Consider the following 144,179-nt stretch of genomic DNA (forward strand, 5'->3'; position numbering starts at 1 on the left):
GTCCGGTCCTGGTACAGGGCTGTATCCCCACGACTTCCTCCCTGGAGATACTATCTTCTTGTAGCCCTCCCAAAGCTCAGTCCCTACTCAGTCCCCACAGCCAGCAAGGTGGTCTCTCAGTGCACCCCTGATCTCTGCTAGAAAACTGTGTTTGGCTTAGTCCTGGCAGGCAGACAGCCAGGAACACCCCTTGCTCCCCTGGTCCCTGACAGCAGACTTAGCTGTCTGTAGTCCTGCTGCTCTTCCACCCAGGCACGCAGTTCGTTCTTCTCCAGCTCCAAGCAGCAACTAACTGCTGCTCTGTTCTGCAGCTCCTTTTTCTAGGGCCCTCCTGACCCCTGATTGGTTGTTCCAGCAACTCCTCTGTTTGATTGCTTCCTCACAACCACTCTAGGCCACTTGGAGGACCACTCCACTGCTCCTTTCCTGGAATGGGCATGGCAGAACCCTGAGGCCTCCTTTTCGGCCTAGACCCCCTCATCACACCCCTCTCCTCCCCAGTAGGATTGGGGTGGTAGTTCTACTACTTCCTCTCATCCCTCTTTACCGGGGTCTTCTTTCCCCGACCTCTCTGTTTCAAGAAAGTGTTTTTCTCTGTCCTTTTGCCCCCTTTAATCAGGGTCTGCTCTCCCAGGTCTCTCTTACCTGGAAAGCATTTAAGAGCCCTTTTAGTTCACCTTCGCCTCCTGGACTTCAGGGTCTCTGCACACCATAGCTTGTCCATCCCTGTACACTGAGCCTCCACTTCCATCACATACTAAGTGGAGCAGGCTCTTTTTCTCCTCGTTAGCAAACTGGAGCTCCGTGGCCAGCTGCTGTCTCTAGCACTTGAGATCCTCCACTTCATGTTCCGTTGACTCCTGCTGCTTGGTTAGCTCATCAACACTTAGGAGGGACTTGTAGAACTGGCCTACTCTACCTTTTTCCCTTGGGGCCTCCCTGTCTGAGCCCCTGCGCTAACCTGTTCACTGTGAAGTCCAGCCTGGATTCCCACTGTAACCGGCTAACCTTGAAGATCTGTCTGGGTCCCAGCTGTATCCTGCTGCTCCTGGGATTCTGTCTGGGTCATTTAGGAGAGAAAAATCTGGTGCAAGGACCAGGGGATAATTCTTGTTTTGAGCAGGAGAGGGAACCTCAGTTAACCCTCACAGCTGTTTTCCCAAGCTGTTTTCACATGGCTGGCCATGCCCCGAATTGCATTTGAAGAACTGCCAAAACATTTGGAATAGTTTGGGCCATGAAATTGGTATAAGAGTTGGGAGCTTCAATCATGTGTGCCCTATGCTAGTTCAGAGAGGATTGTGCCCACCTGTTGGATGATTACCTTGTCTTGAGGGGAGGGAGGTTTTGCCAGGCCTGAAGGGGAAGGGAGTCTTGCTGCCTCATTTACCCCCCTCTGCCTCTACACCAATCCAACAAGTTCTCATACAGCATTTTTCTTTCTTTGCCCATCTGTAAATTTCCATTTCACTTATCATCAATAGAAATATTTTTCATTGGTTGGTGTGTGTACAGTGAAATTGACTTTTACTAACACTTACCGATAAAAAGTGGAATCCTTCCTAACCTAAATATAAGTGTGCTGGCTGAAGAACAGAGCCATGCTGCTTCTGCTCCTCTGTTCCCTACTCTGTGTGAGGCAGCCATGTTCCCTTCCCTGGCAGGACTGCCAAAGCCTGTCCCCCAGTAGGCATTTACTGTCCGACATTTGCCTTTTGTTTGTCTTACCTAGTACTGCTGTTAAATGCTATAATTATTCTCTTCTACTTTATCGTATTTTAGAATGGATGCTGACAGAAAGTCACTTTGTAACAGGTCCAAGTGCGAACGTCTATTACAGTCCACTCTGTTTGACCCCCACATGTCAGCTCTGAATGGATGTGGCATTATGTTGTACAGGAGAGGAGTCTATGTCAATAAAGGGACATGTTAAAAAGAAAACACTTAATCTACATCAGGGGTCGGCAACCTTTCAGAAGTGGTGTGCCGAGTCTTCATTTATTCACTCTAATTTAAGGTCTCACGTGCCAGTAATACATTTTAACGTTTTTAGAAGGTCTCTTTCTATAAGTGTATAATATATAACTAAATTCTTGTTGTATATAAAGTAAATAAGGTTCTTAAAATGTTTAAGAAGCTTCATTTTAAATTAAATTAAAATCCAGAGCCTCCCGGACTGGTGGCCAGGACCCGGGTAGTGTGAGTGCCACTGAAAATCAGCTCGCGTGCCGCAGGTTGCCTATCCCGATCTACATTAATAGAGCTAGGTGAAAAACATTGGTAAAACTGATATAAAATGTCGCAAAATGTTTGAGTCTTGTTTTCCATTTTCCATACACTGTAGCCACCTTACATGGCAGTACTACATACTTACCATTTACGAATGATGGCCCATTCTGTTGTAGAAACCAGTATTCGCTTAGAAACTAGGCTACTGTGGATGACAGAATAACATGGGCAACAAGTAGAATGAAGAGAGAGTGGAGGAAGAGAACAACAGCCTATAGCACATAATAGCAGTCAGTTAGGGACTTTGCAGCATGGCATTTTAGCCCCTACTTAGATAATTGAATGGTGCCCATGCCTTCATGGTGAGATGGTTAGAGACACTATTGCAAACATAAATTGAAATTGTTTTGCAGTGCAGTACAAATGCTGAGTTTCTGTGAGATGACATGGTATAATAGCAGCATTTAACGTGTGAACTTTCTCTTTATATGACTAGTGTTATTGATGCTGGACAACCTCTTTCCACCCAGCTTAGTGACTTTCCCCATCCTGTAGCGATTGTACATACACAACAGTTTGCTAAGGAGACATGTGGCTGCCTGAGAGCAGTATAGCTCTCTGCTAAATTAAATAACCTAATTTCAAATCTGGGGCTTCTGGTTTGCTAGGAATAAAGTAGCACAGGTTGCACAAGACTGTATAGGAAAAAGGATGGATTATTTGCCATGGTGGTGTTGTGTATTCTGTACAGTAAGTACTTGGATGCATCCATGTTTCTTTTTAACCTTAGTCCTGGTTGAATTTATAGCACCACTTGTGTAGGTGAAAAAAGCAATCTGCTGGTCAGGTTCAATGGAAAAATAATTGGGTAAGTGCACTTATGCTCATACAAGTCTTTATTACTAAGTCTTTGTTTTCAAGAAAGAAAAATCTATACCACACAGCTTCATTGCAAATTCTGGAGTTTATAATTTTTAAAAGATTATCAAACAGACCATTTCCATCGGCCAAGGTAATTAACAATTATCTTTCAGCTGTGTCCTTCATTCAACTGATTATTTTTTCAAATTTATTTTCAGTCTCAGGACTTAGTCACAAATGTATGATTTCTAAGGAAAAACTATTTTTAAAAGAACAATGGATTTTTGCCTATCCAAATTCTAATGCATGCCCCTCTCAGAATTCAGATTGTTTTGTACACGCTATGGCAACTGAATGTCCAGATGGGAGCTTTGGAAAACAACCTGTCTCTGTGTTAGATGACACACCTTTCATGTTCAGGTGAACTCATGTTTGTGAAATTCAGGCTAACATACATTCACAGTGCACTTGGAAATCAGGGCTTAAGAATAAAACATACTTGAGTATGTTGGTTTCATTTTAAAAAGTCAAACCCCAAAAGGCTTTACTACCTGGGTGCTTGCTGATGAAATATCATGACTCTAAAGACTATTTAATATTCATAGGAAGTCTGGAATAATTCATGACTTTCTAGAGTAACGTTAGATGATGTATAGTAGTAAACAGTATCATTTACACTGAACCTTAAAAATTATTGACAAAGACAAGTTCCTAAACACTGACTAAACCTTGTATTTGTTGTTATGATTTCTTGGTTTTATACTTCAAGCAGACTTTCAATTAACTGCACTGTATTCAGAGTAATTATTCATTTATTATAGTCAGTTTAGATATGGTAAAGATTAGATGAGTAAAACAAATCATTCCAGTGACATAGGCTAGTGATACATTGTTGTTGTTCTGATTTCTTTGCCTCGTGCATGAGGAAGATTTATAGCATCCGTTTATGAATGCTAAGACTGATTCCTTGTTAGTCTGTATCTTTATAGGTGCATATTTGCTAATAGAGAGTGTTCTGGTTAACTAAGGGGCTATCTAAATTAGGTAAAGTCATATTTTTTTCTTTCCCCTCAAAAGTAGTATCATTCCTAGATTCAAGCCAAGAGAATGGGGATTTGTCTGCATTCATACTGTATATGTCTATTAGTGAAAGAAATAATAGATAATATGATGCACAACTATACTAAGATAACATGTATTGGATGGTGGGAAATTAACGGCATGAGGCAAAGCAAAATGCTTTGTCACCCGAGAAGTGTGGTTTTCCTAGTGTACTGTGACTGCATGGCCTGCAGTGTGTCATCTCACTTATAAAAGGGTTTTACATGCTTATAAAAGTGTGTTAAATATTGGTGAAGTTTATTTTATGCATTATGCATAAAAGTTGTCATTAGGATTTAACAAAGCAGCTTGCAGAGAAAGATTAGAAATAAAATCTCTGTATACAAAAATGATTTGGATGGTTTAGCTAGATGGTGCTGACTTTAAAAAAATTAACATTTCACTTACTGTTCTCAAATGTTCAGAAAAAGAAGGAAAAACATCTCTAACTGAACAGAGTGAAATATATGTTGTTATAGCAGTGTGTCGCAGGATCCCTATTACAGAAGTTCTTCTAGCATTTACATAATAAATCCTATTTATTTGGCATAACACTGGAAATTTCAAATCACATTTAGCTGTAACTTGTCAAAGTCTTCAGCAAAGAAATTCAGCTTGTGTGTGTATTCATATATACATGTAGACTGTTGTGACAAAGTTCCTCCTCTACCTGGGTGGGTCCTGCGCCTATTGGTGGATTTGCTCGCCTCAGAGATTCACCATGTGGGTTAGGAAACAGCCCAGAGACCTTCCCCTCTGGTAGAAGCCACAGTCCAGGTGAATTCCTCCAGAAGTTGGGAGGTTTGGGGGGAACCTGGGCCTGCCCTCTACTCTGGGTTCCAGCCCAGGGCCCTGTGGACTGCAGCTGTCTAGAGTGCCTCCTGGCATAGCCAGCTTTATGAACAGCGGGGCCCGATTTGAACAGGGCCGCCCAGAAGGGGTGGGGCAAGTGGGGCAATTTGCCTCAGGCCCCGCAGGGGCCCCCATGAGAGTTTTTCGGGGCCCCTGGAGCGGGGTCCTTCACTTGCTCCAGGGCCCCCGGACAACTCTTGCGGAGTCCAGGCCGCTGGAGCTTCTTCCACTCCGGGTCTTCGGCGGCAATTTGGCGGCAGGGGGAGGTCCTTCCACCCCAGGACCCGCTGCCGAAGTGCTGGGCCTTCAGCGGCAATTCGGCGGCGGGGGACCCCTGCCACCGAATTGCCGCTGAAGACCCGGAGCGGACCCCCCCACTGCCAAAGTGCCGCAGGGTGTGTTTAAAAAAAATTAAAAAGACACCTAAGGTGCGGGGCCCACTTCTGGGGTTTAAAGCTGCCCCTGCCTCCTGGTACAGCTGCACGACAGCTACAATTCCCTGGGCTACTTCCCCATGGCCTCCTCCCAACACCTTCTTTATCCTTGCCACCTTTCTCCCAGTGTCTGATAATGCTTGTACTCCTCAGTCTTCCAGCAATATGTCTTCTCACTCTCAGCTCCTAGTGCCTCTTGCTCTCAGCTCCTCGCATGCACACTACAAACTGAAGTGAGATCTTTTTTAACTCAGGTGCCCTGATTAGCCAGCCTGTCCTAATTGATTCTAGCAGTTTCTTCTTAATTGGCTCCAGATGTCCTAATTAGCCTGCCTGCCTTAGTTGGTTCCAGCAAGTTCCTGCTTGTTCTGGAACTGCCCCTGTTACCTTACCGAGAAAAAAGGGATCTACTTCATCTGGGACTAATATATCTGCCTTTGAACACTCTCCCGTAGCCATCTGGCCTGACCCTGTCACATAGTATTGCATACATGCACGTGTGTGTACACGCACACTGCTGCTATCTATAAGCAATAATTGTGGAATTATCTTGCTTTTTTCGTTCCACTGTCCTAATCATCAGTTTTAAAGGAGATTATAAATGGGATTTTCAAAAGCACTCAGCACTGGCCTAACTGCTCCTATTTAAATTAATCATGAAAGTTCCATTGACTACAATGGGAGTAAGTAAATTCAGTGAAACTCCGACCCTACTAATTGATTCTGATGGGGCAAACTTTTTGAACAGTCCAGATTTCTACATTTTTTAAATGAGCAGAAAAACTTTTCAATAGTTTTCAATTAATAGCAAAGACCCTTTAAAAAGAGAGGGTATTTTTTATATTAAATGAAGGTATACATCTGTAAATGCCCCCGATTAATATTACAGGTAGTGTAGACTAGTGGTAATGTAAGTACACAGGCATATATGTTGATAAGTATACAGAAAAATCAACTGGCAATCATAAAATAATCAATATTTTCAATAGTATTGTTTTTATTTCTGTTGCCCTTATCATATTTTCAATATATATTTTAATTACGGTAATTGGATGATTTTCTTTAGTGGTATTGTCCTACACATATGGCCCTGTGCCTGGTATTATCCTACAATAACTACTGGTAAAAGTTAGAAGAAACCTTTTTAACTGTACCATCTGTACAATGCAATTTTAGGCTGAATCAAATCAGTAATTCATATCTTGTTTATTTGATCCTAGGCTGATTTTGTATTTTATTTTTAAATTTGCTTTTGTAGGTAAATATAATGCCAGCCAAGAAGCATCAAATGAGAGATTCTCTCAGGTGTTCAGGGAAATGTCACATTGTAGCATACACGATATGTAATATTACTGTCTAGAAAGAAAGGGAAGAGTAGTTGGAGATGATTTTCCCAGGGGTAAGATACAACTCTTTACTCCCCAGCCCCCATTGTTCTGGAGCCGCGAACTGCAGCCAGTGGGAGCTGCGATCGGCCAAACCTGCTGACGCGGCAGGTAAACAAACCGGCCCAGCCCGCCAGGGTGCTTATCCTGGTGGGCCCTGTGCCAAAGGTTGCCGATCCCTGGTCTATGTCACAGAAATACCACCCTATAAAGTGGATTTTCTAGTAATGGCATCACCATTCTGTCAATGTTGTAATGTTTGCTCAAGGTTGAGAATCTACAAGGCATTAAATCCAAAGGTGATTCCTTATTGAGGCTGTTGGGTACTGGCTGGAACCCTACAGTCCTCTCAGGTTCCCAAATTAATTAATACAGCCTGAGGTACTCTTGTCATTGCACAAGATTCTTCCGAAGTTCTGGCCTGGACCGAGGAAGGATAACATTGTCTGCTGACTGCACCATAAATACCACAATCAGAACCACTGGCTGATTACATCTCAGGATGTTGATCTGGAAAGCCAAGCTCCTTTTGGTATGAGATCTCACTTGGACTCCAATTCGGTAGCCCATTTCTCTTTAGCAATGTGCAAAATCTCATTGACATCAATGGAATATAAGCCTGTGCTTAAACTTAAGCATGTGCTTAAATGCTTTGCAGCATAGGGAGGGACTTGAGCACATGCTTAAATATTTAGCTGAAATGAAGTCTTGGCTTTGAGTGGGGGGAGACTTGGATCCTCCCTCAAACTTCAGATTTGGGATCCCATTTCAGGGGTTGTCTTGTGGATGCAGTTTCCAATGGCCGGTGTATGTTATGACTTGCATGATGTTACAGAAATACCTTCGATTAACTTCAGTTTGTTAAGTACTGTCAGTAACCACTGCTATACAAAGCCCGGTGGTTTACTCAAACCTTACTCTGCTTTTGCTTCTTCACTTCTCTGGATGTTAATGAATGCTGATTATTCACAGACTTATGTGGCACCACTAAGCTTGTTCCAGGCAGATGCTTGCTTTGCTTGATCATGTACTGCACTTCTTGTTTCTATGCTGTAATTTTAAACCAATAAGAATGTTTTTATAAAAAGTCCATTTACACCAGAAAAGCAAGACCATTTAAGATATTGGCTGCCATGGGTAGTATCCTATGAAGCTGAGGTTTTGCATCATATATTACACCTGAGTTGTTCATTGTTTTGAGTTTTCCCCTAATGGAGGACCATTTAGGCTACAGCATCCCCCAGTAAGCACAATAGATGGGATAAAGATGCTTCTATTAGCCTTATCCACATCTACTGTGAGGTTTTTAACTCAAACTAGTTACATTACTTTTAATGCAGCTTTTGATTTTGTTCAGTGCCTTCTTGAGTCAGGTACTTTGAAGCATATTTAAGACTTTTTGTTAGTGCATTTTGCAAAAAATCAGATCTAAATGGTTTCACTTTAAAGCAGTTATTTTTATGGAAATGTCTGCTATCTAATATGAAAGAGGCTATTAGAATATAGTTATCAGAGGATTAGACGGCTTAAGATACTGAGAATGGGATTTGAAGCTTTTCACCTCAAGTTACAAGTCCATATTCCACCTGAACTGAGTAGTGACTGCAGGTCCTGACCATAGCTGTTCTGGGGCCTATGTATGAATGAGTTCTTGTGAGGGTCAAATTCCTAGGATGAGATTCTGGTTGCTGAGCCACTTTTGCCCCATGGGCTGTAGTACTGCTTGGAATCTCCGTAGTGCTACAGCCCTGCCCATGACATGTTCTCTTCACCAGCACTTGCGAAGGGGTCCTTGGAAAGCAGCCTTCTGGTTGTCTTCCATCAATGCCTGTGACAGGAGGATTCTTCCTTAGCCAGAAAGCATTTTAAAGACCCCTTTATGCAGCTCTGGCTCTTTTAACTAGCATAAAGGTGCTGGAGTGGGTGTGGGACTCTTACCTCTAGTGTTTACATCACAAAACTCATCATTATGATCAGACAAGTACTGAGTAGGTCATAAACATGCATTCCCTTTGCATTTTCTGGAAGTGGTCCTTTTCGAGCAGCGTGGAGAGACATTGCTGAAATGTTATAGGAAAGTTGCTGCTGTTGTGGCTCTTGTCTTGTTTTGTAAGCAACATTTTAGAGTCCCTAGTAAATAACATCAGCTTCTTTAGACTCACTATTGTGTAAAAATGTTTAGACAATTTTGAAAAATATTTGTTACTCAAGTATTTGAGAAGTAGATATAGAATTACAGGGTTAAAAGAGACCACAAGGGTCATGTAGTCTAACCCCCTGCCGAGATTTGTTGTGTCTAAACCATCCAAGGCAGATGGCTATCCAACCTCCTTTTGAAAATCTCCAGTGAAGAAGCTTCCAAAACCTCCTGAGGGAGCCTATTCTATTGTCCTACTGACCCAAGAATATGACAACTCCAAAGATGCCATTACAGAAAAGAGTTTCAAAGGTACAACTGGGAGTTGGATGCTTTTGGCCCCTCTGAAAATCTCCACCTCCATGGATGTTTGATTTGCTGCATTACCTTGTAAGAGTTCATCTGGATTTTTGATAAGACGTTGTGGCAGTGACACTTTACACTACAGCATTACTTAACCAAAATATTATTTAGGGAACTAATGTGTTTATTCAATAATTAGGATTCATTTTTAAGAACATAACTGTTTTTAGATTACATTAGATTATTTTTTTAAATTGAGCTTTAATTGTAGGATCACAAGGAGCTGTACACTCCTAAAAGCAAAAGGTGCATGATGGGAAAGAGAGACAGGGCCCAATTTTACCCTTAGTTACAGAAGTGGGCTCAGCACCCCTAGAGACCATCACAATCATGTTACCTCTTAAAATCTGTTCTCCAAATAAAGGCATTGTGGGGTAAATCCTGTCCCCTTTCGGCAGGTGCAGAGTATGCTGAACACAGCAGGATCATTGTCTGGGTGGACTGACACTTCCTCTGCTCCAGGCAGGCCCTTTGAGGAGGGTGTTGGAAGGACGAGGCCCAGTAAAAGTCAGTGGATTCTAGCTAACCAGCTACATTGACCCCCATAGAAGGGGAACGCAACACATGCAGGAGCAACTAAGGCCATGGGGGAGGAGGGTCTGCTGTAGAGCCAGTAGACAGACCCTGCTACTGCTTTGCAACCTGAGAGGGAGGCTTCCCTTTCTCCCTCCCTCACTGCATGGAATGCCCCTACACACAGCTTTGTTTGGGCTTTGTAAATGGATGAGGGTTTGCCCAACCATTAATTTAACCATTTATATTTTCTGAGGATTGAAAGGCCAGATCACCAGGTGAACCAGAGCAGCACTTGGTACAACTGAGGAGAGAGAGGGAGCTTAAGTGGTTTTCTGGCCTTCTGAATCTAGGGACTTGCAGGGGACACAAATTGAGGCAGCCTCAGGCTTGAACTGCACTAGTGGGTAACAGCTGCCATAGAGCTGCTCCACCAACCATGATTATTCTTTGGCCATACCCCCTTCCTAGCCCTGGTCTTTCCAGAATTTTCCTGATGATGAGGTATGTGGGTGGGTGAGGAGATGGTGTAGGGATAGCTATGCCAGCTGAAGATTGTTACACCAGGGGAATCTCCTCTCCCAGCTGTGCATTAAGATAGCTTTAAATCCTCTTTGTACTGCTAGAATAGCACAAAGGGGACTTCACAATATTTTAAAGCAATTTAGTTATTTCTATAGGGTTTTCATAATTATTTTAACAGAATTGCTTTGCTCTGCTTGAACCATTTATTTTTATTTTTTGTCTTCCTTTCATTTCTTTTGCTAATCAGACATTTTTTGTATTCGGCAAAAGAGAGAAACTTGCAGCAATCAGTGTTATGCCTTGCAATATCTTTTTTTGTGAAGTGGAATTGTCGCCTAACAAAAAGCGGAGATTACCCTCAGCTGCTGTATATTTACCAGGATATAGATGGTCAAAAAAGGTCTTAACAGCTGTAGCTTTTGCCCTGAAGCACTGCCCCGGTTGCATATGTGTCGTGGAAAGTGTTTGCAATTCCCCCCCTTCTCCCCCATGCCCCACAAAGCATAAGTAAGTAGGATGGTAAAAACAGCTTTGAGTAAATTATGCAATTGTTGGTGTTAATTTTCATAGTATTATAATCACCTTTCTGATTGCACCATAATAAATAAAGACTCAGAGTCAAAAATAGCAAAATCTATTTTTCCCTTTTTTGTGTGTGTGTGTGAGAGAGAGAGAGATAGAGAGAGGTTTTTTTCACAAACCAAGTACTAAGAGAAGGAAGTGATGGGAGTTCAACAGAAGGAAATATTTAACCTGGAAATACAGTTATTCATTCTTTGCTTGAGGACAAGATGGTTCATTTTGGCCCTGGCACTGTGCCACTGAAGTTAATGGAAGTAAAGTCATTGATTTCAAATGTAGCAGGATCAGTTCCCTCATGACATTTCCTCAAAGTTGTGTGTACACCAAGGTTCATCTTTTTGTTGTGTGTTTGTACAGCATCTCGCACAACAGGGTCTGGTTCAAGACTGGGGCTACCATAATACAAATAAATAATAATAATAATTAATTTACTTACACAGATTATTGGATCAATAATTGCAATTGGTAGGTAGCAATTACCTCTTAGATAAGAAGGCACTACAGGTTCTTCTGGTTAGGTAACAAATTATATCTGCCAATACTGTAGAAACAATTGGATTTCTGTCTGCTGTAGCAACAGGCATGTGGCTGTGGCATTTAAAACTGCATTGTCAAGGTCTGTTGAGGGGCACCATAATAATAGCTTTAGTCTTCATGGGTCCCTACCAGCACTGTATCTAGTGAAAGTCTTATTGCCACATTTCTGAGGGGTAAAGGTTGTCTCCATGCAGAGCATGTACAAGGCTTATACTCTGCTCTGTGCCTTCCCCACAGGACAATTTGGATTATGGAGACCCCACTATAACAATCTACACATAAGGAATGTACAAACCTATTTCAGCCCAGCTGTTGATTAGATGATGCAGTTATCCTGCTACTGCAGGCCTGGGATTTGGGGATAGATTCAATTCCCCCATGTCTGCATAGTACTTTTGTGACAGAGTGTACCAGGCCTTCGATGCGCTGCGGTCCTTCCACATGCTGCCCGGGGAAAGGAGCAGCAAACATGGGTCCTCCAAGCCTGCTTAGTGAGGCTGCACAGATACAGCCAATCAGAGCTAAGCAGGCTTAGATAAAAGGAGTTGCCAGACCTTAGCAGGTCAGTTTCTGGCTGGGACCAGAGGTGCAAGGAAGGGTGCTTCTCTTTGGAAACAGGAGCTTGATTGTCTGCATTTGTTCAAACTAGAGGAGAGAGGACCTGAAAACTTTAACTCTGAGGTAAGGGATGAAGATAAAGGAGCCAGGTGGGAAGAGGCACATGGAAGAAGCAGCAAATTATTGAAGGGAGTGGTATGTTTCTGCTGTGTACAGGGTCTTTGGGTTGGAACCTGGAGGAGACGGTTAGTCTGGATTCCCCAGCTCCGAGAAGGGGTCAGGGCTTGTTTAGAATCCCAAACAAAGAGCTGAATTTAAAGGACCAGAGCTGGGGCTGAAACCCTGGTGAGGGCAGATGGACAATTTTGTTTGATTTTTTTTATCTTGGAAAGTGGTCACTTTGACTGTGTGACCCGGCTGGAGGGATGAACCACTGAAGACAGGACAAGGGAGGTTGACAACCTGCAGGCAGTTCCAGGAGTGGGAAAAGGTCTACAGTACCCCACACAGCAGCAGGATGTGCTCAAGAGGTGAGTGTCTCCCATTACAACTTTCCATACAGTTCCTCTGCTAGGACCTTGTGCATTGGGATGGGGTAGTGTGGGGTGAATTTTAATTAGAAGCAGATAGGAGTGTAAGTAGAAAATTATCCTGCACACAAATACAAAATAAGTTGGGGCTCAATGCTGAGTGCTTTGACCTCATCCAGCAAAGCACCTAACCATGTGAGTAGTTTTGTTGGATTAGGTTAGAGTGTTAGGCATCTTGCAGGATCAAGCCCCTGAGTACTAGATACTTCTAGTTTATAAGGTAGTTACTAGTATGTAGGTTGTTATGGAGGTGCCAGTTGTGGCTTCAGGGTTTATGGTGAGTTGAATATCATTTGGGTATGTTGGAAAAGAGCATAATTGGCTTAAATATACTATGCTAAGTAATTTATGTGTTCTTCTTGTATATTATAAGCTATGTTTTCATGTAGGCACTGAACTATTTGTTGAATTAGATGACACAAGAGGTTTTTTATTGCTAATGCACGTCATCCTATTGATATTAAAACAAAGATCAGAAGCAGCATGAGTGACTCAGTGAACAAAAATTGCTGTTGAAATGGTTGTGCATTAGCAGTATCTATCTGATCCATATTACATGATGAGAAAAGTGAGGTGAAATAGAAGATTAATGAAAACAATCAATGGTAATATCAGTGTCCGTCCTCAATAAGTGTCAATTTATAGTTTCAGCAAAGAATCCTGTGGCACCTTATAGACTAACAGACGTTTTGCAGCATGAGCTTTCGTGGGTGAATACCCACTTCTTCGGATGCAAGCAGACATATAGTTTGTGTTGGAATCTAAGTACAGTATTGGGACCCTTGGTCTTAGAAAGGAGCTCCATGCATGTGGACTTTATATCTAGAAAGAGCTTCTTGCAGGGCTGGGGCCTTGAATAAAAAAGTTCTGTATTTGTGATGGTTGCCTGTAGACAAATATTTTAGTTTCATACAGCATGCATGTTGGAGCTACCCAATATTGGTTTCTATCTCAAAGTCTGCAGTAAGTTCCTCCTATCCTTCAGTAAAAATGCTGCAGAAATATATTTCTTATTTAATTTTGACTATTCTTTGAAATAGCAGTTTGCAGAATGCATCTCGGTGTACAGCTAATGACCCATGAGCAATAAGCAACTGTTTAAGTAAAATGCACTATGAAAAAGCTTTTACCAAACAGCATTTTAATATTTTAAATAGATTTTCCATTGCAGGCTCTTTGTAACTGGATTAGTTCTCTGATGTGTTCTGACAGAGCTGTTGTTAGGGATACTCCATTAACTTTGTCTGTCATCTTATTTTTCCCAGTATCCAGCATAACACCCTTATATTTCATAATTTGTATTGCTATCAGTGCTGATTTGTAAATGTGCAAATTATAATTAACAATGGCCACTACTTCTATTAAATATTAAATCATTCTTGCAGCTTATATTTTCCACAGCAGATGGAGCCCTGCGGTATGCAAATCAACTTTCCGTAAGTAGTCAGCAGTTTTTACCTACATTTTGGCTTTAAAAATACATTTTTTTTCTGTTTATGTTTTCTGTAGCATTTAGGTTAATATTTATTCACTGCAGATTCCTTTTCTCCCAATAAGAATTTCATGGACTATTACATTCTAGCACTGTGGTTTTGTTTCAGTTCATTAATAGCTCCTTAATCATATAGCTTGCTTGTAAAGTACAAACGCCTGCTATTTGTACTTATGCTGCAGTATTGCATAAGGAGAGGCATTTAGTTATATTTTAATATGTATAGCAGGAGCAAAAAATGCTTCTACCAACGTAGTTTTTAATTTGAAAACCAATCTATGTGCACATTTTTTTTTCCAGAATAAGCAAAAGCATTTAAGGTTTTATATTGTGTCTTAAACGTTCTATTAAATGTCATCAGCTGATTCAGGAAAATGTATTGCCAAAATATTAGAGACGTAAAATGTGTAAATGTAATGGATGCTCAGTACATGGAGGGGAATGTAAAAGTCCCAAATTTATCAGGTAACTATAAAGCAGTAAGAAACACTGATAGACTGTTACATTTTTCTGATATATAGTATCTTAAGCATGAAACTCTTATTTCTGGTATTTACTGCAGCACTTTTGTATTAAAGAACACTGATCCAAAATTAACACAGATAGCCTGACTTAAGAAAAATCTGGAATACAAGCAGCTTTAGTCAGGAAATTGTTTCACTGTCAATAGGAGCAATTGGAGAGGCAGCTTTTTCCAATGGTGGGCTCAGAGATTTTAGCCAAAAATATGAACACTCTGGGGTGGGGGTGTGGGTGTGGGTGTGCGTGTGTGGATGTGTGTGTGGTTTGAAATGGCTCATGGAAACAGAATTCAGAGGCATGAGCTGCCAAATTAAGCAGAGTAATGAAAACATCTCTGTGTCTGAGATCATCATTCAGTGAACTGTAATGGCTTGAACAGCACAGAATTGAATGGTAACAAGTTAGGGTCTTGGCTTCCTGCAATTTTAGAAGAAAGTTTGAATGACATGTTAAACAACATTAGTAATAAGTGACTAGATCTGAGTGCACTGGAGAACATGGTACGATTGCACATTAGCATCTTGCTTTATCTCATAATTCTGATTCACTGTTTACTTTTAGGTATTTAGCAATAAGTTTTAATCTACATTAGACCCAGGGAAGCATTCAGGAATGGAACTCTGGTTAGCTAGTGTGAATTGGTGAAGCCCCATTGAAATCAGTGGGGCTATGAAGGTTTACACCTGCTGAGGATCTGGTCTGTTGCTCTCAGAAACACTCTTTGAAACAAATGTGGGGTCCCCCCCTACAATTGGCAAGAAGAGAAGGATGTTGATAGCAGATGAAATTTATGAGTGTTGATGGCCATCTGGGCACTCCTAGATAGATAGTTTTATTACATAGGATTATTTTCAGGCACAGAGGGCAAGGATAATGCAGAAGATTTGTAAATCTGAATGGAAAGAAAACAACTTCTGGATTTTTCTGATAATACAGTGGTAAGAAACATCCTTTGAAGAACATTGCAGGGGGGAGAGAAACATCTTTACCCCTCCTGAGTTATTAATTTCAGTATCCTTAGATAAGGAAAATCAATTTGGAAAATCAAGCCATGAGCAGAAAAGTGCATACTGGGGAACTAGTAGGATTGTTCTGCCTAACATTTCTATTGTTAGAGTTGGAGTTTTCACTTTCATCAAGGTTACAAGACAGTGTTGCAAACTGGAGAAATGGTTCAGGTCCCTGATCAAGGGGAAAAGGGCCTCATAAAGGGACCGAAACTGGGCAGAGCACACAAAAAATTAAGGCTGTTATTAAAAATCATGTCATTCAAAATCAGATGGTCTGTTTTCCTCTGATCAGCTGGTGCTTAAGAATCTGTGCTTTGAAATTCTGATCAGATCAAAGCATCTGTGGAGTGTTTGAGATGGGTTGTGATGTGTACTGATGGAGACCTGTCTCATGGACATCAGTAAAATGTGAAGGAGTGCAAAATAAATCCATATAAGGCTGTATCCATGCTCTTCAGAAATCCAGTGTTAGGTGCTCAGGAGAGAGGTCAAGCCTCAGGTAGGCATGCCAGACTTGGATTGCCTCGATAGCCCCAATCTCCTTTGATGTTTCTATCCAGTTATAATACTGGGAGAGATTCAAAGATGAGGAAATTTGACCAGATCCTTCAGCTGAACAGATAGCTGAATTTTGGAGTCTTGTGGGGTGGTTCCGTCTGGATGAGAAATTGGAGACAGAGTCAGGGGTAATCCTTGGCGTAATCAGTTTATTCACAGAAAGAGACACAGCCTTTCCACTGAAAAGCAATAGAAATATACAGCACACAGGCACTTGCAGAAATCCCAAACCAGACACTTCATCTCTGTGCCCAGGAAACAGTTGTATCTCTGTGTCTTCCTCCTTAGAGGGTCACACTGCAACTGCTGATGCTATTGACTCTCTCAGCATGGAACCAACTGCTTTCCCATGCTTTGGAATCTCATAATACCTGTTAGCACTATACTTTGTCTCATGAGCTTGCAGTCTGGCTCCTGGCATCAGCCCCGTTCTTTGTGTCCAGCTGCTTTGCACAAAGAGTCTCAGTTGCTCAGGCTGTTGGGCACAACGGAAAATGCTCCAGCACACCCATTTATTTTAATGAAGTCTCTGACTGTTCTTCTTCGAGTGATTGCTCCTATGCATTCCAATTAGGTGTGCACGCTGCGCGTGCACGGCATCTCGGAACTTTTTACCCTAGCAACACCGGCGGGCCGGCTGGCGCCCCCTGGAGTGGCGCCGCCATGGCGCGAGTTATATACCCCAGCTGGCCTGTCCGCTCCTCAGTTCCTTCTTACCGCCCGTGACGGCCAGTTGGAACTGTGGAGTGCTATTCGTTCTCCACGACCCTAGCTTTCGCTTCTGATTTGTATATAGTTAGTTTGGTAGTTAGTTTGACAGTTACTTAGTTAGTGTAAATAGATAAGGTAAAAGGGGGGGGTTCCCCTTTTACCTCACCCGGTGCGGGCTCATGCCCAAGGCACCGGGCTTTAAGCCCTGCGCGGCGTGCCAGAGGCCTATGCCCATCGGAGACCCGCACGATGCCTGTCTCCGTTGCCTGGGCGAAGGGCACAGAACAGACAAGTGTTCGATCTGTTCTACTTTTAAACCGCAGACCCGGAAAGAGCGGGATATCCGCTTGAAGCAAATTTTGATGGAGGCGTCGCTTCAGCCACCGGCACCGTCCGCGCCGGCACCGCGGACTGCCTCGGTGCAGAGCGCACCGGCGGCACCGAGCCGCTCCACCTCCGCGGCACCGCCGATACAGAGAGCAGTTACGAAGTCTCGGCACCGCTCGCTTTCACCCGCGAAGAAGCAGAGGCTTGTGAAGGCACTGGCTCAGGTTCGCTCTGAGGACTCTGCAAAAGCGGTTGCGCAGCCTGCGGCCCCCGCGGTGCCCGTGCACAAGCCGTGCACCGAACCCTTGACTCCGGCGCCGCAAGGCCCGTCGAGTCCGGCGCCGCCACGCTCCCCGGTGCCGTCCGTGGTTGAGCCCCGGCTGCCGTCAACGCCGGAGACATTCGCCTCCGCGCGAGTGCTGATCAAGCTCATAGAGGCACCAGGCCTCCGGCCCCTGGCACCGCCGGTGCGGGCTGTCGTGTCGGCGGGGAAGCCGGCCAGAATGACCCGGCCACCGTCCCTGGACAGGCGACATGGATGACGCACCCGGTCCCGGTCCCGTTCCCAGTCCTGCGGCAGGTGTCCGTCCCGTCGCTCGCGATCTCGGCACCGCTCGCCTTCGCGGTACCGATCGCCGTCGAAATGTCGGTCGCAGTCCCGGTACCGCTCGTCATCGCGGTACCGGTCGTACTCCCGACGCCGCACGAGGTCCAGGTCACCATCGCGTCGGCACCGTCAGAGATCGCCGTCCCGGCACCGCGACTCGCGCGGGCGTTCACGGCACCGGAGGTCTCAGTCCCGGTCGAGCTCCCGGCGTCGGTCGAGCTCCCGGCACCGTGACGGACGTCACTCCCGGTCGCCTTCCCGGTACCGAATGGAGCAACATCGCTCTTCCTTGCCATCCGGGGACGGACTGCCCCATTCTGCAGCGCACTCTGTGAGTGCCTCGGCACCTCCGTGGCCATCTCGCAGCCCCCCCCCCTGACGAGCAAGCAGCAGACCCCTCTTCGGAGGCGGTCGTCCAGGGGTTGTCCTCCTCGTCCTCGCCTGATGAGGCTGTGGCCGGCGCGGCGACAAAGGAGCCTCCACCCATCGATGTAAAGGCTCACCAAGACCTCTTTCGCCGCGTGGCGGCAGCTATGGCCTTGCCGATAGAGGAGGTACAGGAAGACAAGGACCCCATTACGAACGTTGTTGGGGCGGACATGCCAGTGCGAGTTGCGCTGCCTTTTGTATGGACAGTGCAAAGGAATGCCACCACTATCTGGCAGACGTCTGCGTCCGTGCCTCCTACAGCCCGTGGTGTTGAACGAAAGTACTCTGTCCCTCCCACGGGCTATGAATATTTGTACACACATCCGACCCCGGACTCCCTGGTAGTCCAGTCGGTTAATGATAGGGAATGCCACGGCCAACCAGCCCCTGCGCCCAAATCAAAGGACGCGAGGCGTATGGACCTGCTAGGCCGAAAGGTCTATTCCGCTGGAGGCCTACAAATGAGGATAGCCAATCAGATGGTCCTCCTCGCCAGGTACGTCTTTGATATCTTGACGTCCCTGGCGAAATTTACTGAGCTCCTGCCGACAGCCTCCCGCCAGGAGTTCGCGGCCATGTTGGAGGAGGGGAGGAGGTCGTCTAGATCCTCCATCACAGCCGCCCTCGACGCTGCAGACTCAGGTGTGAGGACCTTGGCCTCCGGTGTGACGATGCGGCGTATCGCCTGGCTGCAGTCTTCCACCCTGCCGCCGGACGTCCAATATACACTACAGGACCTGCCATTCGATACAAAGGGGCTTTTCTCGGAAAAAACGGATTCTCGAATCCAGACTTTGAAGGACGGCCGTATCGCGATACGTACTCTAGGCATGCATACGCCAGCGACGCAGCGCAGGCCATTCCATCCACAGCCCTCCCGACCGGCCTATCAGTCTCGGTATCGTCCTTACAATAGCCGACGACAGGCCCAAAATCGCCGTCGCCCGTCCGGCAACCGCCGCAACCAGGGCCAGGCCGCTTCCAAGGCCCCTCAGGGGGCCAAGCAGGCCTTTTGATGGGACGCTCGAGGACGGCCCATCACTCTCCCTACCGGATCCTTCCCCGTTATTTTACAACCGCCTTTCCCATTTCTTTTTGGCGTGGTCCCAATTAACAACAGACAACTGGGTGCTTCAAACAGTCCAATCGGGATACCGCCTGCAATTTGTTTTGCCCCCTCCTTCCCACCCACCTTCCCTGTCCCTCTTCAGGGACCCCTCTCACGAGCAAGTCCTCTTACAAGAGGTCCAGACTCTGTTGAGCGTGGGTGCCATAGAAGCGGTGCCTCAAGACAGGCGGGGCAGGGGATTCTACTCCCGTTATTTTCTCATCCCCAAGGCGAAAGGCAGGCTACGTCCTATCCTGGACCTTCGCGAGCTGAACAAGTACCTGCTCAAGCCCAAGTTTCGCATGGTCACTCTGGGGACCATCATTCCCTCTCTGGATCCGGGAGACTGGTTTGCCGCCCTCGACATGAAGGACGCCTACTTCCACGTCGCGATCTATCCTCCCCATCGTCGTTACCTTCGGTTTGTGGTCAACGACACCCACTACCAGTTCGCAGTGTTGCCGTTCGGACTTTCCACCGCCCCGAGGGTGTTTACCAAATGCATGGCGGTAGTCGCCGCAGCCCTCCGATGTCGTCAGATGCACGTTTACCCGTATCTCGACGACTGGCTGGTTCGAGGTCAGTCCCGGCAACTTGTGATGGATCAGATGGCAGAAATCCTGTCTCTCTTTCAGCGGCTCGGTCTTCTCATCAACACCGAGAAGTCCACTTTGATTCCGACGCAGCGGGTGGAGTTCATCGGAGCGGTCGTTGACTCCACAGTGGCCAGAGCCTGTCTCCCTCGCGCTCGGCACCAGACGATGGTCTCCATCATCCGGAACCTCGTCGCCTTCCCTACCACGACAGTGCGCTCCTGCCTCTGCCTCCTGGGCCACATGGCCTCGTGCACGTATGTCACCGCGTACGCGCGGCTCCACCTTCGTCCCTTCCAGTCGTGGCTTGCGTCGGTGTACCGGCCACATCGAGACCCCATCGACATGGTGGTCACGGTCACCAGGACGACCCTCGAGTCCCTCAACTGGTGGCTTGACCTGGAGGTCGTGTGTGCCGGAGTTCCGTTCCACCCTCCTCGCCCATCCGTCACTCTGACCACGGATGCCTCAGCACTCGGTTGGGGGGCCCACCTGCGCGATCTCCACACGCAGGGCCTGTGGTCGGTCCAGGAGCTCGCCCTGCACATCAACGTTCGCGAGCTATGCGCCATCCGCCTGGCCTGTCGCACCTTCTGCACCCACCTGCAAGGCCGTTGTGTGACAGTATTCACGGACAACACCACCGCGATGTTCTACGTGAACAAGCAGGGCGGAGCCCGCTCCTCCCCCCTCTGCAAGGAAGCGATGCTCCTGTGGGACTTCTGCGTGACCCACTCAATTCACCTGGAAGCATCCTTTCTTCCGGGAGTGCAGAACGCGCTGGCCGACCATCTCAGCAGGTCGTTCCTCTCCCACGAGTGGTCCCTCCGTCCAGATGTCGTCCACACAATCTTCCGGAGGTGGGGGTTTCCCCAAGTAGACCTATTCGCCTCCAGAGAGAACAGGAAGTGCCACCTGTTTTGCTCGTTCCCGGGTCGCTCGCCAGGCTCCCTGTCGGACGCCTTCGTTTATCACTGGACGGATCGCCTCCTCTATGCCTTCCCTCCGTTCCCGCTCGTGCACCGAGTGCTCCTGAAGCTTCGGAGGGACAGAGCCCACGTCATTCTAGTAGCGCCGGCCTGGCCGAGGCAGCACTGGTACACCCTGCTGCTCGAGCTCTCCGTTCGGGAGCCCATCCCCCTTCCATTGTGGCCGGACCTCATCACCCAGGACTTCGGCAGACTCCACCATCTGAACCTGCAGTCCCTCCATCTTACAGCTTGGTACCTGAGTGGCTGACACACGCGGAGAGGGGCTGTTCTGCAGCGGTTCAACAGGTCCTGCTCGAGAGCAGAAAGTCTTCCACTCGCTCCACTTACCTGGCGAAGTGGAAGAGGTTTGCACTCTGGTGTGATCATCGAGGTCTTAATCCGTTCCTGGTACCGGTCCCTACCGTCCTGGACTACCTCTGGCACCTTAAGGAGCAAGGTCTGGCGGTCTCCTCCTTGAGAGTTCATCTGGCAGCGGTATCCGCCTTTCGTCCCTCCGTGGAAGGTCGGTCCATTTTCTCGAACCAGATGGTTTCCCGCTTCCTCAAGGGCCTGGACCGCTTGTACCCGCCGGTGCGGCGCCCTGCCCCGACCTGGGATTTGAACCTCGTGTTGGCCAAGCTGATGGGTCCTCCGTTCGAGCCCTTAGCCACGTGCTCGCTGCTCTACCTCTCGTGGAAGACGGCCTTCCTCGTTGCCATTACATCAGCAAGGCGAGTTTCTGAGCTTCGCGCTCTAACGGTTAATCCGCCATACACGGTCTTCCATGGGGACAAGGTGCAGCTTCGCCCTCATCCGGCCTTCCTCCCGAAGGTAGTGTCAGCTTTCCATCTCAACCAGGAGAACTTCCTCCCGGTGTTCTTCCCGAAGCCGCATGCCTCGCCTCGGGAACAGCAGCTGCATACCCTCGACGTCCGCAGAGCGCTCGCTTTCTACATCGAGCGGACTAAGCCCTTCCGGCGTTCGCCCCAGCTGTTCGTAGCGGTTGCTGACCGCATGAAGGGAGAGCCGATATCCTCCCAGCGGATTTCCTCCTGGGTCACTGCGTGTATCCGGACCTGCTACGAGCTGGCTCGCGTACCACCAGGCCGCGTCACTGCACACTCGACGAGGGCGCATGCCTCATCTGTTGCCTTCCTGGCCAACGTTCCGATCCAGGACATCTGTCGAGCGGCCACCTGGTCTTCGGTCCACACCTTCGCCTCCCACTACGCGTTGGTGCAGCAGTCTCGAGACGACGCAGCCTTCGACTCCGCGGTATTATACTCCGCCACGTCTCACTCCGACCCCACCGCCTAGGTAAGGCTTGGGAATCACCTAACTGGAATGCATAGGAGCAATCACTCGAAGAAGAAAAGACGGTTACTCACCTGTAGTAACTGTTGTTCTTCGAGATGTGTTGCTCCTATCCATTCCAGACCCGCCCTCCTTCCCCACTGTCGGAGTAGCCGGCAAGAAGGAACTGAGGAGCGGACGGGCCGGCTGGGGTATATAACTCGCGCCATGACGGCGCCACTCCAGGGGGCGCCAGCCGGCCCGCCGGTGTTGCTAGGGTAAAAAGTTCCGAGATGCCGTGCGTGCGCGGCGCGCACACCTAACTGGAATGGATAGGAGCAACACATCTCGAAGAACAACAGTTACTACAGGTGAGTAACCGTCTTTCTTGTATTCAAGACTCTGGATGGTGGGCCATTAGCACTTCTCAGCATATCGTGCCATTGGTGAAGAAGTTGGACTATATACAGACGTGGTCTGATTTTTCAAAAAATGTTGAGCACTCCTAGCTCCTACTCAAGTTAGTAGGAGCTGTGAGTGCTCAGCACCTCTGAAATTCTAGCCTTTGATGGCTAATGGAAGAATTTTGTAAGCTAATGAAGAAGAAGACAACAATTTGAGTGTTTGCAAGTCACGTGTGCTGTCTATTTGAATGCCAGACCAAACACACAGCTACAACAAAAATGTAGAGGAGAAAGTGTGCTGTAGTTGTCTAGAAGACACACAGTTGTGTGAAAGTCATTAGCCTTTCCTTACTTTGAAACACTCATAGAGGAAGTCTTGTCTAGAGGAGCTAAAGAAACATGAGCATATCTCAGAACTGATTATTGCCCTAATTGCACCTAAGTCTTATTTAAAATCTTCCTTATGAGGAGCTGATATGCAGAGTGAGGAAGCTGTGGGCCCAACTGGTAAAAGTTTCCTTTCCTAGGAATAGCTAGAGTTAACAAGTATTCTGATTTAGTTTTCAGAAGCTAAAATAGTAAGGGTTAGGCAGCCCTTTTGATGGAAACTTGATATTCTCAACATGGGAGGTTTGAGCTCTAAACATTCTCTAGAAAAGATTTTTCCAAAATATATATATGTGTGTGTGTGTGTGTGTGTGTGTTTTAAAGCATTGGGAAGTGCTGAACATGACTAAATTTGAAGTCATTCACTGCTTTTCAGACAACACAGTTACATGGGATGGCCAGTCCGCAAGAATTAACAGTGTGGAAAGGAGAAACAAGATTTAAAAAAGGAAATGTCTCTAAGTGTTCATATTTCCAAAAAGTTCCAAGATTTGATGAAAACAGGAGAATATAGAAAATGAAGGATGAAGTTTGTGCAGTAACCGGAAAAGCAGCAAACCACACTTTTATTTAGTAGTGGTGAATATAGGAACAGTAAGTCATGTCAAAGCTACTACCCACTCTGGCTTCCACAAATGACTAATCTCCTTTAGAAGCCTCAGGGACTCATTGGTGGAACAAATAACCTCTAGCTTGACCCCAAAGTCCCTCAAGTGACAGCCCAACTGAGCCCATGTTCCTGCCCATTCTCAGGCAAATATTTTAACACTACACATATATACTCTTCCATATTAGTATGCAATGATGGAGTTTTTTCTGCCTCTCTCAACTTTTGCCTGGATTTTGAAAGCAAATTCCCATCTTTTTTCCCCCAGTAACTCGCTGTATATTAGCAAGTGTGACAGACTATGGAATTTTTACTCATCCTTATCCTTATCTTTTGGTGTGAGGATAGTTAAGCAACTGCAATTGGGCCAAAGCATCTTTCAAACTGTCCAACCCTGCTTAGTTGGCTTGACCCAAATAGTCTAATAGCCCTGTAAGTGCGACTCACTTCCTGGGAGCAAGGAATGATGTATCTATATAGGGTGACGGTACATCTGTGAAGGTTGATGGCGCTTTGGCTGACCATGGCAACCAGAATTTTTTTTACAATGACTTTAAAATCAGGCATATAGGATTAAGGCTATGAAAGTTTATTTTGGCAGTAGTTCAGTTTTGTTATTACAGATTTAAAATTCATGGTCTCTTGAAAAGCACAGGAATGAGAACTCAATGCATGTGCAGAGTACATACATACTTCAAACATGTTAAATGTTTTTGAGTAGTGGAAAGATTTTGTCCACTTTCAGACTTCTCACCTTCATTTTTTTTGGATTATCATTTTACATTTGTTACATATAACTCCAGAGATCAACCATGCTAAGCTACCAGATACTTGTTAAGAAAATAAATTTATGAATTCCTGTTTGGGACACGCTGGTTGGAGAATTGTTAGAGTAGATTAGTTTTTCATTAGAGAAATTCCAAATTTGAGAAGCTCTGTTTACAGAGAATGTTTGATGACGCATCTGTGCTGAATTTTACAATACAGCAGTTTCATTTAATTAGATTGTGAACTCTTAATGACTTTCTGAGAGAAAATTTGCTTGCAATGAGAGTTAGAAAATATTAGAAGGGGTAAAGGACTTCAGAATACTTGTCCAGAAGAGATTGATAAAAACAGCTGTGAGATGTTTTTAAAATTTTAAATGGTTCCTCTTGTACTTTCCCCAAAACAACTGTGCAGTATATCTTGCTTGGTAATCAGAGCCACTATATCAAAATACTCTATTGCATACTGTAATTGGAGCTGGGAAACCTGTCAGGTCTCAATTTTCCATTCCTCCTCCCTTAACCAACAGTTTGCCCTGTTCTAAGCCCCATGTGTCAGCCCCAAAGTGATTAACTGGGGCATTCAGATATGGTGAAGTATGCTGTAAATGATCTTTCTAGAGGGACCGATATAGTCATCCCACTGGCCCCATTTTAAAGTATGCTAAGATTGGGAGCAGTGATGGTGGAAATATCTTTTCCAGAAAGGAAGTACATCATTGGTGACGCTTGGTCTAGCAAGCCCTGAGAAGTGGTGGTAGAATGAGGAATGTCTGTACTCGGTGTGGTCACACAATGTGGCTGTAAGGCCTGAGGGCTAGCTATCTGGGAGGCAGAACCACCTGAAGGGGCTGAAGAGCCATGTGTCCACTGTGGCAAGGCACCTTCTCAGTCTCCCCAGCCTCTGCTGCTTTTAGCCCTGGTGAGACAGGCTTGGGTAATGTGGTCCCCCTTGGGACACAGGGGAAGTCTGCTCCCCGTATCTCCACCAGTCCTGTTTAGAGCCTTTTTACTCCCTTGTGGGAGACAGTACTGCCTCTCCTCCTGGTGAGGCTCGCTGTCTTGCTGTTCCAACACTCCTGGTAGCAGGGCTCCTTCTCTTTCTGCTCTGCCCCTTTCTTCCTCCCAGGTAAGGGTTTAAAAAGGTCTCAGCAGCCCTAAGTTGGAATCAGCTGATCCTAATTAACCTCAGGTAGCTCCCCCTCAGCTGATTCTAATTGCTACCTTCGTAACCCTTTCTCAGCTGAACCTGATTGACCTGTAGTTGCCTCCCAGTTGATAAGGAGGAGGGCCTTTTAACCCTCTGGGACTGATTCCTGCCCCTCCCTTGCAGCTGTCTGTCCTGAGTTTATCACACCACATGTTGCTCTGGGGGAAAAAAGTGAGGCTGCCGAGGGAGATTTGCCTCAGTGACCCGAAGCTGACTGAACGGATGTGTGGAGCAGGCAACAGTATTGGATGCAATCCAAAGTGAGGCTCAGGGAGCAGCTCTACCTCCAGCAAACACCTCAAAAGGGTTTATTTAGAAGAGCAGCCCTTCCTTAAGGGAAAAACCTCTAGGAAGAGGGATTGGTTGTGTGTTGACTTTGGGGGGGGCGGGAAAGGGGGGGAGTGTGGCTATAAAATAGCTGATTCCCCTCACTTGTTACCAAGATACCGTCTAAGAGCCAAAATCAGTTCTAATGACTGTTTACAGCCAGGACCGGCGGTCGCCTAAGGCGCTAACATTTGCGGGGGAGGGGTGACGATGGTGGCCAGATCTTTGGCTGCCCCGGTCGTCGTCGGTATTTTGGGGGCGGGACCTTCTGTTGCCTAGGGTGTCAAAAAAGCTGGCAGCGCTCCTGTTTGCAGCACATAACTAGCCCACCCAACTGACAAGCAGCCCATCCCTAGGAAGGAGAAACATTTCAAGGGGGGCTGGCTTATGCTCAGCTAGCATTGGCCAAGAGGGAGTCACCTTCTCAAGTCCAGCTTCATCCTAAAAAATGTAGTCTTCAAAGTCCAGGATGGCTGCTAGTTGCCCAGAGGACCAGGACTGCAGAGTAGCAAGTATCACAAAATAGCATGAGGTCCAGTGCTGCTAAATGCAGCAAAAACTGACTGGAAATAGTGCAGTAATTCTAAGCCCAAACACTACCATTCTTTCCATTTGGGGAAGATCCAGGTTTCCTGATGTGCTGACAATGCATAAACCTTTTCACTGCTCCAGAAATCTGTGTTAGCTTTGTCTGTCTTCTGCAAATATTTGTGGTTGTCCCGAGATTCCTTGCTGCTGTCTGAATTGTGAGGCAGCATGGCTTACAATACTTTGTGGGTTTTATTGATTTCTTTATTTAAGTTCTTAAACATCTAATTGTATCATAAGTTCTTCATTTGCTTGCTGCCCAGTGGGTGTAAGTCTGAAGCGGCAATCTTCCCTTGCTTGTCAAAATGTGAACAAGTTACCATAAAAGTCAATTATAAATATATGCAAAGGCTAGATTGCCACATTGTAAAACAGCTTCACTGAAATAATAGTAGTTTTGGTTTCTGGTGTGGTTTTTTTGTTTTTTTTATAAATGCAGATATTTTGGTTTAATACTTGTTCTCCCCTTGTAGCGACTTTATTAGAGTTTTACTTTCTTCGAGTGAGTCATCTTGCATATGTTTCTGTAAGTGTGGAATATTCATTGCAATTGGCTGAGCGTCCCCGAGAGCTTTATAAGCACACAGTAACACATAGACTGTTTGTGCCTAGATAGTGCATATTCAAAGAGGGGTCAATTCAATCCTTTTTTGTGCTTCCCCTCTGGTAGGTAGTTCCTGCAGATATGCAGAGAATTCCATAACCAGAAGAATCCTCATGTCCTTGAAACAATTGTTTACCTTTAAAAATAATAATTTCCCCTGTATACCAACCCCCCCCCCCAACAATTTAAAAATAAAAATCTGTGCTGTGAGAATATTGTAAAGTTGGTGTCTGTTGACACAAAAGTGGTGTGGCAGAATTACTAGTACATGCATGCAGCAACCAAGATGGCACATGCCACTACAGTACAGAAGAATCAACATGACTAACCCTTAAAAAATGAACAATGGTTCTAACTTGTTTGTTCACAGTCACTGGTCCCACTAGAAATGGTCCTACTGGTTTGAAAGTTTAACTGGTTTGACAGATTTCCCATTGATATAATAGGAAATACTGGCAAAACTGTTCGGAAGTTTCTTCTAGGACGGAAGTGACTCTGAAGACTTTAAACATTTGACATACTTTTTCTTAACGCAGAAATAAAATAATTTATTCTCAGCCCTGTGTACTGAATTAAGAGCATGTTCATTTGAAGAATTCTTAAAGAAAATATTTATCAGTAGTGCCTTGATTTCCCGGCCAAGATCATTGCTCCATTGTGCTAGGCACTCCAGATAGACACAGGTTGATATTGTCTCTGCCCTCAAAGAGCTTACATGCTTAAATAGACAAGAGAGAGAAAAGAAGCATTGTTACTCTCTTTTTATGGATGGAGAAGCAAGGCTCTGAGAGATTGACTTGTCTGGGGCAGAACCAAGCATTGAACCCAGCTCTCCAGTCCAATGCCCTCACTTCAAGACCAGCCTCTCTCTAATTCTCAGGTTTTGTTCTGGTGAATACAGAATAAACCCCACAGCATCCCTGGTGTGCAAGATTGACGTAATGGTTATTTCACAGGGTGGCGTTTGCTTCCATGCAGAGGGTCAGTACAACTCCTGTGCCAATGTAAGTTTCCTGGGGTCTGGCACTGGCCTCTTTGCACTCCAGTAAGGAGCTCTTTTGAGTAGATACTTTGTCAAGGGAGAAATGGACATAATCTGCATTCTATTAAAAAATACCTTGGAAGCTTTGCTTTGAATGTTCTCCATTGTGACAATATGAACTACACAGTTGATAGGCAGACCCATTATTTCCCACGTAACATCAGAAGGACGTACAGTATATGAGCCAAACTCATGCAAGTAGCCCCACTGAAGCCAAATCCACCCTGCTTTACTAAAGCAATCAGGATTTGGTGCCCTTTTACTAGACCTGCCCTCTATTGCACTGTGCATTTTATCGGAGATAAATGGAAATAACCCATTTATCAAGTTTGGGGAGTCCCTAAATCTGTAAAACAATATTTTAGAAAATATAGCGCAGCTTATAGTCTGTATTTGGGGTAGGAAGAAAAGCAGCCATGGATTAGGCCATCAAGAGTCAAAAGCATAATTTGAAATGATAAACGTATCCATTTTAAGTTACACATTACTTTGCATAGTTAATATCACTATAATTAGTCATAGTTCCTGTAATTTATTGAGAAAGATGCTCAGCCCCTCTAGTGTACTACAGTGATGAATGTTGGAAGTGCAACTTTGGAAGCAGGAATCAAGAAAATTAGTAACAGTTGGAGAATTAGCATGTAAATCAACAATATCCTTTCTCTTGTATCGTGAAAACCAAGGGTATGCATCACATGCTGCATGACGAACGGGAGTGCAGAAGTTAGAATTTCAACCTGCTCTACATGAATAGGTCTGCTTTTATGGCAAGAAATGTTTAAAATCTTCTCAAATGTTAGAGTAAATCTGTAGTAAATATTTAAACTATGTATAACTCGTCACAAATAAATTAAGCTGATTTTATGCATTCTCTTTAATTAGAAGGGCACAGCATTTGTTGAAACGTGATTGGTATTATTCATTAAGCAAAAAATTCTCATTTGTATCTTATTATCACTATTCTGCATAAACCAACACAATTTGTCATGAACTCCCTCATTTGCTGTATCCTCAAAAAGCAGATTATGCTTATTTTTCATTTGGACAGTGGAAAATCAAGCCAGGTGTTTGGCAGCACCAGAGTGTTCAGGTGTAACTGTGCCAGTGATGGTACATTACTAGTAGCGTGGATGAAGAATGAGGCATGGAGAATCTTGGGACTGAGGTGCCTAGAGGCCCATCCCTTAGAGTGGTCCTGCTGATGAGACAGGTGGTGGTGTACAGAACCTTTAAAAAAAAATCCCTCCAAACACTTTTTTGTAATGTCAGCCTTTCCCCTTCAACTAGAAACTAAAAGTGCTTGCACATACTGCTGCTGTGTTTGAGTAGCCAGGCCTGTTTGTGATTGAGGGGTGATACCTTTGTCTTAAATATAAGGATTAACAATTCTAATAGTTAAACACACACATAATGTACGTCTGCCTAGAGGCACCGTCATGAGTTTCACCCATTGTGGGGTCGGAGAGTCACATAGTACTGCATTAAATTGTACATACAGGACTGATAAATGATCTCAAATACAGTATATTATGCAGGTTAGTTAATTTGTTGTATGTATATCTTTTGCCCTTATTTTTTCTTGACCTTTTACAAATCTTAAATATATCATACTTCATTCTCCTCTTATATTCATAAGTATAAATTAGCAGTAATACTCCAGATGTCAGTGGAGTTGCACCAGTTTAAAATTGGTGTAACCGGAGTAGCAGGCTTCCCATTTCAATTCAGTTTTTGTAGCTTTCATAACTACTGTGAGCATCATGGTCCAGTTGCAAGGGCATAGGAATGGGAGTTGTCATGTTGTCTGGAGTGACTCATGTTTCAGAGTGCCAGCCTCATGGCAGACTATCAAAAAACAGGGCAGACCAAACCCCAAACTGTTTGTATTCAAGCTGGCGGTCTGGCAGGACCCCTACTTCCAGCGCCACTGCAAAGAAGATTTTTAATACATATGTATCCTAGAGTTGGGTACCCAAAGCTGGGGTATGGAAGGCAAAGACTGCTGAATTCTACTCCCAGGAGAAAAGTGGGAGAATGAGTCACCCCCAGCCCATAATGATGCCCAGGCTTTCTGTCCTAAACTATTGCATTGCTGTAAGCTGTGAAACAGCAGATCCGCAAAGTGTCATGCATCTTGTGTCATACTCAGGGTTGCCCGGGGGGGGGGGAAGGGGCAATTTGCCCCAGGCCCCGGGCCCCACAGGGGCCCCAACGAGAATTTTTTGGGGCCCCTGGAGCGGGGTCCTTCACTCGCTCCGGGGGGCCCGTAAAACTCTTGTGGGGCCGGTCCCAGGAGCTTCTTCCGCTCCTGGTCTTAGCCAGCGGGGGGTCCTTCCACTCCGGGGCGGAAGGACCCCCCCACTGGCGAATTACCGCCGAAGCGGGACCCGCCGCCGACGTGCAGCTCGGTCTTTGGCGGTAATTCGGTGGCGGGGGGCCCTTCCATTCCAGGACCCGCCGCCAAAGTGCCCCGAAGACCCGCGGTGGGGGCTCCCCGCCGCCGAATTACCGCCAAAGACCGGGCTGAACTTCGGCGGCGGGTCCCGCTTCGGCGGTAATTTGGCGGTGGGAGGGCCCCCGCCGCGGGTCTTCGGGGCACTTCGGCGGCATGTCCCGGAATGGAAGGGCCCCCCGCTGCCGAAGACCCCAGGCCCCTGGAATCCTCTGGGCGGCCCTGGTCATACTCGCTCATATAGGAACCCTGTCCCACATTCCAAGAGCTTAGCTGAATCCTCACACATCCAGCTAACCTGTGGGCAAGAGCTGCGGTTCCTCCTATCAGCTGATGGAAGCTACTGTGGCAGCCTGCCAGCGTAGAGCCCCATGAGCAGGAGAAGGCCTCAACAGCAACAATTGACAGGAACTGAGGAATGGGGGCAGAAGGGGCTGGGACTGAAAAAAGATGGGAGCAGAATGAGGAAGAGTGATGAGGGGAAGGAAAGTATGGGGAAGGCTTTCCCACACCTATAACAATCCCCAGGTTCCCACTGTCCACCCACCTGCTGAAATTGTGCTAGTTTATACCTGCCAGTTGCACCTTTAACTCAAATGGCAGTGAATGGGAAAGTCCTGGTGTTACGGGTTGTACCCCTGGAGTGCAGTCTGGGAGCTGTTGGAACTGCTGTGCCCCCTAACAATTCAGCTGGGTTGGCCTTTCTCACATTGCTCTGATGATGATACCCAGCCAGCCTCTCCAGGCCCCGTTATCACCCAACTTGACAGCAAGTGGCGTCACACACCCAACTGAGTCACCTGAGTGATTTACCTAAGCCACTCATGGACCAACAATAAAGGCACCAGCCAATTTCCCAGCTCCCCAGTCTTGCACCCCTACTGGAGTATAAACCCAGAATTATATTGTCTTGCACTGAACAGGGGTCTATATGGTGAAAGCTCATTAAATAGTCCGCTCCCCCCTTGATGTGGGGAAGATATGCACATGCCTTTGTTAACAGAGCTAAGATTCCCTAACACTTCACTCAGTGACACACTGGTTAATATAAAAGAGGTTTATTAACTACAGAAAGATAGATTTGTGATTATAAGTGATAGCAAACAGAACAAAGCAGGTTACCAAGGAAATTAAACAAAATCATAATCTAAGTCTCACTAGATAGGATTTGAATCAGCAACATCTCACCCGGACTGATGATTCAAGCAGGTTTTAGCTTCCTTACACAGGCAGGGCTTTCTTCTTTCCCACTTGGGACCCCCCTTCCCTAGTTCAGTCTTTGTTTCGCCGGTGTTTCCAGGTATTGTCTTGTAGGGGAGTGAGTCCTAGTCACTATGTCACTTCCCCCTTATATAGTTTTTCTATATGGTGGGAACACCTTTGTTCCAAACCAGGTTCCCAGCCCAGTTGTGGAAAAGTACAGGTACCAAAATGGAGTTCAGTGTCATGTGGGCTGGTCACATGCCCTTTTGTTCCTTGCTGAGTCATAGCAGCCATTATTCATAGATTGGCTGAAGCATTCCCAGGTGAGGACAGGCCTTTTCCATGGTCCATTGTCTTTGTTGATGGGCTATTAGCACTGTTTAGCTTCTTCATTGTTGTACCTGAAAGGCTAGTTGTGCGTGTTTCAAACCACAACATCTTTCAGTAACACATACATAGCAAAACTTCATAACTTCATATACAGTGACAGCACATACAATCCAATGAGATATTAGTGTTTAACAGATCAAGACTTTTAGAATGACACTTCACAACGCATACTTTGTACAAAACATATCATAATTACATCACCATGGTAAATATGGGAGTGCTCTGGACTGGAGTGCAGAATGTCACACCTGGATTCAAATCTTGATGACTACCCAAATTGGGGGGGGGGGGGGTCGGGCGAGTGGTGGACAGTATGTGATTGTGTAATGAGAGATAACAATGCATAGATACAAGGGGGCTGAATTGAGGTTGCACAAATAACTAATCCTGGCATTTCCCATTTTATAGGTGCTTGACTTTGCAGTCTTATGTAGGAGTGTGTGTGTGTGTGTGTGGTGTGTATTGGGGTGAGGGTAAGCATTTACTGGGGAACTGTAGGCCACTAGTTAGCATCCAGGCCAGATCAATAGGGAACTGAGTGCTGTAATCATGTAATGAATGTTTGGTAGCTCATATGTGACATGAGTTTGGTGGGTCTGAGCTCCAGTTCCCACATCAGAAACCTACCACCATGCTTTGCACTTACTGGCACACTCAGCAGAGAGGCCAAGACCTCCATGGACCCCAAAGACTTAACTATTCTACTATCCCTAGAGAAAGTTCCCATCCTCCCAGATGAGACTTCTGGTAGGACAATGAATGTGTGAAGCTTGCTCTGCTACTGCCCTGTATAAACAAGAGGACTTCATTCACCACACTGGTTAAAATCTCACAATTAGTTTAAAGCTGAAATGTATAATTATATAGAAATAATTTTCTAATATACAAATTAGCTTATTAAATAATTAGCATTAAATAGAATACATAGCAACTATGAAACAGCTGCTACATGGTACCCCAGAGGTGGCTGTCTTTCAGTGCTGGATGAAATTATTTTTGTATAATGTGTATATCTTATTAAACCACTTCTAGGATCCTTCAGTAAGAAAGGAGCTTAATCAATGTTACTTGATAATAAAAACTTAAAGGAGCCTGAACATACTTCATCCAATAGAGTGCAGTTGTATCAAAAATAATGTCTAAACATTACAAGCAGAAGGTAAGTGTGTTTCATGTTGTTTGAGCTGATGAGTGGAGTGAGTAGAAGTGGTTAGGCTGCTTTAGGATCACTGTCTTGCAGGTGAAATTCAGTTACTTCCATCCCATACCTCCCTTAGAATTCTGGATCCTAGTAATTCCAGCATTATCTATGTTTTCTAAGGACACCAGATCCTTAATGGAAAAACTGCTGTTAGCTATGCATTCATTAGAACTGGAAATGGAGAGTCACTTTTCTAGCCTGGAGCCAGAAGGTGGGCTATCTTGGAGGCAGGGTTGATAGCTTTTGAATACCAGATGAAGTCTATAGATACAAGACTGGTATCATATGACAAGAGCCTTAAGCAGATGGATGACTGTGTGTATGCACTATAGGCTGTTGTTAATTTACTATCTAGAGACAATGGTTCTTTAAAATTAAAAATGAGTCATTGGAAAACAGCCTGAGAGGTCACAGCCTGTGGATTTGAGGCCTCCTGGTAGGCCTGTATTGAGGGGCTATATGCTGTTTGGAGTTATGAAAACTGCATTTTATAAAAGAAGGAAATGTAATTTTCTCTTGCTAGCTTTATAGAGGCATCTGAACTGTGCTCAAATGACTATTCATAATCTGTATTTGTAATGTAAAAGTTCATGTTACTAAATGGAATAAGCAGGCCTTGGTACTCAGACCAGGTATAGATTATAAAAGGCAAAGTTTTGTAAGATGAATGAATTGTAAAGTGCTAAAATGAGAGGTTTAAGTGTCTAACTGTACTTTTAAAACTCTTGCATTTTCCATTTACAAGAAAAGCTCCCATTTGTTACTCCTCCGTGCAGACCTCTGGACACTTATGGGTGTGCCAGGAAAAGGCATTTTCATGCTTTAATCTTTGGGAGAAAAGCTCCTGTCGTATCTCTTGAAGAAATGGCAACAGATCCTGATTTCAGTACTTCAGGGCTTCTCTAGAGGCTTCCATGATCCAAATGGAACAAATCACACACCAGGTCCTTTGTACAATTCCTAAAAATGAGTTGTGTGGCCAAGAAAGAGACCATTTCATCAATCAGGGAGAATAGGGGGCTCTGGAGAGCAGGACTCTCCCAAGCCATAAAGAAGGGCACTGTTCTGCTGCTTGCAGAGGAGGGGGAGCACAGCTCCCTCTAACTTTGAGCAGTAGCTCCTACCAGCTGTCCCAAAAGCAACTGGCTGAAACTAAGAGCTTGTCTTCACTACTGGGGTAAGTCGACCTAAGTTATGCTACTCCAGCTACATGAATAACGTAGCTGGAGTCGACATAGCTTAGATCAACTTACCACTTTGTCTTCACTGCTCTGCGTCGACGGAGATGCTCTCCAGTCAACTTCTCTTACTCTTCTCGGAGAACTGGAGTACTGGGGTTGACCGGAGAGTACTCTGTCATTGATTTAGCGGGTCTTCCCTAGACCCACTAAATGGACACTCGCTGCATCGATTGCAGCAGCGTTGATCTCCCCGGTAGTGAAGACCAGCCTTAAGCCTGGGGAAGATGACTAGGGAGAGCAGATAATACAATAGGCAGTGTATTGTATCTTACGGCAGAACCACTTCTGGACCCCCAGGTGCTGATGAGGTGGGGACCCATGAAGACTCTCAACAGCTCATAGCTGGTGCGGCAGCAAATACAACATCTTGGGTGGCCCTGGCCTCCTGCAGATTCTAGGGATCTGCTAGGTTTGGGAATCATAGAAGATTAGGTTTGGACCTCAGAAGGTTTGGACCTCAGGAGGTCATCTAGTCCAGCTCCCTGCTCAAAGCAGGACCAACCCCAACTAAATCATCCCAGCCAGGACTTTATCAAGCTGGGCCTGAAAAACCTCTAAGGATGGAGATTCCACCACCTCCCTCGGTAACCCATTCCAGTGCTTCACCACCCTCCTAGTGAAATAGTGTTTCACTAATATCCAACCTAGACCTCCCCCACCGCAATTTGAGACCATTGCTTCTTGTTCTGTCATCTGCCACCACTGAGAACAGCATAGCTCCATCCTTTTTGGACCCCCCCCATTTCAGGTAGTTGAAGGCTGCTATCCAATCCCCCCCCACTCTTCTTTTCTGCAGACTAAATTAGCCCAGTTCCCTCAGCCTCTCCTCATAAGTCATGTGCTCCAGTCCCCTAATAATTTTTTGTTGCCTTCCGCTGGACTCTCTCCAATTTGTCCACATCCTTTCTATAGTATGGGACCCAAAACAGGATGCAGTACACCAGATGTGGCCTCACCAGGGCTGAATAGAGAGGAATAATCACTTCCCTTGATCTGTTGGCTATGCTCCTACTAATTCAGCCCAATATGCCATTAGCCTTCTTGGCAATAAGGACACACTGTTGAATCATATCCAGCTTCTTGTCCACTGTAATCCCCAGGTCCCCAGGAAGACTCCATAAGGGGGGAAGGTCAATGCCATCTTCCAGAGAGGACACGAGGGGATCCTTGAAGAGATCCTCTCCAGAGCCCCCTTTCTCAAGTATCAGAGGACAGGTGGGTCTGGGCCTAAGTGAGAAAGATTAAGTGTGTATCACATACTTACCATTAGAAATTATGCTCAGATAGAATAGGCACATGAGAATCAAACCAGATAAGGAATATGAGCAAGTGGAGTGCAACAATCTTGTTTCCTTCTGTCCACAGCTTGGAGAAGTAAATGACTCACCTCATTCCAGCTCCTTTGTTTTGTTCACTTTATGTTTGTGCAGTGAAAGAGCAGTTTGTGAAAAATTTCTAGGTTTTTATGGGCAGATTGTGTTTGGGTTTTGTTGATTATTTATTTGGTACATGACAAAGAAGTCTGTTGTTCATATCTCCTATATTCTTCTATAGGCAAAGTGATGTTGCAGCACCTGCAGTAGGGAGAGAGCCTTCCCAAGGGATAGCTAACTGGGGCCCTTGACTCCAACACCTCTTTCAGGACACTATTTTTTGGGGGATGAGGGGATGGAGAGAGGTGGGGGGCAAAATTATATTGGTGCCACTTTGACACAAATTATACCTGGACTTCAGCATGGGATAGTCCCAGGATGATGATGTCAGTGTATTCAGTGAGGAAGAGGAATAGACATAAAGGTCCCTTTCTGATTTTGGCAACTAGAATAAGACATTTGGGATGCACATATTATAAGTGCACCCCCAGATCTGGAAGTAGCTTATTAAAAAGAGACTATGTGTAAAGTGAGTATGACTGTATGACCAGCAGATCTGCAACACCTAAATGCAAAAGGGATCCAGAGGATGATTCAAAATTCAATCTACTGTCCCTCTGGGCTGAGAAACCATCAGGCCATGGTAGGGTTTCACCCAATAGGACACATCCTCAGCTGGTGTAAAACTATATAGATTCATTGCTGTGTTTGTCAGCTGATAACATGGTCCTTATTGCCCAAATATAGGGCCACATCATTCTGACTTCTACAGGATTGGATATTTAAACAGTGTCTGAAATCTTTTGACTTCCTTTCCAGTGCATAGAATTAGAGCCACAGTGAAACTTAAACTCTACATCGAAAGAATAGTAAGAACGAAAAGTCAATGTGCTGTGTATTGAGGAATACAATGACAGTACCAAAAGGGCTGATGCTAAGTATGTGTTTTCTTTAGTAACACACTCAGGGGTACCAGCCATTTTCCTGTACATTTAATGATGAATGCAAGTGATTTTCCTCCACCCCCTTCATCAGCTTAGTTTGGTGAAAACAGGCTAGGGAAACTTTTTGTTTTAAAGTCAAATATGAAATTGCACAGGATTCTAATATCTTACAGAAGATTTTTGTTGTTCTATAAACCAGTATTTTTTTCAGTTGGGATAGTGCTAAAGCAAATGTTTCCTTCACTTCTGTAAATAAGTAAAATATTTTTTTAAAATGATGCTCAGCTTTCATAATACACCTTATTACACATTCATAATACATGTAGTTTTTACAACTACACCAAAATAGAAGAGAAATGAGTTTTGATTTTTACTCCAGCAGAAAACAACATTCTTTTAAGAACATAATTTAAAATAAAATGTCTAATGTGGCTCCAATTATATAGTGTGGAAAGCAATAAAAATGGAAGAAAATTAATCATGTTTTTATTTTCAGCTGCCCAGTTATGTGCTAGGCCCTTCACCAAACACTTATTCACTTGCTTAATTTTAAACATGTGAGTATTTTCCCTGAAGTGAATTGAGTATTCTCATGACTAAAGCTAAGCATATATAAGCGTTTGCTGGTTTGGGGCCCAAATAAAGACATGGTCCCTGTCCTGAGAGCTTAGAATCTAAATGTGACAGGACACAAATAAGGGTCAGACCAAACCACAATAAAGGAGTGAGGAAGGAGAAAGCAAAAACAAAGATGACAATACAAAGATCACATGGTAGCTCTCTGAGGCACATAGGCACGTTGACTCTATTCATACTTTTTTATTTTAAAATACGTTTCCTCCATCTTCACTTCATGCAGAAATGAGGTGGTGTTTTTTTAAGTGGATGGGACATGGGAGATGACTTAGGGGAACCGTTTGTGAAGGGTATACTAAGGGCTGGTCTACACTGGGGGGGGGTATCGATCTAAGTTACACAACTTCAGCTACGTGAATAGTGTAGCTGAAGTCGAAGTATCTTGGATCGATTTACCTTGGGTCCTCATGGCACGGGATCGGCATCCGCGGCTCCCTGTGTCGACTCCGCTACCGCCGCTCGCTGCGGTAGAGTTCCGGAGTCGACGGGAGCGCGTTCGGGGATCGCTATATCGCGTCTAGATGAGATGTGATATAGCGATCCCCGAAAAATTGATTGCTACCCACTGATATGGTGGGTAGTCTGGACGTACCCTAAGCAACAGGGACACCAAGGAAGAAGGGGAGAGAAGTTTGTGAGAGAAGGAAATGAAAGGGGTACTGAAACTGGTGTCACTGGGGCCAGTGTTCCTTGATTCACAGACTAAGGCTAGAAGGGACTATTGTGATCATCTCTAGTTTGATCCTCCTGCATAACACAGGTCACAGAACTTCTCTGAACTAATTCCTGTTTGAAGTAGAGTATGTCTTTTAGAAAAAAATTCAATCTTGATTTTAAAACTGCCAGTGATGGGGAATCCACCACAGAGAGCCCTTGGTGAATTGTTCCAATTGTTAATTACCCTCACTGCTAAAAATATGTTTGGGAGTGATCCTACATACGCCAGTAGTCCAAGGAACAATACTCAGTAAAAACCACTATGCTGGATAGTGTTTGCCATATCAGACCCAATGTTAATAGAAAATAATTGACAACTATTGGAATTTTAGAAACTATTTTACTTTCCACCCCTCAGATGGGATTGCAATGTAATAAAACCAATACTCAACTGCAAAACATTTTACAAACTTGTAAAACTTCTCTTGACTGAGAGAAGAGTCAGGTGCATCACAACACCTCTCTGTAGGTAAGCAGTCAGATGGCCATTTTACAAATGACATGTGGAAGCAGAGATCAAATGGTTTGCTCAAGGCTACAGAGGAATCAGGTATCAGAGCCCAGATTAGAACTGAGAAGTTTCTGGTTCCCAGTTCAGTATTCAGTTCACAGCACAATGACATTTCCAGAGCAAACCGTTGTAAATATGTACATAAATTATAAATATAAACCTGTACCTTACTGTGTCCAGTATGTAGTTACTAGTAGACACTGAGTATTGGAGAGGTAATAACTAATCCTGTATGTAAGGAGCCCTGAACCCCTATGGTGATGTATCAATAATGATCCATTTTATAAAAGAATTTATACTATGTAGGTCTTCATAGCAACACACATAGTCTCTTGTATTTACTTACAACTAGCAGGGCTGCATCGATAGACCAAATTATGCATGCAGTGTCTCTGATCTTTTATTGGATCTTTTATGTATTGTTTGTGATATGTATTGTGCATTTGATTCATTGGACTGAGTTTATCAAAGAGAAAGTGGGTAGATACTGTATTTTGTCTTTCAAATTATAATAAATAAATGGCATTCCTATTTGTTAAAACTGGAAAGCTGATAAACACCAGACTTCTATTTTCATTGAAAAACATCACACATGTAGACAATAGTACAATTTTATTTTTACAGTATGGAGTGCTAGTTTCTATGAATACAAAATTTTACCAGAATATACACTGCTATTGCTTATTGGCTTTGCTGCTTTGTTTACATGGTCTCTTGTACAACAGGGTGGAAAGTGATGCAGGAAGATAAGTCCTGAGTCAGAGGCCATTAAAGTCAATGAAGAGACTCTGATTGACTTCTGTGGGCTTGGGATCAGACTCAGAGAAGAGATGGGATCAGAGCCTTAGCGACAAGACTGTTACGGAATGGCAGCAATACCTGAACAGGTAGATAAATCTGTTAGCAGCTTTCAGTATTGAGACTGATTTTTTTTTACCTTCCCACCTGAAATGTCCCAAACAAATTTTCTCATGGGAAAAGGGTACCTTTTAACAGGAGAATTTTTTTAATTGACCATTTTTTTTGACTTGTCTGAGGTATTTGGGAGATATTAGGATTTGAAAAATCAGGTTCCCAGTTTCATCTCCCAAAATTTAGTGTGCCGTATAGCCTCTAGCATGTACCAGCAAGGGTACCAGCATTTTTTTCATTGTGATTTAAAGGAAAAAAAATAGGAAATTCCCAAACAAAAAGGCTTATTAAGAGTTTATATCAATGAATTAGGGCAAACACGTACTCTTTCAAGCTCTTTAAATATGTAATATATAATTGTAAAAGCTAGAAGGACAGAAAATTCTTAGTTACATTTTTAAATAAGTTGAAAGTCTAGACATTGACATCTTCCATACTAATAATATAGTCTCTAGGTTTAGCATCAGTAGATCTCAAAGCACTTTATGAATCAAGTCAGTGTTGTTATCCCCATTTTACACATGGTGAACCTGAGGCATAGAGTGTGATGTGCCCAAGGTCACCCAGCAAATCAGTGGCAGAGCCAGGGATAGCACTCATGTTTCCTGAGTCTGAGTCAGTGCTCTATATCCTAGCACACACTGCCTCCCTAAATGCTCTTAATGCTGACCCCCATTTCCATATCTATCTTTCATTATTCATCCTTTCATCCAACTGCCATACCTTTTTTGCATACCCAGTACAGAACACAAATCTTTACCAACTATACTCCAAATATAGATTTACAGTCCACTTCCACACATCAGATGTGGGCCACACTCTCAAATCCTCACCCACCTCAACCCCCGACCAGCTGACCGTGAGAGTCAATGACCTCCCTTTGCTTATTCTCCATATACGCTTAAAAACACTGTGATATCCACTATTCTACTAAGAGCTGGAAATACCAGTCTGCCTCATCAACCTTTCAAACTATATTGTAGCTGTCATAGCCCACAATACCTGCCTCTGATATGAATCTGTGCATGAGACACATCGTGTGTCCTTCCTAGACATTATGCCATGACATTTTAGTTATTAAATACGTATTGTGTACCAGGCGTGGCCAAACTTACTGACCCTCTGAGCCACATAGGACAATCTTCAGACGTTCGAGAGCCGGGGTGCACCTGCTGGGACTCGGGGCTTAAGCCCCACAGGAGGCACATGACGGGGTTTGGGGCTTCAGCCCCGCTCCTGCTGAAGCCCTAAGCCCCAGCAGGTGTGTCCCATGGGGATGAAGCCTCAAGACCTGCTCCCCAGTGGGCAGAAGCCCCTACCACACTACCCTGCTGCAAGGCAGGGGTCCTGAGCTGCCCCACCCAGTCTGGTAGGTGGAGAATGGGGGAAGGGGGGCTCTGCAAGCCACATGGTAAAAAAACCACATGTGGCTCAGGAGCCACAGTTTGGACACCCCTGTTATATGCTCACATCACTAGGGAAATAATAGGTGTATGGCATGTTTGAAAATATGGAGTCAGAGTTAAAAGTCAAATTTATAATTATATTTTCAGGCATGCCGAGTTAGAATGTCAAGAGTGTTCAAGGGATTAAGGACATGGCTACACTTGCAGATGTAGAGCACTTTGAGTTAAACCAGCCTTCGGAGAGCGCAGTATGGAAAGCGCTGCAATCTGTCCACACTGACCGCTGCAAGCACACTAGCATGGCCACATTAGCAGCTCTTGCAACAGCCACAGAGAGCAGTGCATTGTCATAGCTATCCCAGCATGCAAGTGGCTGCAATGTGCTTTTCAAATGAGGGGGATGGGGTGGAGTGTGACAGGGAATGTGTTGTGTGTATGTGGGGGGAGAGAGAGTGGGTTTTGGGGGGCTGAGAGCATGTCAGCATGCTGTCTTGTAAGTTCAGACAGCAACAGACCCCCTCCCCCTCGCTTCTCTCTCTCTCTCACACACAGCATTCCACAGTAATGGTTGCTTTGTCTCGAAGCAGATAAGCATGCCGGATGTCAGAAATGGAGCTTTCAAAGGGCATATTGGCATGCCTGCAGTGATTCCAAAACAATGACAAGAGTGGCCACTTGACTTAAGGGGATTATGGGACGTTTCCGGAGGCTGATCAGAGCGCAGTAATGCAGCATCTCGTTCACACTGACGGCCGGGCGTTTCAGCCAATGCACACCAAGTGTTAATCTTCTCGCTGAGGTGGAGTACCAGGAGCGCTCTACGTGCCTTGCCAGTGTGGATGGGTAGTGAGCTAGGGAGCCCGGGGCTGCTTTAATACACTCTAACTCACAAGTGTAGCCAAGCCCTTAGAAACCTTTTTCCCATTGAATTTCTGTAGGATTTGGGCAGGCTGCCGGTCACAGATCAATCTGAAACACACACGTGCATTCAGTTTTCGCAACAAAACAAAAAGCAATTTTTTGTTTTGTTTTTTGGGTTGACTGAAATGATTTTTCAATCTGAAATAAAAACTGTTTGATTGCAGGCATTCACAAAATGGAGGATGAGGTGGTAGAGGTGATGACAGCTGGTTATCACCAGAGCTGATCAGTTTTCGACTGGAATGACAGGTCAAACAGGGACCCTTGCGGCTCAGGTCAGCACCCCTGACTGGGCTGTTAAAAGTTTGGTGGGGGGCTGGCAGGCTCCCTACCTGGCTCCGTGCAGCTCCCCGGACGTGGTGACATGTCCCTCTGCTCCTAAGTGGAGGGACGGCTATGGGGGCTCTGTGCGCTGCCCCCACCCCACCCCGAGTGCTGGCTCCACAGCTCCCATTGCCTGGGAACCACGGCCAGTGGGAGCTGCGGGGGGCACTGCCTGCAGGCAGAGGAAGCATGCAGAGCCGCCTGACCATGCCTCTGCCTAGGAGCCGAGGGACATGTTGCTGCTTCTGGAGAGCCAGCCGAGGTGAGCACTGCCCAGAGTCCACACCCTGAAATCCCTCCCAAACCCCAGCCCTGACCCCCTGCCCCGCCGCACCCAAGCTCCCTCCTGGAGCCTGCACCTTGAACTTCCTGCCCCAGGTTGGAACCCTCTCCTGCACCCAAACTCCCTCCCAGAGCTGACACCCCAAATCAACCTCCTTCCTCAGCCCAGAGCCCCATCATACTCTCCAAACCCCTCGGCCCCACCTGCAGCTCGGAGTCCCCTCCTGCACCCCAAACCCTTCATTCCTGGCCCCAACCCAGAGCCTGCACCCCCAACCAATGCCCTCACTCCCTCCTGCTCCCTAACCTCCTGCCCAGTGAAAATGAGTGAGTGAGGGTGGGGGAGAGCGAGTGACAGAGGGAATGGGGATGGAGTGAGCTGGGGTGGAGCCTCTGAGAAGGGTGGGGCAGGGCCTTGGGGAAGGGGGTGGAGCAAGGGTGTTTGGTTTTGTGCAATTAGAAAGTTGGCAACCCTATATCATGTCCTTCACTCTTACCTCCCCCAACCACAATACTCAATAGACCAGTGGTTAGGGCACTCACCTAGGTTATTTATTGGGCCACAGAGAGAGAGTGAGAATTTCTATTGTTGACCTATGACCTTTCTTTGCTTCCCCTGCATTTGCTGTTTCAATTAGAGCAATGATATTATCAGAGGGGTATGACTTATCTTGCTGTGTTGCTTATTAGTTTGAAACATACTAGGTGAACATACCTAATTGGGTAATCAGGCTTGCTGTATTAAGGATTTGCTGTATTAGCAGGAAGTTTATTAGAAGTAGTTATGCTAAGAGCTGGGTTTTAGTTATGTAACCCTTCTGCCCCTCTGAGTTGGCAGCAACAAGGGCCGGGTTCAGTATCCAGGGGTTCCGTTTCAATAACACAATGCAAAACCGGCTCGAGCCCCGACCCAGTGACCTGGGACAATTACCTACCACCCCCCTGGGCGCCTCTAGGAGGCAATACTTCCCCACTCGCAAGCACAGAGTCCGAGTGTAGCAAAATCCTTTTAATAAAGGAGGGAAACAATGCGGCATCACGTTGGAGAGACACCACAAACAGGACTATACACAAACCATAAGCAAAAAACCCACCTCCAAGTACATTTGGCACTGTCCTTTCCCCCTTATGGTCTTAAGTCCAATCACCCCAAAGTCCAACAACCCAAGAGTCCCTGTCTCTGATCAGTGCCACCCCAGAGTTCAAAAGTTTATCTGCAGAGTTTTACCCCCCCCAGCCTGGGTGGAAATGGGGGGCGGGCACACGCAGGGTGTTAAGGGACACCTTACGTGGGCCAGGGCCGACTGCCCCGCTTCTCCGTGGAGTTCTGCTGTAGCCTTCACCACGACTGGCTCCACTCCACCAGCTGTGCCACTCCTCCAGCCAACCTGTGAACCACATCAGCCATCCATGCGAACCGCTCTACACTGCTCACTGTTCCACGGGCTGTGCCAACGTGCTGCAGACTGCTCCGCTCTGCCAGCTGCTTAGCAATCGATCTTCAGGCTCCCCCACTCAGTGAGCTCAGCTCAGTAAGCTTAGCTCTTTTAGTGATTTCAGCTTGTAGTAGAGGAGCCCCAGTGCCACCTTGGGCCAACGTGAATTCAGGTCAGCAGCCTCCAGATGGACTCCTAAAGGATTCAAAATTAGCTCTGCTCTTTAACAGTGGAGAGAGGAGGATGTGCAATTGGTGTTCCAGGCCCTCAAAAGGGGCCCATACCATCAGGTACACACACCAGTCCCCAGCCTCTCTCCCTTCACTGGGTTTTGGAACCCATGTCCCTTGTCTAGCAAGTACTATTTAATGTAGGTTGAGTCATTTCTGTCATAAAGCAGTCTCATAGTTCCTCATTCACATAATTAAGGTAACAGCCCTTTTTTTTCCTTCCTGCCCCAATAACAAAGAAATTGGGGATTCCACAGTGTGAAAATAACCATCCCATGCTGCTGTGTGTTATGCTAAGTGGAGTGGGTTTACCAATGCAAATGCACATTCCTAAAATTCCTTTGCCCACTCCTCATAATGTACCACCAGATGTCAGGGTAGATCTCATCCTGACTCTGCTTACAGTTATAATAGTACAGGCCTAAAGGAATATAACCCAAGGTCATATTTTTTGCACCTTCATTCAGAGAGGATAAACAGGAAACCACGAAAGGGATGGTACACCACACACGTCTTGTGGAAAAGGAATTTTGGCAGTTCAGCCACTAGGCAGTAGGGTAGGTAGGTAGGTCATGTTGACACATAGGAATTGTTAGGAAATAATTGAAAAAGGATTGACATCAAAGGTTAATAATAATGATTAGCATTAATTATGAACACTCAGAATGCCGCAGCTGAAATAGGGGCAGGCATTATCCTTATGATGTTTGGGGTATCAGAACAAATATGGGTATACATCCATAACATCTGCATAATGTGGGGTATGAGGCACCACCTAGTTCCTTTTCCTGGTTGAGATGTGGAGCCCTCAGGTGGTTAGGCTCAGGGATGACTCATGAGACTCTAAGATGACTCATTACAGGTGGTTAGGGCATTCACCTGTGTTCTAGTCCTTGCTTTGATGACTATTTAATTATTTATACAAAGTTGAGCAGCTTCAAAGGCAAGACAGAGAGAGACCAGCCCCAGAATACCCAATACCTGCTATTGAGAGCATCCCACTTGCAATGTGGAAGACCTAAGTTCAAATCTTTGCTCCTGATTTGAATCTGGATCTCCTATATTCCAGACAAGTGCCCAAGCCACTGGGCTATTGAGTGTAAGGGAGCACCACCACCTTCTCCTCCTTGTTTTTCTGAATGCCACTTATGGTCTCTTGAGAAATTAGCCCGAAAAAAACTTTTTTTTAATTAAAACTATTTAGGGAATTTGATGTGAATTTGCTAACAGTTTGGGGTTGACCAAAATTATCATTTGAATAAAACCCAAAGTGTTTTGATAGGAGCTGCCAACTGCTCTGACCAGCAAAAGATGCATGCTGTATACAAATCAGTGGACTGTTGAGCATAACTTGGTGATGTGTTGGTAGGAAGTGGCTCCAGAATTCTAGGGACAAATTGCTGTTTGATTGCTGCCAGTAACTGATGTCATACATGTATCTTTTTGACTTATTTATTTTCAATTTGTACATGAATTGAATGTTCATTTACGCCAGGAACTCAGCACTAACTTTAACCAGGAACAAGCATGTTTTATGTACTGAATTGTGTACACTCACAAGTTTCTGAATGGTTCGAATAATTTTTCCTTGGAATTACATAGAGTACTTTATGATTTTAGATATATGTTCCAATTTGCACTTCTTAGATTTCTGGTACAAATCTGCATTTGATTAAATAACTTCTGCCCTTGTACAGTTGGTGTCTTGTTGCTTCCTTGGGCCTTCCATTATGGACAGGAGCTAGTTGATTTTTCTTTCATAGAGAGGCTTCAACTCATTTCTGTCATTTAGTCACTGGCTGAGCATCTGAATTAGGCTTATTCTATGGGACTTCGTGCACTGCAGCATTTATGCATTAACCAGTCTGATGGATCTAAGATTCTAGATTTCGTATAGGCTTTATGTTGTCTCATGGTCATGTCATATGGAATAGAAAGCATTTTTTCCATGACCTATTTTAACAAATGGTTTTACCTTTTATTAAAAAAAACCCTATTTCTTAGTAACGATGTGGTTGGTCCCTGCTTTTTGTTTTAGGTTTTTTGTCATATTAATTATGTAACACCAAAGATGATACTCTGTTATGATGTCGGATGATGATTAGTCCATGCCTTGGCCCCAAAACTGAGCAATGTCAGGTTCCCAAGGGGCGTATGATAGGTAAGAAGTCTAGGTTTGTGTCTGTAAAGGTTTTCCTTTGTGCAGTTGTAACCTTTTGACACTAATATTGCAATTACCAGAACATTAGCATTGCTACTATATAAAAAAATTAGTTACTGGACTTTGGTATTGTGTTCTTTGGGAGCAGGTTTGGGTCCATAGTACCTTATCACCTCTATGGTGGTGAGGGCGGAGGTGTGTGTATGTGATCTATATCTAGAGAGAGACATAGATAGTTGTATTTATTATATAATTACTCAGTAGGCTTGGTAAAACACTTAGTTCCAAGTGTTTCTCAGGCTTGTCAGTAGATATATGGTGGGATTCTTTTATAGTGATTACCTTAGATTTCCTTCTGTATTTTTCCTTACTTATCACACTAAATGGACATATAGAGTGAAATGCACCTGAATCCTGAGAGCCAGCACAGGTGCTATGCACCATTTAAGACCCCCTAATTCATGTGCCCTCATATCCCTGGTAATAAGTCTTTGGGGACTAAATTTTTCTCCATCTAGATGGAGGAATAATAATACAGTTCATGCCATGGGGTCTCAAGCTACTATGAGATGAAAAGAAAAGGAGAAACCACAATTTTCCTAGGATACTGAATTGCAGAAAGGCATTTCATTGAACGTTCAGTTTGATGCTGAAAGATACAACTAACAGTTTCTACTTTGGGCAAGTTTGATGTGATTTGAAATTTACGAAATTATTGATTGAGTGTCAGGGGCATTGTAAAGGTCAGCTGGCATCCTTGATCAGTCAAGATGGTGCACCTTTTCCCCCTTGCCACAATACCTTGGAATAGGAATAAATCTCTCCTGAAATCTAACACTCTACACAGAACTGTCGGAAATATGAAATGTCTTGCAAAATGGAAACATCTCGGGTTATGTTAAAGAATCATAGAAGATTAGGGTTGGAAGAAACCTCAGGAGGTCATCTAGTCCAACCTCCTGCTCAAAGCAGGACCAACACCAACTAAATCATCCCAGCCAGAGGCAAACATAAGATTATCATTAAGCTTGTACTCTGAAATATGTTCCCTAGCAGATTGGAATTCACACAAATCCATATAAATAATTTGGCATTGTGTTTGCTTGGTTCTAATCACTCTTTGTAATGTCTAATAGTAACACATTCTTCACATATGGTATGTGCTATTGCTCATGTTCACATGTCCAAAGCAGTGGGAGTTAATATAAAGCATATTGGAATAATGACTCACCCAAGATGTGCTAAAGGTTTTTCTTTGCATGTCTGTGTATGGACATGTTCCTCAATCAATAGCGCAAAAAAAGAAAAAAAGAAAGAAAAAAGAAAAAGAAACAAATAGAAATAAAGCCCAACAATCCAACAGCAGAAGTACATGCAGATCTTAAACTTTGATGTGCTTTACATTGCAGAAACAGATTAGTAGGACTGGGTAGTGTTAAAAAAAAATCGAATTACTGTGACCTGACTAGAAAACGAGAGAAATGACACAAAATTGTTTTTGTCAGTTATTTCAATAAGACTGAACACCATCACAAAATTTGCTGCAATAGTTTTGACATTTTAAACAGGGTCTGGAATTATGCTATTGTCCTACTCTTTTTAATGACTGCAAAACTTAAAAGAACAAAGTTCTGAAGCCTGGGCCTCTGGAATCAGATTTGGGATTTTTAAAAGAAATTGGCAAATGTTGCACAACACCTACATTTACAAACTGGTGGTCATTAAATGGCAGCAGCATTTGATAATGCTAGGTTAAACTGAAGAAGGTGATGGATATTTTAATAGCTATTGCTCTTAAATCAGTAGTGGGGTGTTGGTTCTAATATAGCTGTTAAAACTGAGTTACACAGTTAGGTCCCAATCCTGCAATATATAATGTTCATGCTGACTGCTGTGATTGTGCAGAGCCCCATTGGCTTTACTGGGCCTCTGCACATTTCAGGATCAGGGCTGAGGTTGAGTTTTCAAATTTAAAAAAAATAGTAATTTGAAAAATATCTACAATAAAAGCTCACTAAACAGATGGTCTTAACATGTAACAAATGAGCTGGTATGTTGAATCCTGTGTTCATAAGAAGGATATTCAAATTAGAGGCCGTTGTGATTAGGCAGGTGCATGAAGGTATAGACCACACGTGTGCTTGGTTCATGTGAAGTTGTCTTGTCCATGGATCTCTATCCTCCTGTGACTACTCAGGGACCTTCCAGCTTTCTATCCTAGTTTCTTGACTTCCTCCTTCATCCCCTATACTTTCCCTTCTCTCATGGCCATCTCTGAGCTGCTTCTCTACTGTACTCCACTGCAGTCATTTCCTCTTTGAGGAATGTGTGGAATCTCACACAGTGTGACATTTGGTGAACTCCCAACTCCACTGTGTGTTGGAATATGTAACAATTGAACTTATAGGATCAACCCCAACCCTCACGATGATCATTGGCTGCACACTTGCAGACCAGCAACTAGCTATTAAAGATCTTAGATACCGAAAAAGAAGTAACAGACCATTCCATTTTGGATGAATTCAATCTAAATACCGATGTGATTCCTCTCTGAAGATGAGCAAAATGAAAAAAAAGAATCCCGTGGGAAAGAAACTTAAAATGATGAAATGGCAAATTTTAAAGGCTATTAAACTAGAGAAATCAAATGACTGCCAAATGGACTTTCATTTCTCCCTTTATTTATAAACATTCATATAAAATTGGAAGGGAAAAGGAAAAACCTTGAACTCCCATGAAAGACATTTTATACTGCACATGTTGAGTTACTAAATATTCACCTGTCTTAAATAGGCTCTTCCTATAGTTTCTGCATCATACATCTTAATGTCAGCAACATCTGCAATGGAATTGTAATGTGGATCAGTACAGATAATCACCAGTTAATAGGGGCTTAAAATCATTTTAGATGGCACAATTTCTTCAGTTATTTCTATGGAAAACTCACATTTATGTTTTTAATAAAAACTCATGTTTTAAAGGAAAGCTGTGTACAGGATGAGATGTGAATTGTTTTGTTATTGGCATGAAATTTGGCAGAATAACAAATTGTTTTGTTATTCTGTCATCCCAGCAGAGTATCAAATATCATAGCTCAATGTACTATTGTGAGCTTAGCTCTAAATATTCCCTTTTAGTTAATAATGAACTGAAGAATCATTCTAATTCTAATTTTGGCATCTTTCGGGTGAGAAAAGAACTCTTACTTCTATGTACACATATGTAACAAAAGGGAAAAATATTGAATTACTACATTCAGATGCTCATGTCAGGGGTTGTGGAGGAATCTTTAACTGTAACAGTGTCTTTTCATCCACTATATGGTTTACCCAACAGCAAGAAGTCTTGTGAGATGAAGTAAAGGATGGGAGCTGGTCAGAAATGGGAATGGTTAGAAATTTTGACACCAAAAAAAATCAAAAGGTGGATAATTTCAAACAGCTCTATAAAGGATATGAGAACATCTTTGATGTAACTGTTGACTGATTGACATAATAAACTTGGCCAATTCCTGTTTGTTATTGCGTGCTCAACGAATATTTGAGATTTTTCAAAGCCACCTACTAGGTGTGGATGCCCAGTTCACAAAAGAATAAAAGGAAATTTTGTCTCTAAATCAAGAGGCAATTTGACAGATTTTATTCTAGTTTCTAGTGAATGTTTTGAACTGCAAGACTGTTATCTTATTCTTATCACTTCAAGATATACTGCTTCTGCAAGTCTTGTTTCTGGGAGTTACATTTGTCCCTAAAATGATTACATTCAATAGTGGCAGCTACCACTTCTGTTTGGATATTAAAGGGACACTCTCAGGCTAAAAGCCATAACTAGACATCGTAAAACTAATATTCTGATATTTATTGAAAATAGATTCTTAAGTTATTAAAAGTGAAAATCGTAAAAGATTAATTTGCTTGTTAACATTTATGCTCTTTGCTTTTTGCATTCTATATACCTTGGACAATGCAAATCGACCTGGCAGTTTTGCCTGTGCGTATAGCCATATTCACTTTCTGGATCTTGGGCTCCCACACAGTGCTGAAATATTTAGGTTACAAACATTGCAGGTGGATATTTTAAATCCAAACACACAACTGTTTTAATGGAAATTTAAAAATTCTGTTACTAGAAGGATTTTTGTTATGTCAATACCTGAGTTTCAGGCCAAAATGACCCGACTAACCGTTTTATTTTAAAAAAAAATTCAGATTTTTCCCTGGTTTCCTAATTTAAGGGACACACTTAAGGCCCTACGGCTGGGTTACATGGAAGAAGTGTGCTCTCCAGCACATGTATGTAGGCCGGGAAGGCTTTTAGCTACTGTAATCATAGTGCTTAATAACGGTAGCACTGGCAGATGACTACAAGTGTAGTGCGCCCCTTAGTTATTAATTATTACTTGTTAAGTAACAATGTGCTCGATCCTGTGATAATAGTAGTCAGTATTTTCCCAAGTTTGAGCAACTGATGTATTTGATTTTATGATAGCACAGTGCTACCTCACTATATGATTCCATAAGATATATATGTTGAGCTGTTCCATGCTGTGTTAAGTGATATAAGTGTTCTTCAGTGATATGTCAAGACATGGGTAGTATAGCACCATGCTGATTGAAATAACACACAACTATGCTGCATTGATGCACCTAAAAACAGATAGGAAAGGAGTCACAGAGGCATATGTTTGCATTGCTTGCAAGTCTTTATGGATCAGTCCGCTGGCATAGGGAGAAGTGTTTTCAGAGAGCTCAGTACACCTTTCATTGGCACTAAATTTGAACATCTAATAACTCACCATAAAAGCAGCAGCATTGTGTAGCCATCCAAAGTATTGACAGTTTGACGCAAGATCCATTTACAGTAAAAAGTAATTTTTTTTGCACACACTATGTTTATGCCATTAGAAATGAAAATATGCAAATTTCTGAAGAGGGAATACAAATCTTTATGCTAATCAGTTCAGTTCCAAAAACCTAAAAACCAAACCTCAAGATACACAAAAATATACCCTAAAACAAACACTGCCCCCCAAACCAAGCCCTGCTTGGATTACTGAACATGCTAGTGGCAAGTTCTGCTTCAGACCGCAAGAGATAAAGTAAGCTAATGCATATTGGTTAATCTAACTTATTCAGTGTCATTGCCATATCACAACCTTGTGTTTGGTTTTCTTTATAAACTAATAATTTCCTGAATGAACTAATACTGCCACAACCACTAGTACCTCTGCCTTGTAGAAGTTTTTTATTGTTGTGTATGCAACTAAATTGAAATATCTTTCACTTGAAATATTGACTTTAATATCTCATTTGAAAAATTCATGAAGCCTTTGATGTTAAATCCATACTCAATTTAGCCAAATGCCATTAGAATATGCAATTCGCCTGAATACAGAAAGCATTATTGTCTGTGTTTCTGCAGAAGAATTACATTTTATGACTGTAACGTCAGGATCTTTTTTGGATTTGTGCATGAGCAAAAGAAAGGGAAAGGCAGCACATTAGAAGCAAAATGAAAAGTGGTATTGATTAGGCTCTCATTTACCCTCTCTTTGCTTCAATCTCTAACTGCATGGAAATAAGGGTTGTGCCATAGCAAGGAACAATGCTCTGTAATGAATGGAACAATCTTTAGAAAATTAGTGTAAGCATGTATGATAGTGCACAGATGTTGCTCCTAGTAACTGTCATACATTTCTTTTACATCTCCATTTACATAAGTCTCTTTATTTCCTAATGGTATCATAATAGGAACATGACAATAGTTAATGATTTCATAAAACATATAACGTAAAGACTGTCAGAAGGGTAGAACATTAATTGAAACCTATAGCTGTAGTACATTAGAATTACATCTCCTAAATGACTCATGATAAAAATATCTCTCTTACTGAGAGAGACAAAGGCAGGTAAAAAAAAAAAAAAGGAGGCTTTCAGTAAATTAATTTTTTTTCCAGCAAAACATGGACTGGCAAATGCTGCAAAATCTCCTGAGTGCTAATAGAATGGTATTTGCCTTTAGTAATTTATGGGCACTTTTCCCCCAGCTATCGATCACATTTAAAAAAGTAAACTGCATTAACATTTTAGACAATAATGGCTCCAGAAAATGTTTGATTTTTATCACTACCAAAACTGATGTCATGCTACTTGCTTCTGTAGCAGACATGTAAGAGTGGATAATTCTCCGGAAGTTAAAGTGCTCTGTGTGTAATGTGTTTACACAGGCAACCTGGGACTAATCTAATGAACAGGATGTAAAACAATGCTTTGAACTTGCTATGCTATCTTAAAAATATAAAATAACATGTTGGTGGCATTAGGCAGGAGACCCTTGGTTGACAATGTAATTAGGTGCCCTGAGGACCATGGGGTCTGTTATGGATAAGATTATCTCTGTCATCAAAACAGAAAAGAGGAAGGCCAACACTTGCTGACTGCTCTCCAGCACCATCTTCTGGCCAGTTCATGGAAAGTAAACATCCTCACTTTCGGTTCCAAGAGGGATAGCTGCCTCTTGTCTATACCAGAAGGAAGATGATGGTACTAACAGCCACTTAAAGAAATTCAGCATTCTACTAGTGAAAAATAACAAATGTTTTATTCAAGTTAGTGAGGAGGAACTGGACTTTTAACAAACACATTACACTGCAGATGTGTATCAAAGTAACTATTCAACATGTAAGATCTTTGAGACTATGGAAGCTGAAAGCTCATTTAATGAATTAATAATTTTAGAATATGACTGTGCTAGAAAAAATTTATCCTGACATGGTTGTTCATTGCCAGATATTACTGAAATATGTTACACAAAATTAATCAAATCCATTATAGTGACTGAGTTAGACAATCTGCACAATATTACCTATGTCTCTGCAGGAAAAAAACCATTTGTTTTCAATATACATACACATGGAATTGATGATGTGTAAAGCCCTGATCCTACAAGCAGGAAAACCATTATGCCCATGCAGAGTGCCACTGCTTTTGGTGGGACTCCACAGAGATGTAGTTTGGAGGACTTGGTGATCGTTTACTAAGCTTTTCCTCAGTTGTTGCTTTTCACTGAGTTGCTCTCATTTAATTATTTAGTGCATGCATTTAGAGTCTGGTAAAACTACTGGGTGGCACTGACTTGCTGAGTGTCCTTGGGCAAGTCACTTGGCCACTCTGTGCTTCAATTTCCCCATCTGTAAAATGGGGATAATCATACTGACTTCCTTTGTTAAGTGCTTTGAGACCTACTGTTGAAAAGAATTATGTAAGAGCTGCATATAATAATAATAATATGGTAAAAAGGTCTTTGATGCCCATGCAGTTAATTCTGGCAGAAGTAAGTGTATGGGACCCACATATCAAATCTGTGCAATCTGAAAAATCCCCAAGGAATATTGTAGTGAGGCTGAGTGGCCTCCCTCTGAGCAGGAGAGTGAAGGACCATCACACTCCCCTTGGAGGGCAGAGCCTAGATCGCCACGCCCCCCCTTCCTGGAAATATCGGGGCATGGCCGGAAGTATAAAAGGCAGGCCCTGCAGCACAGTTGGGGCAGAGCCTGTGGAGGAGAAGGATCATCTGCCTGTTCTACAGTGTCCCATAGGGAAACCTATGCCTGGCTGTTCCCGATCCTCAGATGCCGACGAGGACTGGCCCGGAGTGCCGGCCGTTGTGTACCCTGAGGAGCTGGAAGAGGCCTGGAGGCCACAGGTACCAAACCCCAGGGAGGCAGGAAGTGGCCCAAGAGTAGCCACAGAGCAGCTGCAGAGCCAGGTCTGGATCCCCACTGACACGGGCGGCCATCCCTGCCCCTGCCAGGGCCCTGGGCTGGGACTCATAGACTCATAGACTTTAAGGTCAGAAGGGACCATTATGATCATCTAGTCTGACCTCCTGCACAATGCAGGCCACAGAATCCCACCCATCCACTTCTATAACAAACCCCTAGCCTATGTCTGAGTTATTGAAGTCCCCAAATTGTGGTTTGAAGACCTCAAGCTGCAGAGAATCCTCCAGAAAGTGACCCGTGCCCCATGCTGCAGAGGAAGGCAAAAAACCTCCAGGGCCTCTGCCAATCTGCCCTGGAGGAAAATTCCTTCCCGACCCCAAATATGGCGATCAGTTAAACCCTGAGCATGTGGACAAGAGTCACCAGCCAGCACCCAGGAAAGAATTCTCTGTAGTAACTCAGATCCCAACCCATCTAACATCCCATCACAGACCACTGGGCATACTTACCTGCTGATAATCAAAGATCAATTGCCAAATTAATTGCCAAAATTAGGCTATCCCATCATACCATCCCCTCCATAAATTTATCAAGCTTAGTCTTAAAGCCAGATATGTCTTTTGCCCCCACTACTCCCCTTGGAAGGCTGTTCCAGAACTTCACTCCTCTAATGGTTAGAAACCTTCGTCTAATTTCAAGTCTAAACTTCCTAGTGTCCAGTTTATATCCATTTGTTCTTGTGTCCACATTGTTACTAAGCTTAAATAATTCCTCTCCCTCCCTAATATTAATCCCTCTGATATATTTATAAAGAGCAATCATATCCCCCCTCAACCTTCTTTTGGTTAGGCTAAACAAGCCAAGCTCTTTCAGTCTCCTTTCATAAGACAGGTTTTCCATTCCTCAGATCATCCTAGTAGCCCGTCTCTGAACGTGTTCCAGTTTGAATTCATCCTTCTTAAACATGGGAGACCAGAACTGCACACAGTATTCCAGATGAGGTCTCACCAGTGCCTTGTATAACGGTACTAACACCTCCTTATCTTTGCTGGAAATACCTCGCCTGATGCATCCTAAAACCGCATTAGCTTTTTTAACGGCCATATCACATTGGCAGCTCATAGTCATCCTGTGATCAACCAATACTCCGAGGTCCTTCTCCTCCTCTGTTACTTCCAACTGATGCGTCCCCAATTTATAACTAAAATTCTTGTTATTAATCCCTAAATGCATGACCTTGCAGTTTTCACTATTAAATTTCATTCTATTACTATTACTCCAGTTTACAAGGACATCCAGATCTTCCTGTATGATATCCCGGTCCTTCTCTGTGTTAGCAATACCTCCCAGCTTTGTGTCATCCGCAAACTTTATTAGCACATTCTCGCTTTTTGTGCCAAGGTCAGTAATAAAAAGGTTAAATAAAATTGGTCCCAAAACTGATCCCTGAGGAACTCCACTAGTAACCTCCTTCCAGCCTGACAGTTCAACTTTCAGTATGACATGCTGTAGTCTCCCCTTTAACCAGTTCCTTATCCACCTTTCAATTTTCATATTTATCCCCATCTTTTCAAATTTAACCAATAATTCCCCATGTGGAACCGTGTCAAATGCCTTACTGAAATCGAGGTAAATTAGATCCACTGCATTTCCTTTGTCTAAAAAATCTGTTACTTTTTCAAAGAAGGAGATCAGGTTGGTTTGGCACGATTTACCTTTTGTGAAACCATGTTGTATTTTGTCCCAATTACCACTGACCTCAATGTCCTTAACTACCCTCTCCTTCAAAATTTTTTCCAAGACCTTACATACTACAGATGTCAGTGGAGTAGGGTGGGTCCATGTCCTCCTTCCACCCCACCCCGGGGTGGCTGACTCCCTACATTGTGCAGGGAAGCTCCCGCTCTGAAGAAGGAGCCTCCCTTACAGACTGTTTGCTTTGCTGGCTGCCTGAGCTCCACCCAGGCTAAAACCAGCCCTGAGACTGTTTTGTTGCTGCCTGCCTGAGCCTCCTCAAGGCCAGCCCCCCAGCTCAGCTATAGACTCTGTTTAAGGGCTGACAGCTTGAGATGCCCAAACCCAGGCTAAAGCCTGACTGTGACTATTGGTCACCCAGCCCTATTGTGGGCTCTTGGCTGTCCTGCAGACTCTGATCCTGGCCAGACGATGGCCTCCTTCCCCATGGGAGAGCGAGGGACCATTACAAATATTTACAGTTATATAGAAATATTTCTTGCTTTAGGCACACTTTTTTTTCTTCAGAACAGGTAGAATCATGTATGTCATGTATGTTATGACTGACCACAAATGGTAGATACTCGTTCTTACTCGTGAGTGGAAATTGGTGTTTTGTGAAGGGCATAGTTCCTGTCTCCTGTATTGTCTGTACAATATGGAAAAGATTTGCTTGTTTTTTATATAGTCTTGGTCCTGCAAACTAGAACCCAGGTGAATATTCCCATTGGGATCCAGTATTCATGGGATTTGGGTCTATGTTGTTAACATAGTGCCTGATCCTGAAAACTCTTACTGTTATGGATAAACCCATTCAAGGCAATGGGGTTACTCATATAATTAAAGCATGACTACAGCTCTGAAAGATCTAGCTCCGAAAGATCTAGCTCCTCTACCATTCAAATAAAGAGAGGACACAACTTTTACCTCAAAGTAAATAAATAATTTCGGTAAGTCTCTACCACAACAGGGCAGATTATTTTATGTTGCACCAAGTGATATGAAATAACCTGATGTATGTAGTCAGGATGCAGTATATAGTTTGTATGTGCTGCTGAATCTGATATTGATGAATGAAAACTTTATTAGAGAAATATATTTGACGTGCTTGAAAACTTTGTGAATGTTTTACTGAAGTGACTATTATTTCAGAATCTGAAGTGTTTGTAGGGTAACACAGACTAGTGGGAAAGATTACAAAACAATTTCCGAAAAGAAGGAACTCTTAAATTGCACATAAAAATATAGTGCAAATCAGCACATTGGTATATGCCTACATACACACCCACACATGCTTCCTTATGCAAATTACTGCCAATATTTAATGAATCGCATCCTCCATGTTCCTGAATTTCTAATTTGTAGTTTAGTTTAGGGGTTTTTTATTTTGTTTTTGTTTGTTTGGTTGGTTTTTTTAAATAAAAAGGCTACACTGTCAAGTGATGCAGTGTGGAACAACCAAGTGAGATGAGAGGGACTGTTCAACCCATGTTATTAAAGAAATTGGTTCACCTTTTTGATTTCATGTCATTGTAGTTCTATCCCTTCATTTGTTCAATAAACAGTTTGGTATGTTCTGGGAAATAATGAATATTGATCAAAAAATCAATCACTTATTAAGAAACAGACTAAGGGAAATTGTTTATCCAATCAATTTTTAATTTTTGATTTGTTATTTATATTTTCCAATTTAATCCACCCCTCCCTTAGGCTCCAGAACTACCAAGCAAACCAGGAGGAAGGCAGAGATACACTGGCTGCACCTACAGAATGAACACAAAAACCAATACATTCATTATAGATCACACTAGTTGAAATAGGCCATAATAGAAGAGATTGTGATTGAGGTGCAAGAGATACATTACCTCATGCACCTTTGTTTATTGGACTGAAACTTTAACTTTTAATGGAATTTTTTAGGCTCTGTGCTTACGGCTTATTATGTCAGGCAGAGCTGACACTTTCAAAATACAATAGTTACAAAATATTAGACTCTGTATCCAAGTTAACAAAGATTCTGAACGCTGTTGGAAAGAGTTTGATTATCTAGGTTGGCTAAAAGAGACCGTTTTAAAGGTTCGGGTCTTTGCTTATCATACAATTTTAAAGGAAATTAATTCTGCAACATTTTCTTAAGGTACTAAGTACAAATTAGTTCATTATGAGTGAAATTGACCCCTGTGAAAGGGATCAGCACAAGGCCTATGCACCATGAAAGTCCCACTTAAGCACCCAAAATAGGGGTCATGCGCTGGCTCACTGCTTGGGGATGAATTTCACTGTTAAGTGTGAGAAGAACATAGTAGCCATCCAAGTTGTGCTTCATCTCTGAGTGCCTGCTATGGTTCTAGTTTCTTTGTTCAGTTACACTAATAAAAACACTCATGGAACCAATGCATAAAATGATCCTTTTCATGACCAGATATGAGTCCAGCTCTGCTGTTTTAATACATCTGCACAATGGATAAAATGTATCTGCATCCCCAGTGACTAATTAAATCCCATTGGGATTTGAACACACAAGTTGGGTATACTTTGCATACATTAGTACTGCCTCTCAATTTCTTTTTAAGTAAAAAGATTTTTTGTCATTCAATAGTTAATCTGACTGAATGTATTTCTCCCTCTTTATTATTGTGGAGAGAAGATAGATGTCCATAATTAAGGTTGGAGTTATCCTTTTATTATATATACAGTTTTCACCTATGCTAAATCAATCCACCAGAAATTTCAGAATCATAATTTTATGCTAGGATGTGTTTGTATTACCTCCCCCCTCCCCCCCCGGAAATGTTGAGGTAAATTGGAAAAAATGTTGGAAAGATGCAACAAAGGTATGAAAAAGGAAATGATCTTGCTTCCTGAACAATTTTCTAGCTTGTTGCTTTTTTTTTCATGTCATAATAAAGTTAAGAAACTCATAATGAACGTTAATCTGTTGGTCTTAGTAAGGACTGCTGCTTTTGATTGTTTAAGAGGGAGGTCAGGATGGCGGTGGAAACATCTATTAAAAGCAGATCTGATCATAATCTCCAGAGCTCACAAAATAAAGTGTGCATGGCCCCAGTGTGGATGGCTAAAGGGGATGAACAGTACACAGGAAACTGCATGGGGAGAACAAGAGGCCAGGACCAAGAAGCAGGGGTCCAGTCTGAGGACTGCAAAGGAAGAAGCACATGTTTAGTGGCAGACAGCCTAAGAAGGAGCAGTCTTCATCCCTACTCAGCTTGCAAGCTTTATGACAGTGGTTCTCAACCTATTTATCATTATGGACCTCAGGTTGAGAACCACAATGCCCTCCCTGCAATCCTCCCACAGATCCCTATGCCTAGCGCCCCCTGTCCAGCGACCCCTCCACAGAGTAGGGCCAGGAGTGGAGCCCTAGGTGTGGGCTGGGCAGCCAGGACCCCGCCCCCCTGCTGCCTTTCACCACTCTGTAGAACTGGGTTCTATTCCCATGTTTGCCACTGGCCTGCGAGGTGACCTTCGGCAAGTCACCTCACTTCTGTGTCTGTTTTCTCACGCGTAAAATGGGGATAATGATACTGACCTCCCTTGTAAAACACGTACAGATCTACTGAGCTGATGAAAAGCACTCGGTGAGAGCCGTAGGTTACTACCATTACGTTACTCTTGTTAACATAAGAACATAAGAACGTAAGAAAGGCCGTACCGGGTCAGACCAAAGGTCCATCTAGCCCAGTATCTGTCTACCGACAGTGGCCAATGCCAGGTGCCCCTGAGGGAGTGAACCTAACAGGCAATGATCAAGTGATCTCTCTCCTGCCATCCATCTCCATCCTCTGACGAACAGAGGCTAGGGACACCATTCTTACCCATCCTGGCTAATAGCCATTTATGGACTTAGCCACCATGAATTTATCCAGTCCCCTTTTAAACATTGTTATAGTCCTAGCCTTCTCAACCTCCTCAGGTAAGGAGTTCCACAAGTTGACTGTGCGCTGCGTGAAGAAGAACTTCCTTTTATTTGTTTTAAACCTGCTGCCTATTAATTTCATTTGGTGACCCCTAGTTCTTGTATTATGGGAATAAGTAAATAACTTTTCCTTATCCACTTTCTCAACATCACTCATGATTTTATATACCTCTATCATGTCCCCCCCTTAGTCCCCTTGTTGATGGAGAGATTGTATATCTAGTATTTAAACTGAAGTCTTTACAACAAGCCAGAAGATTACTTCTGGTTTCTTTAAGTGCAGTCACTGGAAAAAGACACCTCTTCACCAAAAAGCCCATACATTCTGTGCAATTGTTTGACGCAGTTACCCAAAAGAATGCAGATCACAAACCTTAAATCATGGTCATACCGCGCGACTTAGCATGGAAACACAAGTTGAAATTTTCCAAATGGGGCAGGAGATTTAGCTATACATCTTCCATTACTTTTAATGAAAGGTGTTTGACTAAATCCTTTGCAACTGCTTAAAAAATCTCAGCCATACCCACTTTGTATGTGGGGCCACCAACCTCTTAAGGGCTGCATCAAAAATGAGGTCATTTCACCTACCAGAGATTTAAAGTGGTGGGGGAACTGCATTTAATAGATACATGTACAAAATTTAACTTGAGCCGAAATCTCTTTCATCAGAATGTCTCCATTTTACATACAAGATGCAATAAGTGTGCATAGTGGCAGATGGGAGTGGGAGGTTGTTTGGGTAACTGCTTTTTCATACTTTCTAATATCTTGAGTTTTCTTAAAGTGTAACGTTAAAGTTGATTTTTCAGGCTTGGAAGGCACTTATATGGCTATAAGTATCACTTTGTCTGGAAGTAAGGGTGACTATCTGTGTCTCTTCTGAGTTGTTGTTGTTGTTATTATTTTATTAATGATAGCACTTCCCTCTGTGCTTCTTGCTCTTGCCAGCACCACGTCAAGACTTGACCATAACTTGGTGTTCTCTGTTGTTCTTGCATCTTTTATTTTCTTGTATTCCCACTAATTTGTATTTATTGCTTCCTCTTTCCCCATCCAATTGTCCTGATCTTTTTAAATAGCAGTTTAATGATACTATTGATGTTAATCCTTTAGTGGTCACTCTTTGTAATTATTTTTTTTAATCTAAAGCTAATTTGTTCACTATGTTTCTTTGAATTCTGTCTGTTGGTTACCTGCTCAGTTCCATTTTACGCATACCTGTGTATCTCTTTCCTTCCATTTCTAAATCAGACTTGTAATCTGAAGGAGTGATTCTCTACTAAACTGAAGCATGCCGCCTCCAGTTATTTCTTTAAACTTCCACTCTGTATAGGCTGCCTCTTCATAGCTGCTTTCTGATTGGGGCAGGGAGAGGCCTGGTTCAAACTTGCAGATCTTTTTCACAACCAAAAAAGTGTGCAAAATGTTTCTTCCTCTCCACCCTCACCATTTTTTCCCTCCAATTTTTTTTGTCTGCTTCTACTCGTGGCACTTGCTCTTGCTCTATTGTGTCTGTCTCCAACTGTTGTTTGTTTAGACTGCCCTTCATCAGGATGCTGAATCAATTGCTTTGGACCACTACCATCATTCTGGATGCTTTTCTGCCATCTTGTGGATCTCTTACTGTGGTTCGGTTCCGTGGAACTGGTGATCTGGGAGAAGGGAGCAAAGCAGTAGAAAGAATTTGAAAAATAGCTTTATGAAGAATAAATTAGGGCCTGCTGTGCCCAGGGGTTTGTCTTACGTGGCCAAAAAGCACCAAGAGCTTGCTCCAAAGCCCCAGTGACAGCAATGGGCTTTGTACCACACCCTTAGATGGGGTGGGGGTGATTCTTATAGAAAACCGTAAACTATATAGAACTCTACCTTAACTTGCACTCCGTGCAGTCCTACCCTGGTCAGGAGGCTTTCAGGGAGAGTAAGGCAATTCCAGATTGATTTACTTCTAAAAATTAAACCACATCCACTGTGTGTTTGTTCCAAGAGGCCACATTTGTAGAGCCTGATGTACAAATTCCTCAAATATGGAAATTCATACAGATCTAAGCTCCACAGCCGAATAATTTTAAGACAGAGGTTCCCTAGTTCAGAAACACACTTCAGTGAGTACATAGGTTTTATTATTTTCTTTCTTGCAGCATCTATGAGGCAGGCCCCCAGCCATCCAGACTCTTGTTTTTCTGCCATGACCCAGATGTTCTGTTGCAAAACTACTCCTGGATCCTAATTCTACTGATCACATACAGCAGTCCCATAGGAATAGAGTTAGTCTAGGCTGGGGGAATGTGTTTTATGTGTGCACGGGTGTGTGCAGGCATGTGTTTGCATGCACACTCTGTTACACTGTTTAAAATGAATATTTTTCTTGTTTCTCCTTAGAAATTTTTCAGTCAGGCTTAAAGGAACAGTTGTTGGACCAGCACTTTCTCTGTGTCCTTTTCCTTCGCCATGCTCTTGGCAGGGAGCCATTTCCTTTGGCTGGACCTAATCAGAAACCAAGACAAAAGGGAAAGGAAGCCCTGATATGTTGTGGCAATTCACTGAGCCAGTTTTATGGAGAATGCGGGACATGATACTGTGATATAATACATAGAGCGCAGGACATTACACAATGGATTAAACTAAAAATGCTGAGAAATGCAATTTGAATGGGGCATTTTTTAAAACAAGGTAAAACAACCTATAATTCTTGGAGAAATATGACAATCCAGAATCCTTGGGAACTATAACATAGTGACTGAGTACTAACTGCACTTTGGCTCTGGGCCCACTCTCTTATGCCAGTCTATATTGGTGTAGCTCTAGTGAAATTACTCTAGCATAATACAAATGTAACAGACTGGAAAATCGGCTCAGTTTATTCATTTTAAGGGAAGACCTATATCTAATGTGAAATACTGTATGGTACAATGTATTAATTTTCATGATCCTGAGCACCCATCTGTTTGAAAACCCTATGACTGTAACCTTAAGTCTTGTGAAGCTCCCATAGATTCTTAGGGTCTTATCTAGCAAACACTACTGGGTTATAATGCTTAATCCCATGAGTAGTCCTGCTGTAGTCACTCATGGTAGTAAGCACTACAGGAAATGGCACCAGGCCCTTCATTTAATAGAGATGATTGATGTATGGATAATTTTGATAGGTTGCTGGAATTTTCTTGTGCTAAAACATTATTTGTGAAAGTTGATGATATATCTGATAAGGAGGTTATAGTCTGTTCGTGATGAGCAAACTGACATATAATGTATTAGGTCTGATGGGAGTACTGTGTTAGTCCCCTGTCCTGAGGGGAGACTATATCCCTAAACGTGGGACATCATCGTATTGTTCTATTTTCTTATTTCCTATTCTAATCTTCTCCAGATGAGTGGAATTGTATCCCTTTTTGCTTGACAGCCAAAGACAAACACCAAGCTGTCTACAAGACAGAGTGCCATTTTATTCCTCTGTCGAAATTCCTGATGAGATGGGAAAAACATCAGGAAACACTCAAGAGAAGACCTCCTGAACCTTCCAATTATTCTTGTTGGCATCTTTAGATAGATAAGGTATTTTTTTTTTTACAATAATTTCCTTTTTGGGGGACTATTAACAGTTTTTCATGCTATAAAAATGCTTTGTTTTATTTAATTGCCAGGTGGTCAAAGCTTGGAATTTACAATATTTCTGATTTAAATGAAATTTCTTTCCAGAATGTTGCATTTTTCTCCAGTGCAATCTTAGAATTTAAAGCAATATGTACAGTGCTTAAAATAGCTATTTAAAAAGTATATGTATGATTGTTTAAAGCTTAAACCAACTTTATTCCCAGACTCATATTATGTATCCTTTTTATCATGCTGCTACTGTACACTTGTGGCAACACATCTTAGAATATTACTTATGGTTTGTTCCATTCAGTACACCTATCATGCACATTATTCAAAATGTAAAACTATTAAAGAACTTGTATTCAAATATGCCTTTTCGAAAGTATTGAATTGACAGTGTTAGTTGGATTCAAACAAAGACTTCTAAAGACAAGTAACTTTTATTTTCAGACACCATTTTCTCTTCCTGTTACTTATACAGATGCAGTGTTTGACCAAGAGAAGTGTTACATTATCCTTAGCAGGGTAAATATCTACTGTGGTTGCTTTTCTAATTTCCATGGCCATCTTTTTCTTTTTATAGACAAAAGTAATGTCACTGTTTAAGGCAGGGCTGGTGCAACCATTTAGGTGACCTAGGTGGTCGCCTAGGGCTCTAGGATTTGGGGAGCGCCATTTTCTTCGGCAGCAACCACGGCGGCCAGATCTTCGGCCGCCCTGGTTGCCGTCGGCATTTAGGCGGAGGGAGCTGGGGCACGGGAGAGCGGGGAGGGCTGCCTGCAGCAAGTAAGGGTGGGGGGCAGCATGCAGGGGAACTCCCCGCCCCCGCTCACCCCTGCCGCGCCTCCTCCCTGAGCATGCCGTGGCTGCTTCACTTTTCTTGCCTACTAGGCTTGCGGCACCTAAGCTGATTGGCGCCGCAAGCCTGGGAGGTGGGAGAAGTGAAGCAGCGACAGCGTGCTCGGGGTGCTCATGCTCGTGTGTGGAGCAGGGGTAAGCTGGGGCGGGGATGCCTCAGGGCGGAGGGTGGGGATGGGGAGCTGCTGCAGGGGAAGCTGCCATGGGGTGTGTGTGGGGGGGGCTCAGGGCTGGGGCTTGGGGACGGGGGAGGGTGCAAGGTGGAAGTTTCTCCTAGGGCGCGAAACATCCTTGCACCAGTCCTGGTTTAAGGGAAGAAGACCCTTTTAGCTTCTCTTCTGAGTGCTGTGATATTTGTGGAAGATGCTTCCCTCCATCTTGTATATCTCTGTAAATTTAAGCCTTGTGCTATATAAATATGATAACTGAATATACCTACAGCATGTGAAAACCAAACTTTGCCTCCATTTCTTTGCCTCCCTCTTTAGACTAGTTGCATTCAGGATCACTACCACCTACTACAAAAATGTTGTACAGAAATGTATTCTTCAGAATGCAGGAAGTTTGGGCATCTGTTTTGGGTGGGTTTGCTTGATAATTGGGTAAAAAATATTCCAGTGTTAACCTAAGAGAGCAATTTAAAGGAATGGAAAATAGTGTGTATATTCACATGCACAGTGACAAAACTAAATATGTACAGTACACAGTTTGGAGCCTAATAAGTCCAAGTCCCGCTGAATTGGTTCTTGACAGTTATGAATGGTGGGCTAGCTGCATTAAAGCAGTGAGAAAGCTAACAGCAGGTTTGAAAACTGGGTTTGAATAAATCATCAACCAAACACATAACCGCATTGTAACAGTAGGCCAAAACCTATGCAGCCATGTGATTGCTAGTTGCCAGGAGACCATGAATCTTGGCATTCTAAAAATATTGAAAGAATTTTAGCAATTTGAAGTTTACTGAACTCTTTAAAAAAATCTAATCTATTTAAATACATTAAAATATAGCTAGTTTGGTAAACTGCATATAAAGTTGTAATACTGAATCAGCTTCTATTGTACAGTGGTCAGTGTCTTCTGTATCTTTTTACTACATTTAAAAATTAGTATATATATATATATATTTACAATATTAAAATGTAATGTTTTAGTATCACTTGAATATTTGCGCAAAATGTTGCACACTTAAGTCTCCATCCTGCAATCACTTACTCACAAAAATAACATTATGCTTGTTAGTAGTCCCATTGACTTCACAGGTTCTACTCACATGTTTAAAGTTAATCACATGCATGAGTGGCTGCAACATAAGGGTCTAATATCCTTTCTGAGATTACATCACTTCCAAAATACAGTTATCAAATGAATATCAGAATTAGAAGCACTATAAGTTGTTTTTAATTTTTTTGCTAAAACAGTTCCTACAATAAGTTAATTTAAATGTGTATATGTAAATAGTGGACCTGATCAACAGCTGAGTCTCCAATTGGTCTCTCATTTTGTTGATGAAATTTTGACTTGAATTGCAGGCACAAGTAGTAGCAGTGAAACATTCACCTACCTGACTTCTTGTAGGCACAAATAAGCAGGGAGCAGGAAATTTCTATACAGGCTGCTCATCCTGCTCTGCTCATGAGGCATCCATTTTCAAAGAAGCAGCATGTTACTTCACAGCTAGCACATGCTACAATTCAGGATAATCAGCCAGCTGAGAGATCATTCATAACCCCTTCCAGCCACAGGGCTCTAGTTAGAAGGGTAGATCTGAGTTCAGTTTCCTTCTTGGCTATAGATTTCATGTGTGACCTTGGGCCACTTAATCTCTCGCTGGCTGAGTTCCTCATCTGTAAAATGGGAATAAGAATACCTCCCTACGTCATAAGAGTATTGGAAGGGCAAATCATTCAATGATTATAAGGCTATCTGATATTCTGGTGGTAACCATATGAGTAGATAGGTGGATAATGCAGCAGGCTTAGATTAAAAGTAGTAGCAGGAGAAAGCCTCAACATCTGATGAGCCAATCAAGTGGACATTCGTATTATGTCTTAAGTAGATATAACAAATACACCAATTATATTCTTTTTGTAAACTAGCTACAGATTTAAGTATTTCTTTAATATAGTATTTTTTTATATGGGAAATTCAGTCAACTGAGACTTTCCTTTTCAGAACACTTTAGCTTGCATAAAATAGCTGCATAATAATAATAATAAAACACAAGCCAAAATTTGGGAGAGAGAAATAGAGAGAGTGAAACTAAGGGCAAGTGAAGAACAGTCAGTATCCAGCAACAGCAGCAAAACAGTTTCAATTTTCTGGATTATTAATTCAAATTCACATGCACATGCCAGTTAAAATTAAAGACCTTTTTTTACTGCTCTAGTTTAAATTAAAGATTATATTCTGCTCCACAAGTCTGAATTAAATAGCTTATTTTGCACACCAAGCTCTCATTTTAAAACTAATAAAGAAAAGACATAGCATGTACGTGCAAGTTTGAGACAGGAAGGGTCTAAATTACTACACCTGTTTCACTTGGGAGCTACTTTATTAGTGTTACAAAACTTGGCTTTCAATTTGGCAGTCAGAAGAACATTTAGAACAAGCATTTCTTTGTTTTGACAGAAAGCCTGTGGTAAATGAATGACGTTGGAGCTAGGTGTGAAATGTGAAGGTACAAAATTAACTGGTAGGATAATTACTGTTCTAATTCTGCATAAACATGCGTTTTGAAAATCATTAATAGTTCAGGGAAATAATGTTAGTGATTAAATAAGGTGGTTTGCATCACTGAGCACAACTAAGCTGCTTTAATTACATTTGAAAGCAAGGGAAAGCAGCTAATTAAAATTAGCAGAGGGTTCCTGAATGTCCAGCACTGCACTGTTGGCCTGACCTGTTTAATTGTGTATTTGTTAATGTCTTCATGTCCTCCTCTTCTGCATTTAACAAAATTATTAAAGAAACTTAAAAGTCATCGTCATTCAAAAGTCATAACTTTTCTTCAGTCACATACACATGTCGCTCACATCTGTAGACTAGAAAAATGGTACTTTGCACCATCACCAATTTCAGTGTTTTGCAACTGTGTTTATTTTAAAAACCTTTTGAATACCAAGTTGGTTAAAATATAGCTAATAAATGTAACAGTAATATATTGAAAATACGGGGCAAAAATAGTATATACATTAAATTGATCCTTTATAATAGCTCAAACTTGTTCAGTAAAAGCTGCACTGACTTGGTTACCTGCAATAGGTAGCCTTGTTTTAAAAAAGATAAAACATATTAATGCATCCCAAGGTTTCCTATATACTTTTATTTGACCTTTAGGGTACGTCCACACTACCTGCTGGATCGGCAGGTAGCGATCGATCTATTGGGGATTGATTTATAGTGTCTCATCTAGACAGGATAAATCAATCCCCGAACGCGCACCCCGTCAACTCCGGAACTCCACCAGGGCGAGCGGTGGTAGCGGAGTCGACGGGGGAGCCGTGGCCTTCAATCCCGCGCCATGAGGATGGGAGGTAAGTCGAAATAAGATACGTCAACTTCAGCTATGCTAAACTTGTAGCTGAAGTTGCGTATCTTACATCGACCCCGCCTCTTCCCCCCACCCCCCAGTGTAGACCAGGCCTTAGTTAAAGGTGCTGTCTAATAGGCAGTCAACTTTTCCCCCCCTATTACCATGAGTGACCAGTTAAGATAGGTTTCATTTTATTAGCATACAGACATGTAAAGATAGTTGGTTTATATTCTATACATTTTTAACAAATGCACAATATAATACAATGAAGACAACTAAAAATAGATTGAAATGCTAATTTATATTTAGGTATAATCAAGTCAAGTTAAAGCAGACGCGATGTTTTCCACATTGATTCAGTATTTATACTGAACCTCTGATGTGAGACTCAGATGAATAATAATTTACATACATATACATTTTAAACAGAAAAAATTGGTGAAAAATATAAAGTTCTATATGGAACGATAGCAGATCCTAAGAAAAGCATCTTAAGTCATGGGAATTATGCTTATGAAACTGATAAGCAATTAAAGCAAGAAGTTAAATTTAACTCCATGAATAGTACAGAATATTCAGCAGATGATACATACATTATTTTATAGGTGCACATCTTTGTGAACCTATAGTGTGTCAGGCACTGCCCCCTGGCAGTAAGGCCTAGTGGTTGGAGCAGAGGTTGACTCCGGACATAGGGTCGGGATTGGGCCAATGGTGGCACTGGAATCAAGATCTGGGGACAGCCCAGGGTCAGAACAGAGATCACTGTCTGTAGACAAGCTGAAATCAGTAATGTAGTCAGAGTCCAGGTGCAAGCCAAGTCACTACCATAGCCAGGATCCAGGTCCAGGCAGAAGACTGAAGTCGGGTAGTCAGAATCTGGGGGCCTGGGGAGGCTCTGGAAAAGGAGGCCAGGCTGGAGTGGGTCAGTAACAGGGCTGGAGCAAGGTCAGAGTATGGCAGGAACAGTGCTCAGGCTAGGCTAGGCAGGGACAGGATCAAGAGCAGGCTGGGAGTCTTGAGAGTCTGATACACTCTGAGGCTGCAGGAGGATTCCTTCCTGGGTAGTGCTGTTGCACACACTAATCTGCAGCTCTAGAGAGAGTAGGGAAATACCTGGGCCTGGGAGGTCATCTGACCCAGACTCTGTTCTAGGATAGGCTGCTGCCGCATGCCTGAAGGCTGAGTCACGGAAGGCTCTGTGGGAAGAATATGGGCAGATCTACACTTAAAATACTGCATTGGCGCAGCTGCACTGCCACAGCACTTTAATGAAGATGATTTAAGCTGACAGGAGAGAGCGTCTCACATTGGGGTAGTTAATCCACCTCTGTGAGAGGCAGAAGCTATGTTGGTGGGAGACCTCCCACCAACATCGAGCTGTCTACACACCAGCACTTAGGTCACGATGTAGTTATACCAATGTAATTCTGTAGTGCAGACCAAAGCTAAGTCAGTGCATGCCCGAATGGTGATTCACTGCATCTTATTTGGAGGGGAATCTGAGCACGCAGCCCTGGTTTGGCTCTGGGTTTACCCCACACACAGCCTCTGTTCTTGGTTATGAGAGTGGAAATTAGGAGTCAGTTCATTCGTTGATTTCAATGGTGTTTTACCTGCTTTACACTGCTGTGCAGTATCTGATCAAAATTTTGGCCCAGAGTACGCAACAACATTCAAACTTATTTCTGTTACAGACATAAAGGGTTTTGTGCTTTGTTAACCTCTTAAAATGTTAGCATTCAATATCTGAAAACATCAAAGGTAGCGAAAATATCTAGTAGTGTTTTATAAATAACAAAAATCCACCAGTGCTTTTAAAAATCTGCCTGTTAACTTTTACAAAAGCAAACAAACACAAAAAAGAAATGAAAAGAAGCTAGCAGATTGAATAAACAACTAAGTAAGTCTTATAAGGAATTCTCATTGCCATAACATCCATCTTGCATCGTCAAGGGGTACATGATGACAACTCAGTAATCAATGAGATATAATCAATGGTGGAATTGCCTTGTGTCGTAGCAATAGGTATAAATAGACCTTTACCTCGATATAACGCAACCCGATATAACACGGTAAAGCCATGCTCCGGGAGGACGGGGCTGCGCACTCCAATGGATCAAAGCAAGTTCAATATAATGCGGTTTCACCTTTAACGCGGTAAGATTTTTTGGCTCCCGAGGACAGCGTTATATCAAGGTAGAGGGTAAAAGTTTGGTGTGTGTTTGTTTTTTGTTTTCAGTTGCAAGCTCATATTTCCTTGGGCCATTTGTTTGGTTGTGGCCATTGAAATCATGACTCAAATCTTTCATTAACCTTTCTCTAATTTACAATCTTATTTTAATATCAGTAAAAGTATAAAAGCCACAAAAATGCTCTATTAAGTAGAGAAATACCTAAGTTACCAGACATTCATTTTTTTAAGTGGGAAAATAAGGGTTTGTGGTTTTCAATACCATTTTATGCTGTTACCACTTTTATTTGTTTAATGAATTTGGGGGGAGACACATACTAGATTGTTCTGTAACATGAATACCTACGTACAACCAATCAGAAAATGATTCCTTTTTCTGACGTCATGATATGTAATGCTGGTTTACATCATATCGATATGATGTAAAACAATGTGTCAAGTATCAGGGGGTAGCCATGTTAGTCCGTATCCACAAAAACAACAAGGAGTCCAGTGGCACCTTAAAGACAAACAGATTTATTTGGGCATAAGCTTTCGTGGGTAAAAAAACCCTTTGTAAAACGATGTGGTCTTAGCCTAATATGAAGTGCAACAGTACTGTGGATATATATTAAAACAATGTGTTTGTAGTGCAGATACCAGTTGTGAACTGGTCATGCTTTGGTGGGTAAAGGCAACCCAGAAATTGGACATTCTTTCAAAACACACAAATAATCTGGGCATTTAGTGACTTGATGCTGGAACATCTAATGTTAACAAAGATTGACGAATTTGCTTTTTTTGGTACATTCCTTTTCACCCATTCTTCATCTGTTTTTGTCTCTTTAGATTGAATGCTTTGGAGGCATGACCTATGTCTTTCTCTGTTTTTTAAGCACTCAGGTCACTATGTCAATCTAAATAATATCTATGAATGGTATGTCTGTGGCCCTATTGTTGTAAGTTTGTGGTAGAGCAGATACTTGAGCTATCATGACTGTAAAATGGAGGTGGCAGGAAGAAATGGTTTGTATTTTGTGTAGTTAAAAAGCCATCTTTCAATATCAAAATTTACCAAGAATGTATAAATAGTTCCTACGATTTATTAAAAATAAGATTAATTCACATAACATCTAAAATACTCTGACTTAATAAAGATGAATAAAAACATGAGTATCTTGTGGAACATTCCAAAAGAGAGACGTGAGAGCTTCTTAGTAATGAGTGTGATATGATTAATTGTGGCATTTCACTTCATTATGGCGATAGGGATAAATAAGAATGTGTTGAGGGAGTTTAATTGTTAAAGCTGCCATCTCTCTTGCCCCTTGGCTTCACTGTGGTCATTACAATCAAGACTGAAACCTTTCATTAACCTTTCTCTATTTAATTCAATCTTTTGAGTTTATAGCAGAATCCAAGATTCACAAAATACATGGGCCATTTTATACAGACAAGAACTTCACCTTCCTGTCTTTGCACAGCTGGTAAAAAAGGTACAATACTTCCTTGCTTGATAACAGTATGAATTGTTTAATTTCCTGATTGCTTTTACTTATATTAGGCCTGATTCTTCATACATAACAACATGAAATGGTGTAAAACATCTAACCAAACTGGACTGTCTACATCCACCATTAGGACCTGAGTAATAATGCCTGCTGCAAAGACCCTCATATCTCACTGGAAAAAGTAAACAAATCCAGAACACCCTCACTAGGGCAACAGATCAGTAACAAAAAGGGTTGGAGATGGAGCTTGCCATCAGCACCTATCAATCTAGACCAACCATTCAGTGGGAGGCACTACAATTGACAATGGAAGTCTGTGCCAATATATGGCAGCCAAACACTTGCTCCTTCTGTCTGTCTGTCCTATCTCGGGGACTCTCTTTCTGCCCTGCCACCCCCACCAACATGATACAGTTCTGCGGCGATCTGGAAGCCTACTTTCGCCGTCTCCGACTCAAAGAATACTTCCAGGACAACACTGAACAGCGCACTGATACACAGTTACCCTCCCACCAACAGCACAAGAAGAAGAACTCCACATGGACTCCTCCTGAGGGTCGAAATGACAGTTTGGACCTATACATTGAATGCTTCCGCCGACGTGCAAAGGCAGAAATTGTGGAAAAACAACATCGCTTGCCTCACAACCTAAGTCGTGCAGAACGCAATGCCATCCACAGCCTCAGAAACCATCCTGACATTATAATCAAAGAGGCTGATAAAGGAGGTGCTGTTGTCATCATGAACAGGTCTGACTACCAAAAGGAGGCCATCAGACAACTCTCCAATACCAAATTTTACAAGCTACTTCCCTCAGATCCCACTGAGGAATACACTAAGAAACTGCACCATCTACTCAGGACACTCCCTACACTAACACCGGAACAAATCAACATACCCTTAGAACCTCGACCAGGGTTATTCTATCTACTACCCAAGATCCACAAACCTGGTAATCCTGGACGCCCCATCATCTCTGGCATTGGAACTCTCACTGAAGGACTGTCTGGATATGTGGACTCCCTACTCAGAGCCTATGTTACCAGCACTCCCAGCTATCTCCGTGACACCACTGATTTCCTGAGGAAACTACAATGCATTGGTGACCTTCCAGAGAACACCATCCTAGCCACCATGGATGTAGAGGCTCTCTACACAAACATCCCACACACTGATGGAATACAAGCTGTCAGGAACAGTATCCCTGATGATGCCACAGCACAACTGGTTGCTGAGCTCTGTGCCTTTATCCTCACACACAACTATTTCAAATTTAATGACAATATATATCTCCAGATCAGTGGCACCGCTATGGGCACCCGCATGGCCCCACAATATGCCAATATTTTTATGGCTGATCTGGAACAACGCTTCCTCAGCTCCTGTCCACTCACACCCCTTCTCTACCTACGCTACATTGATGACATCTTCATCATCTGGACCCATGGGAAGGAGACTCTAGAAAAATTCCACCATGATTTCAACAGCTTCCACCCCTCCATCAACCTCAGCCTGGACCTATCTACACGGGAGGTCCACTTCCTAGACACCACGGTGCAAATAAGTGGTGGTCACATTAACACCACCCTATACCGAAAACCTACCGACCGCTATGCCTACCTTCATGCCTCCAGCTTCCATCCCGGGCACACCACAAGATCCATTGTCTACAGCCAAGCACTGAGGTACAACCGTATCTGCTCTAACCCCGCAGACAGAGACCAACACTTAGAAAATCTCCACCAAGCATTCTCAAGACTACAGTACCCACATGAGGAAATAAGGAAACAGATCAACAGAGCCAGATGTGTACCCAGAAGCCTCCTACTGCAAGACAAGCCCAAGAAAGAAACCAACAGGACTCCACTGGCCATCACATACAGTCCCCAGCTCAAACCCTCCACCGCATCATCAGGGATCTACAACCCATCCTGGACAATGATCCCACACTTTCACAGGCCTTGGGTGGCAGGCCAGTCCTCGCCCACAGACAACCTGCCAACCTGAAGCATATTCTCACCAGCAACTGCACACGCACCATAGTAACTCTAGCTCAGGAACCAACCCATGCAACAAACCTCGATGCCAACTCTGCCCACATATCTACACCAGCAACACCATCACAGGACCTAACCAGATCAGCCACACCATCACCGGTTCATTCACCTGCACGTCCACCAATGTAATATATGCCATCATATGCCAGCAATGCCCCTCTGCTATGTACATCGGCCAAACTGGACAGTCTCTAAGGAAAAGGATAAATGGACACAAATCAGACATTAGGAATGGCAATATACAAAAACCTGTAGGAGAACACTTCAACCTCCCTGGCCACACAATAGCAGATTTTAAGGTGGCCATCCTCCAGCAAAAAAACTTTAGGACCAGACTCCAGAGAGAAACTGCTGAGCTCCAATTCATTTGCAAATTTAACACCATCAGTTTAGGACTAAACAAAGACTGTGAATGGCTTGCCAATTACAGAACCAGTTTCTCCTCCCTTGGTTTTCACACCTCAGCTGCTGGAACAGGGCCCCATCCTCCCTGAATGATCTCACCTCGTAATCTCTAGCCAGCATCTTGCTTGCTTATATATACACACCTGCCCCTTGAAATTTCCACTGCTTGCATCCGAAGAAGTGGGTATTCACCCACGAAAGCTCATGCTGCAAAACATCTGTTAGTCTATAAGGTGCCACAGGATTCTTTGCTGCTTCTACAGAACCAGACTAACACGGCTACCCCTCTGATACTTGACACCATGCAAGGCACTGCATTTAGCCGTATGGAGTGGAAATCCATCAACCTCATGAAGAAACTTGCACAAATACAGACGGATATCATCTTCCTTTCCAAATGTAAACGGATGGACATCATACCTAATGGACTAAAGGTAAAAAATCCACTGCTATCTACATACTACACAGACCACAGTGAGAGATTATGCCATACTCTATCTAAGAAACTGAGGAACCACCTGATCAGCATACTATACAGCAAACAGGAAAACATCAAAAAAGAGCTCTCCAACCTAGAGACTCTCATCAATAACCAAACTTCCATACAAACGGACTTCACTAAAATAAGACAGGAGATCTACATTACCCACTTCACCTCTCTAAAAAGGAAAAAGGACTGTAAGCTGTCTAAACTCCTACCTGCCACATGGGGCCACAACCGTGATACCCCTAACCCACCCAGCAATATCGTCAATCTATCCAGCCACACACTCAGCCCAGAAGAACAGTCTGTCCTATCTCGGGGACTCTCTTTCTGCCCTGCCACCCCCACCAACATGATACAGTTCTGCGGCGATCTGGAAGCCTACTTTCGCCGTCTCCGACTCAAAGAATACTTCCAGGACAACACTGAACAGCGCACTGATACACAGTTACCCTCCCACCAACAGCACAAGAAGAAGAACTCCACATGGACTCCTCCTGAGGGTCGAAATGACAGTTTGGACCTATACATTGAATGCTTCCGCCGACGTGCACAGGCAGAAATTGTGGAAAAACAACATCGCTTGCCTCACAACCTAAGTCGTGCAGAACGCAATGCCATCCACAGCCTCAGAAACCATCCTGACATTATAATCAAAGAGGCTGATAAAGGAGGTGCTGTTGTCATCATGAACAGGTCTGACTACCAAAAGGAGGCCATCAGACAACTCTCCAATACCAAATTTTACAAGCTACTTCCCTCAGATCCCACTGAGGAATACACTAAGAAACTGCACCATCTACTCAGGACACTCCCTACACTAACACCGGAACAAATCAACATACCCTTAGAACCTCGACCAGGGTTATTCTATCTACTACCCAAGATCCACAAACCTGGTAATCCTGGACGCCCCATCATCTCTGGCATTGGAACTCTCACTGAAGGACTGTCTGGATATGTGGACTCTACTCAGACCCTATGTTACCAGCACTCCCAGCTATCTCCGTGACACCACTGATTTCCTGAGGAAACTACAATGCATTGGTGACCTTCCAGAGAACACCATCCTAGCCACCATGGATGTAGAGGCTCTCTACACAAACATCCCACACACTGATGGAATACAAGCTGTCAGGAACAGTATCCCTGATGATGCCACAGCACAACTGGTTGCTGAGCTCTGTGCCTTTATCCTCACACACAACTATTTCAAATTTAATGACAATATATATCTCCAGATCAGTGGCACCGCTATGGGCACCCGCATGGCCCCACAATATGCCAATATTTTTATGGCTGACCTGGAACAACGCTTCCTCAGCTCCTGTCCACTCACACCCCTTCTCTACCTACGCTACATTGATGACATCTTCATCATCTGGACCCATGGGAAGGAGACTCTAGAAAAATTCCACCATGATTTCAACAGCTTCCACCCCTCCATCAACCTCAGCCTGGACCTATCTACACGGGAGGTCCACTTCCTAGACACCACGGTGCAAATAAGTGGTGGTCACATTAACACCACCCTATACCGAAAACCTACCGACCGCTATGCCTACCTTCATGCCTCCAGCTTCCATCCCGGGCACACCACAAGATCCATTGTCTACAGCCAAGCACTGAGGTACAACCGTATCTGCTCTAACCCCGCAGACAGAGACCAACACTTAGAAAATCTCCACCAAGCATTCTCAAGACTACAGTACCCACATGAGGAAATAAGGAAACAGATCAACAGAGCCAGATGTGTACCCAGAAGCCTCCTACTGCAAGACAAGCCCAAGAAAGAAACCAACAGGACTCCACTGGCCATCACATACAGTCCCCAGCTCAAACCCTCCACCGCATCATCAGGGATCTACAACCCATCCTGGACAATGATCCCACACTTTCACAGGCCTTGGGTGGCAGGCCAGTCCTCGCCCACAGACAACCTGCCAACCTGAAGCATATTCTCACCAGCAACTGCACACCGCACCATAGTAACTCTAGCTCAGGAACCAACCCATGCAACAAACCTCGATGCCAACTCTGCCCACATATCTACACCAGCAACACCATCACAGGACCTAACCAGATCAGCCACACCATCACCGGTTCATTCACCTGCACGTCCACCAATGTAATATATGCCATCATATGCCAGCAATGCCCTCTGCTATGTACATCGGCCAAACTGGACAGTCTCTAAGGAAAAGGATAAATGGACACAAATCAGACATTAGGAATGGCAATATACAAAAACCTGTAGGAGAACACTTCAACCTCCCTGGCCACACAATAGCAGATTTTAAGGTGGCCATCCTCCAGCAAAAAAACTTTAGGACCAGACTCCAGAGAGAAACTGCTGAGCTCCAATTCATTTGCAAATTTAACACCATCAGTTTAGGACTAAACAAAGACTGTGAATGGCTTGCCAATTACAGAACCAGTTTCTCCTCCCTTGGTTTTCACACCTCAGCTGCTGGAACAGGGCCCCATCCTCCCTGATTGATCTAACCTCGTTATCTCTAGCCTGCTTCTTGCTTGCTTATATATACACACCTGCCCCTGGAAATTTCCACTGCTTGCATCCGAAGAAGTGGGTATTCACCCACGAAAGCTCATGCTGCAAAACATCTGTTAGTCTATAAGGTGCCACAGGATTCTTTGCTGCTCCTTCTGTCTGGTGAAAGCACTTATAGAGCATGTGGGCCTCTCCTCAGTGATGATATCAGTACACCCATCACAGAGGGCCCAAAAAAGGTCCTGAAGCAGGCAACAATACAGTTGATACTTTTTTTTTTTAATCAACGTATCCTAAAATTCTTACTTCCCACTTTGTTCACAAATCTTACTCAGTGTTACTGAGAAGACAGTTGCAACCTGCCTCCAACAGCATTTGACTTCTGCCAATATCCTCAACCACTCTAAGCCAGGTTTCAGACCCAGCAAGGAGACAGTGTGGATCACATTGATGGGTAATCTCTTTTGTAGCCAAAAGCATCCATGATGGTGTGACCCAGCTGGCCACAAGGAACTGCTAGCTCATCTGTGGAATATGGTAAGCAAGAGTCAAGAGAAGAGTGCTCATTTCGCTCAGGAGGGCCATGAGTGACAGCTTCCACTCCTCAAGGAAAACATTCACTGGTGGACGTGGAGCCCTACAAGGTAGGGTGATTTCTCTACTCCTATTTCATATTTACATTGCATTACTAAAGACAGAGGGCAGGATTTTGAAGATCTTCTAGAAATCATGACAGCAACTCTGTCAAAAGCATGAGTCCATTTATTGTCAAACAGATGCAATCGCGGAATCTTACTTGACTCCACATTACATTTGGACACCCAGACCAAAACAGTGGCCAGAAATTCCCTTTTCTTCCTCTAATTGGCCAAGAGCTATGCCTGCACCTCACAAAGTTCCAACAACACCAGTTCTGCTACGTCAGGCATGAGCAGCTGCAGTGCTATCTGCTTTGGACTAACGATGCCCCATCTCCTAGGTGGAGCAGGTAGGCATGAACATATTCTACTTGAAATGGCTCCTATTCATTGGTGCATCCAGTTCAGTACTGGGGCCCAATTACAGAAAAGGCCTTCTCATCCTCTACATCACAGGTATAATGCAGCTAATGGTACCCAGAACAAAGTGTGAGTAGGACACAAGGCATTTACAGCAAAGAGTAACTGTTTGCCACAGTAGATGAAGATGATCATATCTTGCTTTTTTTCAGGACTTGACACAAGATTCACAAATTGCAAATGCTGTCACCTATAACTGCACAAGCCCCCAGTGTGCAGTAGAAAGCATAGTCCCAACCAGAATCATGCTCAAACTCAAACGTTGCTGTATATGGTACCTAGGTATTGCACTGATTGACACAATAAAAATACTTTGGGTGAAATCCTGGCCACACTGAAATCAATGAGAGTTTTGGCATTGACATCAGTGAGACCAGGATTTCATTCACAGATGGGACTAGAAGTAGTCCCAAACAGGCAGTAGCATTGATAGCTGCCCCCCACTGCTATCACAGCCCTGTTCCGGAGGAGCCCCTACACAGGGTGAGAAGATTGAATATGATGGTTGAACTAGTACTCCACGGTCTCTACGCTGAGAAAGCAATATCAGAAAGTGTCTAGCTCAGATGTGGGCAAACTACACACAGCGGGACCATCCTTCCTGGCCCACCGCTCCTCCAGCATGGGGAGTGCAGCTGGCTCTGGCCGGGTGTCGTGGCTGCGAGCTCCTGCTGCTGGTAAGGGGGCAGGGAGCGGGGGGCCGGTTGAGTAAGGGAGCAGGAGGTCCTGGGGGGCAGTCAGGGAGGAGGGGGTGGTTGGATGAGGCAAAGGTTCTGGGGCGGGGCAGTCTGGGGATGGGGAACAGGGAGGATTGGGAGTGGGAGTCCCGGGGGGCCTGTCAGGGGGCAAGGATGTGGATAGGGGTCAGGAGGGTAAGCAGGGGGGTGGGATCCCGGGGGGGGGCAGTTAGGGGTGGGGGGTGGTCAGGGGATGAGGAGCAGAGGGTGGTTGGATAGGGTGTGGGAGTCCTGGGGGGACTGTCAGGCGGTGGAGGTGTGGATAGGGGTTGGGGCAGTCAGGGGACTGGGAGCGGGTGGTCAGAGGACAAGAAGCAGGGGGGGTTGGATGGGTTGGAGGTTCTGAGGGGGGCAGTCAAGGAGTGGGAAGTGGGAGGGGCGGATAGGGGGCTTGGGGCAGGCTGTTTGGGGAGGCACAGCCTTCCCTACCCGGCCCTCCGTACAGTTGCACACCCCCGATGTGGCCCTCAGGCCAAAAAGTTTGCGCACCCCGGTGTAGCTCAAAGTTTTACCTGAAGCAGGTTTTAGACAGGGCTGGCTTCAGGCACCAGCCCAGCAAGCAGGTGCTTGGGGTGGCCAATGGAAAGGGGTGGCACATCTGGGTCTTCGGCGGCAATTCAGTGGTGGGTCCCTCAGTCCTTGTCGGAGGGAAGGACCTGCCGCCGAAGACTGAAGCGACGGCGGTAGAGCTGATCACGATCGCGGGGTTTTTTGGGTTTTTTTTTGCTTCTTGGGGCGGCAAAAACCCTAGAGCTGGCCCTGGTTTTAGAAACACTGTTTTTCCTTCTATCAGCAGTGTGTCTGGTGGTGTTAATTGCACCTGCAACTACACAAGTCAGTGGCAGAACTCCCATTGAGTCCAGTCATGTTGGATCAGATCCTTGTGGGATAGTTACCTGGGAGGTGAGATGAATCATTCTGATTGTCTACTTTCCGAGATACCCAAAAAGTGCCAGTTATGATGGTCTTTTTAATGTGGATACTTGCTCACTAGTAACTGGGCTTAGACTACCAAATCATTACATAAACCAGTAAACAGCTCTGGGATGTATAACTTTCAGTCACTATTAACCCTGATAGACTCAGTCTATATACTTGTTTGTTTTTATTAGAAGTAGTGCAAACAGCTTGTGGTTTTTCTCCATATCAAAAGCCCCTGTTTTGAATTACCTGGCTTTGGGGCTTTAAGCTGGACCTTTAACATTGCTGTTTGTATTTAGTTTTACATAACATTGAGCTGTTACTTTGCCCTAAGCTGCGGAAGATACTGTTGTTCTTTCAATTGCTTCTTTTTAGCATCCTGTCCTTGACATAATCCTGAAGGACCCAGCTTGGAAATCTCCTTCTGGCAGAACAAGATCTCTTCATCTTTGAGGTCACGTTCCAGGCTTTTGTTCAGTCACAAGTTCTGTTTGGATTTATCTTCACTGTGTCTACTTGAATATTCAAAAAATCATCAGCTAGTCTAATTTGTTTTTTTTAAAGTCATGTAAAAGACTGATTTGCTTTGACAGGTGGATCAGAAACAGAATTGGAGCTATTTTATCTGGACCTAATTAAACAACCTTCATTACTGGCAGGTATGTGTTTGTGATGACTTAAAATTAGCTTGATTAGAATTAAAACTCAAAATATAAGGCATTGAATAGGTGGGTTGAAAATTATGGTTTAAAAATACATTCTATGTAGAACATTTTAAATGGGGCAACTGCATGTGTAAATTTTAAATCTCTCATCATGCCAAATCCCATTTTGTGTTCTATGCTAATGGCATTTGTCATGGGTATTCATGAGGGTATGGCCAATGCTTATGAGATTGTTCCACGCTAGATCACAATTATGAAACTTTAATAAAACATAGTAACTCTCATTTGTCTGTTAGAAGCACAGAAGTTCTGTCCGAGTTTTGTAGCCTACTTTGAGTGACATTAGCCCCTGTGAGTAGGACCCAAAGTAGGGCTTAAATTGAGACTTAAGTGGTGCATAGGCATGCGCTGACCCTGCACAGGACTGGCTTTCACCCCTTGGGAGTAATTGTGCTCTATGAACGTGAAATTAACTTTTCCAACCTAGGCCTATGACAGCATTTTCCCCTGCCAGTTACTATTACAGCCAATGGTGTAAACGTCTCAGCCCCTCAGTATCACCTGAATAGTGTGTTGGTGCCATGGGGTCTTGTGGTTCTTTCCTGACTATCCCAATTGCCACTCTGTTAGACAAACAAAACCACTGAAAACCAAATACTCGAATAGGTTCTAAAACGTTCCTCTGACCCTGACCATTCACCCAGGCCAAGTAAACTGCTGCATTCCTATATATTAAAAACAATATCCTACCACTGAGATATTAACTTAGCACATAGTGCTGCTAATACTATACATGAATGACCCCGCGTGGTAGTGTAGACAAGCCCTCGGAGTAGGTGCAATTTAAGATACTATGTGAATAGCGTAGCTGAAGTTGACGTACCACAGTAAGTCGACAGCTGACACTCTCTCGTCGACTCCGCTTACTCTTCTCATTCTGGTGGAGTACTAGAGTCGATGGGAGAGAGCTCAGCGGTCAATTTATCACGTCTATACAAGACATGATAAATCGACCCCACACTGGATCGATCGCTGCCCGCTGATCTGGAAGGTAGTGTAGACAAGCCCTGAAAGAAGTTTTGTGCAGGAAGCTTTGGGAGAGGTGCTTCAATGCACTGCTGAAGCAATGCATGGGGTGTGCGTTAAACACAGAACCATAGTTTTAACAGAACACAGGCTTGTTAGGTGGATGCACTATAGCATTGCAGGGGAAATATATTGTGGACTAGCCCAATGGGATAGGGCCACAGGGTTATTCTAGGGAAAATGGGAAAATGGGTACAGTTTTCTAACTAACAATATTGGAGCAAGATTATATCTGTCACAAGTGAAAATACTATATTGATATCTCATTGCTTTATGGACCTACAGTCCTCTGGAGTGTTAAATATCCAGATGATATCCCTGAGAACTGGATTTTGCATTTAGATCTCTGATTTAGCTGACAGAAGTGAAAAATCACATGTAGTCGACAACTATGTATTGACAATGGAGCTCAACTTATTCCACTTATTGTCAACGTTAATTTAAGAATAAAATATCCTCCCCACCCCCGGATCTTCCAACATCAGATGATGGCATACAAACACTTATAGTCCCCTCCTCCCCTCTTAAACCAGGCTTCTTTTGGGACCTCAGCCCTTATGTGTCAAAAGCACATGGATATGGAGCTATTGCATGCCCTTTTGAAGGACCCTAACATACCAACAGACCCTTAGCTAAGCAGTAAGGCTGCTGAGATCCCCTAAAGAGAAAGGACAGGGGATTGTCAGCCTACTTCCAGCAATCCACAGTGCAGCTCTGATGGGAAGAACCAGGCCCATTTATTCATTTTATAATTCAACTTTATAACAGTGTTTGGTGTTTTTCTTTTTAAACAATAACAAGGCATTTATTAATTTATTTTTAATTCACAGCATGTGACTGATTACAAAAGGCCCCAGGGGTGTATCATCTAACACAACAAATTACATTTTTGATTTCAAATGAAAACAAAAAGACCAGCGACAAAACATTGCCCTCCACTCCCAAACCAAATGCCACTGTGTCAGCAAAGGTCTGAGAAGAGATGCATATTACACTGTCCTTGAAAGATAAACAAATTACTGGCTTCCCCCTTGTCCTGGATGGGGTTGGCCAGTCTTTACGCTTGTCTGTATCTGACTTTCCAGCCCAACCAAACCAAATCATCTGGTAGGTCTTTGTAGCACGGTAAAGCCTCTGCCTGGAATTAGGGCAAAAGATATTTATAATATCTAACAAGGCTATCACTACACTGGCCCACCAGCTTCAAACTCGAACAGGATCCAGCTGTTGCCATGACTAGCAGTAATCTCCCTAACTCAAATATCATTTTAAGATATTTCTCTATAAGTAAATCAGAATCTTTTAGCATAAAGAATAATTGCAGTATCAGCAAAATGGGAAGGCAGCATGATCCTGTGGACAGAGCACTGAACTGAGTCAGGAGGCCTGTGTTCTATTCCAAGCTCTGTCACTGGCTTCTTGGATGACCTTGGGCAAGTCACTGCACTTCTGTGCCTCAGTTTCCCTGCCTTTGTAAACCTCTTTGAGATGTACATGGAAAAGTGCTACGTGAACTAGGTGTTGTTATTTTCACATATTGGTATTGTTACAATCTATAAGTCAGTCTTGGCAAAGCCATATGACAGTATTGTGTTGGAAATGCCAGTGTTCTGTACTTTCTATATTGCCTACAAAACATTTTACTGGTTGATTTACTAGCAATGACCTAGGGCAGGCACAAATGTCTGTTTCACAAATCTGCTATGCATTAACAGTTGCATTAATTATATTCCCTTACTAATTGAATAGTGTCTGTGAACCCCATTCAGTAATGACTTATGCACTACAGTACTTATAAGGAATTCCTAGAGAATTCATTTAGGGGAAAAATGTAAATCACTCTGTGTGTGTGTGTGTGTGTGTGTGTGTGTGTGTATATATATATATATACGTATATATATATATGTATATAAACTATATATATATAGTTTCATCCCTTGGATAGTTCTTTTCCCATATGCATTTGGCTAACGGTACCAGGCAATGATCAATGTGCAAGCCATGAAAACAGACAAAACCACTGAAAAAACAGCCCTGTGTCTGATTAAGAAAGAAGAAAAACTTTTCCAATTGATTTAGTGCTTCATAAATTAGCCTAGGGAAGGCTTTAAATTGTGCTCTTATAATGCATACAGGATTCTACTCATCTAATAATTTTGCTATTCGATAAAAAGATGTTTGGAATAGCAACCAAATATGCCATAAAAATACACTATCTGAATTCTGTCAAGAGGATAAATGTGAATGAATGGATTGGAAGTGTCCCCCAAAGTGATTTTTCTCTTATTTACTCTAATATAACTTCTCATTTAAAAATATATTGGGAAATAGTCTAAAAGTGGGAGTTTTAGGGAAATTATTATATACTTTATTTAATTTATTAATAATGTGCCTACTTAGGTGTTAAGAGGGGCTAAAATTCTATTTCAGTTCCCATCCAAAGCAAGTAACCAAACACACACATTAACATATGAAATAATGCTAGCCCGAAAGGAGGTAAGAAGGTATGTTCTAGATAGTGCCAACCAGAGAAATTCTCATAAGATTCCTTCTTCAGGATCCCCAAGTCCATGAGGGGACTCCACCCACTTTTAAGCCAAAGTTAATTCTCTTTATGGCTGCCTAAAGATATCACTATTTTTAAAAGAGCATTTTTTGGAATCTTTTAAAATATAAATGTAATATAAGCAAAGACTTCCTCAGCATTTTCATTCAAACTACAGGAAATTGTAGAGTAATGGCGTTTGGCCAGTATGTGGTCCCAAAGGTTTTTACTTTGGGTATAAAACAAGTTGTTCATCCCCTAACGCCCATGGCAGTGAAAATGCTTATTTACTTAGACAGTACCATAATCACAACAAAGGTAACCCAGCATATGTTGGCCAGAATCCATCTGGTAAATGCCCTAGCCATAGGGTTTCTAGTAAATACAGAAAAATCTATATGTTAACCACTTTTCCCAGTTTAGACATCTTGGGATTCATGGTAGATGCCAAGGCTTTAGTCTTAAACTTTCACTGGTTTAAAAAATAAATCCATATTTTAAACAAAAATAATAAGTGTCAATAATAGATGTTTGCTTCATCTTTCTTGCAGGGTAAAGCTGTTGGGGTCTCTGGTAACACTGCTTCCTGCTTGTGTGCCTGTTCTCTGTTATAGAAGCATTCTAATGTGATTAATGAAGAAAAGAAAAGGGAAAGCAGGAAAGGAGCAAACAGCTGCCTGTCACAAGCAGCGACCTTGTTAGAGCTAATATGGAGGAACTAAAACTTAATACTGTTAGAATCCCATTCCTTTTTTAGACCTGCTTGCTCCAAAGATCCTAGAGATAAGTGTCTCAGTCTGGCTGGGTTCGTTCATATTAAGATTTGTTAAAGGGCCTTCTAAGCATAAACTTTAATGACTGCCTGGAAAGATCTAAACTGCTTACAAAAAACTTAGGGCATCAAGTCCCAGTTTTGTCAGATAGCTGTTCTACAGTGCCCTCTCCCTCCAAACTAGGAGGAACCAAATCAGAGTGGCCATAAGTTAACACTCTGGAACAATCTGAACCATATGGAAGTATTGCCAGAACTGGAAACAGTCTCTAAATGCTCCATACGTTCCAGTGATGAAGAACATGGTAGCCAACATCTCTTCCAGGAACTAAGACTAGAGGGAAGTAGCATTCTTGAATAGGGTGTTATTCCTCAAACTATTCCCAATAGGAAACTCAAGTGCAGGCTCTGTTTGCCAGGCCTCACAATCAGAAAACTCCGAAATGTTTCCTGAGAATCCCATGCATAGCTGCAGCGGGTAGAGATGCAGATTTAATTGTACAGGATTACAGTTTCCCTACTTGTCCCCACCATAGTTTTTAAGGCCAAAAGGGAACATTGTGATTGTCTAGCCTGACCTCCTATATAACATAGGCCATAGAACTTCCCTGAATTAATTCCTGCTTCAAGTACAGTAGTTATGGTTGAATTTTTAGAAAACATCCAAACTTGATTTTAAAATTTCCTTGGTAAGTTTGTCCAGTGCTCCAGAAAGTACTAGCAAAGGTGATAGATGTGCCAACATGGTGCCTCTTGATTTCTACCCCACTTGCCATCCAGAGAGTGATTTCACAGTCTTTTATAGTACAATTCCTGACACATTTCTGCATAGTCCTGGATGAGTTAAGCAGAACAGAGGTGAGACAGAGTCATGTCTGCAGTCAAGGACTCTGATAATAATGTCTGCTGTCTGAAAATACAGGACTTTGGGGAAAATATATTAAATGCCTACCTTTGGTTTATAGTGATATTTTTAGTAGACCTAAAATGTAGCAGCATTTGGGAACATATTTCAGGGCTAAATCTTCAATAACTGACTGTTTAGAAATCAAAGAGGGAAAAATTTAAGTCTACAGCCACTATCAAGCCAAATGCCTTTTTACTGGTCTGTTTTCCTTGGAGTAACTGGAACCAGGAAATTCAGAAGGCTGGCCAGAGAATTCTTCCTAAATAAATTATTTCATGCCTATATTGACACAACCTTCTGAAACGGTAATCTCAGCTGTAAAATTGGCATGTCTCGTAGCTCCTATCCTGGTTTTCTGCCAGAGTATATGAACTAATTCTTCTAGAACTCAATAGACACTGAATGATGAAAAGAGAAAGATCTATGGGCAGAAAAGCAGATGGGTTCATGGTCTGGATGCTTTGGTGCACCAGAGCACAACTCATACTTGGCAAGAGGGGGGGATATACGTGGTTTTATACCACCTTTTTTATCCCTCCCCTCCAATACTCAGAGCTGCTCCAACTTGTGCCAACAGATAATGGCCCTACAGGGCATGCTCCATCAGAAAGGACTACTGAAGTACATCATGCTCTGACCCTATTTTGCCCCAAATGCCCCCACGCCAGGTGAGGAATCCCCTGTTCTGGGAATCTCAGCTGCTGCTTAAAGGCAACTTGAAATCAATTACCTACCTCCCCCGCCTCTTTCTGTAAATGCTGTAGATCCTAGCAAGTCAGTTAGATGCAACACAGTTACATCTTGGATCATATGGACTTGTTTCAGATGGTAAATGTGGTAGTTCCTACAGGTTGAAACATAATGTGGCTGTGTTCTCTCATTTTAAGGACAGCTATTTTTTAAGGGAATAATTGTGCACAACTTCTCAGGGAGAACATGCAAATATGTTCAGCTTATTATTTTACCTTTTCTACCCTAATCCTTTTACTTTGTTCGGGAGAAGATAAGAGTCTACATTTTTTCTTCCCCTATAGTAAGAAGAGAATGTCAAAAAACCCAGGTTTCATTCACAAACTGAAATAAGGATAAAGATTTTTCTTTTTCATAGCACACACAAATAGATATTTGCCAATGAGCAAAATAGGCATGAATCTGCCCATGATTCTGCTCTCCTCCAGTTTTCTGTGTTGTTGGATTCAATCTTTATTTGCATTCTATCAAAGCTTATGTGTTTTTGTTCCTTATACTGTACCTTGATTTCTGGTTTCAGGGGCAAATAGATGTCATAGTGCAAGGCAACTGTGCATGTATTCTCCCTCCATGGTCCAGCAAGGACAACCCATTCTTAGGCTTCTGCAACTGTCTCCTCTCTTGGGCAGACTGCCTGAGGAGAAAAGCAGAGCAGGCCTGCTGAGAGGCTAAACACAGTGTAATTACGCACAGTTATGTTACCACACAGTTCTTTCTAAGCAAGCATATTTATTCCTAAGCAGAAGCATTACAGAGAAAACATTGAAAACAATAAAAGAACCTACACACAGGCTAATAAGCTTACAAGAGATCACTTTATTCCCCCCACCCTCTCCAGTCAGTGCCAGTCCTTCCAACTTTTCCCTAAAGATAGGGGCCCTCACCTTGGACAGAAGGTCCTGCCCACGTGCTGCATCAGAATGAAAGCCCTGAGTCAGTTTAAGATCAGGTTATTCAAAAGACTGTTCTTTGTTTGCTGGTCCCTAGAGAATCCAGTTTGAACCAGTATAGGTTCTGTCCCAGGGGCGGCTCCAGGCCCCAGCACGCCAAGCACGTGCTTGGGGCGGCAAGCCGCGGGGGACGCTCTGCCGGCACCGCAAGGGCGGCAGGCAGGCTGCCTTCGGCGGCTTGCCTGCGGAGGGTCTGCTGGTCCCGCGGCTTTGAAGGACCTTCCGCAGGCATGCCTGTGGGAGGTCCGCCGAAGCCGCGGGACCAGCGGACCCTCCCGCAGGCAAGCCGCCGAAGGCAGCCTGCCTGCCGTGCTTGGGGTGGCAAAATGCCTAGAACTGCCCCTGGTCTGTCCAGATGATAGTGCCTGTCGAGAGCTGTTACAATTTGAATGAACTTGCCTAATCACCCCCCATTCCTCTTAGTTCCTGGAGGACTGTAGTTCCTCTTCCCTCCCACCCCAAAAGAATTACATCCAGTCCCTGGTCCACAGTGATGTATACATTTAATACAGTGAGATTTAACTTCATTCAATAGGATACTGAAGAAAATTGCCATATCTGTCACAGAGGTCAAGAAGTCCAGAAATAGCTGCTTAAAATATAGGTTCCTTAGTCCATATTTACAGATATAAATAAGTGGGCTGGTTTTCAACCCAAACTGACTTCACTAGGAACTCACGGGTAATCAGCACTTATTAACTAAGTGCCCTGTTTTTAGCTTATTTAGGGGCCTATTAGCCTGACTTTTAGGCATCCATTTTTGGAAAATATTCTGCTTATATTTTATTTAACTACAAAGAATTCTACTGTGACATAATTATATATCTGACTTTTTTTCAGAACTGTTTATGTTCATATTGGTGTTAAGCCTATTTATGGCTTTTCACCATTGTTCTAAAACGGCCTTCTTCCCTGGTTGGGTTCTGTTTATGTTTCCACAAGTGCGTTAGGCTTTAGCGTCATTATGTCCAGTTCAGAATCACGTACTGAAGATAAAGCATGTGTGTATGCACGAGGGGCCTGACCCCAAGCCTACTGGAGGCAATGGAAAGGCTTTCAGCTCAGGCTCTGGGTTAGCACAGCTTTTTGGTGTCAGGGATGAAAAATGTAATTATTTCCCTAAAATAAACAGAATTACATTATTAAAATAAATAAGTAATCTATTTTCATGCCATCAGGTGTATGTACATTCCAGAATTCCCCACTCCCTAATATACCTACTTAAAAAGTTTGATATGAGTAGCCAGGAAGTAGGGCTTTGACAACTTACTTTTGGTGAATCTGCCCCGTCTGGGAATCACAAGGTATAGATAAGGAATGTTTTCTCTTTTAAAAAATGTGAATGTGCTTTTGAAAGGTTCTGTATTGACAGTCCTATGGGATGAAATCCTCAAGCTAATCTTCATGTCCACTCAGTCTATGAGCTTTCTGAGATTGCCAACAAATGTGACAGTTGCAATGGTGGCTTTCTCTGGCCTAGACTGAGATCATCAGCTCATTTCCTAAAGGCGACTGTAACAGGCTGCTTACTGAGAACCCCCTGCCCACCCCCCTCCATGGCCAGAGGTCACTGTGCAGTGCCCTGCCTCTGTTTCTCTCTTTTCAGGGCCCCTTACACAGGTGTCGCACACTTTTTCTGTGGTCAAAATACCCCCCCCACACACACCTTGTGGTCTGGGTTTATTCAAAGTCCAACAAACAAACATTTATCTCCCTACTCCCAGGTTTCCCTGCCTGGGGAGCTTTTGTATTCTTTCTCCTGCTTGCTCAGAGTCTCTCCTGCCTTAGCAGGCTACTTTCAGCCCTTCCTGGCTGGAGTCTTAGTCCCTAATCCCAGGAATCTCCTGAAGCCTGATCACTGAAGCAGTGTCTCATTTCCCCAACCATCCTTTCCCTGACTTCCCTTTTGGCATCCAGATGGTCTTTATAGAGGAATCACCTGGCTCCTCTCAGGTGGGCTCATCCTGTAATCAGGATTGGTTTAGCCTCAGCCTCTCCAGCCTCTGGGGCAAGCCGTGTTAGCAGGACCTATGTGGCTCTGGGGGTCTGTTACAGTCCTCAAGTTAGTGTACTGGACACTGAGAGTTCAAGCCACCCTGTTACAGCCCCTTAATGGCATTCAGTCACTAATGACCTGTCCTGGATTTGAACTGATAGTCTATAGATGAAAAGTTCTTGTCAGATTACTAACTCCTGGCACAAAGAATTATGTGTAGCTAACCTAACACCCAGTGTGAAAGACATCTGCATTCCCAAGGCTACAGTTAAGCACGTTGACTCTTGGGCATCCCTTAAGTGCTACATCTGCATTAATAGAAGATCGAAACTTAACGCACCCCAAATCAGGGTGAATTTACATTCTACCCAAACCCACGAATAGCAGAGAAAGTTCTGCAGATACAAGCTGATGCTTCTGGGGCCTGCCCTCTCCTTTCCTCACTCCTGTTTCAGAGCTAAGCAAATGTTCATACCTGAAGCTCTGTGCCCCAGTCTACATGGCAGGGCTGCCCCAGGCAGCTGCAAGCCTGAGATCCCCAGCAGCCCACAAGTGAGCTTGGAGGGAACCAAGCAAGTTTCCTCTGTTTTGTCAGAAAAATCTCTGCCCAATTGTAGCTGTAACACTTACCATATTAGGCCTACACATCCCGGTTTATCTCTCCATCCCCTCTCTTTAACACTCCCTCCACAGTTTTCTCCCTACTTTTCCTTGCCCTCTACATTATTCCATCCTTTTCCTTCCCTCCCCACATCCCCTTGCCACCAGTCTGCCTTCCTGTCCCTTTAGTTTCCCTTGATCCTCAGTCTCCCTCTCACCCCTCTAGTCTGACAGTATGTCCCTGTTTTTCCTGCCCTGCCCTTTCCCCTCAAATTTATCTTCTCTCTTCCTTAGTCTCACTGCCAGCTTCTAGTCCCTTCTCTATCTCCTTCCCGGGCTGCACATAGAAAAGTGTGTGGCCATGAAAGCAGCCTGGCTTCAAAGCTATTGAGAAAAATGAAAGATAGCAACCATGTTGAATACGGTTTTAAAAACATTCATGAGGTGTCTACCAGTGTTCCTGAGTTCTTGGGTAGCTTTAAAAAATATTACAGGTCTTAAAATTAGAGTTGGCAGCAATGGTAGATGGCTGTAGGACATATCATAGTTATATATTCTCTGGGCAGGGCAATTGCCTTATATTTTACTAACTGTTAAATATCTATCATGATTCTAAATTCATATTTCTTTATCTTACACAGACACCGCTTTCAGTTTGTATTATTTTTCAGTAAAAAGCTTTGTATAGGAGCTCAGGTGTGGAGCCACTATTGGTGGGCTTTCCTGATTATAACACACTCTCTCAGCTCAACAAGAGTGCCTCTAGCACATTAGCATAGCACTTCTTGCATTGTCTGGTCAGGGATTTAATTTCACTACATCAAAAGCTACCATCAAAACCTTGTCATTGCAATTTGTCACACATTTTATTTTGAGTTCTACATCTTACTGAAGCCTCATCTTCCTGTCCCACTGCTATTGATTACTAGTCTGGAGCAAAGATAAATCTTTTTTTTTAAAGGGATAAATGGTGAAAGAGCTATGAACCTCACAGCTGGTATTGAGGTTTCAAGTCCTGTATGCTTGTAAGTTTTCTTATAATTATTGCTGAGTAGTAGGACACCATGTTCTCTGTCACTGACACACTGTTTAACAGACCAAACTGTTAATGAGGTCATCATAGTTGTCAATCCATTGAAAACAGTAAAAGTATTGAAGGAAAATAGTAACAATCGCATGGGAGCAGACCTGTGGTCCTGTTTGTTCAAGTGGCCACTACCTGATGCTTCAGAGAAAGGTGGAAGGAACCTCATAGTAGAGCTTTATGGAAGAGTTGGCCCGTAGGAAAAGTTGGTTCTTAATCACTGTCAATTTGAGGTTGATTTAGGCCCCAAGCATGACAATTTATATATCCTTTAAAAAAATCTTTTCTAACATAACTCTGGATGTTCTCATAATATATACAAATATCTAATCTTTTCTGAATCCTGATAATCTCTTTGGCTTCACTTGTTTCTTGTGCCAGAGAGATCCCCTTGGAATAAAAGGAACCTCAAATTTCTGTCTCCTCCTTTAAAAGATAGAGTAATAGAAGTGTTATACCAACATAAATGGTGGGTAATAAGCTTAAGACCATGAAAGTGGTGGTACCCATGGCCATCTGATCTCTCAGCCAGATGTCAGCAAGGTCATGGTTATGTAGAGTTGAGAGGAAAGCATAGTTGTTTAGAATGGAGAATTAGTTGACCTCTTTCTCTTTGTGAAACAACTGGAATAAAATATATCTGTTTTTCTGGGACACAAATATAGTGATAAAGGTCAGTGTGTTTCAGGCCGTTGTGTCACTAAAGATGATTTTTGGAGTTCCATTAGTGTCCAGACTACAGCAGAGAAATATTCTGATTTTCAAAGATCATTTCCTTGGACTTGCCCTCTTTCTTGTGTGCATGTTCTGAGGGGTGGCAAAAACGTTTTCCCTTAACTGCAAAACAACAGTGCTGAATGATGAACAGGTCCATCTCAACCACCATGATTGAGTAATTAATTTGGAACCCAAATACCTGACTTACACTTTTGTAGGTAATTGATGGTTGGGTAATCTGCCTATTAATTTATTGACACAAGCAGGTATTTCAATTCTGGCCTGTCTCTAGTTAATAATCAATAGTCCTGTTGTCTAATGAAGAAATGGCCTTGACATCATGGCCTTTGTTCAGTGTTAAAATAACAGTGATCGTTATCATTATCATATGTCCTTGATATGCTGTATAAGGGCATGGATATCACTCTTACAGTAAAGGAACATTTAATATGTATGTAGAAATAACTGATTGTCCAAAGACGTGTAATTCTGCCTCAAAATCCTGATGGAAGAAAACTTTCCTGGGGTACAAAAGAGCACTTTCTCACTCTCCCAAGGAAGACAGAGCATTTTGTTCTCTCTTTCATTTGTGCTGAATAGTATCAAAGAAAAGAGCTGACTCTTCTCTTTGCAGCTGAAAACTACAGTGGAACCACTAAGTGAACAAATAGTCATATCCCCATTCAGAACCTATGATAACTTCTTACCATGTTGTTGAGGGTATACACATATTGATTGGAATGTAGTGACTCAGTTTCCATCTTTTCATTAAAGCCTCCTCCTATGGGATATTCAGAATTTTGTACTGAAGGTGTAAAATTACATTATTGTCAAATCATTATTTTAAAAGGACAAAATCAAATATCTTCTGCTGAGATTAAAAACCAGAGATTTAAAATACATACTGCAACATGATGGGGCACACATGCAAGTCTTCCACACACACCTTCAAAATGGCAAAATGTAAACTTGGCATCACAGGGCCAGCTGTGTTAGATGCTTTAGTGTCTAGCAACATTTTCAAGAGCAGTATTTTGGCAATGGCACTAAAAGCATAGAGTCCTGTGGCACCTTATAGACTAACAGACGTATTGGAGCATGAGCTTTCGTGGGTGAATACCCACTTCGTCGGTATTCACCCACAGTAGTGAATTTGCTGCTTTTGCAGATCCAGACTAACACGGCTACCCCTCTGATACTAAAAGCATAGTGGCTGCTGAATGTTGTTGAGATGCATTATGAAAATTTTATTGCCTTTGGCACATATTTTAAAGGTATTGAGGCATTGCTGCACACAACATTGCAATGCCTAAGTCTGATTTTCAAAAGGGATTTAGGCACTTGGAAACCTAAATCACTTTGAAAATGAGACTTAGGCTCCTAAATCAGTTCAATGTTGCAATGCTGAGTGTAGCATTGCCTAAATACCTTTAAAAATCTGGGGCTTTGTGCTTGGGCATAGATATACTTTCCAAGTCTACGTGTCCCATTCCTAGAAATACACTTTCAAGGTGGCATGCAGATTCATACTCATACATTTCTAAAAAAAGGAGGATACATTCTTAATGCTACCCAGCTGCATTATCTTTGTACATGATAGTTACATTGAGGGGAGGTTCAGATGTATCCAAGAAATAGTGTGCATAATGCATGCTAGTACATTTGTTATGGTATTTCCCACGGACAGCCATAAGGAACTATGGATTGGGCATGAGTGGGGAGTCTACAATTGCCCCAGATCTATTAATTCCTAACAAATAAGCCAACATAATGCTTTCTTTGGCCTGTGAACCAATGTATAAAATATAAGAAAATGTAATTTTTTTATACTTTACGTGTACATAATACAGTTAAATGTTAAATATTAAATCCATTTTTGAATAAGTAGGCACAAGACCATCTTGTATATGGGAATAGATATGAAAATTACAGTGTGTATTTCTCTCTTTACATGCGTAGCACTCCCATTAGCATTCATAAGGGATAGTCAGCATAATATACCCCTTTCCTGGTTGAAGTGAGGGGGACAGATTTTTAAGTCACATACTGAAATTACCTATGCAGAGTAAAATTTTCAAAAGCGCTGAAGTCATTGTGTCAAAAGTGACTTAAGAGCCTGAGTGTCATTGAAACACAAATGCAATTGTTTATGCCTAATGTTTTTATGGGCACAATTTTAGATCCTGGAAAATTAGTCCACTGCATTATGCTGGATGCTGATTAAATATACAGTATTTAGATTATTTTAAGACTTTAAAATTATAAATGAAATATTTGCAACATGTTTTAAATAAGGTGTAAAATTCAAGCCCCAGAAAAAGCATGAAGTTTAAGAAGATTTATTTAGCACCTTCTTTCAAACAGTATTTTGCCTAAAAATTTCTAGAAAAAAATAAAGTGACAAGAATATTAGCATTTATTTTGCATTCTTCTCAGAACTATTTGTAAGCAATAGAGTGAGAGGGGCTATTATTCTGTTTATAAATGTTTGGCGCTGCATGGCCTTGACATGTAATCATGTCTGTTCAAAGAATGTCTAGTGAACAAAGGAACTGGTCTTGGAGCATGAGTTGTATCCTGAAGCAACTAAAGGATACAAGCCTTGTCACTTTTTGTCTCAGTAACATTAAGAAAAAATGCATGTGGCTTAGCTTTAGGGGCTTATGAACCAGTCACATGACTAAAGTCAGGAGGCCATTTTTAAGCACATATTTTTTTCCTTACACAAAAAATAAAAAAGGGTGGGGAGTTTTCAGCTTCATAAAATCTTCACTTACTGGGCTGGCAAGAAGTAAATATTTTTACAAATATATTATTTACTACATAGGAAGCTTTTCCCTGAGAACACAGATAAATGTGCTTGCTACAGTGCTTTATGACCACTACAGGCCCAACTGTCATTCCTTCGGTACTTCCTGTCAGTCTGACTAAACTCTGTCATCCTTCAACCCAGTTTAAATTAACAGGTAATTTGTAAATGTCACTTCAGGTTAGGCCGCTCATTTTGTTTCTACTCTACCAATGCAAAGTCTAGGACTAATTTTTCTTGTCTTCTTTTAATAGGATTTTCATTTATAAATAGAATTATGTTCTGAAAATAAATTACAGTAAGTGATGCACAGAACTGGTAGCAGCAGCACTTTCATAGAATTTCAAGCACCTACATCAGAAGAGATTAATAAAAACACTTCAAAGGCTAAATTCTATTTAAGCAGAAGACAGCTTTTGGTTAATATTTAATCTGAGTAACTGAGATCTTGGTTGAAAATATAATTTTTTAATATCTAAATTAATTTGCAAAACAAAACCATTAATTTTGCCTGAGAGCTTTCACAGTGCAAAAGTTTCATTAATTTATTTGAGAGGGACTACAAAACTAAAAATGTAATTTTATAGTGAAAGTCTCTTTTTTTAGTATAGAATTTATTTCTAATGCCAATGTATGATATTTCTTCATCTATAGTGCGTTGTTTATACTTTTAAATTGATTTTAATGTACGCTTCTACAGTAAGTAAGACAAAGTAGTGAGCTTTTTATGTGAGGTGTTAAATTATGACATGGGATTGCTTTCAGATTCAGTTTAGTGAATAAACATTTCTTACCAAGAAATTGTATAACCGAAAACAAACAAACACAAATTTCACTTTAAAATAGGCTTTTCTCGTATGATAAAGTTGATATAGTACAGGGTCAACTTTCAACTGTTTTTTTTAAATGCTGTACACATAGTATATGAATGGGTTTCTCCTCTCAACAGGTAGATATAGGCATGTGGGGGGGACAGCAGCCTGCATCTCACATTTGCTCTGCTTTGCTGGTATTATGCAGCTCTTCCTTTCCAGTGAAACCCTTCTAACCCCTAAATATCCCAGTTCCAGCAGAAAGAGGGATTGATTTTTTGTGTGGAGGGGAACGTCAAAAAAACCCACCTCTAATTCTTTTAAGTTTTCCCAAGGACTAGTGGCATGACCCTCCTCCTGTTGTAGTCAATGTCAAAAACTCCAGTGGTAGCAGGATTGAACCTTTGATAAATAAAGTCCAAACCACAATTCTTTCTTCCTCTTTTCTTTCAGCTCTTCTCCACATTTTTTTCCATCATAATTCTCTTTCCTTTAATTCCATTCCTTTTGATCACTGCACACTAAGTTCTATCCTCTTTTTCCTCTTCTTTCCTCTATGGGACGAGGGTGTGTTTTATTAGTTTCTTTTCTTGTTGATTTATTTTGTAAACCTTCCTCTTCCTCAAGCATAACTTCTCCCTGAATGGCTCAAAAAGAAAGTGCTGCCAACAAAAGGGTCCATTCAGTGTGTCAGAAAGTAGGAATTTCAGGGTGCCCTAACCCTAATCTGTCCCAGTTGTTGGTGTGTTCAGGGAAAGAATGATAGAGGTTTATAACCTCTATCAAAAGGCCTGACTCTACCGAAGTGGGCAAAATTCTGTTGACTTGAGATCAAGCCCAGAATGCTCTCTGCTTTTACTTGTAACTCGTACGTTTACACCTTGTCATGCAACATCATTGCATGCCCCGCTCCAAAGGCTGTCAGCAATTCACAACAGTTGGTCTGTATGGGATGGAGATAAACAGAAATCTGGAACAGTTCTGAGATCTAGTGCTGATAGGGAATAGGATGTGGCTTAGACTGGCTCAGTGGAGCTCATCTTTTCATTCCACCTCGTACTCTTCCACTGCACAGCTGAATGCAACCACCACATCAAGTCAATGAAAATGTAGCTCCTTTAAAGCTTGCTATATTAAATGATTCACAAACTCTACAAATCACTAACTAATTTTCACAGCCTACTATTTAAATAAATTAATGCTGCCCCATACCTGACTTTTCAGTTATATGCTTAAAAATCAGCTATTCGTGCTGGTTCAATTCGCCACAACAATATTATGTACTTATTAAAAAGTGTCCTGCTAATGCTACTCTGAGGTGTACTGGTGCACTAACGGAGAGCAATACGTGACACCCCTGCTGCTCATCACACCATTCCATTCCACCAACGCATGCAGCACAGGAGTCCACTTCATCCTATCAGTTTGTATGTCATTTTTTCCTCCTTGAATGTGTCCTTTATCTGATTTCCCCTTTAGCAGGCACTTTTGTTTCCCAAACATGCTCTAGATATTTTTACATTGGCAACAGAAACTGATGTTGTGACAGTCAATGGATTTGCAAGACAAAGGAACCCGCTGCACCCAACAGAGCAGGAAGGCAGACATCCTCCTGGAACAAGAAGCTGTTTGGCAGGAACTCAACAGCTGGAGAAAATAGCCTGGGACTGGCTTGTTGGTGAGTGACCCCAAGAGATTCTGCTCTATGCTGGTAATTCATACATAGAAGATGTCTACACTGGGAAGATGCATTGTTTTATCACACTTGTTAACTAACACACTGTTAAACACTACAGCAGAACTCCCAATGAAGTCAGTGGGGCCAGGATTTAACCCTTAGGGCATGGCTACACTTGCAGATGTAGAGAGCTCTGAGTTAAACAAGCCCTCGGAGATGACATCAGGGAAAGCACTGCAGTGTGTTCACACTGTCAGCTGCAAGCTCACTGGCGTGCCCACATTTGCGGCACTTGCAACGGCATTGGGAGGGGTGCATTATGGGCAGCTATCCCACAGAACACCTCTTTCCATTCTGGTGCTGTGGCTTGTGGGAAGGGGGCAGGAGAGGGGCGGGACATTCTGGGTCCTGTCCCAATGCCCCATGATGCATCGCTTCACATCCCAGCAATCCCTGTGCTTCCGTCCACATTTGGTGCCATCTTTCAACATTTTTTGTACTGCGTGCTCTGTCTTCCCTTTTGTTGTGCAGGAATGGATCCCAAACTGCTGAGGAATATGCTGATGGGTCTCACCAGCAGATCACAAATTGCAGTCGAGTTGCTCCTTAAGCTACAAACTGAGTGTGAGGAGTCTGACGATGATGTCAACTCGCATAATGCATACGACATGAGATTACTTGTGGCATTAATGGACATGCTCAGGACAGTGGAACGCCGCTTTTGGGCTCAGGAAACAAGCACTGAGTGGTGTAATCACATCATCATGCAAGTCTGGGATGACGAGCAGTGGCTGCAGAACTTTAGGATGAGAAAAGCCACTTTCATGGGACTGTGTGCTGAGCTCACCCCCACCTTGTGGCACAAGGACATGAGACTGAGAGCTGCTCTGCCAGTGGAGAAGTGGGCGACTATTGCAATCTGGAAGCTGGACACTCCAGACAGCTACCGATTGGTCATTAACCAGTTTGGAGTGGGAAAGTCGACCGTTGGAATCATGTTGATGCAAGTTTGCAGGGCCATTAATCACATCCTGCTCAGAAGAACCATGACTCTGGGTAACATGCATGACATGGCTGGCTTTGCACAAATGGGTTTTCCTAACTGTGGAGTGGCGATAGATGGGATGCATATTCCAATTCTGGCACCAGCCCACCTAGCCTCTGAGTACATAAATTGGAAGGGGTATTTCTCTATGGTTCTCCAGGCACTTGTGGATCACCGTGGGCGTTTCATTGCCATTAACACAGGCTGATCCGGAAAGGTGCATGATACACGCATCTTTCAGAACACAGGCCAGTTCAGGAAGCTGCAAGCTGTGACTTTCTTCCCAGACCAGAAGATCACCATATGGGAAGTCGAAATGCTCATTGTGATCTTTGGAGACCACGCTTACCTTTTAATGCCGTGGCTCATGAAACCCTACACAGGGAGCCTTGACAGCAGCAAGGAGTGGTTCAACAACAGGTTGAGTCAGTGCAGAATGACTGTGGAGTGTGCTTTTGGCCATTTAAAGGGCAAATTTCCAGAGAATTTAAAGGGCGGGTCTGATGGTTGGTCACCTGAGGCAGGGCAGTAGAGTTCAAAGTGATGACCAGAGTGGCTAGAACAGGCATTGTGGGACACTTCTGGAGGCCGATCAGAGCGCATTAATAGACCAGGGCATCCACACTGGTGCCACGGCGCTCCAGCTGGGGTGCAGCAAGCGTTATGCTTCTCGTGCAAGTGGATTACCAGGAGCACTCTACGCGGAGTCCGGGCGCTCTACGTGCCTTGCCAGTGTGGACGCATCATGAGTTAGGGGGCCCGGGGCTGCTTTAATGCACTCTAACTCACAAGTGTAGCCAAGCCCTTAGTAGAGGCAATGACTGTCATGTTTAAAATTATATTGACTGGTCATGGTTAAATGTAGAGTCCACCTAAGAAAACCAGCTTTTTAGAGCTGTCATTGTAGAGGCTACCATAGGTGGTCTAAAAAGTGACATGTTTTGTGACATCAGCAGTATCGGAACCCAATATCAGATACTGAAAACCATTTTTCACCATGCATTAATCCTGATTTAATATCAGAAACATAACTTTCCTATGTAAATATTAACCATTTTGTTTAAACACTAGAGGTCTCATTTTATTCTGAATATTAAATTAACATTAATGCAGGAAGAGTCCAAAATTTGAGAATAGTGCCTTGATGCATTGGGTAATAACTGATGTTCCTTCACTCTGGATTAATTATAATTAGACAGGGATGCATGTGCAGCTGGAATGTCATTTTTTTTCTTTGTGCTTTAGTGGATTTTAGCTGTAACTGCAGTATCAGTCCAATTTTCCACATAACTTCCCTTAAGATGGTTTCACAAGCTGATCTATTGTGATTTGTCACATTTTCCCATCATGTACTTTATAAAAGATCTCCTGGTGAAATGGAAATACACATGCATCCCTACAGTATGTGGCCGTGATATGGATCAGTATAATGGAGTATAATGAAACCTAGGAAATTGGACTGTATGTGAACCAGCTGCTGGTATTCGTGAAATCTGAACTAATGCTTAGTTCTAGTAAGACTGCAAAGAGCTAATAACCGGAAATGCTGATTAAAAGCAATCCACAGTGAAATAAATGCCTGTTTGCTTGTCTGACCATCAAAATTAAACCAGGCAGGAATAAATATATTGCCACCTGTGCCTGAGACATCTATGTTAGATGAATGTGCACTGTGCTACCTAGGATGACATACAATTATTGTCTGTCAAAGTTACTGCAAAAAGAACTGAGGTAGTTGCCCTAATTCCCTCCTAATTATGTAGAAATCATTTAGGCAATTTATAATGCACTACCTTGAAAGTGGTATGGGTCTTTGGGTTGAATGTGTCCACTGTGTATTTTAAGTTTTAAAAAATACTCTTTCTGTTTAAACTAAAAAAGAAAAAACAGTGGAAGACCCACATTATTATTTAAGTAGAAGGATTTCCCCCCTAGTTTTATTCATCTCTTGTTTATTTGAGAAGCCCAAGTGAACAGCCTGTTGCTATGAGGGAATTCCTGGGAGCTCCCTCTCAGATGTCATAGTAGGGTAGAAGAGATCTTGGGAGTGGGATCCTAGGGCTGGTCTACACTAAAGCTGTAAGTCGACCAAAGTTACGCTACTTCAGTTACGTAAGTTACATAACTGAAATAGACATAATTTAGGTTGACTTATGGTGGTGTCTTACACCTCACTGTGTCGATGGGAGACACAATTTACCTTACACTTCTCGGGGAAGTGGAGTACAGACGTCGACAGGAGAGCGTTGTCCCATCGACTTAGCGTGTCTTCACCAGACCTGCTAAATCGACACCGCTGAATCAGTCGCAGTAGTGCCAATTTAACTGTAAGTGTAGACGTGCCCCTAATCCTCCCAGAATTTTTAAAATTCTATCCATATTGGGCTTATTTTTTTTAAATTTTTCGCCTCTGTGCATCTTTTACATATGATATAAAGGCACTGGTACTTTTAGATTCTTTTAGAGTTATTTTCATCCGTTTGTTCTGACCATTTGTTCTGTCCAGCTTTTAACTCTTTGAATGAACGCAGTACTTACAAAAAGAAGGTGCTAATAGCTCTGCCTTGACCCAGGCACATTGTAGGCTGGTGCTGTTCAAATTCCTCCTGCCTGCTTCACCATGCCAAAGCACTGCAGCTCTCCTCTTGTTCCTGCTCAGACCCTCTTTTTGGCAGACATGGCCAAACTTTTTGTAGTAAAAAACTGGGGTTAGGGTGAGACCGCTATAGTTGTTGTGTGTCCTGAGCTGGGTTTGGCCAGGTCGCTGGAAGTTAACCCATTAAATTTAACCCACTGTGCCATCTAGTTCCATGGTTCCATTTATTTTAGAGAGCTCTGACTCATTTTGGTTCATTTGCTGTTACGCGATTGGCTCTTTTTTATCTGAGTACTGACTTAAGGTCCTTAAGACATTTCCTGTTTTCTTTGTCTTCACAAAATTGTTTAATTACATATCTTTTAATGGTTGAGGGATTTCTTTCCATTGTTTATTTCTCCAGCTTGCATCCCTCTTATTTCAGAGGATGTGACTATTGAGGAACTGTGCGTCTCCAATACCAGACTTTCACTTAATTGGGTACAACTTTGTTCTTCATCTGTTGAGAAATTGAAAGCCATAAAAATTGAAGGCCTGGGTTGCACTTTATAAAAGAATGTGGTGTTCACTATCCAGATACCCAGATATCTCATATATCTTAGTGTTGGATGGAAAAGTCTGGAAAATTCAAATGCTAATATTGCTTCCATACTTATTAGAGGATGTGGCAGAGAAGTTTGGGTTTCATGAACAGTTTTAAATTTCTGTATCAATGAGTGTTTCTAACACTTTCTCGTCTTATATCAGGAGTCTTTTAAATATAAAATTAATGTCATCTCAAGCCCATCTGTCACTGCCCTTCCATACGTTACTGCAGAGGTCAAAAAACCATTGTGTGGAATGGACCTATTTTCTTCTAAGTATTAACCATGGGCTGAAGCTATGGTATAGAATCAGGGCCATATAGTACCTTCAAGCTACAGTGGATCACTCACTGACTGTGATGGAATGTTTTCATGAAAATAAAGGATAAAATACGAGCTCCATGTAGTAACTAAGGCCAAACTTTTCAAAAGTGGGCTCTGATTTGAGGTGCTTTCATTTTTGGTGCCCAAGTTGAGATACGGTGGACCTGATTTTCAGAAGTGCTGGGCAATGGAATCTAGGAGTGCTCTACAGACAGGAAAATTAGGCCCAACATGTCTCAAGTTTGACACCCAAAATCAATGATATCTTGGCATGGAGTGGGGATTGACGATCTTCATAAATGGGCAAGTCTGGGTTTGTTATGTGGTCATATTCTGGTGTTATTGCTGCATCTCTTTGGAAGGGTGGTGGTAAGATATGTGCAAGGATGGGACTGTCAGTATTGACTTCAGCACTCATGTGACAATTTTCATAACAGTGTTCAAATGCATGTCAACAAGTTTTGTATCTACGCTACCTGCCCTTATTGGCACATGATATTCAGCTGCTGAGAAGAGGAGGGCCAATGTGGCAGTTCACAGGGTGTGAGCATATGCTCCTCAACTGGTCCTGGTTAGTTTGTGGATTACATTATTCTGAGCCTTTATCTTGGCAGCAATCTTTGTCAGATATTGACAGTATGTGAGGCTGCTATCAAGAACCACTCCATTATATTTTGGGTAATCCTTGTGCCTGAGTTTGATGTTGCAGGAGGTGGCATTCAGGTGCTGTTTTGCATGTTGGTTACTCAGGTGGAATGCAGAGACAGATGGTTTTGAATGTTCTGTTGGAGTTGTTGTAACCAATAGTACTCCTTCAGTTTTTTTTAATCTCCTGTGAACATGTATTCTGCTTGGGAGAGAACTCCTCTGGATGGTGAGCGTGAGATCATCCATGTATCCAAATTTCCATGGCTTGATGGCATCTGACTGATATAAATATTAAAGAGGAATGGTGCCAAGGTGGACACCTGTAGGAGTCCATTATTCAGTAAATGAGCTCTGCTGTTCTGTTCCATTAGATGTATGTGACACTTGTGGTTAGTTGGTGACCATAACTGTCAGTAGGTGCAGTGTTGTTCTGCTGTGCACTATTTTTCATACTTTCAGAAGCAGTCTATCTTACCAATCCACTGTATATTGTATATTAAGGACAGGTCCATAAAGGCTGCTGCTATTTTGAGCCTGTGTTGATAGCCAGCTTCGATATATGTTGTCAGTGCAATTACCTGATCATACGTGCTTCATCCTACTCTAAACTGGATTGCTCTTCAGAGATGTAGTCCTCAAAAGATGACATAGTGCAATCTCTGGAGAAGCATCCTTTCCAAGAGCTTGTATGTTACATCTAGTAATGACCTCAGCCAGTAGTTTTTCAGATTGACAGCTGCTTTCACCAGTTTCAGGATGCGGGTGACCTTTGCCTGTTGCCATAAGTTGGGAGTTAGGCCAGAGGCATACACGTTGGTAAAGAAACATGTCAGCTAGTCACAGCCATGCTGACCTAAGTTTTTCAGAAATTCTGGGAAGATGCCTTCTGGCCCTGCAGCCTTGCTAAGTTTCTTGAGTGTTATGGCCTTGTCTGCTTCTTCTCTAGTGAATGGCTTTGACCGTTTCAACCTTGGTGGGCTATCAGACAGGGCGATAAAGCTGTTTCTTCACTTTCCTTTTGTGAGGATGATCTGTTTGAGCTTTGGAATTCTGGAGCATTTGTGTGGTAATAGTTGTCACTGCCAATGCACTCTGCTTTGGGAAGGGTTAGCACCACGAAGATTACAGAGAAGCTCCAGGCTTTTCTGCTTGAGTGGGTGAAATCTAGGCTCAGCTTATTTTTTGCCCTTTGCTTTAATCTAACAGAGTTCAGTGATTCCAGGAGCACGGTTGCAGCAGCAGGATTAATCCTTAAAGAGTGCCTCACTGTCTGTCTGTCTGCCAACCAACAGGAAGTGAAGCTGCAGAAAAGCTGTTCCTTTTCATGGCTACTTTAAGGAGGTCAATGAGCTTTTCATAGTTGGCTACTTTGCTAGGTATTCGGTGAGCCACTTTTTCTATGGTTACCATGTAGTTGTTCCAATCGGTCTTCCTGAAGTTCCAGCCTGGCTTTAGTAGTGATGTAATTAGGGGGGATTTGGAGACCAATTTGTATGACAACAGCATGGTGTTGGCTATGTAGAAAATCATCAAGGACAGTCCACTCCACCACTAGGGGCCATGTGTTTCCAGGGCCGGTGCAAGGATGTTTCGCGCCCTAGGCAAAACTTCCCCTCCTGGAGGAGGCGGGGCAGGGGTGAGCTGGGCCGGGGAGTTCCCCTGCATGCCGCCCCCCCTTACTTGCTGCAGGTGGCCCTCCCCACGCTCTCCTACCCCAGCTCCCTCCGCCTAAATCCCAAAGATCCGGCCACCGCGGTCGCTGCCGAAGAAAATGGCGCCCCCCAAATCCTAGTGCCCTAGGTGACCGCCTAGGTCGCCTAAATGGTTGCACCGGCCCTGTGTGTTCCGGTCACAGGACACAAAGCACAAGGTCAGTGAATAGTCTTTTCTCCATCTTGTGAAATCTTGTTCCTATCTTCTTAGGGTCAAACTATAGGTGCTTGTCTTGATTTGAGGCCCATTCAAGAAGTTGTTCACTGGTGGCATCATTGTCATCTTAATCTCAGGATGTATGTTGGCTATTGAAATCTCTGACCTGTATTGTAAAGTAGCTGTGATTTGGTGGACCAGGAGACATTTGGTGGCTTATAGACATTGGTGATTGTAAACTCAGTGATTCCCATTATGATAGTATATGGTGTTTGAAGAATTAGAGTCCATGGAGAAAAGTGACCTTCATGCGGTCCTCCCGGTTAAGTGCTTTCACATGACCAATGCCGTCAAGGTGGTGACTAAATTGACAGCCTCAAGGTCTAAAAAGCAATTCAAGTTACAGTCTTTATACAGATGAAGGGTTTATAGTTGTATTGGTATTGTGATTGGATTAAGCTATAGTAAAGAAGATTGCATGTTCTTAGATGTACGAGGTAAAGTTCAGATGCAGTTTTCTACTATAGCGTCACACTGGAGTCATACCATTAGTCACTAATTAATCTGGATGTTTTCTACTTGCAAATGAATTGGATCTTCCTAATGCAACTCCATGGCAAACCAGATATGTTTGAATTTCACCACTGATTTCAACTGAGATGAAGTCATGTTTCATTCAAACATTATGAGAGAGCAGTTAGTTTGTATGTGCAGTAGCTACTTGTTAAACATACTTGTCTGTTTAAAAAAAAATTAATACTAAAAATACCATATTGCATTAGCCCAGATTAAAGACTAAGGGGTATACTTTCAGTGTTGTGTGGGGATTTAGTCACATGACCTCCATTAGCATTTGAAGGCAGCTGCACAGCTTAATCCTCAAAACATTATGCTGAAAATGTACCCCTATGTGTTTGCTAATTTTTGTGCTTTAAAACTCAGCAGTGCTTTTGTTAGAGGTGAACAGAAAAACCTCCAGAACTTCATATGTAACCATTTCTAATGTGCTCTTCTAACAAAACACACCCCTTTGACCAATTTTTATTAAGGGGTGTGTGTGATTGTGGGAAATCCATCCATGCCTCTGAGCCTGTTTCTAAAGTGATATAGTCTCTTCTGTAACTCCATTAATGCTGAAAAACAATGCAAATGCACTGAGAAAACACTGCCACATGCTCCTTATCGCCTTTGATACCTCTGACACCAGAGGTTGATATTAAAAGTCCTGAGGCAACCTTAAAGGGATTCTTGTTGTAAGTACTTCTCTGGAGTATATTTTAAAGTAAACTCTCTCTACTGTAATATATTTTAGATGCTTGGAAATACATGTTATTTCTGTGCTGATTCATTTTTTTTCCAGTTGGCAAATAATGTCCCTCCATCTAGTGGGAAAAATAGTCTATCAAAAAGTGTGAATTTTGAACAAATATTTTTAATCCCTTAAAAAAGGGCACTGTTTTCAGGTGGCTTTTTTAAGTCCTTTAAATGTAGTTGTTTTGCCTCCTCTGAATCCGCTGATACAAACTTGCCAGTATGCTGTCTTGGAAACCAACTATTTAGATTTTAGATGGAGAGAAAAATTGGAATCAGCTGGCCTGTATAATTAAAGCTACCGGCTCACTTTATACCCAGGTGGAGCCTTTGAAAGTCTTAAGGGAATGTAGTGATAATTCAGGCCCAACTGAGGACATGATGGGCAGCCCTGAGCTGTATTTGGAGGAGCATTGCAGGGGTACTCAGGGAGATTACAGGAGAGAAAGAAGAGAGGATTAAGCAAGCACGGGAATGAGTACCACAACTTCAGAAAATTACCTCTGTGCTGCAGTTCTCACTTTCTGACAGTAACCAGTATCCTAGGCTTGTCAGAGTAGTATAGCACTGCACACTTTCCCGTTCTGTTATACAGATCTGCATATGATGGGGTGATCTGTCACTGATGGAACCTGTATGGGCTGAAGGAAGCAGGCTAGGAAAATGTAAGCGGTTTACCTGAGTGTGTCTTCTTAATGCTGCTGTACATTACATTCTCTCTCTCTCTACCTTCAGCTCTGTCAGAGTGAGACAATGGATCAAACTCTGGAACATCCTTACCTAAGTGTGACACAGTCTCAGGATCCATGGACTGTTCTGAGGCAGGTCCCCTTTAAGCCACACAGTTTGAAAAGACTTCTGCAACCAGTGAATGCATCTTTGCCAACATATGTATGCAATGAGTTCAATCCCAGTTACTCAAGAACTGGAGCAGTGAAAGCAGCTGAATTTTAATTTAATTGTAGGTATGTGAACCTTGTATACTTTTTGTTTACCAGACTTTACTTAAGAAAAATACGAATTGCAAATACCACAATATAATTTCTTCCCTGGTTTTATCGTCTTTACCTCCTGTCCCTCTCCTTTATCTCCTGTTTCTTTCACTTCCTCCTATATTTTCATCCTTTGCTGTCCCAGTTCTTTCTCCCTTTCCTTTCATTCTTCTCTCCTTATATCTGTTTTTCTCCTTGGTCCACTGCCTTCTACTTTTGCTCCAATCTGCTCATTCTCTTGGGGTTTCTCTGCCCGTAATATAGGAGGGTTTCCCCATTCCACCGAACTCCTTGGCTCTATCAGTGAAACCAGATGAAATCCAATATGGTCCCATGAGATCCAGGTAATTAAATGCTGTCATTCAGGGAGGAGAAAGCGCCTAATGTACGTGCACCACACTTTTACCAATGGGTTATGTATGCTTTTCTAAGTGCCATTGTTTTCTGATTTTTTTAATATGTTTTTAAATTAGTGAGAGTAAATGAAGAGCACCCTTCTACTCTTTTTATGAAAACTGATGGGTTTGGTTCTAAAGCAGAATGTTGCCCTATGTTCTCTTCGGTACCCGACAGGATAAGAACTATGTTGTTTGACAAAATGGAGAATAGTTTGGGAGTCTCTCCTCTTTATAGAACTTTTTCCCTTCTCTGCTCCTTCCTACTTTCTACGACACCCACTGTTGTATCTTGTCTTAATTTTGACCATAAGCTCTTCAAGGCAAAAACTGCCCATTTACATTCTGTGTGTGTAGGCCTGGATTCTGATTGGTGCTACAGTCATCAAAATTAATAACAGTAATAATTGAATGAGACTGCATCTGAAATGGGGTTAACTGACAAAGCTGGTGGGTGATGGGTTTTGTAGTCACAGCTCTATCCCAGGCACACCCCCAGCTGGAAGGAGGTTGCAGAGTCATTCGCCTATAGCCTCAGCATGACATTGTTTTCACTTTCATAATTTTGTTTCTTTCTTCTCTGTGCCTTTTGAATAGTAGCTCAACGATGAGATAAAAGATAAATTCAAATGTAAGGTGTGTGTGGATTTTGATAGTGATAGATGGGTATCCATCAACAAGATGTCAGTATCAAAGAGGTAACTAGCATGGAAACGGATCAAACATCTTGCATGCATGCAAAAATCAGGCACATGATCAAAAGCAGGCAGTCACCAAGGTCACCGAACAGAAGCTGCAGAAGTTAGCAATCAGGAGAACAACAATAACGTATAACCATAGTACCCAGTGAAGCTAGCCAGAAACTGAAGACAATGTGAGGAATTTAATCACAACATCCAGGCTGGCCAAAAGCGGAGATTGCCATTCAGCCCCAGGGAGAGGAGGAGTGTCTCATGAAGCTCAGCAGTGATCCCTCTGATTGATTGATTAAAAAGAAACATTGATGGCTTCCAAAGAGATTCCTGTCCAATCATCAGCTGAGAGGATGATGACACTAATGGGATCTTGAGGATAACGTAGATTTAAAATGGGGGAAATTGAGGTATCTTCAGGACTCCACAAGAGGGACAGTGCATATCCGGTATAAAATAACTACTTGTTATATATAACTGTTTTCAGGACTTAGTGTCGTTACGATCTGTAGTCTCCCTTTGCAGTCTTCATTAGGACCCCAAATAGCTTTCTCCTTTGCTTATGCTCCATCTCTTAATTTGAATTGGGTCTCAGCTAAATGTAAAAAAATCCATGTTAGCCCCTATACAGAGAATACAATTCATAGGACACATTTGGATTTGTTGGCATCTAGGGCATCTGATTCAGATCTCACAGAAGAAGGAGCAGTTACTCACCCTGTGCAGTAATTCTGGTTCTTCGAGATGGGTCCCCTATGCGTGCTCTACTATCTGCCCTCCTTCCCCTCTGCTTTGGATTGTTCTTTGTAGGACATTTGGATAGAGAAGGAACTGAGGGTAGTTTGTCCACGCAGCCCTAAAAACTCTTCATTCAGGGAGGAGAAAGCATGAGTGGCATGAGGTTGTATAGAGCATGTGTGGGCTGAATGAACATTAACAGAAAATCTCTGATCGAGGGCTTGAGAGATGCATGCCCACCTGGAGTGGAGCATCCTTAGGGACACACATCTTGAAGAACCACAGTTACTGCACAAGGTGAGTAACCTTTTCTTTTTGTGATCTTACTATTACTATTGGATCTATGTATCAGTATCTAGGTATTTATACGGGCCCCATCTTTATACTGTCTCAGTGCCTTGTGTATTACTGAATGGATTTATCCTCTCAACACCCCTGTGAAGTAGGAAAGTGGTGTTATTTCCATTTTATAGATGGGGAATTGACACACAGAGGGATTGAGATTTACCCAAACTGACAAAGCAAGTCTGTGGGGAACCAGATTTTGAGCCACCATCTCCTGAGTAACAGTGCAGTGTTTTAACTCCAGTATCATCCTTCCTCCCTATGTAACTGCTGATCCTGCTGACACCAGAAGGAATTGGTTCTGAAAAAATACATGTTGAAAGTTCCTGACAATTTGGACACTCTTCCCTAATTGTGTTGAGAACCTAATAGAAGTTCATTCTAGAAATACTTTTCCACTTCCAGAATGAATCGGAAAACTTGTTCCTAAAGAAGAAAAACAATAAGGTGCAATATTATTTACAATTCTGCTCCTAAATTTTTTTTTCATTGTTGATTCTTATGGTTTGAGGCATGTGGTCCCACCCTGGTTGTGTGGACATTTTCTGTGGCATGGTGGTTTTTGGCATAGTCAAAATCACCCTAGCAAGAAAAATTACCCTCATTGTTGTTCTTGCCCTTCGTTAAAGAAGAACATTTGTTTTTCTCTTTATTGGTTATGAACTGTAATTTAGGATAATGTAATTCTGGTAATTTAGTTCCTACCTTGGAAGTATTCTCTCTCCCCCTGTGCATGTTTTCATAAAGATATATAATAGCATTGTTGGCAATGATGCAACAGTTAAGGCTGATTAAGTTCTAGTTCCGTACATTTACCTGGCTGTACAAGCTATGAATTTCACATCTTTTTAATCTTTAAAATAGGGCTGTCAAGCAATTAATTGCGCTGCTAATAATAGAATACCATTTATTTAAATATTTTGGATGTTTTCTACATTTTCAAATATATTGATTTCAATTACAACACAGAATACAAAGTGTACAGTGCTCACTTTATATTTATTTTTGTTTACAAATACTTGCACTGTAAAAGCAAAAGAAATAGTATTTTTCAGTTCACCTAATACAAGTACTGTAGTGCAATCTCTTTATCATGGAAGTTGAACTTACAAATGCAGAATTATGTTAAAAAAATAACTGTTTTATTTTGTAATGCAATGTGAAACTTTAGAGCCTACCAGTCCAGTCAGTCCTATTTCTTGTTCAGCCAATCGCTCAGACAAACAAGTTTGTTTATATTTGCGAGAGATAATGCTTCCTGCTTTTTGTTCACAATGCACCTGAAAGTGAGAACAGGTGTTCGCATGGCACTGTTATAGCCAGTGTTGCAAGGCATTTATGTGCCAGATGTGCTAAAGATTCATGTGTCCCTTTATGCTTCAACCACCATTCCAGAGGTCATGCATCCATGCTGATGAGGGTTCTGCTCGATAACAATCCAAAGCAGTGTGGATCGAAACATGTTCATTTTCATCATCCGAGTCAGATGCCACCAGCAGAAGGTTGATTTTCTGTTTTGCTGGTTCAGGTTCTGTAGTTTCTGCATCAGAGTGTTGCTCTTTTAAGACTTCTGAAAGCATGCTCCCCACCTCATCCTTCTCAGATTTTGGACAGCACATCAGATTCTTAAACCTTGGGTCAAGTGCCGTAGTTATTTTTAGAAATCTCTCATTAGTACCTTATTTGCATTTTGTGAAATCTGCTGTGAAAGTGTTGTTAAAACAAACATGTGCTAGGTCATCATCCAAGACTGCTATAACATGAAATATATGGCAGAATGCGGGTAAAACAACAGGAGACATACAATTCTCCCCCAAGGAGTTTAGTCACAAATTTAATTAACACATTTTTTTAGCGAGCATCAGCAGCATGGAAACATGTCCTCTGGAATGGTGGCCGAAACATGAAGGGGTATACGAATGTTTAGCATATCTGGCACATAAATAACTTGTACCACTGGCTACAAAAGTGCCATGCGAATGCTTGTTCTCACTTTCAGGTGACATTGTAAGTAAGAAGCATGCAGCATTATCTCCCATAAATGTAAACAAGCTTGTTTGTCTTAGCGATTGGCTGAACAAGAAGTAGGTCTGAGTGGACTTGTAAGTTCTAAAGTTTTAATTGTTTCATTTTTTAGTGCAGTTATGTAACAAAAAAACCCCCTACATTTGTAAGTTACACTTTCATGATAAAGAGATTGCACTACAGTACTTGTATGAGGTAAATTGAAAAATACTATTTCTTTTGTTTATCATTTTTACAGTGCAAATATTTGTAATAAAAATAATATCAAGTGTGCACTGTATACTTTGTATTCTGTGTTGTAATAGAAATCAATATATTTGAAAATGTAGAAAAACATCCAAAATATTTAATAAATTTCAATTGGTATTCTATTGTTTAACAGGGCGATTAATCACAATTAATTTTTTGAGTTAATCACTTGAGTTAACTGCGATTTAATCGACAGCCCTACTTTAAAATGATATAAAAGCTATTTAAGATGAGTATCTTACTGTAAATAAATGGACAAAGACCACAGTCAATAACTGAACTATTCATTCACTGAAGTGCTTTAGGAAGGTTATATTTTGTGAAAGATTTTTGTGCTGGACATAGAGTTGAATTGAAGCCCATCAGCTGTTTGCATCATTTATTTAGATTTGATAAGTGATCTGAAAAAAATTCAAACACCAACACAAAGAGTTGGGCAGGGGGTGCTAACAGGCAGCAGTTTAGTTAGCAGTACGCCCACTTTGGAGTTTTGGATGTCATTTAAGATGAGATGAAATGCATCAGATAATGTGCACATTGTGTTTTATCAGCACATGACATTTGTGCTATGTTCCTTTTAATATGAATTGACATGGTATTTGACATAGGACTCGTGTTGCCCCATGACAAGGTGGAATGTGATTCACTGCACATTTCAAGTGCATGTTCAGATTATGTCAGTATTGATTTGAAGAGCAACTTTTCTGCCTGATGTTCAGGAACTTTCATGAAATGTGAAACATTTGCCAGTGTTCCCAGGATAGAGGGGAAGGTGAGCACTAGAATACTAGCAACCATCAGTTTATAAAATCTAGCTTTTCAAATACTATTTTATAAACACATCCCTATTTCAAAGCAATGTATCCGTTGAAAATGTGTCCAAATTATTTTATAGCTTCAAACATAATTTTTTGTTTTACATTAACTTTAACTAGGTGTCTTATCTCTCTAGCTGATGGTAAATTTGTTTCAAATATTAAACAGACAATAGCTCATGGTAGTTAGCTGAATTGTTTAAGGAATCAAATTCAGACTAAACGTTTACAAAATTTTCAGCAAAAGATTCCAGTTAATGAAAGAACCATGTGGTGTGCTAAAACATGTATACACATAGGTATTGCCCCATTTATCAGACGTGAGAGCTAATTACCTCATACACTGCTATATTTCTTCCATCCTCTGCATTTCAATTCCCAATATTAACACATAGGTGGTCAAGCTGACCATTGAATAGCCTACATGAGCATGAATGCATTAAATAATTTAATGTTAGAGGAGTTTATTAAACTGCCACATTCTAATCAGCATGCGTACCTGCTTTCATTAATCTTGCACTGGTCCATGGTGTGTCTCCACAGCCAACACAGAGAGTGCTAATGTTAATAGGAGCTCTTAACAAACAGGACTAGTTAATCAAGGAAAATTTACTATTAACCACATGACCATGCATACTGCAATCTAATTACAATCAGATTTAACCTCTTCATTACTGTGTTCATCTAAACATCTTCCTTACCACTTGCAACACTGAACTATACAAAACCAAAGCACAGTTATACTCATTTGAACTGGAAATATTTGCACCAGTTCACAATTGCACCAGATGGGAGAATCTCTGGAAATATTTGCACCAGTTCACAATTGCACCAGATGGGAGAATCTCTTTGCTTCAGTTGCACAGTGTATGAAGTGTCTTTTATTACATTGCCTTCCAAAAGCCTATTGCAGTACAGAAACCTTCTTCTCCCCTCCAAAAATCCTGGTTAGGAGAGATGATTATAAGAACAGTGTGTTCCAAAATGAACTGCAATAATCTGGATTAATTCAAAAGAAATTTAGCACTTCATAAATTACCAGTTATTACTGTGTAAAGAGACTGGATATAATTTAGAGTATTAAGTTATTTCAGTAGCTGAACAAAGCGTTTTAACCTCTTAAGTGCCATAGCCCGCACTGATATTGATAAAACCATATAATTTTACAAACCCTATTATTTTCATCGGAGAGTAGACTATGGTGGGAAATGAGGCTCCATCAGTGGCCATTATTCTCTGTTGACTTTGTTCTCTGATAGAGAAATGGTAAAGGAATACAGTTAAGTAATAAAGCTATTGATGTTTTTTAAAAATATATCTTTTTTCTCTCTACATCAGTAGCATACACTATCACTTCAGTGTACAGAAGGTAATGCCTATTGCTCAACCTAGGAAGCTGTATGTGATATTTTGGATGGAGGAGCCAAATCATGTGGAGAGGGTAATATTCTCAAGGATTTTAAATTGCTGAGGGAGTTATTTGCATGGCGAGTTTGTTAGCTGAAGAGTGTTCCTGTGCTGTACTAGCGATTCATGATGCATAGTATACTTTTGGTGGTAACAGTGGCAATTGCTAACTTTTGGCTGGGGACCAAATTCTGGCCTTGGGGGCACTGTTGGGGCCCGCATTAGTCTCTGTCATGTGGGATGTGCTGTCATTCCTCTCTCCATCCTTTCTGCTTCTCTTCCGCTCCAGTGTTTAAACTGATTAGCTTTTCCAGACGAGATTAAAGCCCTGGAATAGTTTGTTTCTTCCCCTCCAAGGAAATTTGTTTCTAAATACCTGCCATTTGGTGCAATCTGGTGCGTTCCAACGGCAAAGAGTTTGCTTTTCAAAAGCATCTTTGTGAGGAAGGGAAAAAATCAGCTGTGAGGAGGGATAGTTCAGCCGAGTCCGGAGTGGGAAACGGAGTCTATAAGAGACAGAATTCTACATTCATGGCTCCCTTCTATACAAGTGTTTCTCCTCCCAACTCTACCACCAGCTCTTTCTTCTTCTCTCCTCCCTCTGCCTTTAGTCAAATGTTTCCAGATTGCTGTTTAGTGAATTTTCTCCCTCTACATCCTGCCATTCTTCCTGCTGCTCCCCTGCTCTCTGTAAGAGTTTCTCATTTCTATGTCTGACTTTCCCAATCTGTTCTGTCTCCTTCCCACTTAGAGCTAGCCTGGCCTGGCTTGAAATGGCTTGAAAGGCAGCCTATACTGGTTCCACTGCTTTATCTCTTCCCTTTCCTCTGCCTTCCTTTCTTTTTTCATTTCTATTTCCCTTCCCTGTTCTTCTCCTCCTCCTTCCCCTTCCCCCCTTCAGCTTTCCTTCCCCACTCATGCTAATTCCTCTTCTCCCCTGCCACTACTGAGCAGGCCTGAAGAGCTTCCTCTTGTGCCTGGAGAATGCTGCAGCACAGAGGAGCATTCTCAGACTACCTTTGTGTGAGACCCGCTGCCTCCTTGCTAAACTGCCTGCTCTTTAAGATGAAAACAGTAGGACCACAGGTTAGGCCACAGAAAATATGTCTACTGGCTTTATAGATCTCACAGGGCTATAGTATACACAGACGGCCCCAAACCTCCACTAAAATCCTTAAGACTGCACAGACAGGCCTTGTTTTCACTGGGGAAAAGTGTGCTCTTAACCTGAGGTAGCTAACTTGTGTCAAGAATACACTTTTCCCCAGTGAACACAATGCCATGGAGGATAAAGAGGCCTTGGCTTTCATTAATAAGGGGAAAACCCACTTATTTATTGAAAAATAACTTTTCCAGAAAGGCTGATGTATAGTTACTTGTGTCATCTCCACCACTATCTTTCCCACCATATCCCACGTGCTGTGTCTGTGTTCTAGATTATAAAATATTCAAGGACTGTATTTGTTTTTGTGCACTGAACAAATCCAAGTACATCATTGGTGCTAAACAGATGAATAAGTAAAATAACAAGAACAGAGGCAGATGTTTCATTTGTAGCTTCCCCTTGCTATGCTATGCTTTGCTTTTTTGCCTTGATTTGAAATTGTTGTATATACCTGACCATGAAGGATAACACTGGATTTGTACACTTAGCAGGTTATCAGTGTGATAGAAGAATTTAATGCTATAGTATATGACTTGTAACTATAATTGAGCTTGGAAATGTCATATGATAATCCAACGTAAGGCCCTATTCCTCAAAAGGCTTCAGCTGTCAGGTCATGATAGTGCATAGATTATTTTACATGTTATTTACACAAGATCGAGTCAGAAGGCACATTCCACGTATGAGTCAAGAAGGAAAGCAGCACTTTAAAAGGAAAGGTGTAGCTCTTTTACAGTTGTTAATTTTAATCATGGAAATGGGGAAAATACCTATAAAACCGGTCAAAGTACCATTAAAAAGTGTGTGGGGTGTGTGTGTGTATGTGTGTATGTGTATATGTAACTCTTTTGCTAGGTGGAGTCAGCAGCACCAAGGATCGGGTTCAGTATCTAGGAGTTCTTAACAATACAAAGCAACTCGCTCAAGCCCCCCTTGGTAATGTGGGAGAATTTATCACCCCAGGGTACCTCAAAGAGGCAATACTTCCTCACTTGCAAGCACGGAGTCTGTGTATAACAAAAGAGAACTTTTATGAATAGGGAAAGGGAACCTAGCCTTAATTTGGGAAACCACCACAACCGCATTCAAAAGCCTGGGACCATAAGCAAACCTGACCTCACAGTGCATTGGGCAGTGTCCTTTGCCTCAGTTTCCCACCCTGCGGTGCAAAAGTCCAACAAACAAATGTCTTTTTAACACATCACTCCCCACTCCCTCCACTGCACCCCACTCATAGTTGGCTGGCCTTGGTTACTGAGGAGCCATAGTTCAGAGGTACATTCCCACCTCTGGGAAGAGGGCATTGAGCAGTGCCTCTTCTGCTACCTTGGCAACTGGCTCACAGCTGCTGCTGCTTCTCTGCCACTGCTCCTGCAATGTCACGTTCTGCGGTTCTGCCACTTAACCCAGCTCTTAGTGATCTTAGCAGGCAGTGGGGACCTTGCAGCCAGTGCAGTCTCTGTGTGGTCTTTCACTGTTCCTATACAAGGTCTAAGGCAGGGGTCCCCAACGCGGTGCCCGCGGGCACCATGGCACCCGTGGGGGCATCTAAATGTGCCCGCATCCTGGCCGGCAGTGGAGCATCCTCCAAATTTCTGCAGTGTTTCGGTGGCGACGCCTCTCAATGACATCACTTGTCGGCGGCAAGTGGCGTCATCGAGAGGCGTTGCCACTGAAACACCGCTGAAATTCGGTGGCGACACCTCTCGATGATGCCACTTGCCACCGACAAGAGACGTCATCGAGAGGTGTCACCGCCAAAACGCCGCAGAAATTCGTCGGCATTTCGGCGGATGCTCCACCACCGCCACGGTCCTTCGTCTGGCGCTTGCCACACGAAAAGGTTGGGGACCACTGGTCTAAGGCTTAGCGCCTGGACCTACTCAGCAGTGATGTCAGCTCTAGAAATCACCAACTGGAAACAAGGGCTCTCCATTGAGTCTAATCAGCTCTGGCTGGAAAGGGGCAGGTCAATTGACATCTAGGACTCTTTAGGCAGAGTCCATACCATCACCAGATAGAAACAGCTGTTCCCACACATTCTCATCTTCACTGGGATTTGGCACCCCTAACTCCTGCTTAGCAAGTGAGGGTCAGTTTCGGGTAACCCCCGTCAATCAGGAAATCTCATTCAGACATATATATATATATATATATATATATATATATATATATATAATAGTTGGAGTATTTAAAAAAATATGGTATTGTATTACATAGTCATGGTTGTCTGGTTTTTGTAACTGAGATTTTATAAGCGTAAGGTGATATGACGTTTGCAGTAATATGACCCAGAGAGCTGGACAAAAGACTGACAAAAGGCCCGGAAGAGAGAAAAGGAAATACGTTCAGTAATGACCTTCAGCAAGAATTGGGGCATCATATATCAGAGGGGGCAAGACTGAGCCCTTTAGGAGCTACTGAAAGCCATACATGTACATTGACTGGTCTGACTGAATAGACAAAATAATGGCAACAAGGGGAAAAAATTGGACACAGAGTCATAGGGCTGCATGTATACTGACTGTTGCTGTAATGGGATACCTATTACAGGTGAATAACGTTAGCCGGAGAGAGGTAGTGGTGTGTTCCCATGAGTAAATAATGATGGGTTGGAGAGGGCTGAATAGGAGAGGAAACCTTGAAGTACAGAAAGGTACCTGGAAGGACACAGTACATTGCCCCTCTGCTTCCATGCTGCTCTAGTTTCTTTTTTTATTTTCCTGTCTAATTTGAAGAGAGCAAAGCCCAAAGTCCATAGAAGTTGATTTTCTCTGGCTCCTGTAAGGCAGGACCTGCAGCAGACCACATATTGTCATGAAATTCCCCTACAGGCCTTCACAGACTCATCCTCTTCTGTTTGCAGGACCTGTAAGTCACTACAGGGAAATTGTTCTTTTCAGAAACATCTTGGTTATGTCATCCTTCTCCTCCCACAATAGTGTATCTCCTTAGGCTTACTATATCCCTTTTGTCCCACTAATTCAGGAGTAGAGTCTGACCGATTGGCTGCTACACAAATATCGACATTGCTTCAAATATATTTCTCAAAAATATTTGGGAATTTAAGTTAAGTATTCTTTATTTAAAAATATTAAATATGTATCTATTTATGCACCATACACTTGAAACCAATTGGTCACTTAAAAATCACTGGAGTGTTCCTTTAATTACAATCTATCCTACAATTGTTTACCATCAAGTTTTATCACAGTCAACGTACCAAAATGAGGCCTAAATCTTGACATTAGATAATTAAGCAGTTAAATTCAAGAGATTTTTAACTCACTGTTTGCTGAATTTCTTACTCACCCACTTATATCTAAGAGACAAGAAACAAAAAGTATGAGGGGAGAGGGACACAATTTTTTTCAAAAGTCCTGCTGCAGGGAATTTGCCTTAAGGAGCTGTAATGCCACATCAGAGCACCTTCCATACTTGCTAAGAGACTGATCTTAAAACATGATCAAGATAACTATTTTATTTTCTACTATGGCAAACTCTGGAATAAGTTCCCAAAAAGATAAGAAGTTTATGAGAGAGGTGCAGTCACACCATTGTTGCCCTCCCACATGGCTTTTCAACTACCAATTGGCCTAACAAGGATCAAAACCAAGAATGATGTATTTAGGCTAGAGTTAATGCTGATTCTTTTGGTAGTTCCTACCCCACTTCACATTATTATTATTCTGCCTCCACTTCACAGTGTCAGAGTCTAGGCTTCAGAAGAACGACAACAGGCCTCTTTTGCAACTGAAACCCACATATAGATTATTGTACTTGCTCCTGAACCTCCTAAGCAGTGCATCTAGAAGACAATCATGTAAGTCTTTATCTGTTGCTATGGGCTGGGATTTTCAAAGGATCCTAATGGAGTTTGGCACCTAAAACCCATTCAGTTTCACTGGGTTTGGGCTACTAACCCTTTTGGAAATCCCAGCTATAGAGTTTGCCTGAGCCATCTGCTGATGAAAGATGACACACTGTCTCACATTGGAAGTCAAAGATGTGACTACCACTAGCAAGGATAACCTTTTATTACTTGAGCTTTCCACTAACGAGAATGTGTTCACACTACATTTTCAATACTGCGTGTGATTTAGGTACTGACAATACAGCTGCTTTACTGCCTGAAAATATGGAGAGACTTATTTTTATCAAAATAAATCACAACAGGTTTCAGTGCTCCTATAAATTATGTGATGATAGGGAGGTGACTTTCAGAGGGAAAGTTAAATGAGATGGTTGTGTCATGAGAGAGTGGTGCATCTCCAGACCTTTGGATATCAGCTAAATATTGTAGTATGCTTTAATTAGTAAGTGAATCTAGTGTTCATGATGGATGTCAGCTTGATACAACAAGAAACTAACGTTTTCTAATTAACCAAGGAAGGATAGAGCATACCCTGAGGTAGGGAGGCTTACCCATACACCCCATTCTACGTCCTCCCCGTCTGCCTTGGAGAGACCACTTTTACAAGTGGGAGAGTTCATTTTCCATGTTTATTCAGCTCTAGGTATCTTGGCTGATGATCTCTGGAAGAAACAAACATGGATGATGCAGGAAATACAAAGATAAATTATTTAAGATTTTATACTAGGTGAAAGCATGCTAATTAGCCATTGTGTGTGTGTGTGAGAGAGAGAGAGATGTGCAGCCTCAAAACCGGACTGAGGCCACTAATAGTCTCCTGCCACTGAATGACAAAGATGTCTGGTTGCTGCAAAACTGAGCTACATGAACACCAACAATACAGAGGTAAAAGGCTTTGTAGAACAATACCAATTTCCTGAACCTTTCTATAACCTGATTCTAGAAACCTGCCTATTCTGCTAGGATTTTTAAATCAAAACTAAGTATTAGTGAGTTGGTGAACTGGTCCTTTTTACAAGTCAGAACACTTTTCTCAAATCCCACTAGATCCACTGAAAAAGGAAGACATTCCAACATCAATATAATGTCTTAGAGCTATCTGGAAAAATACTACCTGAATGGTTGTTTTAATACTTTTATTGGAATAACATGGGAGTGAGTTTTCTGTAACATCCTATCAGGGGTATGGACCTGCAGCCAGCCTACTCATCTGCTACCTTAACTCCTAGGCAATCTAACGAGCACAGCTGGGCCCCGATTGGCCAAATGCCCGACTGACTGATGGGAATAATGGACCCGCTCTTAAGATCCACAGCAGCAGGTCGCTGGCTGCTCAAAGCATTTGCCTGCGGCTTTAATAGCTCGTACGCTTATTTGTTCTTGCCTTGCTCCTGCCCTGTTCCAGCCTTGCCCCTGCATTGCCTCACTCCAGGTAACCTGATTCTGACCCTTGGCTCCAATTTCTGACCCCTGACTGACCCTGACCCTTGGCTCTGGCATCTGGCCCCTGACTCCTGCTCTGACCACTAGGCACCACTGCTCACGTCCCTGACACATCCCCAATTGCTGGCAAAGCATTTCCTAGGTGAGAAGAAAGGAAGCAAAGAAAGAGAGAGAAATGCAAGAAGGAAAAAAAATGTAGTTGGATTAGGAAGGAACAGAAAAGGTCACAAAGGTATAAGAACATAAGAACATAAGAAAGGCCGTACCGGGTCAGACCAAAGGTCCATCTAGCCCAGTATCTGTCTACCGACAGTGGCCAATGCCAGGTGCCCCATAGGGAGTGAACCTAACAGGCAATGATCAAGTGATCTCTCTCCTGCCATCCATCTCCATCCTCTGACGAACAGAGGCTAGGGACACCATTCTTACCCATCCTGGCTAATAGCCATTTATGGACTTAGCCACCATGAATGTATCCAGTCCCCTTTTAAACATTGTTATAGTCCTAGCCTTCACAACCTCCTCAGGTAAGGAGTTCCACAAGTTGACTGTGCGCTGCGTGAAGAAGAACTTCCTTTTATTTGTTTTAAACCTGTTGCCTATTAATTTCATTTGGTGACCCCTAGTTCTTGTATTATGGGAATAAGTAAATAACTTTTCCTTATCCACTTTCTCAACATCACTCATGATTTTATATACCTCTATCATATCCCACCCTTAGTCTTCTCTTTTCCAAGCTGAAGAGTCCTAGCCTCTTTAATCTTTCCTCGTATGGGACCCTCTCTAAACCCCTAATCATTTTAGTTGCCCTTTTCTGAACCTTTTTTAGTGCTAGAATATCTTTTTTGAGGTGCGGAGACCACATCTGTACACAGTATTCGAGATGTGGGCGTACCATGGATTTATATAAGGGCAATAATATATTCTCAGTCTTATTCTCTATCCCCTTTTTAATGATTCCTAACATCCTGTTTGCTTTTTTGACTGCCTCTGCACACTGCGTGGACATCTTCAGAGAGCTATCCACGATGACGCCAAGATCTTTTTCCTGACTCATTGTAGCTAAATTAGCCCCCATCATGTTGTATGTATAGTTGGGGTTATTTTTTCCAATGTGCATTACTTTACATTTATCCACATTAAATTTCATTTGCCATTTTCTTGCCCAATCACTTAGTTTTGTGAGATCTTTTTGAAGTTCTTCACAATCTGCTTTGGTCTTAACTATCTTGAGCAGTTTAGTATCATCTGCAAACTTTGCCACCTCACTGTTTACCCCTTTCTCCAGATCATTTATGAATAAATTGAATAGGATTGGTCTGAGGACTGACCCTTGGGGAACACCACTAGTTACCCCTCTCCATTCTGAGAATTTGCCATTAATTCCTACCCTTTGTTCCCTGTCCTTTAACCAGTTCTCAATCCATGAAAGGACCTTCCCTTTTATCCCATGACAGCTTAATTTACGTAAGAGCCTTTGCAACAGAAGCAACAAAATACAAGGGAATGTTGAAAGAGGTAGAAAATTAACTCAAGGACCAGATCATCCTCTCCTGTGGCTCTCAGGGGGAGGAAATCTTTGCATGGATTACAGAGTGGAAAAGCCCACCTGCCCCACATTTCTATGGGGCAAATTCTCTCTCAGTCCCAATTTTGGGGGCTTTTTCTTATATAGGCTCCTATTACCCTCACCCCCATCCCAATTTTTCACACTTGTCCTCTGGTCACCGTAGGTCCTATGCCTCCACACCAGTTAAGGCCATCATAGGTCATCTTCTTCACATCCATCTCCTCTTCATAGGAACCAGGATACTAATATCATCCGTGGTCCTTACTTTACCTGGTGACCATGAGGGGAAGGGAGATGGAATCCATGGAAGAGATTATACAATGCTGGGTGCATGTCTAATGTCTGTGGGCCTGGAGGCAAACGTACACCTTCCTGGATGACCCAGTCTCCATCCCAGTCCCCACTGAAAACCCTGTTCTGTGTTGGAGTTGTGTCTGCAGGGTCATTGTGGAAGAGGGAACTGCATAGGAGTGATTGGGAGGACAGTCTTGCACAGTGGGCTGAGATCTGCATTTGGAGTGCACCCTCCAAGTGTGGATCTAGTGGGCATGATCTTGGCATAAAGAAAGGAAATGAGAGAAGATAAGGAAGAAATGGTAAAGGAGGAAAAATGAGCACAGAACAAAAGGAAAAGATCTGAATACTTTGGAATGCAGGGAGAAAAGCAAGAGATGGAGACCTGAGAGAGAGACCTACACAGAGAAAGAAAGTAAAGAACACCAGATGTGTAAAACTGGGACAAAAGAGAGAGAGAGCAGAAAGACACACACAAATGAAGCAGCAACACAACAGAGGTTAGAAAGATATAATTCATTTATCATTAAAAATATGAAAGAGAGACTGTATTGATACTTTTCATGTTATGTTGTCAAAGGTCCTGTTTTTTTATCAGAATAACCTAAAGCCATATTTCATCAGAGATCAATACTTTCTGGATTCTCGTCTCTCTAAATGAAGAGTGAGATTTCCTTCTTATCTGCAGTGGTATAAATCCACTGAAGTCAATGCAAAATAGTAAAAATGAGAGCAGATCCCTAGGTACAACAGGAATCTGTCACCCTGTCCTGATGCCATGGCTTCACTCCCAACACCCATTTACAGTGGGATGCATATGGCAATTCATGCTTCTCAGAGCTATTATTTCAGGCTGTCTGCTGACTCAGGAGATGTTTTTGCATCAATTAAATATGGGTCACATTTTCAGGCTTTTTTTCATCAACATGAAGCAATGGATTCTGGTGCAATTTACATGAAATATTGTAAGGACTTTTTTTAATCAATAACATGCAAAATTCTGAAATATTCAAATGCTTATCTTTTTTGTTTTTCTTGGTGTGCATTGCATCAATCTATCCAAGCTCCCGTCTCAATCTACCTGATGCTCTAGAAAGGCTGGAATGGCACTTAAGTGATGGTGTAGGAGTTTCTCTTTACTCTGTTCCTTTTGGACAAGCTCTTTGAAACAAGAAGTAAGCACTTAAACATGGTATGGGGCTGCAGTGTCCACTTTCCTGCGGCCTCAGCTTTTCATTGCTGCTTTAAAGATTGCACTCTTCAAAGGGCCCTGTGTCATGCTTTCACCCTTCCCTCCCGCTCTCCTGCTGTTGGTACACTCACTTGTCTGTTCCCAGACTCTCCTTTCCTGAGCAAAATGCAATTCTTACTCAGAATGATGACACTGATCTTAATCCATATAAAAGCTACATTTTTCCAAAGGATCTTTCTTGTATAACCCTTCTGCCAGATGTGGTCAGTAACAACAAAGGCTACAAATAGCAAATAGCCATGGGTTTGTCTTAAAACTAAGAAGCATCACTGGAGTGAGCCTCCACCCCAAATTTCTGGGATCACTAAATACCTTGCCTGGAGGCTCTTAATAGACAATACTTCCCCACCCTCAAGCAATGAGTCTGTATATGAAACGAAGAGAACTTTCCTAGGGGGAAGGGAACACAGCATCCACTTGGGAAAACAGGAACTATATAGCTATATGAATGATAAATAATATGCTCCTCTACAGTAACTTTCGTAGTAGTCTCTTAACGCGGTTCCCTACCCCTCAACGTGAACATCCAATAGGCAAATGTCCCTTTACCACATGACATTTCCCCTTTCCCCCTCTGCTAAACCCCACCGTTTGTTTCAGTGGGTAGTATAGTCCCAGAGTCCTGAGGTGCACTCAGGCAGGGCTGTCTCCAGGCCCTTGGGCAATGCTGCCTGCTCCTGCTCTGAGGCTCTGCCACCTCACCCACGTATAGCGATTTCAGCTTTAGTTGGTGGCTGGGAAGGAGAGACCATCACCAGAATTCACTTAGCTCTGTTGCTGTCCTCTGCAGGTTCCATGAAGACCCCTTTCTGCATTGCACCTCATCGAGGAACCACCTGTGTATCATCTCCCATCCTGACATCTTCAGTCTGCATCAACTCTCCTCATCCTCACTGGAGGGGAGCTAGTAGCACATTGGACCCTTGAGCAAAGTCCATGCAATAAGGTAGTAACCCCTCTCTTCTCTCAGTTCAGTTCTACTAACGGACCAAATGAGTTTGGGTACAGTTATGGTAGCTTTCAAAGTGTGAGAAGAAAATTTATGCAAATGAAGTTCTCTGTAGCTGTGCCTCCCCCCTGGAGCTTCTGTCCTTCTGGGTAAATAGGCTGTGGAATCAGCATAAGATAGCATACTAACCAATATTGCTTCTGTATTTTCTTGTACTACCCTGTGTGTCTGTATCTGTTGTCTCTTGTCTTACTTAGATTGTGAGCTTTTGGGGGCAAGGACTGTCTTTTTTGGTGTGCGTTTGTCCAGCACCTAGCACAATTGGATCCTGGTCCATGACGAGGACTCCTAGGTGCTACATTAGTACAAATAATAATTATACGGATGAGCAAGTCTGTGGACATTCTTCTTCCTTTTCACCAACAGGTGGAGCAGAGAGCTCCTTACCTTCTAGAGCTCCTGTCACAGGGCTTGCCACCAGCTTTTGATGGTTTTAGGCACAATTTTCATATCCTGAGTGGATGAACAGCAGTGAATTTGAGCAGAACGTTTGCCATAAGTAGGTGGAGTTAGGACAATCTCAAATGTAGGTTTAAAACACAAACAACACTTGGCCAGAAATGAAAAATAACCAGAACAGTAGAGGAGACTTTTACCATACAGTCTATGCTATCTTGTGGGATATAAATTCAGGCCCATATTCACAGAAAGAAGTCCAACCCTATATTACATTCAGATCTGTGTTTTAACCTGTTCCCCATTTGGTAACAACTCTTTCACTACTGCCTGATCCTATCAGCAGTGTTGGGTTTTTCCATTACTGCTCTATAAGGTTCTTAGAGGGGCATGCTATCAAGTAGTCCTTTAAAGTAACATCATTAATATATCTTCAGTTAATACGAGGATATTAATAATTAGTACATCTACTCACACCGAAATTATTGTAGCTATGTATTGCTGTTGGCTCCCAAACATGTGTTCTATACTAAACATTTGTCCAGTTCTGCCATGACTCAATAGTTTGATGTAAAGGTGCTGTTGCAATTTAACTGCTAGTTAATTTCTGACTATCTTGCTCTTCACCCTTTATTTTATCATCAGGCTAATGTGGTATGTGCAAAATAATTACACTTCCACATTAAACTGAGATTTTTAAAATAATTTTATTACTTTAATCTAGTATGCATTAAAGTTCCACACAGAGTGCCTGTTTTTACTTAGGTTTTTTATTAACCAGAACTTTTCAACCTTGTGTGATCTCTTTATAATTCCCTTTAGAATACATAATTGTGCTCTATCCATTTGTTAAAGGCTTTTGAAGTGTTAAAAAAGCTACATTAAAATTATTTTCTTTCAGGTTTTATGTTAATGAACATAGGTGCTATTCAAAGCAAAGTCAGTGTGTCAAGGGAACTTTAACTAAAGTTATTCATACATAAACTAAAAAAGGAAACATCTTTAGTGGAAGAAAATACATTTAATGAGTAAGTGCAGCACACAATTCCTCCTTTCAAAAATGTCAGTTCATATTGAACCTCCATTCTAGGTATCTTACAATTACTTTGTCAACAGCAGGTAGAGTACTGACGGATGATGCATTGGTTCTTGAAACCAAACTTTCTGTGAGTTACTTAGGCTGAAACTAAGTGCTTTTACATTCCAGTCTTATTGATGATAGTGGTTTTATATTTATCACCCTGTCATTTCAGTTGACTGTATCAGCCTCTTCAGTGCAGGAATATGGACACTAATGGAGGTGTGTCCTTAGTGCGCTAAAGGGTCACAGATTCATTCCACTAACACGTTCACAGCACAGTTATAAAATCAGAAATTGCTTTGCACATTTTAAATAGTAATCTGCAGCTCTAGGCATGTTAGGCCTCTGAAATTCAGTTTCTTGCTGGCCTCCTTTAGACCATGCTACCTGTTTGACACTGAATATGCTTCTTTCAACTTTCACTAATATAATGTTATAGTTTTGCAACCTGCCCTATACTGGGTAGAATTCTATCAGGACCTTGGAAAGTCCAGGATCAGATTGCAACATTTATTTATAAGAAATTCTGTCAAGAATCAATAATAGTGTTGGGTCTCAAGTTCCTTCTTTAATAATACTTTGATATGATTTGTCACAAGCTAGCCCACAGTATCCACCAGATTTTATTACTTAGCTTGCAGCACAGTGTCTCATCTTTCAGTCATGAGATCAGCCATGGGGAGACCTTTAAAAAGCTATATTCTTTACTGTTTGGTTATTACAGAAAGTCTATATTACTCAATAATATCTTTTATAAGGTGTGCTGTCACATCTTCACATAGATGTTTAACCCCGATGTAGATATACTGAATGCCTGGAGGCCACTTTAGTGACATGGACATTGTTTTTCATGATTGGATGCCAGATGTATCAACAACAACAACAAAAGTTGGGTCTTATTTTCACAGCTTGGTATTTCTGACTGGATCTCATACTAACTGTCAATAGCAACTAAGATTTTATTTAGAGTACAGAATGTAACATTTTTATTACTTGAAAGTAGTAGAAAATCTGTGAAGGTAATTTAGATTTTTTTTCCACTGTAATATCAGTTCCTCAGGTTCTACTGTATATCTCAGTAAACAAGATCTTACTGTATCACTAGCATATTGTAGTTCTAAATATATAAGTTCTTACTCAGATAGGATGTTTGCTTATACAGGATGGTTTACAAAATAGAATGCTGTGTGTTGTTGACCTTAGGTACAGCATAGTCAGTCATTGAAATTTCCAGTACAGTTAATAAAATCTGCTTTGGGTAAAAATATTAATCTATAAGATATTGATTTTTTTTTAGTATAAAACAGGGATCGGCAACCTTTGGCACGTAGCTCGCCAGGATAAGCACCCTGGCAGGCCTGGCCAGTTTGTTTACCTGCCGCGTCTGCAGGTTTGGTCGATCTCCAGGCCAATGGGGGCTGTGAGAAGCGGTGGCCATCACATCCCTTGGCCCGCGCTTCTTCCCGCAGCCACCATTGGCTTGGACCGGCGAACTGCAGCCAGTGGGCGCCACAATCAGCCAAACATGCGGATGCGTGCCAAAGGTGGCCAATCCCTGGTATAAAATTTTGATTTTGCATCTTTGTTTTCTATATCTTGAATTTCTGCAAAGAATCATGCACACTGATAGCACCATTGAAATAGTAATATTTTCAAATATCATAATGGTTTTGTGTATTTTTTTTTAAATCTACTTCTTAGGAAATTTCTTTACATTTAATTTAGATAAGATGACCTCAATATTCATGTTGGCTCTTACTATTGGTTGGCTTGTGGCAGATTTCTCTGCTGTCAACCAATAAGCGAGAACTCTACAGTAATAGGTCAGATCTGGCCTATGGGTAAAAGTGGCAGTATTGGGGAGTGAGAGAATTTCAGCCATAGGTCAAAACTGTTGATGGAGAAAATATTTTAAGACCTTATTTTGCACCTGAAATACATGATTAGTGATAATTTTTCAAATGTTGACAGGTCCATATAAGTGTTTAATATCGTAAGCTGTGCAATGATTTGTAAATTATGTATTAGCGGGTTATAGTAAATTCTGGAGAAGTCAGGGAAAGCTTTAATTCACTACATAAAATGTAGTAAATTCAGAATTCTAAAATTGTCATTGCCCACAGCCTTTCCTTTTCACACTTTGTTCGGCTGCATTCACCAAATAGATTACTCACACACAAACACTTGCTCTTACTAGGAGTAAAACATCATTAGCAAATGGTGCAGACCAATTTTTCTGCAAAATAGACTGTTTTACAGTCCACCTCAAGAATGAACTGATAAAGTTGTTCTGGTGAATTCCTATTATACCTGATCAAATCAGATGCTTATATGAAGTCTGCAGTTTGTAGCCTTTGTGTGCATCTCAAGGATATAGACTTGACACCAAAGTCCCATTGCCAACTATGGAGTGGTAAAAAGGATCCTGGCCATGACACATTGGAGACATGAAAACTGCAGTGTGCTGAGAACCTGGAAGGATTCCTTTGTTTGGCATGTCATCCATTCACTGGAATGAGTTGTTGGCATTAGTTGTAGCAATCAGGCTTATCAGGTAAGTGAAACTTGTAGACTTTTATGTACTGACTATTAGTGAATCCGCTGACACCACCGATGCTGCCCAATAAACGTCTTTTTCGGTTACTACTATATATTTTGATTGGCCCAAGTGCATAAGGCAATTCCGTGTGCGTTACCCCCACTACTGCCCAAGCATGCCGAATCCATTAAGTGCCTTCAAGAAGGTAGCGTTGATTAAAAAAGTCATTATCAATAGCAAAGTATGGTGCTCAGTCCACTATAAACAAAGTGATTGGATTTCTGCACTTTTTAAATGAAATTATTCCAAATACACTGAAAAACAACTGTATTCTCCCTTGTTTTGTCCCTGAACTGCAGTAGGAGTCAGTGCAAAACATTCAAATAATGTTATGGCCACTATGAAGCTAGTTAGCTGAGCTAATGGCTACATGAGCTTTTCAATATATTTTCTTCTGGAAATTTATTAATAACATTTCCATTCACTAAAATGATTTGGTATTACACTTAAGTGGCAATTGGCTAAATAAAGAGAAGGCGCCAAAAGATTTTTGCCTATGAAAAGCCATTGTGACATAAGTATGACCAATTTTTTGGAATTTTTTACTCAATAAGAAGTTAATAGCTAATTGAAGATAACTGTGCAACTGTTACTGAGAGATTTTTGCAAGTTGGCATAAACAAGGATTTCAGAGGCAAACTGTAATAGAGTAATGCCATATCTATATTAAATACTATTTTCAGTCCACAAGATAGTTGAAATTTCTGGCAAAACTCTCAGAAAATAATACTTAAACACACTGTAGTGCAGTGTTTGGATTTAGAATTCACTTAAAGGAGTAAGTCAACTGGGAAGTTTAAAACATGTCCCCCCTGAGATTGGTACATACATAACTTATATGTGGGTTGTATTGAGAACAGGGTAAACAAACCAGAGAAGGCAGCAGAAGTCTTTTCAATGGATATTTTGGAAGTATGAGTGCAGCAGGTTGGTCTGTGGGATAAGGCAGAAGAAAAATTCTTGCAAAGTTTAAATTTATTCGCACCTGTGAAGCTATTTTCTCCTCTGTTAAAATGGTTTAGGTATATACCGTAACATGGCGTATCTTTCAAACGTCCGAAAGACCGTCTGCAAAATGGACCAAGCATTAAAAGAACAGTAGAGACAAATATTCTCTACTTGGTAGTGAACTAGTAATGAGATCTGATTCAAAAATTTTCATATGTAAAATAAACAAGTACAAAAGTCAGCTATGTAAGGGGTAGGACCTAGTAAAAATCAGCCAAGTCAGAAAAGGGTTTAGCAATTTTAATAGTTAAATTATAAAAGACATAGCTTGGCCTCCCTCCTTGGTTTCATAAACCTGGCAGGGCTCTGAATTGAGGGAGAACCAGGAGAGCAAGTTAGTTTTAATTGTGTCTTGTTTAGCTTGACCATGTAAATAGCTATCCATTTTCTAACATGGCCAGAAACTGTGCTAAACATGTTCAGAGCTTCTGATGGTCCTACATTCCTCTAGCCATTGCTACACTTGAGAACCATACTTGGCAAATGCTAGTTACATTTCTTAATGCACTTAGTACATTTCTTCTAGAAGGTGCTCAGATACTACGGTGATGAAGGTGGTATAAGAACCTGGATAGAAAAGAATCAAGAATACATTTCTGCATGTGAATGTTGTTGAGTACTGTACAAATACCCTATACTGAATAGTGTTTGACTTTTCCCTCCTCACCTTGGATACCACTCAGAAAAATCTAACCTTTCCAAATATAGGGGAATGTTGGTTGGCTGTACCCAAATCCTTAGCTACTACAATGCCTCTCTAATAATACCTATTTGCATATTTTTCTAGGGCTGGATGCACAGTTAATCTTGCCTGGGCCCATCATCTGACTGTGGACCAGCTCTTTTCAGTATATTGGCCTCTGATGTATAGAGATGGTCAGAGATGTTCAGATTCTTCATGGCTGTTTTGCATGAGCCTTGTGAAGTAGTAGCAGATCCTGGCAAACCATTGGCTCTTCCTGTGGTCAGTCAATCCTGCTATAGTAATTGGTTCCATGAAAGCCCTCAAAGTTTAAAGAAAAATTACTTGAAGTACTAAACTGAGTGAGTTAGATGATTTTATGGAATGTTTTGTATACAGATGGCATAAGTTATATTGGTAGCAGGCCAGCTTCACTACAGCTCGATTTAGCACCTGATAGGGAAGCAAAAGAAAGTGTTAATTCGGGCTTTGATATTATCAGTTTCAATCTCTTCCATAAATCAGTGTTCTAGAAATGCATCTACGTTTGCCCTAAGTTTCCTGGGAAGCCCATATTTCCCACTACTCCCATCAAAGTTCACTTTATTAACCTAGGAGTTATAGGTTTCAGCAGAAATAAATTCTTTTAACAGCAACAAAACCTACATTCCACCAGGTTTTCTGAAAATCTCATTCTCTGGTACAGAAGCCACATTTTGAATGCTTACATCTGGCAACTGCCCAGCTGCAATAGCTCCTGTACCCACAGCCAGGCTATTAATATTCATGGTGATATTCACGTTTGGTCCCATCCCTTTCACTTGGGGATTTAACTCTTTGGCCAGTGGGGCAATGCTAGGGATGCTCAAGGAGAAAGAGGACATCTTTCACACCAGAACAGGGACTCTACAGGTGAGCAGAAAGGACAGGTTTTAGACTCCAGGGCATTCTTGATACCTTAGGATGGTGAGCAGTAAAATAAAATAGACTTACAAGTGTGGGAAAAAAACCCAGGTCTGCTTTCAATACAGTACAATAAAGACACCCCAGAGTCAAGAATGGCTTGGGACTTGATTATCTGAGAAAGAGCATCTCTGTATGAAACACTGCAGTGGTTACATTTAGCAAAAATACTCATGCTTGAGTCACTTTGGTTAGAGAGAGAAGGAGGCTTCTTGCAGAATGTTCTGCATGAGTGGTCCTCAGACTTGAGCCATCAGAGTCTGAATTTAACACTGCAAAGTCCATCTTTGGGGTAAGTGTAAAGAATGTGGGATTTATATGTATTAATTTTATATACCTATATATCATATTTGTGGGTTTGGAGTTTGTGTTGCTGGCTAAAGGGTAACTAAGAGTTAAATTGGCTTTTGTTAACTTGGAGCTGCAGAAATCAAGAATAGACGCTCCCCTATGGCCAGTACTTAATTGGACAATGGGGCTAATAATTCCTTGGAGGTTTACCTCCAGTAATGTGGCATCAGAGGCTGGCTCCTCCCCCCCCCCATGAGGGAAGAATGGGGAAGACCCAAGCTTGAGACCTCTTGGGGTTTCAAGGCAGGAACTTACAAACAAAAACCTTGAAAGCAGTTAAAATGCTGAATCTCTGAGTCAGGGAGACAGAAAATCCACAGAGAAGCATGTGGAAATTTTGTCCCCAGAATAAGAGGATGGGAGTACCAAGGCTAAGTTTGGCCTACCTACTTGCATGAGGGAAATGCTAAGTTTAGGTAAGAAAATATGCATTTAGGCATTTGTTATTTTTAACCCTTTTCTTTGTGCTTGTGATGCTCTTTTGGATAAATAAATCCTACTATGTTTTCAACCAGGTGACCACTCCTGGGTCACTGCAATTTCATACTAGTCAAAAGCTCCCAGAGAGAAGTTTCTAGCAGGGGCCAAACCCAGATGGACTTGTTGGAGGTAACACAGTTGGTAACAGGGATGCAGAAGCCTGATCAGTCTAGTCTAAAAGTGGGGTGAATCACAAGACTCCAGTGTGAGAAGTGAGATTGTGGGCCTGTCACGGGGAAAGAGTGCCCACAGAGAGAGACCAAGAGAGGGAAAAGGTACAATCTCTGAACCGTAACAGTGAGCATTCAGCAAGAAAGTAGATTAATGGACAAGGACAGAGTGGGTTTGATCTGCAGTGACTATTTTTGTTTTTAGGGCTAGGTTGTCTGATTATTGATTATGGGCTTTGTGGATTACCAAACAGGGACAACGTGGCAGCAGCTAACTCCTCCCCAGTAATCAAATTAGGTCACCATGTTAACACCAGGGTGCAAGATTTAAATGTACAGTACCAGTAGCTTATTGACTAGTGTTCAGCATGCACACAGGGGGCGTGATCACCACTTAGTGGCTACGTGCATACTCCGAATAGCTGATGGTATTGAAACCACCACTATGAGAATGTCCAGCCACAGAATCTGAGGCATTTCACGAGCTGGCAGTGTGACACTTGCTGAGCTTTTAAGCTTGGCTGAAGTATTAATAATCAATTAAATGTAAAGGATATACATTTCAGACAAATATGTTCCCAAGTTCATGCCAAGATGTAGACCATGTTGCCTCCCTAAGGACTTTGAACTCTGGAGCACTTAATTTTTTTACTGGTAATTCTTAATACATTTCTATTGCTGTATGTGTGTCTGTGCACACGTGTGTGTGCACATTCTATATGGGCCCCTTCAATAATTTTCTGCCTGTAAATTCAAATGAATGTTAGTGAAGGAAACTGTCTGCCTAATATTTCAAAAGTAATGAGTTCAAATTCTGTTGGGATTGTAGTTTTATTAGAAATTCTGCATACATTTTATTAGTATTTCTGGGTCAAATGGATCATTATATTGATTGATTATATTATAACTTAACTTGTTATAAGTACTCAGCAAATAATGAAAAAAAAATCTAGTCACTTTCTTAAAGGATAAACATAATCTATAATATGTTACTTTTTAATTAATTTTTTGCATACATGTAGATCAAAGTTAGTCATCTCTGGAGGTTTTTGTGGGCCACTTTAAAATCTGGCAAGAAAGCTGAGAAGCACAATAATTTATATATATAATAAAACATGCATTTTTACCACTGTTCACTGTAAAAATGTACTGAAATCTGGGGATGGGCTTCATGATGCTACTGCAAGTTAGCTTCCTTTAAGACAGCAGTAAACTTTTGGTGTGAGACACATTGTTTTCCATTAACTTGGCTAATGGTATATTCTAATTCACAGTTATGATTGAATCTTCTGTATTTGTCCAACACACAAAAATTCTCTTACCTGCCACTCTGGAAATCACATAGTGTATTTTATATGTACACACACATTTTCATAATATACATTTAATATCTTTTCCTGTTAATTACAAGTCCTGAGGGAAGAATGTTGATTGGCAGTAAAGGGGGATGAGAGGGGATTACATGCACCACTGGCATGTCATTTTGTGTAGCCTTGGTCTAGTGCAGGGGTAGGCAACCAATGGCTGATTTTCAGTGGCACTCACACTGCCCGGGTCCTGGCTACCGGTCCGGGGAGATCTGCATTTTAATTTAATTAAACATTTTAAAAACCTTATTTACTTTACATACAACAATAGTTTAGTTATATAATATAGACTTATAGAAAGAGACCGTCTAAAAACATTAAAATGTATTACTGGCACACAGTACCTTAAATTAGAGTGAATAAATGAAGACTCGGCACACCACTTCTGAAAGGTTGCCGAGACCTGGTCTAGTGTTTAGAGTATGAGATTAAGGGGAGATGAGGTGTGACACACTTCCCCCAGTGAAGTCAATGAAAGTTTGATTTTAGACTTCAGTGAGGCCAGGATTTCACCCTTTCAGTGAGGCCAGGGTTTTCATGTCTGCCACAGGCTCCTTGTATGTGCCTTTGGCCAATTCTAAGTTTGCCATCTCTGAGGCACAAAAAACTGGGACATCCCTCCACACCTCATCACATACACACCTAGGATCTGCTTCTTCCCCCCACCCTCCTCCAGGGCACTGTCATCCCATTCCAACCCTGAGACAGGGCAGCAGCCCCTATGGGATCTTGTTATGGGTTGTCCCAGGCACCAACTTCACCATGCAGGACACAGCACTGTCAGATCCACTCCACTCTCACCCAGCAGCGACCCCTACAGCCAGTGTCTGTGTGGCAGTGACTAGGCACTACTAGCCCCAAACTTCCCCATTCCCACTCACTGCTCCTGACTCACCCTGTCCCTGTGGGTCTCAGACACTCCAGAGCCAGCGCTCCTTCTTCTGCAGGTGCCATTGCCCCATGGCTCCCTCTGCTGCAGCCGCTAGGAGCTGGGGGAGCAAGTGGGGCATAACTGACAAAACCTGGGAATTTGAATGTCCCAGGATGACTTGGAGATTTCCTGGGACAGCTACCCAAAAAAGGGAATGATCCTGGGAAAAGCAGGGCAGGTGGGAACTCTAGAAAATCACTTAGACCAAATTCTTCAACAGTGGCCTCTAAGCCTGGCTTCCTCAATTTTTAGGTGTCCACAAGTGTGGGCCTGATTTTCAGAAATGCTGAGTCATGTGGTATTATTCACTACTTTCATTAATGACTTGGTTAATGGAGAGTATGCTTATAAAATTTGCTGTTGACATTAAGGTGAGTGGGATTGCAAGCACTTTGAAGACAGGTTTAGAATTCAAAATGACCTTGATAAACTGGAGAATTGGTCCAAAATCAGCAAGATGAAATTCAATAAAGACAAGTGCAAAATACTACACTTAAGAAGGAATAATCAAATGTACAAATAAAAAAGGGGAATACCTGACTAGGTGGTAGTACTGGGGGGGGGGGGAGAGGCCGGGGGGGCAGAGTGGATCACAAATTGAATATGAGACAGCAATGTGATGCAGGTGCAAAAAAGGCTGCTATTATTCTGGGGTATATTAACAGGAGTGTTGTATGTAAGACACAGGGGATAGGTGTCTTGCTCTGCTCAGAACTGTTGAGGCCTCAGTTAGAGTACTGTGTCCAGTTCTGGACATCACACTTTAAGAAACATATGGAAATTGCAGCGAGTTCAGAGGAGAACAACAAATATGATAACAGGTTTAGAAAACCTGATCTCTAAGGAAAGGTTAAAAACTGGGTGTGTTTAGTCGTGAGAAAAGATGACTGAGGGAGGAACCTGAGAACTAGGGTTACCAGAGAGCAATGGTGAAAAAATGGGATGAGGGTGGGGGGTAATAGGCACCTATATGAGAAAAAGTCCCCCAAAAACGGGACTGTCCCTTTAAAAATGGGACATCCGGTCACCCTACTGAGAACAGTCTTCATATATGTTAAGGGCCATTATAAGGAGAATGGTGATCAATTGTTTTCTGTGTCATCTGAAGGTAGGACAAGAAGTAATGGGCTTAATCTGCAGCAATGGAGATTTAGGGTAGATATTAGGAAAACTTTCTAGCAATAGTTAAGCTCTGGAATTGGCTTCTAAGGGAGGATTTTAAGAACAGGTTGGACAAACATCTGTCAGGGATGGTCCAGGATATACTTCATCCTGCCTCAGAGTGGGCAGGATGGACTACATGACCTCCCAAGGTCTCTTCCAGCTCTTTATGTCTATGAGTCTATGCACAACTCAAACCAAAACCAATGAAAGATGCTCAGCACATCTGAAATCAGGCCAATGTTATTCCAAGGTGGAAATTGAAAAAATCCAGATCAGGCTGTTTTGAAAAATGTGTGGGTTAATCTCTCTGTGCCTCACTCACTCTACCTACTGTATAAAACGGGGATAACAGTACTTATTGTAAATGTTTGACACGTGGCAGTCCTGGTAAGAAATGGCTTTTTATTTTTTGGCTGGTCAATTGACATGGGTCAGAATTAAGGAAGGTTAGACCCATCCCATTGATTCCAATAGCTACCACTTGTTCACCTTTTTGTAAAATGCTTTTAAATTTTCATATAAAAGATACAATATAACGGCAAAGTATTATGATTGATTTGGTATAGATTTCATTTAGTCACATATTGATGTGTGTGCAGTGTCAGGTAGATCAGAGGTAAGTCGTATGTCTTCTTGTAAAAAAAATAGTAAGAAGATTTGTTCTATACTTTGGCCATAAATTTTGCCACAAATATGGCACCTGTTAAAATAATTTTATACATGATATGAAAGCATAATCAAAGTTCCAGTGCTTGGAATTTCCAGGGAAATACCTCCATACCCCATAAGATTTGGTTCTGTTTATAGATAGTAAATAGCAGTTCTGTATGTCTAACCTGGCCCAAGGCACTACTCATCCACTCAATATATACTATAAAAAGCAGTATGTAAAACTCCTCCTTAAGGCTAGTTCATTTATAGATATTTCAGACATTGTTAACAGAAAGTTTATTAAATGTTACAAACATTGATTTGTTCCAATAAATTGCTTAAATCATTTTATGTTCATGGGATGGATTCAGTTATCACAATTATTGTAAACATGCGTTTACAAAAATACGTTATAATTCTGCCTTCACCCTTACCATGACATCTAAGAAAAAATTATTCCATAGGACCTTAGAATATTTCATGAGCTACATTACTAGATACCATATACTTTTAATTGAAAGCTACTGCTTTAACTTTACATCCAGAGTGGAACAATTAATGCATAAAAATGCAACAGTCTTTTGTTCTTATTTAAATTTTTGTATCTTAGTGTATGTCCCAAGTCCTAAATGTAGGCCTGGAAGTCCCCAGACAGCTGCTGCGTCCTGACCTCCATCAGAGGTCAGTTTAAACCTTGTGGGCCAAAAAGCTAGTAGGACTATAGCTTCAGCTAATGCACCACCCACAGGAGCCCTGACTGGAGGATCGCCCAGCTCGACCGATTGGTCCAACACCAACAATACTATTTAAGTCAGAAGGAGGCACAGGAAGTTTGTCTAGCAACAAGGTGATTTCCTGTTGTGCCTGCCTCGGTCCCTGCTTGTGCCTGCCTCCTACACCCAACCCTATTTCTGCTCCTGGCTCCTACCTCACCCCTTCCTTTGCTCCTGTTCCCACCATGCTCCTGCTCTGACTACTAGGCAAGTCTGCCTACATCCCAGGCCATAATACTTAGCCTGAAAGTTTTAGTGAGCTTCTTTGACATTTTCTTTTAATATATGGCACCCAAACCACTTCTTAGTAAGAACCTTCATTTTTTACATTTTAAAGATCCTTAATTACAGACCCAACCATAATAAAAGAAAGTGGTAATTGTTGGAAGAGGCAAGGCTGGACAATGTTGAATATCCTGGAAGCCACATCTTGGAAGTATCCTACACAACTTTAGCTGTGAGCTCTAGCACATTGCTTGTAGGTGCATCCCATCACAGAGGATTTGACTTGGTTCTTTGGACTAATGTTTTCTTCCATTATTCTTGTTTAATATTTCATGTAGATCTCAATTCTCCAAAGAGAACTCAGAGGTTGACCACTGTGCATAGCCCCATTGGTTCAGTGGCGCTCCAAGAGGATGCAGAGGTCAACCAGCGCAACACTCTTTGCAGGCTCAGAGCTTGAGTCTTACAGGTTGTAGGGGCTTCAACTCACATTGAGGGCAGTGGAAAGCCTCTCACTAACTTCCTTGGTGAAACCTATGCCTGTCTGGTTTTGATCAGAGTCTGCACTCAACAAATAACAACAACAAAAATAATGATTGAAATCCTGGCCCCACTGAAGTCATAGGGAGTTTTGCCAATGACACCAATGGAGCCAGGATTTCACCCCATAATCAGAAGCTGAATGGAATAGATGCCCGAGGAAGAGCATTTTAGAATTGCTTATAATTAATCCTGATAATGCCCTGATATTCCATGAGTGCCATAACATTGCTGGCATCCTTGCTTATTTAAATGTAATATTTGTGAGAGTCTGAAGAACCTGTGAATATATTATATCCATAATTTCTTCCCTTGAGTTCATCATGACTGATTAATGATAGTCCGATGGACAGTGTTTAAATATGGAAATAATTAATATTTACCTCTTTAGATTTTCAATGACCCCATTATTGAGCTCTGAGACTGAGATATCAAGTTGCATCATCAATGAGCAGCAAAGAGCTGACATTGTATTGTGGCTTGTCAGAGAAGAAGCCCATCATAACTATATCCCACTCTTTTTTGTGTCTTTGCCAATGATCTGGGAACCCATCTACTGTGTCACAGACCTTTGCAAGCCTAATTGTTCATGCAGTGTGGTTTTTTTTCTGAGCTGATGCAGATGTCCCTTTCTGTAATAATTTAATTAACACTTTAAAATAATGATGCATTAATTAATGCCAAATTACAATGAAAATCCTACAGACTTACACTTCATATCAACATTAATGCAAAACGAGTTCCTCCTGGATAATATTTCTTACAATGAATACAAAAAAGAGATAATACTAATTAGGCCATCAATTTAAATTTACCATAATTCCTATCCATGTCACTTATCTGTTCTCAAGCACAAAATATTCATTTCTACTGTACATTTTTGCTGCAGTGGTGATGTTTGCATAGCAACCAGACCTTGGGTCATCTTTCAGTTACGCGAGTATGATGCCCAAATTGCTGAAAATTAAATAAATATTAAAAAGGGGGCAAACCCAGTGATGTGCTGTCACTGAATATTTGTGGCAGTGAGACTTTGTTAGCGCCCCCACCAAAAGTCTATCATAATGAAGCATTAGCTCTTGAATTATGTATGACACAAGTTACTAACCTGGGACACCTAATTCAGTTACTTACACTCTTAATGGCATGACCCACATGTTACAGGAACCGGGGCACTTGCAAAGTAATTTGTAGTCATGAATCGTATTAAAAGTGTATAGTGCAATGGTGGGCGACCTGTGGCCCGCACGCAGCCCATCAGGGTAATCCGCTGGCGGGCTGCGAGACTGTTTACATTGACCATCCACAGGCACAGCTGCCCGCAGCTCCCAGCGCCCATGGCTAGCCATTCCCAGCCAATGGGAGCTGCGGGAAGCAGCAGTCAGCACGTCCCTGCAGCCCGCACCGCTTTCTGCAGCTCCCATTGGCTGGGAATGGCGAGTCACAGCCACTGGGAGCTGCGAGCGGCCATGCCTGTGGACGGTCAATGTAAACAAACAGTCTCGCAGGCCACCAGTGGATTACCCTGATGGGCCACGTGCAGCCCGTAGGCCTCAGGTTGCCCACCATTGGTACGTTGCCTAGACTGAGTGATGAGGCACTTTAGAGACAAATAAGAGAACAAGGTCCATGCTCCAAAATAGCTTGAAAACATAAAAAAAAATAATTGAGATATACCTATCTCATAGAACTGGAAGGGACCCCGAAAGGTCATCGAGTCCAGCCCCCTGCCTTCACTAGCAGCACCAAGTACTGATTTTACCCCTAAGTGGCTCCCTCAAGGATCAAAGTTACAACCCTGGGTTTAGCAGGCCAATGCTCAAACCACTGAGCTATCCTCCCTCTTAAATAGTATCTTCCCATTTCCAAGAGTGAAATAATTTATTTAAAACAAGTCTGATCTGCACTTTGTTACTTTTTCTCTCTATTAAGAACATAAGAACGGCCAAAGGTCAATCTAGCCCAGTATCCTGTCTTCCAACAGTGGCCAATGCCAGGTACCCCAGGTGGAATGAACAGAACAGGTAATCAGCAAGTGATCCATTCCCTGTCGCCCATTCCCAGCTTCTGGCAAACAGAGGTTAGAGACACCATCCCTGCCCATCCTGGCTAATAGCCTTTGATGGACCTATCTTCCATGAATTTTTCTAGTTCTTTTTTGAACCTGTTATAGTATTAGCCTTCAATATCCTCTGAAAAAGAGTTTCACAGGTTGACTGTGCATTGTGTGAAAAAATACTTCCTTTTGTTTGTTTTAAATCTGCTGCCTATTAATTTTAATATTAGCCTATTAAGGGTAATAAATGTATCTAAACTACTTCTAGGTTTGGTTTTTTTACATGTGACAAGAAAAGATTGAAAAGGTTAATTCTACAAGGCAAAGTGGAAAAAAGAAGGATTATTTTAGCTGTGAATTGCAATTATTTTAGCTACATATTTTGTTTTATTGCAGTAGTGCCTAGAGGGCCCAGCCCCACTGTGCTTCACACTGTACAAACTCATAACAAAAAGATGGTCCCTTCTCCAAAAAGCTTACAATCTAAGTAGAAGATGAGTCAACAGACGGGGGCATACGAGGTAACAGTAAGATGATTGTGTCGTGTGTACCATCTGGAGTATGTATATTAAGTGGTGTGGGTTTTTGTTAAGTGGTGTGTTTTAGGTGATGTTTGTTTTAGTTTTTAATAAAACAATGTTTAAATATTGCCAGTAATTAATTTTCTCATAAAGACTGAATGATCCTGTTTGATGTAGAAGATGCTGATCATTATCATACAGTAGCCAGGGCTGGCTTCCGATGCCCTCAGTCATGTATAGGCTCTTATTCAATGAGTAGTCCCATTTCTTTCAAGGAGAGTTAGTGACTCAGCACGATCTATATAGTGGAGCACAAACCAGCTCAGCAAAGAGCAAGCTATGACCATAAATCAGAGCAGTGAGGGAGTTCAGGGAGAGCAGGAAACCAGGTTGTCCTGTTTGTGCTGTCTCCGTTGAAATACATTTTCATTTAGGTTTGGATAACCGCTCAGGAAATTCTTTTACTTCTGTTGTTTGGGTTAAGGTGCCTTAAAGAGCCAGGACATTCTTTTGTTCTTGACTTTTTGGGTCAAATTTGTCCTCGTGAAGAGGACTAGCACAAGACATCATCGTTCGAATTGCACTTAAACCCTCCGTGAGGGATTAAGTGGGATTTGGTAATGCATAGATTTTGTGCTGGCCCTCTGCACTGGGGTGAATTTCACACATTGTGACTAAACTTCAGCTGGTAGTTGAATTCCATCATAACTGTGCGTATTTCGTTACCTAGATAGTGCCACTCTGGCTTGCTTACCACATGCAATAGCTTTTCTTCTCTGGTGAATTTCTTTTGAATTTGAAATAGTGAACACATGGAAATCAATTGACTGGCTTCTATCATAATATTACCACATAATTTGAGACAGTTGAACATAACTGGCCATCGCTGCCCACCAGGTCTGGTAAAACCAGGTTGCCTGGAGTAATAAAATGAATGTATTTTTAAAAGGCTTAATAGGAGAAAAGTTTCCTAAGGAGATGACTACTACACAGTGCAACTGTCTCCTAAGGGAAATGGTGGAAGGCTCTCTGACAGTACCTCCCATAAGGCTTTATGGAAATATGCGTATTAATGTATGTACATAACATAACTAGAATGTGTTTTTATTACATATGCCATGTAACATATCTCTGTAAAGGTTATGATCTATTGAATCTATAAGTAGGCTGTAATGAAGCAGTTGGTCAGCTCCCTGAGAACAGACTATTCTTAGTAAGTGCCCAATCCGGAAACACTTAAGCCAACAATGAACTTGGAGACACCAATCCACATCTGGGCTTTCCCAGGAATGTGGCTTGGCTGGGAAGGAACTCAGTCATGCATGGACTTGTGACTTGCCCAGGTGATTCCAAAACTCCACCTTGGAGCTGGACTTTGCATAGGAGAGGGGAGGGGGTCTCCACCCACAAAAAGAAAGTCTATTTAAGCCCAGGGGAGACCCCTCCATTTTGTCTTCAGCTGGCTAAGGAAAGAACCTCTCCACTCTCCAGGATACTTGAAAGAAACTGGAACAAAGAACAGTGTGCAAGGGGTGTGAGTGATTGCTGGACCCAGGCTAAAAGGAGATTAGTCTGTAAAAGGGAGCATTCTGGAACTGGTGAGGATCCTATCTGTATTCAGTTTGATTAGACATAGATTTGCGCATTCTATTTTATTTTGCTTGGTGACTTACTCTGTTCTGTCTGTTAGTACTTGGAACCACTTAAATCCTACTTTCTGTATTTAATAAAATCACTTTTTATTTATTAATTAACTCAGAGTATGTATTAATACCTGGCGGAGCAAACAGCTGTGCATATCTCTCTATCAGTGTTATAGAGGGTGAACAATTTATGAGTTTACCCTGCATAAGGTTTACCAGGGTAAAATGGATTTATTTGGGTTTAGACCCCATTGGGAATTGGGCATCTGAGTGTTAAAGACAAGCACACTTCTGTTAGCTGCTTTCAGGTAAACCTACAGCTTTGGGGCAAGTAATTCAGACCCTGGGTCTTTGGTGGAGCAGATGGGAGTGTCTGGCTCAGCAAGACAAGGTGCTGGGGTCCCAAGCTGGCAGGGAAACCGGGGTAGAAGTGGCAGCTCCAAAGAGGGTTTCTGTGATCCAACACGTCACAGGCTCATAACTAGATAGACTTAATTTACAGTGGACAAAACACTAGAAAATGTGCTACAACTATAAGGATCTAACTGACACTGGTGCCCAGGGTCTGGATTAGACAACCTAATATTTTATCCTTCTGTAAATTGGTGAGAACTAGCAGAAAAGGGATGTTGCAGATTAGGCCTGAGGTACAGTAAAAGAGCACCGCTGTATGGAAACACTTGCATGGTGCCAAGCTGCAGTGTGCTTTCCCCTGGCCAATATTACCAGCCTCTCCTTTTCACAAGCAATAAAAAGTGTTCAGGAAAAGAAAAAAAAATGAAATGAGTATTTTAAAGTTTTATATGTTACTTCAATTAAAAACTAATCAGGTTAAATATTTTAGTATAAAAATAGCACCTTTTTTTAAAATTCCAGACACTTGCTTTGAGAGGCCTGTTCTAAATTATGTTTTTCTTTATTTCACTCTCCATATTGTATGTTCTCCCTCATTAAGTTATAGATTTACAGCTTCACAAATAAAGAGATTTTTGTCTAGTTTTTAAAAATGTTGCTGTATCATTCACTGCTTTGATACCATTTTGAAGGGCATCATAGAAATATTTAAGATAGGCATCTGACAGTGTTGTGTCTAACTGTGCTCCACAACTGAAAATTTGGAGAGGGCACCAAGAGGGTTGAAATGGGGTCAGATGCCTCTCCCAAAAAGGAAATTTTCATGGAATATTCAAGTCTAAATGTTCATGTTCTCTGGGCCATTAGTGATTATCTTTGAGAACTCATGGAGGACAGGAGAGTCCTCAGAGGACTCGAAAAGGGCAAATATAGTACCTATCTGCAAAAAGGAAAAAAAAAAAAAGAGAACCTAGGGAATTAGATGTCAGTCACCTTAATATAGGTACCCAAAAAGATAATGAAGCAAATATTCAAAAAGTCAGTTTGTAAGCACCTAGAAGATAATAAGGTGGTACATAAGAGTCAATGTGGATTTGTCAAGAATAAATCTTGTCATACCAACCTCATACCCTTCTTTGACAGGGTAAAAGGTCTTCAGATGGGGCAGAAAGCAGTGTGTGTGATATATCTTGACTTTAGTAAGGCTTTTGATATTGTCTCACACGGCCTTTCTAAGCAAACTAGGGAAATATAGCCTAGATGAATCTACTATAAGGTGGATACACACCTAGTCAGAAAACTATACTCAAAGTGGGTACTTGCATCTGACGAAGTGGGTATTCACCCATGAAAGCTCATGCTCCAATACGTCTGTTAGTCTATAAGGTGCCACAGGACTCTTTGCTGCTTATACTTAAAGTACTTATCAATGGTTCACAGTCAAGGTGGAAGGGCATATTGAATGGGATCCTGCAGATATCTGTCCTGGGTCTTCACTATCCTCACAAATGATTTGGATAATGGCATAAAGTGCACACTTATAAAGTTTGTGGATAATACCAAGACAGGAGGGGTTGCAAATGTTTTGGAGGGTGGGATTAGAAATGGTCTGAAATAAATAGTGAAATTCAATAAAGACAAATTCACAATACTACACTTAGGAAGGAATAATCAATTACACAAATTCACAAAATGGGAAGGAGTAATGCAGAGAAAGATCTTGGGATTATAGTGAATCACAAACTAAATATGAGTCAACAATGTAACACCATTGCAAAAAAAAAAGCAAACATCATTCTGGGATGTATTAGCAGGAGCGTTGCAAGCAAGACATAAGAAGAACTCATGTATAGTACTATGTCCAGTTCTGGGAAAGATGTGGACAAATTGGAGAAAGTCCAAAGGAGAGCAACAAAAGTGATTAAAGGTCTAGAAAACATTACCTACAAGGAAGGATTGAAAAACCTATGTTTATTTAGTCTGGAGAAGGCTGAGAGGGCACATGATAGCAGTCTTCAAGTACTTTATGAAGAGGAGGGTGATAAATTGTTCTCCTTATCCATTGAGGATAGGACAAGAAGCAATGGACTTAAACTACAGCAAGGGAGATTTAGGTTAGACATTAGGAAAAACTCTCTCACTGTAAGAATAGTTAAGCACTGGAACAAATTACCAAGGGAGGTTGTGGAATCTCTGTCATTGGAGGATTTTAAGTACAGGTTAGACAAACATCTGTCAGGGATAGTCCAGAGAATACTTAGTCCTGCCTCAGTGCAGGGGACTGGACTAGATGACCTATTGATTTTCCTTCCAGTCCTACATTTCTATGATTCTATGTTTCAGAATTAAGTGCAGGTATTTCAGTACCCACTCACTTTTAGTGTTTTTTTTAAACGTTTTTGGCAGCT

At 42.3% G+C, this 144,179-nt stretch overlaps 2 long non-coding RNA genes across 4 annotated transcripts; one reads left to right on the forward strand and one right to left on the reverse strand.

The window, feature by feature from the left end:
* Positions 1-12,097: 12,097 nt before the first annotated feature.
* LOC120370678 lies at positions 12,098-67,241 on the forward strand. Of its 3 annotated transcripts, XR_005583875.1 has the most exons (6): positions 12,098-12,200; positions 12,470-12,607; positions 14,053-14,103; positions 39,618-39,779; positions 63,362-63,513; positions 67,042-67,241. It is a non-coding gene; the product is annotated as an uncharacterized LOC120370678 (long non-coding RNA). The 3 variants fall into 3 exon arrangements; XR_005583876.1 differs by lacking the exons at positions 63,362-63,513; positions 67,042-67,241 and adding an exon at positions 42,296-42,393; XR_005583877.1 differs by lacking the exons at positions 39,618-39,779; positions 63,362-63,513; positions 67,042-67,241 and adding an exon at positions 33,302-33,390.
* On the reverse strand, positions 60,678-92,630 carry LOC120370679. Its single transcript, XR_005583878.1, has 3 exons — positions 92,583-92,630; positions 87,031-87,162; positions 60,678-61,613 (listed from the first exon to the last, which is right to left on the reverse strand). It is a non-coding gene; the product is annotated as an uncharacterized LOC120370679 (long non-coding RNA).
* Between the last annotated feature and the right edge of the window lie 51,549 nt (positions 92,631-144,179).

This window comes from Mauremys reevesii, linkage group 8 (assembly GCF_016161935.1).
Source record: "Mauremys reevesii isolate NIE-2019 linkage group 8, ASM1616193v1, whole genome shotgun sequence".
Taxonomy (NCBI): domain Eukaryota; kingdom Metazoa; phylum Chordata; order Testudines; family Geoemydidae; genus Mauremys; species Mauremys reevesii.